General features: G+C 43.9%; 5 protein-coding genes and 1 long non-coding RNA gene across 8 annotated transcripts; 3 read left to right on the top strand and 3 right to left on the bottom strand.

The window, feature by feature from the left end:
• Positions 1–14,366: 14,366 nt before the first annotated feature.
• LOC110498668 (large neutral amino acids transporter small subunit 3) lies at positions 14,367–51,144 on the bottom strand. Of its 2 annotated transcripts, XM_036954372.2 has the most exons (15): positions 50,941–51,144; positions 38,817–38,977; positions 37,978–38,161; positions 37,716–37,771; positions 37,492–37,568; positions 25,224–25,316; positions 24,881–25,014; positions 24,579–24,733; positions 24,156–24,302; positions 23,789–23,824; positions 23,471–23,582; positions 22,343–22,472; positions 17,684–17,757; positions 17,247–17,370; positions 14,367–16,541 (listed from the first exon to the last, which is right to left on the bottom strand). In XM_036954372.2, the coding sequence occupies exons 2-15, from the start codon at positions 38,968–38,970 to the stop codon at positions 16,338–16,340; spliced, it is 1,680 nt and encodes a 559-aa protein (XP_036810267.1). In that variant the 5' UTR covers positions 38,971–38,977; positions 50,941–51,144; the 3' UTR covers positions 14,367–16,337. The 2 variants fall into 2 exon arrangements, with proteins under 2 accessions (XP_036810267.1, XP_090066742.1); XM_090210616.1 differs by lacking the exons at positions 37,492–37,568; positions 37,716–37,771; positions 37,978–38,161; positions 38,817–38,977; positions 50,941–51,144 and adding an exon at positions 32,504–32,628.
• A 463-nt stretch (positions 51,145–51,607) lies between these two features.
• Positions 51,608–69,752, bottom strand: LOC110497447 (sarcoplasmic/endoplasmic reticulum calcium ATPase 2). Its single transcript, XM_036954370.2, has 23 exons — positions 69,224–69,752; positions 68,302–68,421; positions 67,938–67,955; positions 67,764–67,846; positions 67,398–67,502; positions 67,122–67,260; positions 63,876–64,042; positions 62,897–63,052; positions 62,590–62,731; positions 62,133–62,299; positions 61,725–61,813; positions 60,830–60,932; positions 59,573–59,704; positions 59,291–59,416; positions 58,948–59,169; positions 58,677–58,788; positions 57,950–58,191; positions 57,530–57,750; positions 56,987–57,189; positions 56,670–56,755; positions 56,404–56,537; positions 55,841–55,958; positions 51,608–54,122 (listed from the first exon to the last, which is right to left on the bottom strand). The coding sequence occupies exons 2-23, from the start codon at positions 68,417–68,419 to the stop codon at positions 53,814–53,816; spliced, it is 3,192 nt and encodes a 1,063-aa protein (XP_036810265.1). The 5' UTR covers positions 68,420–68,421; positions 69,224–69,752; the 3' UTR covers positions 51,608–53,813.
• Positions 69,753–71,780: 2,028 nt separating this feature from the next.
• LOC100301737 (DNA polymerase delta 4, accessory subunit) lies at positions 71,781–73,863 on the bottom strand. 2 transcript variants are annotated; one of them, NM_001160566.1, is given in 5 exon segments: positions 71,784–71,944; positions 72,407–72,518; positions 72,793–72,882; positions 73,182–73,289; positions 73,711–73,863. In NM_001160566.1, coding segments are annotated over 4 exon segments (333 nt in total). In that variant the 5' UTR covers positions 73,288–73,289; positions 73,711–73,863; the 3' UTR covers positions 71,784–71,919.
• Positions 73,850–81,468, top strand: LOC110497446 (uncharacterized). The gene is made up of 3 exons (XR_002469675.3): positions 73,850–73,937; positions 74,486–74,541; positions 79,100–81,468. It is a non-coding gene; the product is annotated as an uncharacterized LOC110497446 (long non-coding RNA).
• Positions 81,469–85,311: 3,843 nt separating this feature from the next.
• LOC110497445 (FACT complex subunit SSRP1) lies at positions 85,312–92,318 on the top strand. Its single transcript, XM_090210615.1, is given in 12 exon segments — positions 85,312–85,437; positions 85,693–85,804; positions 85,946–86,058; positions 86,193–86,265; positions 86,910–87,042; positions 87,942–87,987; positions 88,470–88,587; positions 88,827–88,926; positions 88,929–88,977; positions 89,320–89,454; positions 91,466–91,632; positions 91,818–92,318. Coding segments are annotated over 8 exon segments (756 nt in total). The 5' UTR covers positions 85,312–85,437; positions 85,693–85,804; positions 85,946–86,058; positions 86,193–86,265; positions 86,910–86,912; the 3' UTR covers positions 91,829–92,318.
• A 4,550-nt stretch (positions 92,319–96,868) lies between these two features.
• Positions 96,869–117,952, top strand: LOC110498667 (P2X purinoceptor 3-like). Its single transcript, XM_036954369.2, has 12 exons — positions 96,869–97,485; positions 97,933–98,068; positions 100,404–100,475; positions 100,693–100,762; positions 101,028–101,121; positions 108,634–108,711; positions 108,850–108,991; positions 110,830–110,966; positions 116,323–116,416; positions 116,597–116,662; positions 116,978–117,055; positions 117,442–117,952. The coding sequence occupies exons 1-12, from the start codon at positions 97,364–97,366 to the stop codon at positions 117,562–117,564; spliced, it is 1,212 nt and encodes a 403-aa protein (XP_036810264.1). The 5' UTR covers positions 96,869–97,363; the 3' UTR covers positions 117,565–117,952.
• Positions 117,953–119,442: the final 1,490 nt, after the last annotated feature.

The raw sequence follows: 119,442 nt of genomic DNA, 5'->3' as shown, positions 1-119,442 counted from the left end.
TGTCGGCTCCGGCAGCGTTCCACCACCAATTTGCTACGTCAGCCGCTCCGCCGATTGCTCACTCTTGTTTGTCGGCGGCGTCCCAGTACTCTCCGTTGGGTCAGGTCGCATCACACCAAATCAAATCCAATTTTATTGGTCACATACACATGGTTAGCAGATGTTAATTTGAGTGTGGTGAAATGCTTGTGCTTCTAGTTACGACAGTGCAGTACTATCTAACAAGTAATCTAACAATTTCACAACAACTACCTTATACACACACATGTAAAGGGATAAATAAGAATATGTACACATTAATATGTGGATGAGCAATGGCAATGCGGCATAGGCAAGATGCAGTAGATGGTACAGAGTACAGTATATACATATGAGATGAGTAATGTAGGGTATGTAAACATTATATGAAGTGGCATTGTTTAAAGTGACTAGTGATACATTTATTACATCCAATTATTAAAGTAGCTAGAGATTTGAGGCTGTATGTTGGCAGCAGCCACTCAATGTTAGTGATGACTGTTTAACAGTCTGATGGCCTTGAGATATAAGCTGTTTTTCAGTCTCTCAGTCCCAGCTTTGATGCACCTGTACTGACCTCACCTTCTGAATGACAGCGGTGTGAACAGTGACACGGGTGGTTGTTGTCCTTGATGATCTTTTTGGCTTTCCTGTGACATCGGGTGGTGTAGGTATCATGGACGGCAGGTAATTTGCCCCCGGTGATGCATTGTGCAGACCTCACTACCCTCTGGAGAGCCTTACGGTTGTGGGCGGAGCAGTTGCCGTACCAGGCGGTGATACAGCCCGACAGGATGCTCTCGATTGTGCATCTGTAAAAGTTTGAGTGTTTTGGTGACAAGACAAATTTCTTCAGCCTCCTGAGGTTGAAGAGGCGCTGTTGCGCCTTCTTCACCACACTCTCTGTGTGGGTAGACCATTTCAGTTTGTCCGTGATGTGTACGCCAAGGAACTTAAAACTTTCCACCTTCTCCACTACTGTCCCGTCGATGTGGATAGGGGGGTTCTCCCTCTGCTGATTCCTGAAGTTCACGATCATCTCCTTTGTTTTGTTGACGTTGAGTGTGAGATTATTTTCCTGACACCACACTCTGAGGGCCCTTACCTCCTCCCTGTAGGATGTCTCGTCATTGTTGGTAATCAAGCCTACCACTGTAGTGTCGTCTGTGAACTTGGTTATTGAGTTGGAGGCGTGCATGGCCATGCAGTCATGGGTGAACAGGGAGTACAGGAGAGGGCAGAGAATGCACCCTTGTGGGGCCCCAGAGTTGAGGATCAGCGGGGTGGAGATGTTGTATCCTACCCTCACCACCTGGGAGAGTCCCGTTAGAAAGTCCAAGACCCAGTTTCACAGGGCGGGATCGAGACCCAGGGTCTCTAGCTTAATGACAGGTTTTGAGGGTACTATGGTGTTAAATGCTGAGCTGTAGTCGATGAACAGCATTATTACATAGGTATTCCTCTTGTCCAGATGGGTTAGGGCAGTGTGCAGTGGGATTGCGATTGTGTCGTCTGTGGACCTATTGGGGCGGTAAGCAAATTGGAGTTGGTCTAGGATGTCAGGTAGGGTGGAAGTGATATGATCCTTGACTAGTCTCTCAAAGCACTTCATGATGACGGAAGTGAGTGCTACGTAGTAGTCGTTTAGCTCAGTTACCTAAGCTTTCTTGGGATCAGGAACAATGGTGGCCCTCTTGAAGCATGTGAGAACAGCAGACTGGGATAGGGATTGATTGAATATGTCCGTAAACACACCAGCCAGCTGGTCTGCACATGCTCTGAGGAGGCGGCTAGGGATGCCATCTGGGCCGGCAGCCTTGCGAGGATTAACACGTTTAAATGTTTTACTCACGTTGGCTGCGGTGAAAGAGAGCCCGCAGGTTTTGGTAGCGGTCCGTGTCGGTGGCACTGTATTGCCCTCAAAGCGAGCAAAGAAGTTGTTTAGTTTGTCTGGGAGCAAGATATCCGCGACGGGGCTGGTTTTCTTTTTGTAGCCCGTGATTGACTGTAGACTCTGCCACATACCTCTCATGTCTGAGCCATTTAATTGAGAATCTACTTTGTTTCTACACTGATGCTTAGCTTGTTTGATTGCTGTGCGGAAGGAATTGCTACACTGTTTGTATTCGGTCATGTTTCTAGTCACTTTGCCCTGATTAAAAGCAGTGGTTCGTACTTTCAGTTTTGCGCGGATGCTGCCATCAATCCATGGTTTCTGGTTTGGGAAGGTTTTAATAGTCGCTGTGGGTACAACATCACTGATGCACTTGCTAATAAACTCGCTCACCGAATCAGCATTTACAGTGCCTTGCGAAAGTATTCGGCCCCCTTGAACTTTGCGACCTTTTGCCACATTTCAGGCTTCAAACATAAAGATATAAAACTGTATTTTTTTGTGAAGAATCAACAACAAGTGGGACACAATCATGAAGTGGAACGACATTTATTGGATATTTCAAACTTTTTTAACAAATCAAAAACTGAAAAATTGGGCGTGCAAAATTATTCAGCCCCCTTAAGTTAATACTTTGTAGCGCCACCTTTTGCTGCGATTACAGCTGTAAGTCGCTTGGGGTATGTCTCTATCAGTTTTGCACATCGAGAGACTGAATTTTTTTCCCATTCCTCCTTTCAAAACAGCTCGAGCTCAGTGAGGTTGGATGGAGAGCATTTGTGAACAGCAGTTTTCAGTTCTTTCCACAGATTCTCGATTGGATTCAGGTCTGGACTTTGACTTGGCCATTCTAACACCTGGATATGTTTATTTTTGAACCATTCCATTGTAGATTTTGCTTTATGTTTTGGATCATTGTCTTGTTGGAAGACAAATCTCTGTCCCAGTCTCAGGTCTTTTGCAGACTCCATCAGGTTTTCTTCCAGAATGGTCCTGTATTTGGCTCCATCCATCTTCCCATCAATTTTAACCATCTTCCCTGTCCCTGCTGAAGAAAAGCAGGCCCAAACCATGATGCTGCCACCACCATGTTTGACAGTGGGGATGGTGTGTTCAGCTGTGTTGCTTTTACGCCAAACATAACGTTTTGCATTGTTGCCAAAAAGTTCAATTTTGGTTTCATCTGACCAGAGCACCTTCTTCCATATGTTTGGTGTGTCTCCCAGGTGGCTTGTGGCAAACTTTAAACAACACTTTTTATGGATATCTTTAAGAAATGGCTTTCTTCTTGCCACTCTTCCATAAAGGCCAGATTTGTGCAATATACGACTGATTGTTGTCCTATGGACAGAGTCTCCCACCTCAGCTGTAGATCTCTGCAGTTCATCCAGAGTGATCATGGGCCTCTTGGCTGCATCTCTGATCAGTCTTCTCCTTGTATGAGCTGAAAGTTTAGAGGGACGGCCAGGTCTTGGTAGATTTGCAGTGGTCTGATACTCCTTCCATTTCAATATTATCGCTTGCACAGTGCTCCTTGGGATGTTTAAAGCTTGGGAAATCTTTTTGTATCCAAATCCGGCTTTAAAATTCTTCACAACAGTATCTCGGACCTGCCTGGTGTGTTCCTTGTTCTTCATGCTCTCTGCGCTTTTAACGGACCTCTGAGACTATCACAGTGCAGGTGCATTTATACGGAGACTTGATTACACACAGGTGGATTGTATTTATCATCATTAGTCATTTAGGTCAACATTGGATCATTCAGAGATCCTCACTGAACTTCTGGAGAGAGTTTGCTGCACTGAAAGTAAAGGGGCTGAATAATTTTGCACGCCCAATTTTTCAGTTTTTTAATTGTTAAAAAAGTTGTTCCACTTCATGATTGTGTCCCACTTGTTGTTGATTCTTCACAAAAAAATACAGTTTTATATCTTTATGTTTGAAGCCTGAAATGTGGCAGAAGGTCGCAAAGTTCAAGGGGGCCGAATACTTTCGCAAGGCACTGTACATCATTGTTGTTGTTCGACGCTATCCGGTACATATCCCAGTCCACATAATTGAAGCAATCTTGAAGCGTGGAATCAGATTGGTCGGACCAGCGTTGAACAGACCTGAGCACGGGCGTTTCCTCTGTGTCTGTCTATAGGCTGGGAGCAACAAAATGGAGTTGTGGTTAGATTTGCCGAAAGGAGGGCAAGGGAGGGCTTTGTATGCATCGCGGAAGTTAGAGTAACTATGATCCAGAATTTTGCCAGCCCGGGTCGCGCATTCGATATGCTGATGAATTTAGGGAGCCTTGTTTTCAGATTAGCCCAGATTAGGCCAGGGTGTGACTAGGGTGGGCATTCTAGTTTCTTTATTTCTATGTTTTCTATTTCTTTGTGTTTGGCCGGGTATGGTTCTCAATCAGGGACAGCTGTCTATCGTTGTCTCTGATTGGGAACCATAGGTGGCCTTTTCCCACCTGTGTTTTGTGGGTAGTTATTTTCTGTTTTGTGTTTCTGCACCTGACAGGACTGTTTCGGTTTTCCCTCTTGTTTTATTTTGTTCTAGTGTTTGTTGATCTAATAAAAATCATGAACACTTACCACGCTGCGCTTTGGTCCGATCCTTCTTCATCAGACAACCGTTACACAGCTACAATAAATGCAGCCTCAGGATATGTGGTTTCCAGTTTACATAGAGTCCAATACATAGAGTCCAAAGTTCTTTCAGGGCCGTCGAGGTGTCTGCTTGGGGGGGGGGCATATACATACACGACTGTAATTATAATCAAAGAGAATTCTCTTGGTAGATAATGCTGTCGGCATTTGATTGTAAGGAATTCTAGGTCAGGTGAACAAAAGGACTTGAGTTCCTGTATGTTGTTATAATCACACCACGACTCGTTAATCATAAGGCATACACCCCCGCCCTTCTTCTTACCAGAGAGATGTTTGTTTCTGTCGGCGCGATGCGTGAAGAAACCAGGTGGCTGTACCGACTCTGATAACGTATCCCGAGTGAGCCATGTTTCCGTGAATCAGAGAATGTTACAATCTTTGTCAAGGCAACCCTTGATCAGATTTTCGTCTACCTTGTTGTCAAGAGACTGGAAATTGGCAAGTAGTATACTCGGGAGTGGTGGGCAATGTGCCCATCTACGGAGCCTGACCAGAAGACCGCTCCGTCTGCCCCTTCTGCGGCACTGTTGTTTTGGGTCGCCTGCTGGGATCCGATCCATTGTCCTGGGTGGTGGACCAAACAGAGGATCTGCTTTGGGAAAGTCGTATTCCTGGTCATAATGTTGGTAAGTTGACGTTGCTCTTATATCCAATTGTTCCTCCCAGCTGTATGTAATAAGACTTAAGATTCCTGGAATAACAGTGTAAGAAATAATACATTAAAAAAACAAAATACTGCATAGTTTCCTAAGAACGCGAAGCGAGGGGGCCATCTTTGTCCGCAACACTGAAATGGGCTACTTCTATGTGAATTAATGAGGCTTAACACACCTCAAATCCAACTGTTGTTAGAAAATAAAACGTGTTAGTTTGAAATTGACAAGTTGAAACAGCCTATAGATAATTAGCATGCAGTGTGTCATGGTTTGAGGGCAGTGTGCTTTAACTGCCCTGTTGTGTAACAATCCCATTTTGGAACAGTGAGTGCATTCTGACATCACGTGCCTAAAAACACTCACGCTAGGGGAAACCCTTAGAGATGTTTGGAACTCACGTGAGAAGGTACAAACTGCTGGACTCGTGACACGTTGATATAGCCTGAATATGCAGTAGATGCACTCCAACTGACTCATATGGTTGATGGAGTGGTTTGTTGTTTTGTTGTTTGAAGAAGAGTCTCTCCCTTCACACGTACTGTATATTTGGGTTACGTGAGATACCCCTGTAAGAGCCTTCGTATTTGGACATGTGTTAAAGTGTATGTAGACGGGAGGAGTATCGTATTCGTTGAGGTGGAAATGCTGCAATTGTGGTGGCGAGCATGCGCCCGAATTCATGAAGTGCCAAGTTAGGGTGAAGGAGGGCTGCCCAGCATGTCTCCTATCCAGAGGTGTTAAGAAGAGTGGAGTAACGTTGAAGAAACCATGGTAGTTGGATTAGAGAAACCAGTCAAATGTAATTTTTTGGGGAATCAGGGATTTTACAGCACAACCATTTACAAGAAATCCGAATGTTCAGCCGCCTGTGTAAGGATGTGGTTTGGACTTTGACTGAAGGAGTGGGGTGGGTTTTATGATTCATTTAAATTGTTGTATTGTATGTGATGTTGGGTTTTTCCCCTTTCCAGCAATGGATCTTTTTTTCTCATTCCCTACCTGTACAGTAGGTGGCGGCATGCACCTTAAACGTTTGTTTGCGGACTGCCATAATGCCAGAGAAGAAGAGGAGAGCAGTCTGAGGTTGCGGTTCAAACTCATAAAAAACACACCCTCATCCACCTACTTATGCCCTTGGGGAAATCCCCGTCGCCATCTTGGAGGGCGGTCCAAGTGATTTGCCAAGCAAGGGAAGTTTGCTACGTAAGCCCCCCGGCCCTCGTTTTTTGTAGAGTTTGCGAGTGTACAATTATGTTCACTCCAGGGCCTGAAACTCCCCATAATTCAATTCGCAACGATTGTACATCCGCTAAGAAAACGCTGCAAAAAACAACCTCAATGGAGAAGTCAGCATACAAGTGTAAGTAAAAACGAATGCAAATAAGTCAGAAATTGTGCTACTAATGCACATGACGGCACAAACACCTCTCATAAAAAGTCAATGTTTTTGTTTGGTTATCTTTTGGAAATTGTTGAAATAAAACGTTTTCCTTCTTCAGAAGTTCCAGCTAGGCAGGCTAACGTTAGTTAGCTAATTCATTTGCTAGCTATCATACAATAGGCCTATATTAATAATTATATATTTAATATAAGTAGACATGCACTCAATTGACGCATATATATTACCCACAAGCTACCGGTGTCTGAAAACACAATCATGGCAGGATGAACAAGTAACACATTTCTGGCCAAGGGTGGTTTAAAAATCATTCCTTCCTCCCTCGCCCCTTGCCCTCCAAGTGTATACTCGTCAGAAGTGTCCACTTAATTTGAGTGCTGATGGGATAGGGTGTGTCTTTAAAGTGTTTGTACTGCATTCTGAGTATCCATTAATTCCATACAGCAACTTCAACAGGAAGTTACCATTCTCAGCTAGTAGCAAGAAGAATAGTGAATTTTGGAAAGAAACCGCCACATGCTTTTGGAGGTAAAGAACAGTTAAATTATTTGTATTTATCACCACCAAACGTTTTGAAATACTTAACAAATAATACACAAGTGGCCCCCATTCAGTCGATATAGATAGAGCACCAGCTAACGTTAGCTAGCCTGGATTTTGAATCATGGAGTAAGCAGGGAAAACCCGTTTTGGTGGTTATTGGTATATCAAAATAAATCAATCACAGAATGTTTTTGGACGCATTCAGGGGTTTTTACCTGGTTAAGTATAATAGCATTGAAAATTAAAGTTCCATTTATATTCCTAAAACTTTAAAGCTGCAATATGTAACTTTTTGGGTGACCTGATCAAATTCACATAGAAAAGTGTGCTATAGATCTGTCATTCTTATTGAAAGCAAGTCTAAGAAGTGTTCTATGTGAGTTATTTCTATACTTCCCAAGTGGTGTGCGGGTCTAAGGCGCTGCATCTCAATGCAAGAGGCATCACTACAGTACCTGGTTTGAATCCAGGCTGTATCACATCCGGCCATGATTTGGAGTCCCATAGGGCGGCACACAATTGGCCCAGCGTCGACCGGGTTAGGGCGTTATTGTAAATAAGAATTTGTTCTTAACTGGCTTTCCTAGTTAAATTAATAAAAAAATACATTTAATATTTTGCATTTTTTACACCAGCTTCTAACAGCTGAAAATACTATATTTTTGGTTATGGAAAATATATTTCTGTCACATTGTAATGGTTTTCCTCCTCTTCGTCTGAAGAGGAGAAGCGAGAAGGATCGGAGGACCAATATGCGGCGTGGTAAGTGTTCATGTTTTTTTATTAAAACACAAACTGAACACTCCATACAAAACAATAAAAGTAACGTGAATAACGAAAACCGAAAACAGTACCGTGTGGTGTAAAACACGGAAACAATCACCCACCAAACAACAGTGAAACCCAGGCTATCTAAGTATGATTCTCAATCAGAGACAACTAACGACACCTGCCTCTGATTGAGAACCATACTAGGCCGAACACAGAAAAAAAACCTAGACACACAAAACATAGAATGCCCACCCAACTCACATCCAGACCTAACTAAAACAAACAATAAACACAATAACTAGGGTCAGAACGTGACAGTACCGCCCTCCCAAGGTGCGGACTCCGGCCGCAAAACCTGAACCTCTAGGGGAGGGTCTGGGTGGGCATCTGTCCGCAGTGGCGGCTCTGGCGCTGGACGTGGACCCCACTCCACCATAGTCTTAGTCCACCTCTGTAGTCTCCTAGGAACGGCGACCCTTGCCGCCGACCCTGACCTGGGAACCCTAAACAACAGGTCCACCGGACTGAGGGACACCTCTGGACTTGAGGGGTAGCTCAGGACTGATAGGTAGCTCAGGACTGAGGAGTAACTCAGGACTGAGGGGTAGCTCAAGACTGAGGGGTAGCTCAGGACTGAGGGGTAGCTCAGGACAGAGATAGCTCAGGCTGGTTGACGGCTCTGGCAGCTTCTGGCTGACTGACGGCTCTGGCAGCTCTTGGCTGACTGACGGCTCTGGCGGATCCTGGCTGACTGGCGGCTCTGGCGGATCCTGGCTGACTGGCGGCTCTTGCGGATCCTGGCTGACTGGCGGCTCTGGCGGATCCTGGCTGACTGGCGGCTCTGGCGGATCCTGGCGGATCCTGGCTGACTGGCGGCTCTTGGCTGACTGGCGGCTCTGGCGGATCCTGGCTGACTGTCGGCTCTGGCGGATCCTGGCTGACTGGCGGCTCTGGCGGATCCTGGCTGACTGGCGGCTCTGGCGGATCTTGGCTGACTGGCGGCTCCTGGCTGACTGGCAGCTCCAAGCTGACTGGCGGCTCTGGCGGCTCCACACTGACTGGCGGCTCTGGCAGCTCCACGCTGACTGGCGGCTCCATGCTGACTGGCGGCTCTGGCGGCTCATGACAGACTGGCGGCTCTGGCAGCTCTGGACAGACGGGAGACTCTAGCAGCTCTGGACAGACGGGAGACTCTAGCAGCTCTGGACAGACGGGAGACTCTGGCAGCGCTGGAGAGGAGGACGGCTCTGGCGCCTCTGGACTGAGGGGTGGAAACTCTGGTAGCACCGGACAGGCGGGAGCACCTGTATTGATGGGACGGAGAGACAGCCTGGTGCGGGGTGCCGGCACTGGTGGTACTGGGCTGGGGACACGCACCTCAGGGTGAGTGCAAGGAACAGGACACACCGGGTTGTGAAGGTGCACTGGAGACCTGGTGTGTATAGCCGGCATCAAATCTTCCGGAACTCTAACACAAGTTTCAGGCTGAGTACGAGGAACTGACACAGGTGGCATCGGACAGCTAACACGCTCCTCAGGGCGAATGCCGTGCATACTACGCCAAACCAACAGCTCTCGCTCTTCACTCTCCTCCAATTCCATCAACATCTCCTTGAATGTCTCATCATCTCCCATCCATTCACTCTCCTCCAATCTGTCCAATAACTCCTCAACATTATCAGACGCACACCTCAACTTCACTGACTGCTCTGATTCCATCCATGGCTCCTTACGGTAAACAGGGGGAGTTGGCTCAGGTCTGACTCCTGACTCTGCCACACTCTCCCTGTGCCAACCCCCAATAATTTTTTGGAGCTGCCTCTCGGGCTTCCAGCCGCTCTGCCGTGCTAGCTCCTCATAATGCCGCCTCTCTGCTTTCGCTGCCTCCAGCTCTGCTTTGGGGCGGCGATATTCCCCTGGCTCTGCCCAGGGTCCTTTCCCGTCTAGGATCTCCTCCCAAGTCCATTTCTCCAAATAGTGTTGCCTCTGCTGCTGCTGCTGCTGCTGCCTCTCCTGCTGTTGCTGCTGCTTCTGTTGCTTCTCCTGCTGCTGCTTTTGCTGCTGCTGCTCCTCATTACCACGCCGCTTGGTCCTTGTTTGGTGGGTGATTCTGTAATGGTTTTCCTCTTCGTCTGAAGAGGAGAAGCGAGAAGGATCGGAGGACCAATATGCGCGTGGTTAGTGTCCATGTTTTTTTTATTAAAACACATAAACTGAACACTCCATACAAAACAATAAACGGAACGTGAATAACGAAAACCGAAAACAGTACCGTGCGGTGTAAAACACAGACACGGAAACAATCACCCACCAAACAACAGTGAAACCCAGGCTACCTGCCTCTGATTGAGAACCATACTAGGCCGAACACAGAAAAAAAACCTAGACACACAAAACATAGAATGCCCACCCAACTCACGTCCTGACCAACTAAAACAAACAATAACACAATAACTAGGGTCAAAACGTGACACACATGTGCTCCCTCTCCAGCCTCTAGGTCGTCAGCGCATTATGACAACACCTGGACTCCATCATCTCCTTAATTACCTGCCCTATATGTCACTCCCTTTGGTTCCTTCCCTAGGCATCATTGTTTCTGTTTCATGTCTGTGCATTGTTCGTGTTTCTTGTTTTGTATTATGTTTCGTTTATTGATTAGATCACTCACTCCCTGAACTTGCTTCCCGACTCTCTGCTTACTCATTACAAGTTCACAGCGGTTTGGATGGTACAATGGGAGCAAACTATTCTAATTATAGCAACCAGGAAATGGCAGAGCGATATCTGCATAGTGCATCTTTAAGTTGAAAATGATGCTGTCGCTGCTTCCATAAGACACATTGATAAATAGCCCAATGTCAAAACACAGTTTTAAAGTGTCCAAATCAATAACCAATATGCAGGGACAGTTTGTGATATATTGAAAATCAAAAATAACTATCTACACGCACATGTGCAACAATAATAATCACATTATTATTAGCTTTTTTTTTTAAATGAGCACCTTATAAACAGCACACCTACCTAAAACCCTGCTGTTACTACAGTATGTCACTGAACTGTGTGAGAAGCCTGCAAGTACATGACAATAACATTTGATTTGACTGAATTTGATTTGTCACCAGTGGATCCAGGTGACCAGGACTGCCCCTCGTTATCGGATATATTTTGCACACACACACAATTATTCACTGCACTTTCCAACAAACCTTTTTCAAGTGGACATGGTATTCAATGTATTTTGAATAATATAAATATGTATAAAATAAGTGGCGACAGGGAGTAGGTATGCCACTGGCTCCGACTGGCAGCTGTCGTGTTGCCGGTCTGGAGAAGGGCGACTGGGTTGTGTAAGGAAAACGGTATGTCAGCGGGAGTAGCAGCGTGACCCAAACGGCCTAGTGCTCTGTGAGTCGGTTCGGGGGAAAAAAGCTGGCGCACCGCGATCGACCACTATGGAGGGACTGCAGGCTCCCGAGTGCTCATTGCTAACTGGGATGCAAGACGCATCATTGGGGGCTTCCAACAGTAAACTTGTAACAACGTTTACTTCAAAGTGGATGTACTGTGACAAGACAGTGCCTTGCGAAAGTATTCGGCCCCCTTGAACTTTGCGACATTTTGCCACCTTTCAGGCTTCAAACATAAAGATATAAAACTGTATTTTTTTGTGAAGAATCAACAACAAGTGGGACACAATCATGAAGTGGAACGACATTTATTGGATATTTCAAACTTTTTTAACAAATCAAAAACTGAAAAATTGGGCGTGCAAAATTATTCAGCCCCCTTAAGTTAATACTTTGTAGCGCCACCTTTTGCTGCGATTACAGCTGTAAGTCGCTTGGGGTATCTCTATCAGTTTTGCACATTGAGAGACTGACATTTTTTCCCATTCCTCCTTGCAAAACAGCTCGAGCTCAGTGAGGTTGGATGGAGAGCATTTGTGAACAGCAGTTTTCAGTTCTTTCCACAGATTCTCGATTGGATTCAGGTCTGGACTTTGACTTGGCCATTCTAACACCTGGATATGTTTATTTTTGAAACATTCCATTGTAGATTTTGCTTTATGTTTTGGATCATTGTCTTGTTGGAAGACAAATCTCCGTCCCAGTCTCAGGTCTTTTGCAGACTCCATCAGGTTTTCTTCCAGAATGGTCCTGTATTTGGCTCCATCCATCTTCCCATCAATTTTAACCATCTTCCCTGTCCCTGCTGAAGAAAAGCAGGCCCAAACCATGATGCTGCCACCACCATGTTTGACAGTGGGGATGGTGTGTTCAGGGTGATGAGCTGTGTTGCTTTTACGCCAAACATAACGTTTTGCATTGTTGCCAAAAAGTTCAATTTTGGTTTCATCTGACCAGAGCACCTTCTTCCACATGTTTGGTGTGTCTCCCAGGTGGCTTGTGGCAAACTTTAAACAACACTTTTTATGGATATCTTTAAGAAATGGCTTTCTTCTTGCCACTCTTCCATAAAGGCCAGATTTGTGCAATATACGACTGATTGTTGTCCTATGGACAGAGTCTCCCACCTCAGCTGTAGATCTCTGCAGTTCATCCAGAGTGATCATGGGCCTCTTGGCTGCATCTCTGATCAGTCTTCTCCTTGTATGAGCTGAAAGTTTAGAGGGACGGCCAGGTCTTGGTAGATTTGCAGTGGTCTGATACTCCTTCCATTTCAATATTATCGCTTGCACAGTGCTCCTTGGGATGTTTAAAGCTTGGGAAATCTTTTTGTATCCAAATCCGGCTTTAAACTTCTTCACAACAGTATCTCGGACCTGCCTGGTGTGTTCCTTGTTCTTCATGATGCTCTCTGCCCTTTTAACGGACCTCTGAGACTATCACAGTGCAGGTGCATTTATACGGAGACTTGATTACACACAGGTGGATTGTATTTATCATCATTAGTCATTTAGGTCAACATTGGATCATTCAGAGATCCTCACTGAACTTCTGGAGAGAGTTTGCTGCACTGAAAGTAAAGGGGCTGAATACTTTTGCACGCCCAATTTTTCAGTTTTTGATTTTTTAAACAAGTTTGAAATATCCAATAAATGTCGTTCCACTTCATGATTGTGTCCCACTTGTTGTTGATTCTTCACAAAAAAATACAGTTTTATATCTTTATGTTTGAAGCCTGAAAGGTGGCAAAAGGTCGCAAAGTTCAAGGGGGCCGAATACTTTCGCAAGGCACTGTAGAAAAACAAAGTTCCCATGTGTCTTATTACAGTTTGAGAAGGTTATTCACCAGCCATGTTTGGGTTCTGTAGAGTTGTAGAGTTGAAATCTGTTCATTTATTACTTCACAAAGAGAAGTGCCCCAGAACATCAGTAAAACCACTTAAAGAGATTCTCCGGTACTTTGTAAACTTTTTTAGCCAGTAGTTCTGAAAGTAATGACCACGAGCCAAAAGTGGTCCCCGGAAATTAAGTACTACTGTTACGTCACATATGTGCACCATGTCATTGCTCTCTCTCTCGCTCTGCTGTGTTTGCATCCTGCTAGCTGTCATTCAAATGGCGAGGGGCTGGCCCACGTGGGGGGGGGGGGGAATGGTGCCACACAGCTTCCAGAAAACAGTTGGGATTGCGTGGCTAATGAAGTAAGGCATGTAATTAGGCATGTATGAACTACACATGGACGCATCCAACCCTAAGCGGGAGGTTGAAAAAATTCAAAGTTCCGGAGCGTGTCTTTAAATATGACATTTTCTATTCAAAGCCTATTTATAATACATGGTTTTGGATCCTCTTACATTCTCTTCACCACATTGCCCACATAATATGATCTTATTATTACAAATGTAATAAGATCAGTAATAAGATCGGTGATAATGAATGTTCTCCAACACAGAGGTGGAAGTACAGTATGTGAAAGTTGCCCCATGTTCTGGGCATGTAATCATAAAGCATCTCAGAGTAGGAGTACTGATCTAGGATCAGCCCCCCCCCCCTCCCTGTCCATGTTATCTAATTCATTCTGATCTAAAAGGCTAAACTGGTCCTAGATCACCACTCCTACTCTTGAGAGGCATAGTTGGAGAGCAACTGTGATGTGGATGAACCAACGTTTTTTTTTTCTTCTGATGCTCAAATAAAATAAATGGCAAAGCAAACTCTCAAGTCTTAAAAAGATGAGAAAACATTCCACGCGCATATATATATATATATAGCAAAACTATGGCTTTACATTCTCATAGTGCAATTCGGACACTATAGGTACTACACATACCATTACATGGCACAAAAGTAGCCAGAGTGCCAGTCTGTTTGTGCAATCGTGTCAACTCCTTTTCAAACATGCCATGTTTGTCTTGCAATAGAGTTGGGGAAAGCACAAACAGATCTGAGACCAGGCTACCACAAAAATACTTGCTCCCCAGGCACTTACAATAAAGCACACACATTCAATTTATTACATACATTCAATTTATTACACACATTCAATTTATTACATATCATTACATACATACATTACAGTATTCTCTTTCAGATTCAAGCGCTACTAAGTCACACACGCGGTCTCCATCACAAATGGCACCCCATACCCTACAGCGGGATTTAGTGGGATGCACACTAAATAAATAGCCTAGTAGCTCCAATGCACCTGCTAAATGAAGCCCTGCTCCAATGAGGTGGTTCTACTGTCGTTGTCATGGGGACAGTGATATCGGGGTTCAGGTGCATCCACCTTACCTCATACATTACTGTTAACTAGTAATACTGTTTGTTATATTTGACCTCATACAGTACTGTTAACTAGCAACACTTTTATTTGACCAAATACAATACTATGAACTGTAAAATACTGTTTTATGTGACCTCATAGAGGGCTGTTAGCTGTAAATCATTTATTGTTTTTGAATACCGAAGACGGTTGGTTGATCAGATTCAACCAGCTTTTGGAGTTGATTTGAGCAACACATCTGTACATCTATATTATCTTGTACAGTACTGTTAACTGTAAACACGGTTTAACATTTCAAGATGGTCGGTTGGTGGGCTGTTTGACCAGATTGAATCAGCTTCTGACAAGTGCTCTTTCTTGCCCACATTGATATAAATACTTTTCTTTTAAACTAATCTACAGCTCTCTGTAAGAGCTCCTTTGTAACAGCTCACCTTAAAAGGTTTCGGTGATGGGTACTGATTGGCATTTCTCTTGAACTACACAGACATTTCACGTTGCAATTTTATCATAGTTCAATTGGGACGCAGAACCTAAAGATCAAATAACGCAAAAACAGAGGGACCATCGAAGTCTGACCAAACAAACAGACCCTATGAGCCCTGGTCAAAAGTAGTGCACATAATAGGGAATAGGGTGCCATTTGGGACGAACACACATTTCAGGTGGACACATTGTGATGCACGGAGTCATTTAAATAGTAACTCTGGGATGAACACAGGGAAATAGAGGTAGTGACCCAGGGTGTGTCTGAAATTGTACCCCATGGGCTCTGGTCAAAAGTAGTGCACTATATAGGGAATAGGGTGCCATTTCGGACATAGCCGCAGACTTGACCAAGTGGGCATAGTACTTAGTGGACTTACAATGACAGGTCTGACATGGAGATAAAGAAGGGGACACAGGGAAAGATTGCAGGTGCAGATTGATAGTCAAATTAATAGGGATGTGCAGGCCCCATGGGCTGGTGGTCTGGGCACATGTACGGGGAAACTGCGGTTCACCTTCTCCACCATGTCTCCTCCTAATCTGTATTCTCCGCTAGATGTAAAGACACAATAAGGACTAGTATAGATACAGGGAGTGAACCGGAAAAGACAAAGACCAACAAACAATGACCAATAAAATAATACTACCAGACTGGCTGCTAGGCCTAAATTAATGAAGTGACTGTGGTTTGGTGAGAGTTGGGTGGGGGAGGTAGTTCAATGTTACACCAGCCAATCTGATAGTGAAATAAATCCACTTCCTGTCTACTACAGAATACTGAGAGCTGTGCTTCTGGTTGGTGGAAGGGTGACCTGAAATGGTACCAATAACCTTCATGGAATTTTTGGTCAGCTTAAATATTATTGCTTAATTATTGAATTGCCGAAACTCAATTTCCATTGAGATTTTCTATTTCACGTTTAGGCATGAAATTATGTTTTTAACTAAAATAAAGATAGCATATTTTAGGATTTCTTTGGCATGTCATACCTAAAACAAAATGAGTATATTGAGTGTGTATTTTGATGTCAAATTAAAAAGGGCTTAAGGGCGACATGTCCAAACTCCCGTGCACAATATCGTCATCACTGTCCTTGTCGAAAATGACAACCATCATTTGTCATCGTCATGACGATGGTCTATAATGATATTTTACAATTAACGACTATGATATTTGACAGTTAGTTTGGTCAAGATTCTTAAGCTTAATTGCTGAGATGTCCATTAGTATGGTTTTTGGTATGGCCATTTTCTGGTTGCCGTAAGGTTTGTCTCTCTCTTTCTGATTGGTTAGCGGCCTCCCTCTCACACTCCTCCACCTTCTCTCGCATCAGGTTCCTACGGTGATAGATCAGGTATCCGGGCAACAGGAATCCAGCCAATGAGGCAATGAGCAGGCTCAGGTTGATCTGTTGATCGGAAGATAGAGTTAGTCAGAGAACTAACGTGTTTTTATTTTATTTTTTTATTTTTGTATTTTATTTTTTTTACCCCTTTTTCTCCCCAATTTCGTGGTATTCAATTGTTTAGTAGCTACTATCTTGTCTCATCGCTACAACTCCCGTACGGGCTCGGGAGAGACGAAGGTTGAAAGTCATGCGTCCTCTGATACACACAGCGCGCATCCAACCCGGAAGCCAGCCGCACCAATGTGTCGGAGGAAACACCGTGCACCTGGCAACCTTGGTTAGCGCGCACTGCGCCCGGCCCGCCAGAGGAGTCGCTGGTGCGCGATGAGACAAGGATATCCCTACTGGCCAAGCCCTCCCTAACCCGGACGACACTAGGCCAATTGTGCGTTGCCCCAAGGACCTACCGGTCACGGCCGGTTACGGGAGAACTAACGTGTTTGAGACATACCTTTCTAATAAATCTTATTGCCTCAATTGTCTGTTTCTGCCTATTCACATGAATCCATTTTTATTAATTTGCCTTACAATCTCAGTAGTACAACGGCAAAGCACTAATGTCATTGTGTGTGCTGTGTGTGTCTGCATGCATGCATGTATGTGATCTGTGTGTGTGTGTATGCTCTGTGTGTGTGTTTGTGTGTGTGTGTGTGTATGCTCTGTGTACATGTTTGTTTGTTTGTTTGTGTGTGTGTGTAGCCTCACCCAGTAGGGGTCTCCTCCCAGGTGTCCCACCATGATGACAAAGAGAGGCTGCTGGAGGAGAGCGAATAGCGCGCTGATCATCGACTGCATCCCCGTCAATGTCCCAAAGTGATTGGACGGATATCTGGAAGGGGCGGGATGTAATGGTTACCTCCCCAATCAAAACTGACGGTACCTTACCTGTGTTTTGTTAAGATAATACATATTTTTGATTTTTTTTTGTGTTTGTAGCAATTTGTGAATTGTATCCAATAATTTAGCCTTTCACTGCTATTGATATGTAATCTAGTGTTTTCCAAATTGCGTAACAAACCATTCCCAAAGCTATCTGACACACACGCACCTACGGATCTTACTGAGACGATCATAGCATGGGTGTAATGTTCTGGAAAGCAAGCGTCCAACAATGTGTTTAGTTGACGTTGTAATGCACTTACACGGCAGCATAGAGTCCTCCGGCACAGGAGTGGACGAAACCCCTGACCATGGTGTGGACGATGAAGGAAATTATCTGGGAGGGAGTCAAAGAGAAGGCGAAGGAGAGAGAAAGGGGGGGTATTAGGAAAATAAAAGGATAGGGGGATGGAGAGGGAGAGAAATTGTTAATTTTATTTGGCCATTTAAAAACACAATACAACCACACCCGTGGATACTGCTGCATTTTAAAATCATCAAGGACGACACAAAAAAGTTCCATTGTGGCCCTAAACATATACTAAGGACTAAACATATACAAACTAAACATATACACAACTAAATACATAATCTCATCATCATTTACATTTTTCATTTCAGTTGACTAAAACGAGACAGGATGAAATTATCTTTGACAGGAATCGGACTTCTAAGTGGACTGGACAAGAGTTTTTGGAGAGATTGAGAGCTTTTCAGTGATAACCACAATTAATATTAGCAGCACAGATTTGCAGTGCGGTTTATTAATCAGTGGGAAGGACACATCACACCCAGCAAACACAACCTACATCAGCTGGTGAGCTGAGGGGGAGCAAGCGATGAGTGTGGGCAGACCCAGATCTGTAAATGTGTTCTGAAAATGAGACGTGGATACAGTCACTAAAGTGGTAAACTTCATAAGAGCAAAATCTTTAAACCACAGGCAGTTTGTCTCACTGTTGGAAGAGACAGAGTCGGGTCATGCAGATCTCCCCTACCACACAAACGTGAGATGGCTGAGTTTGGGGAAGGTGCTTAAAAGGGAGTGGGACCTGAAGTCGGAGATTGCTGAGTTTTTGCAAATGAAGTGAAAATATGTGGATTTTCCTCAACTGCAAGATAAAGAATGGTTGGCTGATTTTGTCTTCACCGTGGACATCATGGCCCTCATGAATGAACTGAATTCCAAACTACAAGGGAAGGGCCTTTTTGCACATCAGATGTACAGATGTACCTTGTCAAAGACTTCAAGGGGAAATTACTCCTCCTGACCCGCCAAGTAGAAGCCAACAATCTCACCCACCTTCCGACACTACTAGTCTGTTCCCTATCAGATGACCAGCGGGAGAAGTATACATCGCTGCTGCGTGCTTTGAATGGTGAGTTTTTTTCGTCATTTTGACGATTTCAAAGTGTTGGAAAATGACATGCCGTTGGTCTCCTCTCCTTTCACCTTCAATGTGGATAACGCTCCCACTGACCTGCAACTTGAGCTTATCGATCTTCAGTCTGATGCAGTGATTGGAGAACTATTCAAAACAATGTCACTGATGAGGTTATATGCATCTCTCGATGAACAAAACTTTCCAATGATTAGGAGTCATGCTCAGAAGATGTTTGTACTGTTTGGGTCAAACTATGTGAACAGACATTTTCAGTGATGAAATAAAACAAGTCAAGGCACATCTCTCAGCAGTCCTGCACATAGCGACGTCAGAAACTATACCTGACTTCAATGCTCTAGTCAATGCCCATCAGACCCTCCACTCGTCAAACTGATTGACTAGTTTAAATGTAATGTTGAGCTCTCGCTCTTTCTTATTGTAACGACCCTGGGTTTATAAATCGCGGATATCGACTCTGCCGCTTGAGCATGCTTTTGCGGCACAGTCGATAGCGCGCTGGACTTCGGGCTAGAAGGTCGAGGGTTCGAGACCTGCTCCCTGCCTGTTTCATTACATTATGTTTTTGTGCATACGCGTTAACAAGAGTTCTGTCCGTGGTGCTGAATGCAGTGTACTGTTCCCTCTGTGTAGTTCGTTGCATGTTTAATAATGAAAAGAACTACCAAAAGGGGAACATGGATGTGGTTATTTTCTGTGCGTGTTAAAAAAAGAAAAATAAGTAGCATATCTGGACGTGATTTACAGTAGATATATCTGCCAACACAGTGACACACATGATGTATAATCCTGTAATATGATTCTGGCCCACGATGGCAAAAATATATATATTCTAATGTGGCCCTCCATGGAAAATAATTGCCCAGGCCTGTTTTAGACAGATGGCAATGTTGTAATTAGCTAGCTAGCAACGTTTGTCAAAAATAGCACGCTGCAGTTATTCTGCAATTACTGCGTCCAGAATACCAGTCGACTGCAGTTACTGCACTTTTACTGCAGTTTCAAACTTCAATATTTTTTGTAAGGGTATACCTGACTGGGTAAATAACTTTATTTTTAGGTCATGTGGACCCGGTGACTCAGACTTGAGCACTTGGACCAGGACTCGAGCACAGGGGACTTGGGACTCGATTCGGATTCAAGGTTTAGTGACTTGATTACATCACCGGGTGAAACTGTCATTAGCTCCCATTCAGTGGTGGAAAAAGTACAAAATTGTAATGCTTGAGTAAAAGTATAGATACCTTAATAGAAAGTGACTCAAGTAAAAGTGAAAGTCACCCAGTAAAATAATACTTGAGTCTAAAATACTACTTGAGTCTAAAAGTATTTGGTTATAAATATATTTAAGTTTCAAAAGCAAATGTAATTTCTAAAATGTACTTAAGTATCAAAAGTCAAAGTAAATGTATAAATAATTTAAATTTCCTTATATTAAGCAAACCAGACAGCCCCATTTAAAAAAAAAACATTTTTACAATTTTTTAATTCACGGATAGCTAGGGGCACACTCCCAACACTCAGACGTCATTTAAAAAACAAATCATGTGTGCTAAGTGAGTCCGCCAAATCATGGGCAGTAGGGATGACCATGTTCTCTTGATGAGTACGTGAATCGGACCATTTTCCTGTCCTGCCAAGCATTCAACATTTAACGAGTACTTTTGGGTGTCAGGGGAAATATTTGGAGTAAAAAGTACATTATTTTCTTTAGGAATGTCGTGAAGTAAATAAAAAATAGTAAAGTAAAGTACATATACCCCCCAAAACTAATTAAGTAGTATTTTAAAGTATTTTGTACTTAAGTACTTTACACCATTACCCCCGTTATACTTTCAGACACCAATGTGGCAGCCGTGGCAGTGGAACGTTGAAAACAATGGCAAAGACGCGACCGAGTGGCGGAGGTGCAACCCATACTACTTTGCCAATACAGTACTTTGCGGCACCATCTGGTGCTACTCTCTCTCCCCCTGTGAAAGTGTGTATCTGTTTGTTTTGTATGTCATGTGCAATATCTATGTAGGCTGAATTAGACATTTACATGGCCAGATAATTCTTATATATATGTTTGTCAGGATGTAGGATGTTATGCAGAAAAATATGTTCATAGGACAAGGCAATGTATGTTTGTGCACCTGGAAGTCAGTGATTCATGTTTACTATTGGTTAATGAGGCCATACAAATGTGATGCAACTCAAATGAAAGGGCGTTTAGTTGACAAACACGACCCACAGTTTTCATCATTTTGACAATGACTAGACTAAATCATTATTCAAATAACAAATGTGACTGTCACGGATCCCTCCGGAACCTTCATTACCCTCCCCTGTTCCCACTGAGTAGTACTTGTATAAGTGTGCCCTTTGGTTTCCATTGGGCTGTCGATTATTGTTACAATGTCTGTTGGTGTGTCTGAGTACCTGTGCTGTGTGTTTTGGGCTTTCGTGCCCTTGTGGATGGCGCAGATGATTACGGGTCTCATCCCGTGTGTTAATCATTGTGCGCCTGTGTTATTTATTCGAGGTACACCTCCGCTCTTTTGTTTTGGGTTTCTGTGTTTTGTTACATGTTTGTGTGGTCTTCGTCCCGTGCCTTTACACGGCACGCCGTAACTTGGGCTTAATAAAAAAACAACTATTACGCATTCCTGCGCCTGTCTCCCGATCCATCATACCAACTTGACAGTGACTAAGACTGAAATATATTTTGTAAAAATGACTACGGCTAGACTCAATTTAAATAAGAGTGCCAAAATGAACACTGACATGTAGCCAGGGTTCTTGTTGCAAGGTGAGTTATCAGCATTTTGTTTATTTACCTGTATATGGGTAGATATGGTAGGCATGGTCATGTGACTGTGTTCCTACCTGTATTGGGCCACGTTCGGTAGGGAAATGTTGTGGAATGTGGCAGATCAAAATATCACAAATAGAGCTGACATGATTCCTTTTTTACATTTCAGAGAGAGGCATATTTGTCTACATATATATATATATATATATATATATATTTAAACAACGTTTACCCCTGTTTCTCCCCAATTTCGTGGTATCTAATTGATAGTTACTCTTGTCTCATCACTGCAACTCCCGTACGGACTCGGGAGAGGTAAAGGTCGAGAGCCATGCATCCTTCGAAACAACCCTGCCAAGCCGCACTTTTGACACCGCTTAACCCGGAAGCCAGCCGCACCAATGTGACGGAGGAAACACCGTCCACCTGGCAACCGTGTCAGCGTGCATTGCGCCCGGTCCGCCACAGGAGTCCCAATAGCGTGATGGAACAAGAACATCCCCTAACCTGGGCGACGCTGGGCTGATTGTGCACCGCCCCATGGGCACCGCCCCATGGGCGACGGAGCCTGGACTCGTACCAGGATCTCTAGTGGCACAGCCTTAGACCACTGCGCCACTCGGGAGGCCCCCCATATATTTCTATATTTCCACAACGCTGTGTCCTGTTGAACGCAACCCAGGTGAGCTGTGTGCGGTAGGGTCATGTGGCTGTCTTCTTACCTGTACAGGCAGGTTGTCTATCATCTGGATGACTCCGAAGGTGACCAGTAGAACGTTGGTGATGATGAAAGCACGGATGGCGTTTGTCAGTTTCTGGATCTTCCTGTCTCTCTTCGGGGGTTCAGGTTGGCTGGAAAGAAGAGGTCAGGGATGAAGAAAAAAAAAAAGAAAAAAAAATGTAAGCATCAGGAAAATACCAAGGGTTGTGTTTATTGGGGAACGCCACAGAAGACATTTAAACATTTTTTTTTAAATTACAAAGGAAAGCGAAAATTAGTATTTTAGTCAGTTAGATGTCTAATTTTTATTTATTTTTTTTACCTTTATTTTACTAGGCAAGTCAGTTAAGAACAAATTCTTATTTTCAACGACGGCCTAGGAACAGTGGGTTAACTGCCTGTTCAGGGGCAGAACGACAGATTTTGTACCTTGTCAGCTCGGGGATTTGAACTTGCAACCTTTCGGTTACTAGTCCAATGCTCTAACCACTAGGCTACCCTGCCGCCCCATAATGAACGCAACCCGGGCTCTCTCTCAACATGCCATGCTTGGTCCCTTCTGAATTATTTCTCCCTTAAAGAGAGTGGCGCAGTAGTCTAAGGCACATCATCTCAGTGCTAGAAGTGTCACTACAGTCACCCTGGTTTGAATCCAGGCTGTATCACAACCGGCCGTGATTGGGAGTCCCATAGGGTGGCGCGCAATTTTCCCAGGGTCGTACAGGTTTGGCTGGTGTAGGCCGTCATTGTAAATACGAATTTGTTCTTAACTGACTTGCCTTGTAAAATAAAGATAATTTTTTTAAAAAAAGACAGCTGATTGACCAATTTTAGTCAACTGCTGTCCATCTCTCCATAGGGATGAACAGCTTATGTCGCCATCTAGTGGTGATTTTGTATTACTGCATCCCAGGCACCAATAGGCACATGCATGTAAAATACCTAGGGCCCAGAGATTTTCTTGGTGGGCTGTAAGTATAAACACTGTCCAATCAGCATGATGGATGAGATGGGTAGTTTATAACTGAAGTTCCTATGTTCTCTCTCTCTCTCTCTTTGTTCCGTTCTCTCTCCGTTTCACTCTGTCACACACATGCGCGCGCACACACACACACGTACACACGCACACCTCTGGTCTACGTCGCACTCCTTCATCCTCCAGTCCATGATGTAGCCAATCAGAGGACAGGTGAGCAGGCAGAGCAGCTGCAGAGAGCCAAACACTGACGAGTAGAAACCCACTAAGGAGAGGAGACACACGGTCAGAAAACACACACACGTACATACATGCGCACATACACAGTCACTATGCATTACCACACACACACACACACACACTCTCTTTCTCTCACACGCCCGAACGCACGCACGCACAAACACACCTCTCAACACACACACACAAGCTTCCAATACCAAACCAGGATCTCTCTCTGTTTCATTCTCTCACCTTGTTGCTCTGCCTCCATCAATAGCTCCTTAGAAGCTGAAAACAAAAAAACACACAGGAAGTCACAAATTCACACCCACTGACATCATAACAAATCCCAGATGCCATTCTCCGACAACTGTGACCATCCGGTGCCACAGATATTCAAGTCAAGTTTTATTTTGTCATCTCAATATACTTGACAAAAAATAAAGATAAAGATGTGTGACAGAATAAAGAAATGGCAGACTAACCGCTGCGCTCATGTTTGGTTTCACATCACTTGAAGGGAAACAGAATGTGAGCTACTACGAAATCAGTCTGCTTTCACAAGGCAAACGGGTCAGTGCCCACGACTTAAAAGCCTTCACAAGCGATTGGTCCTTACGGTGTGGGTCGCCGTGGGTAACCAGGAACTCCAGCATCTTGTTCATGGCGCCCATAAAGAAGATGATGCGTAGCTGGGTCATCGCCATGGTGATGAGACTCCACAGGAAGATGGGCGAGCAGACTGAACTACGGAAAGGAGGGCCACCTGTCGGGGGAAAGAAGGGGAGGGGCGGGGGTAAGAATTAAACATGAGATCATGACACTAGGCTAAGTTACTTTCTCAATTTGTCAACACATTTTTATGAAGTTGAACAGATCAAAGTAGGGTTGAACTCAATACCGTCCATTTATTCTGGTTGGTGAGTGAAGCCCTGGAAGACCGGCTCTGACCGGTTCCATTTAACTATCCGGTTCTAAGCAGTTATGTCTAGTTCGGACAGGTTCTAACCGTTTTTGTTGTTGATCCCATGCTATTCCTCACCCTGTGTCTGTTCTCCAGTTGGGAGCTGCTCTGACGAGGGATCTGGTTCCTGCTGCTTCGCAGCCATCTTCTCTTCCACCGTGGTCACATGACTGTAGAATCTGTCCCCCGTCACCTTGTCATCCATCACCATGCCACTCAGCTTCACCTCCTTACTGTGGGAGCGAGGAGGAGGAGAGAGAGAATAAAGTTCAGATTCAGAACTCCCTCAACGATTTTTGGGTTACTGTGACAGTCTATAACGTTAGAGTTACGTCATGTAATGTTGTGTTTATGATAGTAACGTTGTCATGAATACTGACGTGTAGCTGATGTCCTCCGGTGCGGGGAAAGACTCCCCCGGCCAATTGAGGAAGCAGTTGAGGAAGACGAGACCGGCTAGCCCCGACCACACCCACATGATCACCCTGAAGGACACACCTAGATCATAGATCAGCTGGAGGGAAGAAACAGAGGGAGGGAGGGAGAGATGTAGAGGTTAGAAAATTAAACTATAATATATCACGATATCAAGTAAAGCCATCAAGTGATGCCTTTCTGTGAATCCTCAATCAATCAACAAACCAATCAACATTTGTCACAAGGTGCTTAAGGTAACAAACACTGACCTAAACTCCCAGAGGGAACTGGGGATAACTCTCCTACCTTGACTCCAGGGAAGGTGACGGCTGAAGAGGCGTAGGAGCCGATCATTAGAGACAGGATAGTGGAGCGCACGTTCCCAAACATGTTGGGCAACTAGGAGACAGAGAGAAGGGGGGGCAGAGAGGTAGTGAGATGGGAAACAGCGAGAGTGGGAGATAGAAAAGAGGGAGGAAGAGGAAGTCGGACAAAGATCACAGGTCTTTAAGATCACAGTGGCTGTATTAACTGAATCCAGCGATTTTTTTTTTTTTATTATTATATATTTTTTTGCAATTTGATGGAAAATGAAACGCAGAAATATCAAATGTACATATCTATTCACACCCCTGAGTCAATACTTTGTAGAAGCCCCTTTGGCAGCGATTAGAGCTCTGAGTCTTTCTGGGTAAGGCTCTAAGAGCTTTGCACACCTGGATTGTACAATATTTGCCCATTATTCTTACAAAAAAAATATGTAATATTTGTAAGCTCTGTCAATTTGATTGTTGATCATTGCCAGAAAGCCATTTCAAGTCAAATCAAATTGTGTTTATCACATGCGCCGAATACAACAGGTGCATGTGATAATTGTCAATAATGACAATCACCTTACAGTGAAATGCTTACATACAAGACCTTAACCAACAAAGCTTTAAGAAGTTAAGAAATGTTTAAGTAAAAAATAGAAAATAAAAGTAACAAATAATGAAACAATGTGCGGGTGCACTGGTTAGTCGAGGTAATATATACATGTAGGTAGAGTTAAAGTGACTATGCATAGATAATAAACAGAGTAGCAGCAGCGTAAAAGAGGGGTCTGGGTAGCCCTTTGATTAGCTGGTCAGGAGTCTTATGGCTTGGGGGTAGAAGCTGTTAAGAAGCCTTTTGGACCTAGACTTGGCGCTCTGGTACCGCTTGCCGTGCGTTAGCAGAGAGAACAATCTATGACTTGGGTGGCTGGAGTCTTTGATCATTTTCATGTCTTTCCATAGATTTTCATGCCGATTTAAGTCAAAACTGTACTTAGGCCACTCAGGAACATTCAACGTCGTCTTGGTAAGCAACTCCAGTATATATTTGGCCTTGTGTTTTGGGTTATTGTCCTGCTGAAAGGTGAATTCATCTCCCAGTGTCTGTTGGAAAGCAGACTGAACCAGGTTTTCCTTTAGGATTTTGCCTGCGCTTATAGCTAGCTGTATTCCGTTAATTTTTTTCCCGAAAAACAAACTCCCTAGTCCTTGACGGTGACAAGCATACCCACAACATGATGTAGCCACCACCACACTTGAAAATATATGATAAATATACAATGTGATGTGTTGTGTTGGATTTGCCCCAAACATCACACTTTGTATTCAGGACAAAAATGTAATTTCCTTGTTGCAAACAAGATGCATGTTTAGGAATATTTTTATTCTTTACAGGCTTCCTTCTTTTCACTCTAATTTAGGTTAGTATTGTGGAGTAACTACAACGTTGTTGATCCATCCTGTTTTCTCCTATCACTGCCATTAAACTCTGTAACCGTTTTAAAAGTCACCATTGACCTCATGGTGAAATCCGTGAGCAGTTTCCTTCCTCTCCGGCAACTGTTAGGGTGGACACCTGTATCGTTGTCGTGACTGGGTGTATTGATACACCATCCAAAGTGTAATTCATAACTTCACCATGCTCAAATGGATATTCAGTGTCTGTTTTTTTTTTTATACAATTCTACCAATCGGTGTCGTTCTTTGCGAGGCATTGAAAAACCTCCCTGGTATTTGTGGTTGAATCTGTGCTTGAAATTCACTATTTGGTTTAGCGACCTTACAGATAATTCTATGTGCGAGGTAGAGAGATGGGGTAGTCATTCAAAAAAAATCATATTAACCACTATTATTGAACATTATTATTAACTTATTAGGTGACTTGTTAAGCACATTTTTACTCCTGAACTTATTTAGGCTCGCCATAACAATGGGTTGGATACTTATTGACTCAAGACATTTCAGTTTGACTTTTTTTTTTACCAAATAAAAAAAACATTTCTACAAACAAAATTCCACTTTGACATTACGGGGTATGGTGTGTGACAGAACATCTAAATGTAATCCATTTTAAATTCAGGCTGTAACACAGCAACATTTGGGAAAAGTAAAGGGGTGTGAATACTTCCGGAAGGCACTGGAAGTGCTCAAGATGCAATTCTATGAAAGTAACACCAGGTGGTGATATGAGCTGTTCCATCTTTGTGGAGAGGGTCCTAATATGCAGCTTTGCAACATGTGTTAGGTCAGTTACTCTGCTGCTTTAGGAGACACATGCTAGCCTGAGGCATGGGGAATAGGCTGGCTTTGTATTCACAGCCTCTGACTTGGCATATAATATTGCTACACAGTAGAAGGTTGATTTTAGACATTTTTTGGTCGCTGGCACTTTTTCAAAACTAACAGTTTTAACTTGGAAACGGTAGAAAATGTGGACATATGGAGTTATGAATTAACAAATGCCATACAAGAAGTCTTGTAGTTGCCTTCCTATTTTCCTCACTCATTCTCTCCCTTGTCTTTTTGGAGGACGTTGTGCAAGTACTGAGCGTCTGCGTGCCAAAAATGCATTTTTTGTTGTTGTTGCTGTGAATGTGTGTGTGCGTGGAATTGTGCAGGTGGCACAGTAGAAGCAGTGTCCTCCTTAACCTGCCGAAGTAATACCCAACACAAACAGCTGTGGGTAGTTCCCCCTATGTCGTGCCAACGACACTGCCAGTGCCAGCCTACGCAGATATAAAGACACACAGATAACAACGTACATCACATCAGGCTGTGTGTCGTCACCACTCTCTCCCCCTTTGGAAAACATCGCCTGATCTCGCGAGCTGACATGAATGTTCGCTGCGCAGAGCGGTAAATTAGTTCAAGTTAAATATAGTGACAACACGTACTGTGTCACCACACTGAGCTTAAATACATACCAGAAATTGTGACACAATTTCTCTATGGGGGCTTAAATCAAATTGATGTGATTAGCTTTTTTGTACATTGGATATAAACGTACAGGCTCAGAGCAACAGCACTGTTTGCACTTCTCTTTACAGATGTGTGTTACGATTTGAAGTAGCACCCTATTCACTATATAGTGCACTACTTTTGACCACTACGTAGGGAATATGGTGCCATTTCGGATGCAAACTATGTCACTCCACACTGTGCCAAGCTGAGCTTAAAGAGTTATATCAAACACCATTGTGCTAACCTCTATTTATAGATGTGCATTACACCCGGAATCTATAAAGACAGCATCTATGTAAACAAGTTATATAAATCATTTATATAAATAATAACTCTGTGTATCGTTCCCATCCGTCATCCCTTCACTATTTGTTCAATACAAATCTGAAAATAGGGAAGAGGTGGGAATTACCACTCCTTCATAAAATATATATATTATTCTGATGCTTGGGCTTCTGATGCTTCTGATGCTTCTGATGCTTGGGCTTCTGATGCTTCTGATGCTTGGGCTTCTGATGCTTCTGATGCTTCTGATGCTTCTGATGCGCTCTCTCTTTTAACAATTAAATGCAAAATTGGGCAGTTCAGGAAGAAGCAAAACACACACACACTTTAACACCCTATTTCCAGTTGGTCACATTCTAAGTTTAACTGAGGACAATATCCCACTATTTCCCTCTCTAGATCTTTCCTGTTTTCCACAACAGTCTCTCTCCCTGTTTTTCCATTCTTATCACTCCCCCCCCCCCCACCAATTTAACCCTGCTGATAGTGACATACCAGCCAGTACCACAGTTTTCCAGACCAAGTAACCTGACCAGGAACAAACCTGTGCCCTACACTTACTATATAGAACCCCTAGGGTTCTGATTAAAGAACCCTACAAAAGGGTTCTATATAGAACCTTAAGGGTTGCTATATGAAGTGATAGAACCATTTTTGGTACTACATAGAAACCTTTTTCCTACGAGTGTCGTTTTAGCCAATAACTAGGGCCTGCAGGTTTCCCTGGTCAGGTCTTGGCAGAGGTACGGATAAAGTTGCCCCATGACCATGACCATTCTCTCTCCAGGTCCTGTCGATCAGTGTACGGGTCATGGCTGAGCTCCAGCTCGTTCTTAATGAGCCATCGGAGGTATTCAGGGGCCTCAGCTACGTGCCCCCACACACACACTACCATGGACTGACAGACAGAGACAGGCAGACAGAACCAAAGGTTGACATTATTTGGGTGGATGGAACGAAAGAGTCAATGACTAGGAGGGAAACGTGTGACTCGTTTGCCATGTCGTGCAGTGCAACCGTTTACTTGCATACGCGCCTAAATATTTTTGCTGTGACCTGGAGCTTTCATTTAGGAGCACCAGTGCGCCAACATTTTGGGGGGGATTCTGGCTTCATTACCTCCTATATTTTTCATTGTGCTCCCAAATTACTTTGTGAGCGCTTACATTTTTCATCTTAGGCGCACACATGCTCTTTGTAAAAAAAGCTGTAGGAGGATGCGCAAATTGTAATGGCGGGAATTAAATTAATGGAACGGTCTCAAACACACCCAACATACGGAAAGCAACGTTTGACTCCGTTCCATTAATTCCATTCCAGCCATTACAATGAGCCCGTCCTCCTATAGCTCCTCCCACCAGCCTCCTCTGGTGGGTATGTGTACATGTACGTGTGTGAAAGAGGCAGAGAGTGTGTGAGAGAGAGAGGTAGAGGGACAGACGTCGAGGTAGAGGGACAGACATCAAGAGGTAGAGGGACGGAGAGAGGTAGAGGGACGGAGAGAGGTAGAGGGACAGACGTCGAGGTAGAAGGACAGACGTCGAGGTAGAGGGGCAGACGTCGAGGTAGAGGGGCAGACAGAGAGGTAGAGGGGCAGACAGAGAGGTAGAGGGGCAGACAGAGAGGTAGAGGGACAGACAGAGGTCGAAGGACGGAGAGAGTTAGAGGGACGGAGAGAGGTAGAGGGACAGACAGAGAGGTAGAGGGACAGACAGAGAGGTAGAGGGACAGACAGAGAGGTAGAGGGACAGACAGAGGTAGAGGGGCAGACAGAGAGGTAGAGGGACGGAGAGAGGTAGAGGGACGGAGAGAGGTAGAGGGACGGAGAGAGGTAGAGGGACAGACAGAGGTAGAGGGACAGACAGAGAGGTAGAGGGACAGACAGAGAGGTAGAGGGACAGACAGAGAGGTAGAGGGACAGACAGAGAGATAGAGGGACAGACAGAGAGGTAGAGGGACGGAGAGAGGTAGAGGGACGGAGAGAGGTAGAGGGACGGAGAGAGGGGTAGAGGTACAGAGAGAGGGGTAGAGGTACAGAGAGAGGGGTAGAGGTACAGAGAGAGGGGTAGAGAGACACAGAGAGGATAGGAAGATGGGTGAACTCGAGAAAAAGCAGGGAGCTTTAAAAACAGAATCAGAACAACATTCTACAAGCACAAAAAAAGAGGAATGGGATATGTCTCGATTGCCCTGGAGAATGTAAGGTCATATAGCTCATGTACCTAATATTGACTGACGGACGGATGTGTGATTTAGGTCCTGGAACTACTGGTACAGACCCAGAGGGTTACTGTATGTGTGTGTGTATGTATGTACAGTGCCTTGCGAAAGTATTCGGCCCCCTTGAACTTTGCGACCTTTTGCCACATTTCAGGCTTCAAACAGAAAGATATAAAACTGTATTTTTTTGTGAAGAATCAACAACAAGTGGGACACAATCATGAAGTGGAACGACATTTATTGGATATTTCCAACTTTTTTAACAAATCAAAAACTGAAAAATTGGGCGTGCAAAATTATTCAGCCCCTTTACTTTCAGTGCAGCAAACTCTCTCCAGAAGTTCAGTGAGGATCTCTGAATGATCCAATGTTGACCTAAATGACGAATGATAATAAATACAATCCACCTGTGTGTAATCAAGTCTCCGTATAAATGCACCTGCACTGTGATAGTCTCAGAGGTCCGTTAAAAGCGCAGAGAGCATCATGAAGAACAAGGAACACACCAGGCAGGTCCGAGATACTGTTGTGAAGAAGTTTAAAGCCGGATTTGGATACAAAAAGATTTCCCAAGCTTTAAACATCCCAAGGAGCACTGTGCAAGCGATAATATTGAAATGGAAGGAGTATCAAACCACTGCAAATCTACCAAGACCTGGCCGTCCCTCTAAACTTTCAGCTCATACAAGGAGAAGACTGATCAGAGATGCAGCCAAGAGGCCCATGATCACTCTGGATGAACTGCAGAGATCTACAGCTGAGGTGGGAGACTCTGTCCATAGGACAACAATCAGTCGTATATTGCACAAATCTGGCCTTTATGGAAGAGTGGCAAGAAGAAAGCCATTTCTTAAAGATATCCATAAAAAGTGTTGTTTAAAGTTTGCCACAAGCCACCTGGGAGACACACCAAACATGTGGAAGAAGGTGCTCTGGTCAGATGAAACCAAAATTGAACTTTTTGGCAACAATGCAAAACGTTATGTTTGGCGTAAAAGCAACACAGCTGAACACACCATCCCCACTGTCAAACATGGTGGTGGCAGCATCATGGTTTGGGCCTGCTTTTCTTCAGCAGGGACAGGGAAGATGGTTAAAATTGATGGGAAGATGGATGGAGCCAAATACAGGACCATTCTGGAAGAAAACCTGATGGAGTCTGCAAAAGACCTGAGACTGGGACGGAGATTTGTCTTCCAACAAGACAATGATCCAAAACATAAAGAATCTACAATGGAATGGTTCAAAAATAAACATATCCAGGTGTTAGAATGGCCAAGTCAAAGTCCAGACCTGAATCCAATCGAGAATCTGTGGAAAGAACTGAAAACTGCTGTACACAAATGCTCTCCATCCAACCTCACTGAGCTCGAGCTGTTTTGCAAGGAGGAATGGGAAAAAATGTCAGTCTCTCGATGTGCAAAACTGATAGAGGCATACCCCAAGCGACTTACAGCTGTAATCGCAGCAAAAGGTGGCGCTTCAAAGTATTAACTTAAGGGGGCTGAATACTTTTGCACGCCCAATTTTTCAGTTTTTGATTTGTTAAAAAAGTTTGAACTATCCAATAAATGTCGTTCCACTTCATGATTGTGTCACACTTGTTGTTGATTCTTCACAAAAAATTACAGTTTTATATCTTTATGTTTGAAGCCTGAAATGTGGCAAAAGGTTGCAAAGTTCAAGGGGGCCGAATACTTTCGCAAGGCACTATATATATATTAGTGAGAGAGAGAGAGATGTGAAATGGCTAGCTAGTTAGCGGGGGTGCGCGCTAATAGCGTTTCAATCGGTGAAGTCACTCACTTTGAGATCTTGAAGTAGTAGTTCCCCTTACTCTGCAAGGACCGCGGCTTTTGTGGAGCGATGGGTAATGATGCTTCGTGGGAGGCAGTTGTTGATGTGTGCAGAGGGTCACTGGTTCGAGTCCGGGTATGGGCGAGGGGACGGACTAAAGTTATACTGTTACTCCCACCCCCCACTGCAGACCCACTTGGAGGAGCCACAGCCCAGCAGGCAGAGCTACGCACAGGCTATGAGAGGAGCAACTGGCCCAGCCCCCACCAACCAAATGAGTGACATTAAACAAATGCTGAGTCTACTATGCTCACATGTGATAGGTCGAGGGTCATGGTAAGATGAGCACAAGAACTCCACCATCCTCATCCTACACCCACCCAAGTGGCATGACACAAATTCTATCTTAAATGATAAACAAATCACATTTGCATAATAAGAGTTTACTTTAATTGAAAAACCCTTTTTAATAGTTCTTGTTGGATTGTGAGTGTTTGTCTCATTTTGAAGGTAAAGAAGGGGGAAAAAAAGTTATGAAATCTTTTTACGTTGCATGTTGAAATTTACAAGGATTGAAGTCCTCTGCTTTTGGACTAAAGAGCAAAAACCCAGACTTCCTGAAAGAAATTGATGATGTTGATATTGTAGTACTACAGGAAACATGGTGCAGAGGTGATGTTTCCACTGGCTGTCCACTAGGTTATAGGGAGATAATCATATGCATCCACTAAATGAAAAGGAATCAAACAGGGCAGAGACTCAGGGGGAATGCTAATATTGTGTAAATCTGAACTAATTCATTCAATCGAATTGATCAAAACAGGAGAATTCTTTATATGGTTAAAAATCAACAAGGAGACTATCTTGACAGATAAAAACGTCTTCCTCTGTGCCACATACATTCCCCCCTCAGAGTCACCCTACTTCAATGAAGAGACTTTCTCCATTCTAGAGGGGAAGTTAGTCACTTTCAGGCCCAAGGCAATGTACTGGTCTGTGGAGACCTGAACGGTAGAACACCAGAGGAACAAGACACTATTAACAGTCATGGGGATAAACACCTAGCAGGAAGCAACAACCTTTCCCTCCCCACATATCCTCCTCAGAAACAACTATGACAAAGTGAAAAAGTACAGCTCGTGAAGCTCTGTGGAACACTGGGTCTGTACATAGTCAATGGTAGGCTGAGAGGGGACTCTTTTGGTAGGTACACCTTCAGCTCATCCCTTGGCAGCAGCACTGTAGACTACTTCCTCACCGACCTAAACCCAGAGTTTCTCAGAGCCTTCACAGTCAGCCTACTAACACCTCTCTCAGACCACAGTAAAATCACAGTGTATCTGAGAAGATCAGAACCCAACCATGAAGCATCACAACCCAATAAATCACATGGTACAAAACAGGCCTATAGATGGAGTGCAAACAGTACAGACATCTACCAAAAAGCAATTACTAACCAAAAAATGCAATCTCTCATGGATAACTTTTTAGCCTTAGCATTCTCCTACAACAATGAAGGTGTAAATTTGGCTGTTTGGAACATAAACTTTATATTTGACAAATTAGACTCCTAGGCTAATCTAAAGAAGCATAAGAGCAAACCAGAAATAACAGATAATGAAAAATGGTTTGATAATGATTGCAAAAATCTAAGAAAGTAATTGAGAAATATGTCTAATCAAAAACACAGAGAACCAGACAACAAAAATATACGCCTTCAATATGGGGAAACACTGAAGCAATACAAACACACCCTGAGAACAAAAAAGGAACAGCACATTAGAAATCAGCTGGATGGAATTGAGGAGTCCATGGAATCAAACCACTTCTGGGAGAATTGGAATAAATGAAACAAACCTCATCAGGAGGAACTGACTATCTAACATGGGGATATGTGGAGAAATCACTTTGCAAACCTCTACAGCAACATAACAAAGAGCCCAGAACAAAAAGATATACAAGAAAAATGACAAATCCTTGAATCAGCAGTTAAAGACTATCAGAATCCTGTGGATACCCCAATTACAGAAGAAGAATTATTGGAAAAACTATGCACTCTCCAACCCAAAACGGCCTGTGTTGCTGATGGTATTTTAAATGAAATGATCAAATATACAGATCACAAATTCAAATTGGCTATACTCAAACTCTTCAACAGTATCCTCACTGCAGGTATTTTCCCCGATATTTGAAACCAGGGATTGATCACACCAATCTATAAAAATGGAGACAAATTTGACCCAAATAATTACAGAGGAATTTGCGTTAACAGCAACTTGGGGGAAATTCTCTGCAATATCATAAATAGCAGACTACATCATTTCCTTGACGAACACAACGTCCTGAGCAGAAGCCAGATTGGATTTCTAAACAATGATCATACAATAGACCACATTTACACCCTCCACACTCTAATTAATAAACAAGTAAACCAAAACAAAGGCTAAATCTACTCGTGTTTTGTCTTTCATACCACGTCATGTGTCTTCTCAGTCACGTTGACACTGGTCTACTACCATTGCTTTAATGTATTGTTGTTCTCGTTAATATTGTTGTTGTAGTTGTTGTTAATGGTAATCCCATGTCCACTACTACTATTATTATTGCTGTTGATCCCACCATCTATTTACATATAAATATATATATATTATATATAAATATATTTTTTTAAATTATTTTTTCAATATTTATACTTTGACAATGTAAGTAATAATAAACTTGCCATGTCAATAAAGTCAATTGAATGAGAGAGAGAGAGAGAGAGATGGGTGTCCTTGTGTGTTTTGGGAAGGGGGCAGTGACAAGCGTGTCGACAGCCCAGTGATCTGATTGGCCGACGGCCGTGTGCTAGAATTTAGAGCCAGGAGCAGAACAGCATGTGCCGTAGAGACTCTGAACACCAACAGACAAAAATATACAGTAATATAGTGTGTAATAGCTACAGTATGCCTCACACAGTGCATTCAGAAAGTATTCAGACCCCTTGACTTTTTCCACATTTTGCCACGTTACAGCCTTATTCTAAATTGGATTAAATTACTTTTTTTGCTTATCAATCTGCACACAATACCCCATAATGATGAAGAGAAAACAGGTTTTTAAATATATTAAAAATAAGAAACAGAAATACCTTATTTACATAAGTATTCAGACCTTTTGCTATGAGACTCGAAATTGAGCTCAGGTGCATCCTGTGTCCATTTATCATCCTTGAGATGTTTCTACAACTTGATTGTTGTCCACCCCCCCCCCCCCCCTTTGCCCTCTGAACAGCCTCAATTCGTCTGGGCATGGACTCTACAAGGTGTTGAACATGTTTCACGGGGATGCTGGCCCCATGTTGGGGATGCTGGCCCAATGTTGACTCCAATGCTTCCCACAGTTATGTAAAGTTGGCTGGATGTCATTTGGGTGGACCATTCTTGATACTCAATGTAAACTGTGTTCGGTGTGAAAAACACAGCAGCTTAGCAGTTCTTGTCACTAACCGGTGCGCCTGGCACCTACTACCATACCCCGTTTTTGTCATTCACCCTCCGAATGGCACACATACACAATCCATGTCACAATTGTCTCAAGGCCTACAAATCCTTCTTTAACCTGTCTCTCCTTCATCTACACTGTTTGAAGTGGATTTAACTAGTGACATCAATAAGGGATCATAGCTTTCACCTGGATTCCCATGGTCAGTCTATGTCATGGAAAGAGCAGGTGTTCTTAATGTTTTGTACACTCAGTGTATAGTTAGTTATATCTGTAGAATATTTTCCTATGGTTATAATAACTAACATATGTATTTCAGAGGAGGCTGGTCAGAATCACATCACCTTTATTCACCAAGTACATTTAGACATACTCAGGACTGTACTTGGTGACATGGTGTTGCTAGTGTTAGACAACATTTAGAGACAGAATACAGGCAGCAGAGTTTAAAGAAGGTTTACATGCATTATATACAACTAGGCAGAGTGAGCATAGAGCTATAGGAGAATGAGCAGATATACAAATATACAGTGGGTATACGGTTGATATATAGTGGGTATATTGTTGATATACAGTGGGTATATTGTTGATATACAGTGGGTATAATGTTGATTTACAGTGGGTATATTGTTGATATACAGTGGGTATATTGTTGACATACAGTGGGTATACGGTTGGCATACAGTGGGTATAATGTTGATATACAGTGGGTATATTGTTGATATACAGTGGGTATATTGTTGATATACAGTGGGTATATTGTTGACATACAGTGGGTATACGGTTGGCATACAGTGGGTATAATGTTGATATACAGTGGGTATACGGTTGATATAGAGGGTATATTGTTGATATACAGTGGGTATATTGTTGATATACACTGGGTATATTGTAGACATACACTGTGTATATTGTTGTTATACAGTGGGTATATTGTTGTTATACAGTGGGTATATTGTTGTTATACAGTGGGTATATTGTTGTTATATATGTTGTTGTTATACAGTGGGTATGTTGTTGATATGCAGTGGGTATTCTGCTGATATACAGTGGATGTACACATTTACAGTATCAGTGTGAATGTATCTACATGCAGAAACATGAACAGAGTGCAAATGCAGTATAGTGCAGTTATTTTGTGTACAGTTCAGAGATGGCTTAAAGCAGGGTGTAGCATAGAGTGCAGTCCTTTGGTCTCTATGGGCCACAGCACGCGATAAGAAACCTTTCAGGTGACGGGAGGTTTTGGTCATGAGTGGTGGGAGGAGCTATAGGAGGAGGGGCTCATTATAATGGCTGGAATGGAATGAATGTAATGGAGACAAATGTGGTTTCCATATGTTTCATACCGTTCCATTAATTCCATTTCAGCCATTACAATGAGCACGTCCTCCTATAGCTCCTCCCACCAGCCGCTGGTGTGTTCTGGGAACTTTGGATATGTCCTTGTTGTGTCCATGTAGAGGAGAAGGATGGTGTGTGTGTGTGTGTGTGTGTGTGTGTGTGTGTCTTACCGTGAGGGAGGTGAAGGTGAGGCAAATTCCTCCGAAGCCGTTGAAGGAGACTGCGATGAAAATGAGGGCCGAGAGTACTGGAGGAGGAAAGGGAGGAGGAAGGAGGAGACCGTTAAGTGAGATCTATGTGTGCAGTGTAATGTAATAAGCAGATGTGTTCAATGTGATGTTTCTGTACATTTCGTGTTCATTTACAGTGACTTACAGCGGCTTAGGATCCTTACCTTCTGGGTTATAGGCAGCTCCAGCTATCATGGCACAAGAGAAAGCAAAACACGCACTGCAAGAGAGAGAGAGAGTTGATGATGACGCTGACTGATGGAAGATAATGATGATGACGATGGATGTGAAGATAATGACTCTGGTCATGACGATTGTTAAAAAAGTTACAATGGTGACAATGACAATCACAGTGTTAATCGCTGATGATTTACTATTACTATAATGATGATGGCAATGACGATGATGATGTGTCCCGTCTTTTACCTGCCAAGGAGGCGGAGCGGGCGGGGCCCGTACTTGTCCATCAGGATACCTAGCGGCAGAGTGGCTGCACTCAGCAGGAAGGAGCCAATGGTAAAGCCCAGATTCAACATCTCTTCCTGGTCCACGCAGCTATGCCAGATACCACTGTCCCACGAACTGATGTTACTGAACACTGTCTCGTTGTCTGGGGGGGGGGGTGGAGAGAGGTGAAGAAAGAGAGGGGAGAAGGAGAAGGGTAAGAAGGTGGAGAGAGAGAGAGAAAGAGCGAGGGGAGAAAGGTAGGGAGGTGGAGAGGGAGAGAGAGAAAGAGCGAGGGGAGAAAGGTAGGGAGGTGGAGAGAGAGAGGGGGGAGCAGGAGAAGGGTAAGGAAGGGGACGAGAGAGAGGGGAGTTGAGAACTATACAAGACACAGGAAACCACATGTGCTATAGACATATATATCTCTATGGACGTATACAGGGGCGAATCCCAAGTTCCACTGGAGTTGAATTTTCACTTAGTCATGCATTGATATCAGTGGTCGTTAGGATTCACCCCACAGTATCTATGCATAGGTTTATGTATACCTGGGGTCAATTCCATTTCAATTCCAGACAGTTTGGAAAGTACTCTGAAGTTCTCTTCTGTGCTTTTCAATGAGAAACATTTTGAATTGGCATTTGGTCTATTTTCTGAATTGACTGGAATTTAAATGGAATTGAACCCTGAAGTATACGGCATCCCTTAGTATGGAAATGACCCCAACCCTGAAGTATACGGCATCCCTTACTATGGAAATGACCCCAACCTTGAAGTATACGGCATCCCTGTGTGAGTGTTACCCATGGACGGGGACGTACCTATGCAGAGGTGTGAGTAGAAGCCCTCGTTCTTGAGCATGATGAGTAGCGATCCCCAGCCCAGCAGCACAGCAGAGAACAGCAGGTTCTCTATGACCGCAGTCACCGCCATCCACCACCGCCTACGGTAGGCCTGGGCCAGAGAAGGAGCCATCGCTGCTCTGGGGGGAGAGAGAGAGAGAGCGAGGTGGTAGAAAGAGAAAGACAAGAGGAAGGGGAAGACAGGGGAGAGAGAGTTTAACGTTTAACAATCCTTTCTTAAAGACTGAAGTACTGCACACACGGAACTTCAAAGTTGCATCAACAACGTCAAAGGTCGACAAAAACTAAAAATACATATCAAAGCAAGAAAGGATGTTTTTCTTTTTTAAGTATGCAGCTGCTTTCCTCCTCACTTTCATCTGAGCTCAGAGAGCAACCAAACGGACGAGGACGGCAATATAAACCCTCTGTGGGATCCTACCACTGAAAGTGAGGTTAACCACACGACTGACTCGTCATCACCACCATCACGGCGACCACATCATTCTGGTTTCTGGAAGGAAGCGGTGCTGACTGGTTTCTCTGCCAATTCCGCTGTAATCCCTGAATGTGTTGACTTTCTATAAAACATATAGAATATCTGCTCCCCCCTCCCTTAACATGACAGACTGGTGGAATGAAGACTTTGACAGACGGATGTAACGGATCCAAGGGAAATTGGATTATTTCATGAGTTGCATAATGAATTGTGGAAATACTCTGAATGTAGACTATTCTATGTTAGCAAAAAAACACACAGATCTGTCTGTAATGTAGTGCTGAGCGAATAACCAAAATGTTGGTTATTTATCATTATTGTTGGTTTCAATTATTTGAATTCCATTTAGTTATTTTATTTTTTGGGAGCTTAGTGCGCACAGTTGCCAGTTCCCCTAAAGATAAATCAGATCAAGCCCGAACTGTGCAATGTAGTAGGGGGTTTTAGTTTAGTGGAAAGAACTAACTGCCCTGAGGGAGAGGAATAAGGGATTGGTGAAGAGGAGAATAAAGGAGAGACAAAGATGAGAAAAGAGTGGTGAGTAGAGTAGTGACCCCGGAGGCCTTGGTCACCGCGTTCCACCAGAGTTTGTCTAACTCCATCAAAGATGAACTGGCCACTTAGGATCTGGGGGAGGACCCGAGTACCGATAATGCTGGCAATCAGGATCGACAACCGCCTCCGAGAACTCGTGAGACAACGCCTTTATGACACCACCCCAGTATCCCGGTTTCCTGAGAACCCCAAGCCCGCCGAACTCGGCATTGACGAGCCCATGCAGCTGGGACGCACACGTCTGAGCCCACAGGAGCGTGACAGGCGCATTCTCGAAGGCTGCTGCCTCTACTGCGGAGGTCTCAGCCATCTCCAAGCTACATGCCCATAGCTGACGGGAAATGCCAATGCTCGCCGGGACAAAGGGGAGACCCTGACGAGCTGTGCAGATACCTCCCAGCTACCCAGTCACCGTCTGTCACTACCCGCAACCCTCCACTGGGACAACCATCAGCACCAGATTCAAGCCTTCATGGACTCCGGGGCCACAGAGAATTTCATTGATCAAGACTTTTACAAAATACAAATCCCTTGCGTGAAATGTCCCATCCCTCTGCAGATTCAAGCCCTTGATGGATGCCCCATTGTCTCCGGCTTGGTGGAATAGCCCAAGCCCATTCTACTGCAGGTTCGGGTGAATCACTCAGAGACTTTTAGTTTCCTTTTGATCACAGCTCCTGGGAACCCCCTTATCCTAGGGTACCCCTGTCTAGCTCTACATATCCCGCTATTCTCCTGGTCATGGACAATTACATCCGGGAGTCGGGAAGTATACAGAATGGTGCCGTCTGCGTAGAGGTGGATCAGAGACTCACCAGCAGCAAGAGCGGCATCATTTATGTATACAGAGAAGAGAGTCGGCCCAAGAATTGAACCCTGTGGCACCCCCAAAGAAACTGCCAGAGGCCCAGACAACAAGCCCTCTGATTTGACATACTGAACTCTATCAGAGAAGTAGTTGGTGAACCAGGCGAGGCAATCATTTGAGAAACCAAGGCTATCGAGTCTGCCGATGAGGATGTGAGGATGTGGTGATTGACAGAGTCGAAAGCTTTGGCCAGGTCAATGAATACGGCTGCATCGTATTGTTTCTTATCGATGGCGGTTAAGATATCGTTTAGGACCTTGAGCGTGGCTGAGGTGCACCCATGACCAGCTCTGAAACCAGATTGCATAGCGGAGAAGGTGCGGTGGGATTCGAAATGGTCGGTAATCTGTTTGTTGACTTGGCTTTCGAAGACCTTAGAAAGGCAGGGTAGGATAGATATAGGTATGTAGCAGTTTGGGTCAAGAGTGTACCCGCTTTGAAGAGGGGGATGACCGCAGCTGCTTTCCAATCTTTGGGAATCTCAGACGACACGAAAGAGAGATTGAACAGACTAGTAATAGGGGTTGCAACAATTTCTGCAGATAATTTTAGAAAGAAAGGGTCCAGGTTGTCTAGTCCGGCTGATTTGTAGGGGTCCAGATTTTGCAGCTCTTTCAGAACATCAGCTGACTGGATTTGGGAGAAGGAGAAATAGGGAAGGCTTGGGCGAGTTGCTGTCGGAGCTACAGTGCTGTTGACCGGGGTAGGGGTAGCTTGGTGGAAAGCATGGCCAGCCATAGAAAAATGTTTATTGAAATTCAAAATTATAGTGGATTTATCGGTGGTGACAGAGTTTCCTATCCTCAGTGCAGTGGGCAGCTGGGAGGAGGTGTTCTTATTCTCCATGGACTTTACTGTGTCCCAGAACTTTTTTGAGTTTGTGTTGCGGGAAGCAAATTTCTGCTTGAAAAAGCTAGCCTTGGCTTTTCTAACTGCCTGTGTATATTGGTTTCTAACTAACCTGAAAAGTTGTAAATCACAGGGGCTGTTCGATGCTAATGCAGAATGCCATAGGATGTGTTTGTGTTGGTTAAGGGCAGTCAGGTCTGGAGAGAACCAAGGGCTATATCTGTTCCTGGTTCTAAATTTATTGAATGGGGCATGCTTATTTAAGATGGTGAGGAAGGCATTTAAAAAAAATAACCAGGCATCCTCTACTGGTGGGATGAGGTCAATATCCTTCCAGGATACCCGGGCCAGGTTGATTAGAAAGGCCTGCTCGCTGAAGTGTTTCAGGGAGCGTTTGACAGTGATGAGTGGAGGTCGCTTGACCCATTACGGATGCAGGCAATGAGGCAGTGATCGCTGAGATCTTGGTTGAAAACAGCAAAGGTGTATTTAGAGGGCAAGTTGGTTAGGATGATATCTATGAGGGTGCCCGTGTTTACGGCTTTGGGGTGGTACCTGGTAGGTTCATTGATAATTTGTGTGAGATTGAGGGCATCAAGCTTAGATTGTAGGATTGCTGGGGTGTTAAGCATGTTCCAGTTTAGGTCACCTAGCAGCACGAGCTCTGAAGATATGGACATATGGTGTCCGGAGCACAGCTGGGGGCACAGGGTGGTCTATAGCAGGCGGAAACGGTGAGATAATTGTTTTTAGATAGTTGGATTTTTAAAAGTAGAAGTTCAAATGGTTTGGGTACAGACTTGGATAGTAGAACAGAACTCTGCAGGCTATCTCTGCAGTAGATTGCAACACTGCCCCCTTTGGCCGTTCTATCTTGTCTGAAAATGTTGTAGTTAGGGATGGGGATTTCAGAGTTTTTTGGTGGTCTTCCTAAGCCAGGATTCAGACACGGCTAGGACATCCGGGTTGGCAGAGTGTGCTAAAGCAGTGAATAAAACAAACTTAGGGAGGAGGCTTCTAATGTTAACATGCATGAAACCATGCCTATTACGGTTGCAGAGGTCATCAAAAGAGAGTGCCTGGGGAATAGGAGTGGAGCTAGGCACTGCAGGGCCTGGATTCACCTCTACATTACCAGAGGAACAGAGGAGGAGTAGGATAAGGGTATGGCTAAAATATATGAGAATTGGTCGTCTAGAACGTCTGGAACAGAGAGTAAAAGGAGGTTTCTGGGGGCGATAAAATAGCTTCAAGGTATAATGTACAGACAAAGGTATGGTAGGATGTGAATACAGTCGAGGTAAACCTAGGCATTGAGTGATGATGAGAGAGATATTGTCTCAGATGGGCGTTCAGGTAACGTCGCAATGGAGGGGCCAGTTGGATAACTCCCCCGGGCAGATAACGTCAGTAGTCCAGTTGTGAAGGCCCGGTGGGGCTCTGCATAGGCAGTAAAACGGGTCCGGATAGGTGATTGTAGCCCAGGAGTGGCTGATGGAACTCTTCAGCTGGCTAGCTCCGTAATAATTGATGTTTGCTCCGGGACCGACGTAAGCCAATAGTCACTCGGATAGCAGCTAGCTAACTGCAAGATCCAGGTGTAAATTTCCAGAGCTTGCGGTAGAAATCCGGGGATATGGAGAGAAAATAGGTCCGATATGCTCTGGTCTGAGTCGCGTTGTACAAAACTGCCGATTAAAGACATTAATGACACTCAGTTGTGTCCTATTACTCATTATGATTTCCCTGTTAAAGGGGGGGGGGGGGGGGGGGGGGGGTTCTGGTTTCCTTTGCAGCTTTAATTGTTTACAGGGGGTGTTTGTTTCCTGAGTGAGTTTTCAAGACATAGTGGGGGGTTTTCCCCAGTGTACTGTGATCCTGCGGCTACTGTTTATCAGTAAAGCATTTATGTCTATCCTTAACCACTGACTCCTCGTCTGGTCTCTTCCCTGCACATGGGTCCAACCTCACCACGTCACATTGACCTTACCGCTGTGTGTCTGACCTCATGCCGTGGACCTATCAGGTATCAGAGAGCAGGGACTGACACAAACACACACTCTGTTATTTGCATGTGCCTATGGGCACACACATACGCACACAGCCTGACCTAGTTAGGGAGAGTTTAGCCTTGTGCAATGTGCCTTGTAAAAATGTAAATTCCAATGAGAAGAGTATAACTCCGGAGTATAACTCACAAAAAAAATGTATATGTTTACCTGTGGCCAATAGGCATGACGTCTGTATGCATAAAACAAATGGATGTTAGATGTATGTGTGAGTACATATAAGCACAGATAGAACAATGAGACAGATATTTCACCGGATGTATACACTTGAAGCATCCGCTCGGCGTGGCCGGCAGTGGGAGAAGATGGAACGAGATGGATTTTGGTCGGCATTTTGCTCATTTTCTCGTCAATGAAATATTTGATCTCAATTCAGTTTTCTGTTCCCCAAAACTAGAATCTGTTACGAACAGAGTGGACTAAAGTTTCGTAGACTTTACCCTTTGCAAAAACAACAAAAAAACAACAAAACAATATGTTGTTTAGAAGGAGAGCAAAGGCGAATTGAGTTATTGCACACACGCACTTCAGAGTAGGCGGTCCCTAACATACATATGCAAATGATTGTGAGAGCATGCCAATAGGATCTCGCTAGCTCTTGATTGGCTCTGCCCACCACCTTCCTTGTTCTGCCCACTATGACTCATTTGTTCCCATTTGAAATGACCGGCTGTGGTCTTTCTTGGTTTAGTTATACAAAATGTTTGATATAAGTGTGAATAAATGCCAGTCTATCTGTGACTGTGTGTGTAGGTAAAGCAGGTTTGACTGAGGGTCTATTACCTCTCTGGAGCACAGGCCTGCATCCAGACTGGGACTTCGGCCAAAAATAGCTGCAGTGGTCACATACCCAGTCCCACTTAACTACACCTGTACACTACATGGGAACACATCTATGTTGCACAGAATATCTGGTTATTACCATGACTGGAGAAGTGTTTAAAGAGAAACTTCACCCTTTTTCAACATGAAATTGGTCAACTCTAGCACCACCCTAACATCAAATCAAACTTTATTTGGCACATGCGCCGAATACAAGTGTAAACACCGTGAAATGCTTACTTACAAGCCCTTTACCAACAGTGTAGTTCAAGAAAGAGTTAAGAAAATATTTACCAAATAAACTAAAGTAAAAAAATATAAAAAGTAACACAATAAAATAACAATGAGACTATATACAGTGGGTACCAGTCAATGTGCGGGGGGGTACAGGTTATTCGAGTAGCAGCAGTGTACAAAACACAATTTTTACGAAACAATTCGTAAAAATCCAAATAACACAGATCTTCATTGTAAAGGGTTTAAACACCGTTTCCCATGCTTGTTCAATGAACCATAAAGAATTAATGAACATGCACCTGTGGAACGGTCGTTAAGACATTAACAGCTTACAGATGGTAGGCAATTAAAGTCACAGTTATGAAAACTTAGGACAGTAAAGAGGCCTTTCTACTGACACTGAAAAGAACCAAAAGAAAGATGCCCAGGATCCCTGCTCATCTGCGTGAACATACCTTAGGCATGCTGCAAGGAGGCATGAGGACTGCAGATGTGGCCAGGGCAATAAATTGCAATGTCCATACTGGGTGATGCCTAAGACAGTGCTACAGGGAGACAGGACGGACAGCTGATCGTCCTCGCAGTGGCAGACCACGTGTAACAACACCTGCACAGGACCGGTACATCCGAACATCACACCTGCGGGACAGGTACAGGATGGCAACAACAACTGCCTCAGTTACACCGGGAATGCACAATCCCTCCATCAGTGCTCAGACTGTCCGCAATAGGCTGAGAGAGGCTTGACTGAGGGCTTGTAGGCCTGTTGTAAAGGCAAGTCTTCACCAGACATCACCAGCAACAACGTCGCCTATGGGCACAAACCCACCGTCGCTGGACCAGACAGGATTGGCAAAAAGTGGTCTTCACTGACGAGTCGTGGTTTTGTCTCACCAGAGGTGATGGTCGGATTCGCGTTTATCATTGAAGGAATGAACGTTACACAGAAGCCTGTACTCTGGAGCGGGATCGATTTGGAGGTGGAGGGTCTGTCATGGTCTGGGGCGGTGTGTCACAGCATCATTGAACTGAGCTTGTTTTCATTGCAGGCAGTCTCAACGCTGTGCGTTACAGGGAAGACATCCTCCTCCTTCATGTGGTACCCTTCCTGCAGGCTCATCCTGACATGACCTTCCAGCATGACAATGCTGCTCGTTCTGTGTGTGATTTCCTGCAAGACCAGAATGTCAGTGTTCTGCCATGGCCAGCGAAGAGCCCAGATCTCAATCCCATTGAGCACGTCTGGGACCTGTTGGATCGGAGGGTGAGGGCTAGGGCCATTTCCCCCAGAAATGTGGGGGAACTTGCAGGGGCCTTGGTGGAAGAGTGGGGTAACATCTCACAGCAAGAACGGGCAAATCTGGTGCTGTCCATGAGGAGGAGATGCACAGCAGTACTTAATGCAGCTGGTGGCCACACCAGATACTGACTGTTACTTTTGATTTTGACCCCTCCCCCCTTTGTTCAGGGACACATTATTCAATTTCTGTTAGTCACATGTCTGTGGAACTTGTTCGGTTTATGTCTCAGTTGTTGAATCTTGTTATGTTCATACAAATATGTACACATGTCAAGTTTGCTCAAAATAAACGAAGTTGACAGTGAGAGGACGTTTCTTTTTTTCCTGAGTTTAGGTCCTGGATGGCAGGAAGCTTGGCACCAGTGATGTACTGGGCCGTACTCACTATCCTCTGTAGCTCCTAAAGGTCAGATGCCGAGCAATTGCCATACCAGGAGGTGATGCAACCGGTCAGGATGCTTTTGATGGTGCAGCTGTATAACTTTTTGAGGATCTGGGGATGGGACCCATAGGGTGGCGCACAACTGGCCCAGCGTCGTCCAGGTTTGGCCGGTGTAGGCAGTCATTGTAAATAAGAATTTGTTCTCAACTGACTTTCCTAGTAAAACAAATGTTAAATTACATGTTTTTTTTCTGTTCCGGTTCAGTATGAGCACATTCCAGATACAATACCCTTATGTCATATAGATGTGCTTTTAGGTAATCTTTGCCTGCTCATAATTGACTAAAATCACATGATTCACACCCGATGATGTCATCAGTGTCTCCGGATGATGCCATCGGTAAAAAACATATTTTCTTCTATCTTTGTAACTACAAAACATAACCCGAACTGAGGGGGAAAAGGTGTTGTCGTGCCCTCTTCACGACTGTCTTGGTGTGTTTGGACCATGATAGTTTGTTGGGGATGTGGACACAAAGGAACTCTCGACCCGCTCCACCACAGCCCCATCGACGTTAATGGGGACCTGTTCAGCCCGCCTTTTCCTGTAGTCCACGATCTGCTCCTTTGTCTTTCTCACATTGAGGGAGAGGTTGTTGTCCTGGCACCACACTGCCAGGTCTCTGACCTCCTCCCTATAGGCAGTCTCATCGTTGTCGGTGATCAGGCCTACCACTGTTGTGTCGTCAGCAAACTTACTGATGATGTTGGAGTCGTGTTTGGCCACTCGGTCATGGGTGAACAGGGAGTACATGTGAAAACGGCAGGTTTCTATGTTTTGTAGTTACAAAGATAGAAGAAAATATGTTTTTTCTGATGGCATCATCCGGAGACACTGATGACATCATCGGGTGTGAATCATGTGATTTTAGCCAACTATGAGCAGGCAAAGATTACTTACTACCACATCTATATGACATAAGGATATTGTATCTGGAATGTGCTCATACTGAAACAAAACAGAAAAAACAAACATGTAATTTAACCTTTTATTTAACTAGGCAAGTCAGAAAAAAATATTATTTACAATGACGGCCTACACCGGCCAAACCTGGACGACGCTGGGCCAATTGTGCGCTGCCCTATGGGACTCCCAATCATGGCAGGTTGTAATGCAGCCTGGATTCAAACCAGGGTGTCTGTAGTGACGCCTCTAGCACTGAGATGCAGTGCCTTAGACTGCTGCGCCACTCGGTAGCCCAACATGGGAAAGTGTGAGACTTTGACCTCTAACCCCTGACCTCTCTGCTCCTCCCTCAGCTGAAACTTGTGTCCCCTCAGTTTTAGTTGTACGTCCCTAATATAAAAATAGCAAAAAAAACCGTATAATTATTGAGTGACAGCTTGGTGAAAAAATCTGTATCTCCGCTGCGCTGTATCGACAAGCGGCGCAAGGAGAATGTCTCCATAGCCCTCTCCACCTCCGAGTCTTCCTGAAGGTCTTTGAACAGAGGAGGCGGACAGGTTAGCCTAGAATCCTACCCTAGCCGCAGGTTTTCAGTCCAAACACGTTATTTTAATAGCAACCGGTTCATAGGAAGAGAGTGGCTGGAATACTCAATATAATTCCACTGCAAGAACCCAAATGATGCCCCGCTGTATAGCTAGCTACATATCGGTATGTTTCCTCATAGAGAGAGATACATTCTGTTATGGTTTGTAGCCTACTGGTTTTCGTGGTTGTAAATGGAACTGTACGTATTGGAAACATGTTCATTGTCGGCATTGCTTAATTGATTATGTGGGTCGAATATGACCCACAGAAGTGTATTGTGCCATATCACAACGTGTTGCTGTACTCATGAGCGGAATGGTTTTCCATTTTTGAAGTGGGCCTTTACTGGTCTATTTGTGTGGCAAGACAGCTGTGCGTGGCTGCATCTCACTGTAGTAGCCTGTGTTCTGGCTATTCGGATCTCCAGTCACCTTTTTGATTACTGTGTTTGTTTACTGTTTAACGTAACCAGCCTAAATATCGATCGTGCCTTTGTCGATCTGCTATTTTATTTACTAGGTCTACTTGGTACAGTTGTTTTGATCTGTTCGCATTCATTCGTTCACATTCGCCGGGATTCTAAGCCAAACTGCTTGCTATTCAGTATTTTAGTTTGCACGCATGAATAACTAGGCGACTACTTTCAGCATTTTGTTAGCATTATGTTGGCAAGACAGCTGTGTGTACGGCTGCATTCATATAGGCTGTTTGTAATAGGTACATTACACTATCTATCTTGTAGTCTACATTCATCACCAAGATGGGCCTTGCTTTAGTGTGTAGGGCGCTGTTCATTGTTCTGATACAGCGCAGCGGAGATCGGCTACTTTAAAAGCACTCAATCAATGGCCTCTGCATTTGAACTCTGTTTATTGCGGTATAGCGTGGCACCGGGTCTGAAGAATCCCCCTCCCCTGTCCATTTTGGTTGATCTCTCTCTTCTTACTATCTCGCTCTCCATCTCGTTCGTCTGTCTGTCTCTCTGATTCTTTCCACCCCGATGCCCCCCAGCAGAACAGATAAAGTTGTATCTCAACCTTGACAGGGACAGACAGAGGATGGGCCCCAAATGGCACCCTACTGCCTTTATAGTTCACTCTGTAGGGAATAAGGTGCCCATTTGGGATGCATCCAGAGAGACAGCACCTGCCACACGAGTCCTATCCACAATGACTGACTGACTGACTGTCTGTCTGGCTGGTCGTGGTATGATCGCTATGACGAATATCACCAACGGGATGTCACGTCACTTCCAACCGTCACTCAGACGGAGACGGCAGGTAGCCTAGCGGTTTAGAGCATTGGGCCAGTAACCGAAAGGTTGCTGGTTTGAATCCCAGAGCCAACTAGGTGAAAAATCTGTTGATGTGCCCCTGAGTGAGGAACTTAACCCTAGTTGCTCTGGATAAGAGTGTCTGTTAAATGACGAAGCAAAAAAAACAAGGAGATGTGGCTTGATAGTCATAGTTTTAACAGTGCTTGATGTGGACTGAAATGGGTGCTGGTACTGTTTTATAGAGGAGCCTGTACATATTACTGGTGTGTACTGGCCCAATTCAGGCACTGGTCATAAGTCATTTTTTGTTTCGTGTGCCAGTGGAACCAAATGGGAAAAAGGGGAAATGGTCTGTCAATGAATTCTCTTTCCCTTCAGCAGGAAGATGGCGCCGACAGACATAGCAGCTCTGCTCCTAGCTCCTAAGCAACTTTGGAGTGTTTTTTTTGTCCTTCACCCAGTACCCTGCCATGAACTTAAGTCACTGTCACTAGCCGGCTACCACCCGATTACTCAACCCCTGCATCTTAGAGACTGCTGACCATTGTACATAGACATGGAATCACTGGTATCTTTAATAATGGAACACTGGTCACCTTAATGTTTACATACTGTTTTACTCATTTCATATGTATATACTGTATTCTAGTCAATGCCATCCCATTCAACCATTGCTGTATAAATACTATTCTATCCTACGTCTTCCACATATATACTAAATATTCTCTCCACATACTGTCCATAATGTCTATACATCCCATCATATATTTATATTTATACTCGACTCCGACATTGCTTGTCCTAATATTTATATATTTATTCCATTCTTTTACTTCTAGATCGGTGTGTTTTGTGAATTGTTAGATACTACTGCGCCGTGGGAGCTAGGAACACAAGCATTTCACTACACCCTCACTAACATCTGCCAAAATACGTGCATGTGACCGATAACACAGAGAGAGAGAGAGAGAGAGAGAGATGACGTCATAGGTTTGCATCACAACCAAGTCTGTGGCCCTGGTTGATTGGTGCTGTTGGCATGGTTATAGGTTGGTTTACTACTACTAGTAATATGGAGTTCAAATGGATGGTCACAGATCTCTTAAAACCAGGGGTGGTAAAACCGCCCCACCTCTCTTTCACTCACTCTCAGCTGTTTCCCCTAGTGCGGCCAGTCACTTGACCTCTCCTCGTGCTCCCCTGTGTGCGCACTAACAGCTGCGTCCAGGTGACACCGGTGGTGCCACCTTTTACGTGGACAGCGCATGGACTGCCCGTTGCCGCGTTCAAATCTGGACCCATTTCCAATTATACAAAGTTGACTACAAACAATGTACTGGTCACCCTCCATTATACTACTCTTATGGCTAAACGACACCTGAAACGTGTCAACAACAAATTTGTGATATATATAATTAGCGCCAAACATATTAGTGTCAACATATTAACTTTAGCATTGTTTAAACTGATATAAAATCATCCTTGTCACGCTGTCTACACAAAAGGCATGTACATTCATAGGAAAACAAATTAAACTGTCATATAAAGAATGAAATAGAATGAGGGGAAAAAACAAATATTCAAGAGAAGTCTTGTGCCATGTGCGTAAAGTCAAATTCCTCTTACCACAGACACAAAATATTAAAATTTCTGAACATGCAAAACCCCAAAATATGACAGAAATTACTTACTTCAGAGGATAATCCCTGAAAGAATCGATATCTACGGTAAATGGTTTATTTCCCGTCTTTAGTGGGGGAAAAAAGCGGGACTTACACTGTTCATGTGTTGCTATAACACGTTACAGTCAGTTACTGTGGGTCTTGTGAAATTTCACTTTCCATTCGGTTAGTTCCTCGTCACAACTTCATTACATCTGCATGGCTTTAAACCCCTCCTCTCGCCTTCCAACGGTCTATATAAATGGGACACCCCCCCACAGCAACAAGTTTCCACTTACGCATGCACGCCCAGCTGTCAGTGGTACTTTACAGCTGTCAAATCTTCAAACCCTGCTCTACTGCGCCACCTTTCGGCGATGTAAAAAAAATATATACACTAACAGCATGTTTTTCCTGGTGAGGTTAGCCAACATCAGCGTTTCCCAATGTAGGCTGTTTTTTTGCCCTAGCACTACACAGTGGATTGAAGTACCCAACTCTTCTTCAAGCTTTGATTTTTTTTGGGGGGTGGGGGGGGGGGCAGGACCGAGCTTGGGAAACCATGGACGACATGGTGAGGGGCCATATTGAGACACATTGTGGCTTTACAATGTGAAGAATACCCTAACCACAGCCATGTATTTAAATACATTGCTCTGACCTCTAACTGTCAAATTAGCAACCACAGAAACGTACATTTAAATTAACAATTTTATTGTTTTCATCCCATAAAGCATTTTCAATATTTCAAATAGCAGTAATGTGACAGACAGCAATGGAACAATTTACAATAAACAAAATACATTCCCACTTTAATTCAGTCAAAATTAAATGTTGTAAAAAGTTCCAATTACTCCACTCAATGTTTATTCCTTTGAAGTTGTTAATTTAAGAATTATTTTGCTTATTGGTTTCAGATGAAGACACAGAGCACTTGCAGAACGCTAGTAGAGAAACAGAGATGGAAAGAAAAGAGACCTCTTCTCTCAGCATCTCTCCCTCATCCCCCTTTTCCACTCCTCTCATTCTTACACCTATTAATGATTTTTATAATAACCCTTTACTACAAAAAAATTGCACCCCTAATTGTTTACAGGCACAGTAGGGGTACTACAGATGCCACAGCGACAATGAATCAGAATTACCGTAGTAGTTCTCTCAATCATAATAAACAAAAAACAATGTTGGGGGGGGGGTGGTTAGCAAATTTGGTGTGTAGTCAAAAAAACACAAGTGTTCCCAGCCCTAACAAACCCACTACTATAGGGGAAGTGGTATTGGTGTCCACATAAGCAGACTACACAACTTTGTACCTTTAGTTCATGGTGTGATGTCAGAGTGGCTGTTAAGACTATCAAAACACATGATCAACTAGTAGAATGGTAGAGTAGCCTAGCTGAAATATGATGCAATTTCTCAGCCCGACAACAATGTCAGACATGTTGGAGCCTTCCGGAGAGGCAAGTCTACTACTTCTAGGCCTACGTGAGGAACTTTAAGGATGCAGCTGAAATCGTGTGGAGGACATCAGAACGAATCTGGTAACGCAAAAAGATGCCAAGCCTGCACCTAAAGCCCATTACTACCCAACCTAGACAGTTCTAGTATAGAGCAACAGTCAGCGTGTTTGAGGAGGATGTGTTTGAGCAAGGCACAGCGCAGAATCGCTAATCTTGATCACATAACGAGTAGTTATTTAGAATGCAAGGTGATTTGGAGATCAGTGATTCTGAGCAGTCCATCTGCAATGTACCAGTAGTCAATCTCAAACATGCATGATGATAAGGAGACAAAGGGTATGATGTCATAAAGAGTAGCCAACCTTAATCAGAACCGTACATGGAGGCAACATCCATTCTGTAGCAAAGAAGTTAAGCATAGAAATCTGACAAATCAAAAAAAGAAAACAATTCCGTGTCGTTAATAAATATGAATAGTGCAGTGAAAACGAACGCAAAATCTTTTACTTTTCAAAATTCAGCTTTGCCAGCCCATAACCCTAAGAAATACACATTAAAGAAGTACTCTGCTGTCCTTCTCTAGACACAGTTTGATGACACCTAAATTAAATCAAATATGAATTGATTAATTTCTGAAGCTGACTGGAATGTCAGTGTGTGGCCAGTCTGACTGATGCTGGAAGATTCTTCAGCTTTCCCTTTCCATCCAGTCATCCCTCCATTCCCTAGACTGGACTGAAGAAGCTGCTTTCTCTCTATCTTCCCACCTGTCACCTTACAGGTAGAGAAACTGGAATGAAATTTATAAGTACTATCTTATGTTAGAAATCATCTATAGACAGGAATTTACCTTTCAAAATTGAATAAATATGCAGGAGAGAGTTCAAGACACAAGCAACAGCCATATTCAATCAACTCCGCTAAACAAGCTTTCTGGGGAGAAGTTAAATTGAAAAAAGATAAACACTCATTCTGAGCGGCCAGAAAGATAGTTTGAATCAACTACAAAGTTGCGTTTCTTCTCTGCTTTGTCCCACATTGTAAAAATTGTGTTGTCAAGGAGCTACGTGAACCCAAACGTGCGTTCTTTCTGCACAAGAGGAGTGTTATTTTCAAGAACTATTCCGGTAACACGTTAAACCAGGCATGATTAAATAGGACCTTGAGTTTTGTAAAATCCCTCACTTACGCTCAGGGCCCGTATTAAAAAAGTCAGAGTGATGAGCTAGGTTGTATCAGCTCCCTCCTCTTCACTTCCTTTGTATCCCTCTTCCTCTCACCGTCTCAGATTGTTCACCCCTGGCTTTATCCCTCTAAAAATGTATTTTTTTAATGTTTCCTTTCCCTGCACTCCATCTTCACCTCAACTTGCTCCCCTATTTATTTTATAGTTCCTTCCCTTTCATTCATTCCCCAAACCCCTCCCACCCCATCTTCTCCCCTTCACTCATAGAACATGTTAGTAATATCAGAGTCCAGGCTGTAAATCCAGATTAGTAGCGGGAACGACATTAAAACAAACGACCAGGACACGCCCTTGAACGCCCTGCTCACGGCGGCGGTCATGCCCCCTGGCCCTTGACCCCTCCGCCGGCGCTCCCGCTCCTCCTCCTGGCGCTCCACGTTGGTACCCGGCTCGATCCAGTTCCGGGCCAGGAACTTAAGAGCCTCGTCCATGAAGATGACAGGCAGGGACATCTTGAGGACCACAACCCACTGTGGCCATGACAGGGGGCGGATCTGGAACACTACCTGGATGGGAGAAAAGGCAAGGGAGAGAGGGGAGAAAAGGCAAGGGAGAGAGGGGAGAAAAGGCAAGGGAGAGAAGGGAGAAAAGGGAGAGAAGGGAGAAAAGGCAAGGGAGAGAAGGGATGGGAGAGAGAAGGCAAGGGGTGGTTAAACAATGAGATATCGGAGGAGAACAATGTAACACACAGGCACTTCATTGTACAGCAGAGGTCATTTTGGCAGTTAAAAAAAAAAAAATTCAGTCAAGTCTTAGTCCCATTTTTTGGCATTTGAATAATGATTTAGTCTGTCAAAATAATGAAAACAATGGGACCATTTTGGTCAACTAAAATGTCCTTTCATTTTAGTCACATGACATTTGTACTGCCTCTTTAACCTATAGTAAATATTAAACATATCACTGACTTCCATGTGCATAAACATACATAACCTTGTCCTACCAAGATATTTTTCTGCATTAGATCATATTCTTCCACAAAGCATAAATAATAATATTATATAAACTCAGCAAAAAAAAGAAACATCCTCTCACTGTCAACTGCGTTTGTTTTCAGCAAACTTAACATGTGTAAATATTTGTGTGAACATAAGATTCAACAACTGAGACAAACTGAACATGTTCCACAGACATGTGACCAACAGAAAATGAATAATGTGTCCCTGAACAAAGGGTGGGGGGTCAAAATCAAAAGTAAATTCGTAATCTGGTGTGGCCACCAGCTGCATTAAGTACTGCAGTGCATCTCCTCCTCATGGACTGCACCAGATTTGCCAGTTCTTGCTGAGAGATTTTACCCCACTCTTCCTCCGGGCACCTGCAGGTCCCCGGACATTTCTGGGGGGGAAATGGCCCTAGCCCTCACCCACCGAGCCAACAGGTCCCAGACGTGCTCAATGGGATTGAGATCCGGGCGCTTCGCTGGCCATAGCAGCGCTGGCCATAGCACTGAAATCACACACAGAACGAGCAGTATGGCTGGTGGCATTGTCATGCTGGAGAGTCATGTCAGGTTGAGCCTGCAGGAAGGGTACCACATGAGGGAGGAGGATGTCTTCCCTGTAAAGCACAGCGATGAGATTGCCTGCAATGACAACAAGCTCAATCCGATGATGCTGTGACACACCGCCCCAGACCATGACGGACCCTCCACCTCGATCCCGCTCCAGAGTACAGGTCTCTGTGTAATCCGACCATCAGCCCTGGTGAGACAAAACCGCGACTCATCCGTGAAGAGTACTTTTTGCCAGTCCAGCAACGGTGGGTTTGTGCCCATAGGCTCAAATGTTGTTGCCGGTGAGGACCTGCCTTACAACAGGCCTACAAGCCCTGTCCAGCCTCTCTCAGCCTATTGCGGACAGTCTGAGCACTGATGGAGGGATTGTGCGTTCCTGGTGTAACTCAGGCAGTTGTTGTTGCCATCCTGTACGTGTCCCGCTGGTGTGATGTTCGGATGTACCGATCCTGTGCAGGTGTTGTTACACGTGGTCTGCCACTGCGAGGACGATCAGCTGTCCGTCCTGTAGCGCTGTCTTAGGCATCACCCAGTACGGACATGGCAATTTATTGCCCTGGCCACATCTGCAGTCCTCATGCCACCTTGCAGCATGCCTAAGGCACGTTCACGCAGATGAGCAGGGACCCTGGGCATCTTTCTTTTAGTGTTTTTCTGAGTCAGTAGAACATTTATGCCAGATGAACGAACACACACACACACACTTACAGGCAGGGGGTCAACGTAGAGGATGAGGAAGTGGAGCGCCATGGAGAGACAGATAGCTCCCACCAGCCAGGGGTTGGACCAAGGAGGCATCTTCAGCAGGGACTGGTTTTCTGACAGACTGAGGACAAGGACACACACAGCGGTGCTCAGAAATGGACCAGTACAAACTCATAAGATGCCAATAGAATATTGATATTAAACACAACAGAGCTCTGGATATCAGTACAAAGTCAGATGTCAGTAAAATATCCACACATATACTAAATAATCTGATAAAAATCTGTACTCGATTGAATAGGCATGCATATCATGATCTTTTTTGTTTGTTTAATTTGACGTAAATATTTATGTCTGATTGAAAAGAGAAAAGGTGGACTACAAATGCAATAGAACTGAATGAACTGTACAGTCAATATTCATACATGTAGAATGTACTGTGACTAATAAATAGAAATGTTATTGTTCGAGAACTAAACTTCTGTGTCGCGTCACAAATAATAATCTCTGTGACCGATGCTAAGTACCGCAAGGAATCGTTGGGAGTTGCAGTTTTAGTAGCGTACCTGTTGAGGGCGTTACACATCTCTATGGTAACGAGCACGGACAGGGCCATGGTCATGGGGTAGGGCGACTCGAACACTGAGCACTGCACCCCCGCAAAATCCCCGTGGCCTTCACTGCACTGGAGATAGTGGGACTGAGGAGGAGGAGGAGGAGGAGAGAAAATAGAGAGAGCAAAAAATATATAAAAAGAGCAAGATGGGGAGGGAGTGAGAGGTCAGAGATGTTAAAGTAAGAGAAGTGAGAGAAGAGAGGGACGTGTTCTTACCAGTTGGTAGAAGGAGAGTTTGGGTCCGTCGTGTGCTGCCATGAACCACCAGGCTGCAGCTCCTACTGTGGCCGCTCCCACGTAGCCTGAGAGAGAGGTCAAAGGTTAGATGTGTATATTCTAGAATCCCAGCTGATATTGTGACGTAAAAATCACAATCGTCCAAATGTTATTGGTTTACAAATACATCAGTCACAAAGCACTCATGAGGCTACCTCTGCAAAGTATACAAGCTCAAAATACTGTCTGTTCATAATCTATAGCCTCAATGCGGTATCTGCCATAGATATAGATCGAGATATACTAGATTTACTCACATCCGACAATGAGGTATCTGCAGAAGAGCCAGCCGGAGATGAGTGGCTCCTTGGGGGAGCGTGGGGGGCGGGACATGATGTCCAGGTCAGGGGGGTTGAAGCCCAGGGCGGTGGCCGGGAAGCCGTCTGTCACCAGGTTGACCCACAGCAACTGGACTGGGATCAGGGCCTCGGGCATGCCCAGCGCAGCCGTCATGAAAATACTGGAGGGGACAGGGTCGGAGTGAGAGAGGGATACAACATAATAATTCAGAAATCCTCTTTCACTGTCCCAGACTACTATTTTCCCTCAAGTTAATCCCTTCAACCATCCCTCCTTTTAAAATGTTCCTTCTCCCTATTGTCACCTGACCTAAAGAGTACTCCTAAATGTCCACCACTGTTCTGTTATCCTTCCCCTTTATTTATAACCGTAACCCCACCACCCTCTCTCCCTCTCCACACCATACAACCTCTCCTATAAACGGTTTCATTTTGTTATAGATGGCTTTCCCTTCCTCTCCTCTAATCCATCCCTCTCGTCCCCCTTCCCCCTATCCTCACCAGACAACCTCTCCTATGTTGGAAGAGATGAGGTATCGTATGAACTGTTTCATGTTGTTGTAGATGGCTCTGCCCTCTTCTACAGCCGCTACGATGGTAGAGAAGTTATCATCAGCTAAGATCATCTCGGAGGCGGACTTGGCCACAGCCGTGCCTGAACCCATGGCGATACCGATCTCTGCCTTCTTCAGGGCTGGCGCATCATTTACTCCATCACCAGTCTGAGAGTGGGATGGAGGGATGGGGCAAGAACAGGCAGTGAGTCAAAACAAGGGAGGAAACGCATGAAAGGCCCCACACAATGCAAACATGCCTTTTTAAGTGTCACAAAGTAGAGCCCTAGACAGGAACACACTGTTGCCAGAGATACACACACACTTTCACCAACCCCCTAAACACACTCACACATCCCCCCCTCACCATGGCTGTGATGTCATCAAGGCTCTGTAGGTACTCCACGATACGGCTCTTGTGTGTGGGTTCCACGCGGGCAAAGCAGCGTCCGGTACGACAGGCCTGCCTCTGGAGGTGGGGGGGCAGCTCGTCAAACTCCCTCCCCGTCAGGCCCCCTGAGAACGGGTCGTCCCTGCCCGCCTCCTCCTCCTCCTCCGTGATGATGCCCACGCGACGACAGATGGACATGGCCGTGCCCTTGTTGTCACCTGGGGGGGACGTGAGTTTAGAGGCAAGACGTTAGAGATGACACCCAGCAGGCAAAACGGTTTGAAATTGCGTTATTAGGCCCGGGCCGATACCAGTATCGTGATACTCGATAGTGTCGTGGTAAGTAAACAAAACACAAAGCGGATTTAACTTAGAGGAAAAAAATCCAGAATGCCACATTTATTTAATTTTCCAAGTTAAAGCAAACAATATTTGACATACAGCAGCTTTTTAAAGGACAAAAAAAAAGTTTGGTCTGCATCGTGTTTGCATTTTTGCCATTGAAAAAATATTGCAATACTGCTATCGTCCCGGCCTTTCACGTTATAATATAATTTTAAGGTAGACGAGTGGGAGGCTAGAAATTCTGTTCAGTTGACTTTATTGAATCCCCTCGGATTATGTGTCTTGCATCTCCCCATCCAACAAACACGTATCACAACACAACAAACAACCGAGGGAGTGTGTGCGAGGCGTGTCATACCCGTGATCATGATGACCCGGATGCCAGCCTGTCGACACATGCGGACCGCACCAAGTACTTCCTTCCTGGGGGGGTCCAGCATCCCCACGCAGCCCACGAAGGTCAGGTCCGACTGGGGGGACATTGTTGTTTATTTAACGCTAATCAAATAAAACTATTTGAAGTGCCTTTAAAATCCACAACACACTTTATAGTCAAAAATCAATAAAAAGAGATTTAATAAAAAGTGCATAATAACACAAAGGATGAAATAATCCTAAAAATCACTCACCTCGTAGTCGGCGAAGGTAGCCGAGTTCTCCAGGTTGAGGGAGCGTATCTCGGGGGGTGAGTCCCGGGTCGCCATGGCGAGGCATCGGAGGGTGTCCCGCCCCGTGGCCCACTCCCTGACGGTCCCCTGGAGCTGCTCCCGCCCCGCTGGTGTCATGGGCACCCGCGCGCCCCCGTTCACCCGGATCCAACGGCAGCGCTCCAGCACGCTCTCCGGAGCTCCCTGGGAGAGAGAAGACAAGTTGATACAAAGTGAGGAGAGAGAGATAGAGAAAGAGCTCAGAAGAAAGAAATGCGTAAGGAACAGAAACGACAAGAAAGAACAGAGAGAGGAGAGAGCTGACCTTGACAAACATCTTGGCCCCCGTGGCAGAGCGGCTGAGCTTGTTGGGAGAACAGAACACTGACATGGACTTCCTGTCACGAGAGAACTCCAACGTCAACTCCTTCCTCATCAACTGTTTAATCACCTGATGGAGAGGATAGAGGGAGGGAGAGAGAGGAGATATCATTCAATCATCCTGCCAGGAGGTAAATTAGGTCAGCACGTCTCAAATGGTACACACAGATTTTTTTCAAAAGCACGGACACAGATTTTTTTATTTATTTTACAGACACACACACACCGAGCAGCAGGCAGTAGCTCTCTCGACAGCGGACAGTCCTCGGAGGTCTGTGTCGAACACGTTCATCTTCTCCACCAGACAGCACAGGGCCGTCTCTGTGGCTTCGCCTACCTTCTCATACACACCCTTAGACTGGGGGGGGGGGGGGGGGGGGGGCGACACACACACCCACAGGTTAAGGGTCAACAAGGATATTATTTGAATGTATTATTCCAAACAGATGCTACTGGACTGGAACAAAAAAAAGTAGCTCTCCAGGACTAGAACTAAGAAGTATCTGTCTGTGGACATTTGTATGCATCATGGTGTGCAGGGCAGAGCAGTGGTTATATATGGTGTGCAGGGCAGAGCAGTGGTTATATATGGTGTGCAGGGCAGGGCAGTGGTTATATATGGTGTGCAGGGCAGAGCAGTGGTTATATATGGTGTGCAGGGCAGAGCAGTGGTTATATGGTGTGCAGGGCAGAGCAGTGGTTATATATGGTGTGCAGGGCAGGGGTTATATATGGTGTGCAGGGCAGAGCAGTGGTTATATATGGTGTGCAGGGCAGAGCAGTGGTTATATATGGTGGGCAGGGCAGAGCAGGGGCTATGGTGTGCAGAGCAGTGGTTATATATGGTGTGCAGGGCAGAGCAGTGGTTATATATGGTGGGCAGGGCAGAGCAGTGGTTGTATATGGTGTGCAGGGCAGGGGCTATGGTGTGTAGTGTAGTAGTTATGATGTGCAGGGCAGTGGTTATATGGTGTGCAGGGCAGTGGTTATATGGTGTGCAGGGCAGTGGTTATATGGTGTGCAGGGCAGTGGTTATATGGTGTGCAGGGCAGTGGTTATATGGTGTGCAGGGCAGTGGTTATATGGTGTGCAGGGCAGTGGTTATATGGTGTGCAGGGCAGTGGTTATATGGTGTGCAGGGCAGTGGTTATATGGTGTGCAGGGCAGTGGTTATATGGTGTGCAGGGCAGTGGTTATATGGTGTGCAGGGCAGTGGTTATATGGTGTGCAGGGCAGTGGTTATATGGTGTGCAGGGCAGTGGTTATATGGTGTGCAGGGCAGTAGTTATATGGTGTGCAGGGCAGTAGTTATATGGTGTGTAGTGTAGTAGTTATGGTGTGTAGTGTAGTAGTTATGGTGTGTAGTGTAGTGGTTATGGTGTGTAGTGTAGTAGTTATGGTGTGTAGTGTAGTAGTTATGGTGTGTAGTGTAGTGGTTATGGTGTGCAGTGCAGTGAGCAAAGTGGGCTGGCACTGTTCTCACCTCGTTGTAGTCCAGAGAGGAGTCGTTACACAGAGCACAGATAGAGGCCATCTCCACCAGGCCCTCATACTGACTACACTTCACTATCGTCTCATCCTTATACCTGGGGAAGAGAGAGAGAGGGGACAAAGAGAAGAGAGTTAAAGGTGGATATGGAAGATGACATGGGGAGAGATAAGAGGGAGAGAGGGTAAGAGAGAAAGGGGAAAGATGGAGTAAGAAGTAAGGGATTGTGAAAAGCCAGAAGAGGGGGAGAATGAGACCAGAGAAAGAAAGAAGTAGAGGGGAACCAAATATTAGAAAGATAACATTTCTCAGCATCTTAAAGGTCCAGTGCAATCAGAAACGTGATTCATCTGTAATATATATATTTCCACACTGAGGTTGAAATAAAACGGAACTTGTGAAAAATGATAATGTCCAATTGACAAGACTGCCTGAAATGTCAGCCTATTTTGGTGGGATAGAGTTTTGGCCAGCCTGGTGTCATCACCAGGCAGTAAATTAGTTAATAGACCAATAAGAGTCCAAACCCCTCTGCCAATAACAGGTCGTTTTCAGTTTTCCCCTCCCCACTCAGACAGTCCTAGCAAAATTGGGGATGAGTGAGTCGTCATGACGTCTAGTGCTTTCAAGACAACTGGAAACTCCAAAGAAATGCGGACAAATCATGACCTCCCTGATCTTCAGTTCAGAATTTCAGCGCTCTAGAAAGATGCGAGAGTTTCTGGCATGGAATTTCATGTTGGATGACCATTCAAAGAGATTTTTCCCGGTCGGGGCTCGTTTTGTTCCCGAGTTCCCCGTTGTCTTGAACGGACTGAAGTCCGATATTTCCAAGTTCTCAGTTGTTTTGAACATGGCAATCATCAGTTAAAAGGTTAAAGGCACTCACACTTCCCCTTCCGGGGCGTAAGTCGATCCGGTCACCGAAAACTCACTCAGGGCGCATCGCTCCCCTGACACACTGTCCACAACAAATATCTACACACACATGCAGATACAGACAGACCGGGTTAGAAAATACACACTCATTGTCACAATCAGTTAGGTTAGGTCAGCATCAGGCTGAGTGTCTGTCAATCAACATGCCAAACCATTCCACTTTCAGGTCAGCTCCAGGAAACCAAAAGTGGTTACTCATCTCCCATCTCCATTTTTCCCCCCTCCCTCCCTCTCTCCCTCCCTCTCTCCCTCCCTCCCTCCCTCCCTCTCTCCCTCCCTCTCTCCCTCCCTCTCTCCCTCCCTCTCTCCCTCTCTCCCTCTCTCCCTCTCTCCCTCCCTCTCTCCCTCCCTCTCTCACCCGGTGGACAGACATCTGGTTGGTGGTGAGGGTGCCAGTCTTGTCGGAGCAGATGACAGAGGTGCAGCCCAAGGTCTCCACAGAGGGCAGACTGCGGACGATGGCATTCTTCCGGGCCATGCGTCTGGTCCCCAGAGCCAGGCAGGTGGTGATCACAGCGGGTAGGCCTGTGGGCGGGCAAGATTGAATAGGGTGAAGGGACAGTTAAATATATGGTTCCATAATGGTTCTTCCGAGTCATGTAACAAAAGTACACTGGCTGATCAATCTATTTATCGAGTTAAGAGCCTACATGGACACAGAGAGGAGCTGTCTTGAGAGAATTCATTTTGATTTAGATTGCTCAGAATAGAATAGAATTGACTCATGCTCTACTTTGTGTGTGTCACATGGAGGCAGAGAAAGAAATAAGAGAAGAGAGATAGGAAAGAGAGAGGTGGTTGGTCCCACAACGTACCCTCAGGGATGGCAGCTACAGCCAGTGCCACAGCGATCTTGAAGTAGTAGACGGCCCCTCTGAGCCAGCTGCCACCGTGGACCGGGTCATTGAAATGGCCCACGTTGATACCCCACACTGCCACACAGATCACTGTGATCACCTAGAGTGAGGGAGAGAGCCTGTAATCACAACACTGCCACTCACAATTTTTTAAAACATTTTTATGTTATTTAACTAGGAAAGTCAGTTAAGGAACAATACAGCTGACAGATTACATAAAATGAATGAGGAAAAGAAAGAGGGAAGAGAAGTAAAGTCCTTGTACCTTGGACAGCTGTTCTCCAAACTGGTCCAGTTTCTGCTGCAGCGGTGTTCTCTCTGGGTCTGTAGCAGCCATCTCGTCGCGAATCTTCCCGATCTCAGTCTGCACCCCTGTAGCTACCACCACACCTATAGCTCTGCCCGCCGCAATGTTGGTGCCCTGGAAGAACAATGATACAAAGCAATGTGTTGGTACACTCTTAACTACTACAGGAGTTTGATCTGAAAAGCAGCATACTTTTCCAGATCAAATAGAAACACGAATCAAGAGAAGAAAAAAAAAAACGTAGGGATTACAGTCAACACAAGAGCAGAAAGACGTCTTTTCAACCAGAAATACACACTGTATTTTCAACATTTTGTCAAAGACATTTAAAACCACAAAGAAGTGTTTCCAACGTCTTGTGCTCCTTGGGTAGATGTATTATAAATCACAAATTGTGTTCTGACTATGTAGGTGGTGTGCGGGGGGGGGGTCAACAACATGCATCTCACACATTCGGTATCGTTTAGTGATATACAGAACAGAATCCGTATGTGGGGGTAGGTCTAGTACCAACACAGCCCTCGATGGTCCAGTTCGATGGCTCCACTATCAGTACATTGACCTGGAAGACAGTGGTCTTGAAGCTCGTTCACCTGGCTCTTCAGAAGTGCATGAGGAGCACTTTAGTAGGTTACATCACACAGTATATTGTGTATTTTTGTACGTGTCCTGTGCAAACAATGTGAGTGATGTTTTATTCTACAAACGGTTGAGTCACACCTTCAACACTCACATCAAAGCATCACAGTGCACACACACAGTCCTGAGTTCTGGTTCCTCTCTCACACCATATCTCCCATTAGAGCAATAAAACACACACACACACACAAACAAATGTGCACCTTTTAGCTTGATGCCTTAATCCCACGTGCTGTGCTGGTCTATTTCTAATCAGATAATGACCCCCCCCCACCCCCCCACCACCACCACCACTTACAGAGAACAGCATGTTTTTCTTGTCCTGGTTGACGGCTCGCGGGTCAGGCACTGGGTCTGTGTGTTTGATCACAGACACCGACTCCCCCGTCAGGATGGACTGGTCCACTCGCAGTGTGGTGGAGCGGATGGAGGTCAGCCGGATGTCTGCTGGGACTTTATCACCCACTGGGGGAAAACGGGGCGGAACGGGGAGGTGTTGGTTCAAGTCTTACATTGCAGAAATATGTGGACACCCCTTCAAATCAGTGGATTTGGCTATATCAGCCACACCCATTGCTGACAGGAGTATGAAAATTCAGCACAAGCCATGCAATCTCCATAGACAAACATTGACAGTTGAATGGCCCATACTGAAGAGCTCAGTGACTTTCAACGTGGCACCGTCATGGGATGCCACCTTTCCAAGTCAGTCTGTCAAATTTCTGCTCTGCTAGAGCTGCCCCAGTCAACAGTAAGCAAACAGACACCTCACAAGTCCTCAACTGGCAGCTTCATAAAATAGTACCCGCAAAACACCAGTCTCAACGTCAGTGAAGAGGCGACTTCGATGCTGACCTTCTAGGCAGAGTAGCAAAGAAAAAGCAATATCTCAGACTGGCCAATAAAAATAAAAGATTAAGATGAGCAAAAGAACATAGAGCATGGACCGAGGAACTCTAGTAGGCCAACATCCCGGAGTCACCTCTTCACTGTTGACTTTGAGAATGGTGTATTACGGTACTATTTAATGAAGCTGCCAGTTAAGGACTTGTGAGGCATCTGTTTCTCAAACTAGACATCCTAATGTACTTGTCCTCTTGCTCAGTTGTGCACTGAGGCCTCCCACTCCTCTTTCGATTCTGGTTAGTGCCAGTTTGCGCTGTTCTGTGAAGGGAGTAGTACACAGCATTGTACGAGATCTTCAGTTTCTTGGCAAGATCTCACATGGAATAGCCTTTATTTCTCAGAACAAGAATAGACTGATGCGTTTCAGAAGAACGTTTTTTGTTTGTTTCTGTTTTTGAGCCTGTAATTGAACCCACAAATGCTGATGCTCCAGATACTCAACTAGTCTAAAGGAGGCCAGTTTTATTGCTTCTTTAATTAGCACAGCAGCTTTCAGCTGTGCTAACATAATTGCAAAAGGGTTCTCTAATGATAAATTAGCCTTTTAAAATGATAAACTTGGATTAGCTAACACAATGTGCCATTTGAAAACAGGAGTGATGGTTGCTGATAATGGGCCTCTGTATGCCCATGTAGTTATTCCATAAAAAAATCTGCTGTTTCCAGCTACAATAGTAATTTACAAAATTAACGATGTATACACTGTAATTCTGACCAATTTGATGTTATTTTAAATAAATACGGGATTTTCTTTCAAAAACAAGGATATTTCTAAGTGACCCCAACCTTTGGAATGGTAATGTATATAAAACATACTTGGTAGCAGTAAAGGTGAGTGGACATCCTCCCTTTATAGTGGACCTTTGTCCAGCTACTGTATTTAAAACAAGTTGTTTCAACTTGTGTATATTTCCACATTGAAGCCATGCAATTTCTTAGAACAATGTAGAATGCAAACAGGGTCAAGTTAACATACTGAATTTAGCAAAGATGGGATAGGTCTACATGTTGTTATTTCGTTTCTGTAAGCTGTTTAACCAACTATAATGGACTAACATTGGAATTGATTCCAAGGCAATACATAAAAGACCATAAATACACATCTTAAAGCAACCACATATCTCGCCATGGAGCACGTTTCTGATTGGCCAGTGAGGGGCCAAGTCGACACACCCTAAACTTGTTTATTCATAAAAACCCAGCCCTTTTGCGCCCATGCCAGCAAACAGCGTTGATAATTATGGTTGTGAAAATAACTAAAATATTTGACACCGCCAGCGCTTAGATTGACCGTTGTGTTAAGTTTGTTCTAATACAAACCATATTATAATACAACCCATACTAAACTAAAGCCCATAGACTATTATCATCTTATTTCCACACAACTGCTGTTTTGTTTATTTATGACCTGTCAATCAACCAAATTCATTGATAAACATCTCAAACCCTGCAAGATCATTGGCTCAAAGGGATAGACAGGCAGTGAGTGATGTGATGATTGATGCGATAAACAGTGTGTTATGTTGTTTTTTTTAACAATCCTCCATGGATGATTCCCAAATGGCACTCTATTCCCTAGCTCTGGTCAAAAATAGCGCACTATAAAATGGAATAGGGTGTCATTTGGGATGCATCCCCCAGTGTTCCTCTGTGTAAACTGTGATTGGTGTCACAAAGTTCCCATGCTCTTTAAGCCAAACATCGCCACTGTGAATCTCTCGGAGTCACACACAAATAAAAAACACACTCAACCCCCATTTCCTCTGTTACTTCTTTGAAGCCCTAAGAATAGAAACGGAGCGCCTTGAGGATTCGACAATTGGGGCGGTCTTAACCCTTTGAGCTGTGTTGTCGCTAAAAGTCACACAAATTTGAAACTGACCCCCAAACCACATTTTCAGTCAGATATCTGTAAAAAGTTTAATAGCGAAAATATTTGGAAAAGAAAGGTTAGCGTCGCTGACCCCGTCTGGCCTCATTCCCAGAGCTTATCAAGATGCAGGGATATTGGGTATTGTAGGCCTCTTCGGATATCACATCAACTGACAGCACCTTGATTCAATTATTAATTTCCCATAAAACCTTTTTGATTTCCATGATGATGCGAGAGGGCAAATATCCAACCCATAAAGATAAAAACATGTCAAGGGTACCTAAAAAAAATATTTTGGGAAATTTAAACAACTCAGTCAATAATAGAACACTTTGGGTATGAGATTTACTAAATGGGTATGAGATTTACTAAATGGGTATGAGATTTACTAAATGGGTATGAGATTTACTAAATGGGTATGAGATTTGTAGTTTCTGTTTCCCCCTACACACCTGCCACCTTCGCTGTGTCTCCACTCCCCAGGTACAATGTATAGAACACTAGGGACCTTTCAGGAGTTACAGAATGTGTCGTTTTTTCCCCTACCTGCTATAGTAACTCAATATCATAGGTGTTTTGGGGGGAGCTGCTGTTCTTCTTTCCATTATTGGAGGACTTCTAATATAAAGAACACTTAGGCCCCAAGACTAGAGGATGGTGGCATTTTTCTGCCTACCTGCTATAGTACCTCAACAATGTTATCAGTTACAGTGTAGAACACTGTGGTCCCTAGAGGACTCTGGGACTTGTAGTTGTTCTGCCTACCTGCCACCTCCACTATGTCCCCAGGTACGAGGTCCTTAGCCCGGACCCTCTGGACACTCTTCCTGTCCTGTCGGTACACCTTCCCCATCTCAGGCTCATACTCCTTCAGCGCCTCGATCGCGTTCTCAGCATTACGCTCCTGGAAACACACACACACACACACACACGTGAATGAACACACATCGTCACACATTAAACTTGTTTATGCATGAACACACACACACACACTTAGGAAGGAACACGCACTAATGCAACATGTCAAAACACTGACTTTACCTGCCACACCCCAACGATAGCGTTGGCGATGAGGATGAGGAGGATGACGAAGGGTTCCACAAAGGCTGTGATGGTCCCCTCTCCTTCCTCGAACCAGGCAAGAGTCTGTCAGAAGAGAGAGAGAAGAGAGAGGTTAAATAGGAACTTGTTTTCAACAACCAAGAGAGTATGTGACAGAGATGGTAATACTGTGAGGATATAAAGAGTGAATAGTAATGCTCAGAGCAAAATATTGAAATAGCTATAAACATATGTCTGACTGGCTTTGGGGAGGCTGTAACTTAGCTATATACAGTAAAGCCACAGTATTTACGATAATGTTTGTTCAGGTTGTCTTTGTGTGTGTGTGTGTGTGTGTGTTCTTACGAAGGAGATGCAGGCAGCCAGCAGAAGAATCCGAACCAACAGATCCTCAAACTGTTCAAGGACCAGCTCCCATAGCGACTTCCCTGGAAACACAGATATGGAAAGAATGTAAATGCAGGGGACAGAGAGAGAGAGAGAGAGAGCGACCGGAGAGAGAGATAATGAACATCTTACCTTCTTCTGCCGGTAACTCTGCATCACGGAGTTCAGAAATCCAGAGAGAAAGAGAGATTGTTATAAACATAGTAATAACATTATCAGCCATCATCAATATCATCATCACATTACTAAACATAGGCCTAACTTGGGTGTCATTACTTTGTAATAATCATTGAAACAATTGAATACTGGTGAGAGTAAAAGGGGTCAAGGGTAAAGGATTAGGAGTGAAGGGTTTGGGCTGTGTCCCAAATGGCACCTATTCCCTACATTGTTCCCTACATTGGTCAAAAATAGTGAACTGAGTCCTATAGGCGCTGGTCAAAAGCAGTGCACTACATAGGTAATAGTGTCATTTAGGTCACGAACTAGGACATACCGTTTGGGCCCCATCTCTCCTTGCTCTTCCTCAGCTGTTCACAGCTCAGGCCTGTCGACTCATTCACACAGAAATACCCCAACACCTCCTCGACGGTCTTAGTATGGGCATTGTCCATCCCTGAAGGAGAGCGGGATAGAGAGAAGCGGGGTGGAGTCAAAGAGAGAGTGTGAAGGTGGATACACAACACATCAGTAGGTCTACATAACATTAAATCTTAACTAGTGAAAATAAAATGGGGGGGGGGGGGTAATTGTGTACTCTCCATTCTATTCATGATCTCACTGCACTGAATGAAACATGACCACAATATGGGGACCGACTTGATGCTGTAAATACCGATAATGTTGAGACCGAGGCCTGAGGCTCGTTTTGTAACGCCTGAGGACATTACAAAACGAGCCTAGATAGTGAATCAGATGCACCTGTTGCGTGTAAATTAGGTTGATTTACAGCACCTGTTCGGTTCAGGAGGGGGTTCAACACATGATACAATAAACTTCGCAACATCATAATATACTAGAACCGTGAATTCTCCGTCATGTTGTGCTAAATGCACCTAACGATGGTTCGAAGAAGATACAATGTCAGAATTTCAGAATGTTACCGACAGAATCATCTTCGCAGCATCCGACGCAGAGCTCAAGTGAGCACGCAGACACGGGTCAAGTGTTTGTCAACCACTCACATTATTTTACAAATAAAATAAAAGTAATGTCGTGTGTTTGTTGACATAACGATAAAGTCTCGTTGACGAGCTTTTAAATATCTGCATTGAAGGTAAATGTCCTACTTCCAGGCCGAGCCGCTGCGACGCCTTCAATATGCTAACATTTGCTAACTGGCGTTCTCAGAATCGGTACCTAGCGAATAATCCTGTTTGCACGGGACGTTTACACTCAATTAATTTAGGGAGACTTACCAGTACACTACGTATCCCGGTATTGCGTTGACTAACAACTAATTCCGAAACGTTGAGTAAATAACACAATATCAAAACAAATAGGATTAGAAAACCACAAAAAGAAAACGGTAATTCCCACGACGAATTGAGAAATCGATCTAACGTTACATTAACTGCCTGGCTATCTCTCCCACTGAATCACTAGCTAACGTTACGTCCTGGAAAATTATAAGGAAGGCATTTTCAGAGAATAACAGTAATTTTCTTCCGGTACAACTGAGATTTGTTGGAGCCGTATTCCCCTACTTTTATATTTGATTACAACACCGATGTCGTGCGCTTTAATCCACCCGCTATGTCACAACTATCTAAATAGCCGTCGCTTTATTTAATGCTAGGCCACAGAATTACACAGTTGTGCATCAGTGGCAGAAATCGTAGGAGCAGAAGTTAGGCCAATTAGAGACCTGGGATTTAGACTGAATTGTCTGTACAGCGAATCACATTGCAGCAATTTCTATAAACCCGCCTACCAGTGATTTGCTGCAGGAGGGTGGAACCCCAACCTTGCCCTTGGCTCAGTGCTTGACCAATGAACGTGCTGTGCGACAGTCGTTTTTCAGATGATTGCCTTTTGTACAACACAATGGGTTCGTCAAGGACACTCGCCTCGCGTTACCCCTGACCAATAGTAAAGTTTGTCAAGCAAAATAGGCGGGACGTAGATTTAAAGGTAAAACTGAGAGCTCCCTCCCCCAACGCCCATCTGTCACCAGAATGCTAATGAGTGACGCGTAATATCGGACTCTTACTACAGCTCCGACCTGAAGATCACCGACATCATGATTTGATCTCGTATTTTTCCAAGTTCCCAGTTGTTTTGTACCTAAAGTCATATGTGGTCAGACATTATGTGTGTCTCTCTCTCTCTCTCTCTCTCTCTCTCTCACACACACACACACAAACACACACCCTCCTATCTGTCAAGTTAACAGCAGGAGGCTATTGCTAGTCTGACGCAACACATTAGCCTACATTACGTATTCTGGGCTATTACTCAAATCAAATCACATTTTATTTGTCACATGCTTCATAAACAACAGACACTCACGGGCCCTTCCCAACAATGCCGAGAGGAAAAAAATGAAATACTAGAAAAATAATAAAACAAGGAATAAATACACAATGAGTGACAAACTTGTCTGTATAGCTACATATACACTGAGTATACGAAACATTAAGAACGCTTGCGCTTTCCATGGACAACTGACTAGGTGAATCCAGCTGAAAGCTATGATCCCTTGTTGATGTCACTTGTTAAATCTACTTCAATCAGTGTAGATGATGGGGAAGAGACAGGTTAAAGAATGATTTTTAAGCCTTGAGACAATTGAGACATGGATTGTGTACAGTCGTGGCCAAAAGTTGAGAATGACACAAATATTAATATCCACAAAGTTTGCTGCTTCAGTGTCTTTAGATATTTTTGTCAGACGTTACTATGGAATACTGAAGTATAATTACAAGCATTTCATAAGTGTCAAGGGCTTTTATTGACAATTACATGAAGTTGATGCAAAGTGTCAATATTTGCAGTGTTGACCCTTCTTTTTCAAGACCTCTGCAATCCATTATGGCATGCTGTCAATTAACTTCTGGGCCACAGTCTGACTGATGGCAGCCCATTCTTACATAATCAATGCTTGGGAGTTTGTCATAATTTGTGAGTTTTTGTTTGTCCACCTGCCTCTTGAGGATTGTTCTCAATGGGATTAAGGTCTGGGGAGTTTCCTGGCCATGGACCCAAAATATCAATGTTTTGTTCCCCGAGCCACTTAGTTATCACTTTTGCCTTATGGCAAGGTGCTCCATCATGCTGGAAAAGGCATTGTTCATCACCAAACTGTTCCTGGATGGATGGGAGAAGTTGCTCTTGGAGGATGTGTTGGTATCATTCTTTCTTCATGGCTGTGTTCTGAGGCAAAATTGTGAGTGAGCCCACACCCTTGGCTGAGAACCAAGGGGACCATCCACACATGTTGTGTAGACAGTGACACATTCTATTACACAGTAATAATACTTTTGAGTATACCAGACATTAGGAACACCTTTCTAATCTTGAGCAACTCAAGAAAAAAAAGGTGTTCCTAATGTCTGGTATACTCAATGTGTATTACTGTGTAATAGAATGTGTCACTGTCTACACAACATTAGCAGGTAATAGCAACATCTGACTGTCCCTCTCTCTCTCTCTCTCTCTCTCTCTCTCTCTCTCTCTCTCTCTCTCTCTCTCTCTCTCTCTCTCTCTCTCTCTCTCTCTCTCTCTCTCTCTCTCTCTCTCTCTCTCTCTCTCTCTCTCTCTCTCTCTCTCTCTCTCTCTCTCTCTCTCTCTCTCTCTCTCTCTCTCTCTCTCTCTCTCTCTCTCTCTTCCTCACTCTGGTACATATACAATTGAAAAACTTTATTTTGAAATAGGTTACCTATAAAAAATATTTATGTAAACGTCTCAAAAGTGTACCAAATGTGTGACGTAGGCAGTGGTGTGTTTGTGTGACAGACCTAACAAAAACAGATATTTGGGTAGAAAATGTTATTTATTTATTTTTTAAGTGTAGTGTGATGGTTAGCAGTCAAACCTGAACTGAACAAAAGCAAAACCACGTGAACGTTGGACATTTCACTTCTATCTTCTCTGTCTCTCCACTTTTTATTTCTCACAATGGATAGTCACTCCACAGGCTGAAAGACAAAACAGTACGAAGACAATATTTTATGACAATTGTATAATATCTCATTACTGTTATGCACAACGCTACTTATGGTACTGTATGGCTGGAATACATTTGTAATGGTCCAGAATCAAGTGTGTGTGTTTATGAGAGTTTTTTTGTGTGTGTTTGACTGTGTGTGTGGTGTGTGTACACTCTTAGAAAAAAAGGTGCTATCTAGACCCTAAAAGGGTTCTTCGGCTGTCCCCATAGGAGAACCCTTTGAAGAACCCTTTTTGGTTCCATGTAGAACCATTTTGGTTTCCATGTAAAATCCTTTCCACAGAGGGTTCTACATGGAACCCAAAAGACTTCTACCTAGAACCCAAAAGGCTTCTCCTATGGGGACAGCCGAAGAACCCTTTTTTTCTAAAGAATGTACATACATTTGTGTATGCATCTGCTGGTTCGTTGTGTGTTCTGATCATAGTACCAGTGTGTGTAGTCCGGGTCTGTGTCTGCGCTAAGTAGCATATCTCTGATCTCCTGAGGGGGGTTTAACCCATGCTGTGCAGCTCTCTCCCACCGCTGCAAGCGACTGATACCTGATAGAAAGAGAGAGCGTGGGAGTACAGTGCGAGTAGGAACGCTACTGTAGATCATATAACACTATGAGATACAGGAAGGAAAACAATTGGATCGGTTTAAAACAATTCGCAAAACAATACGTCGCAGGAGAGGAAACGCTAAAACATCACACTATAAAGGAGCCGTGCAAAGATGAAACACTGGCGCTCCGCTGTGCTGCATATTGTTATTATGAACAACGGTATTAAAAATGTGCTGTCAAGATAGTTAACACGGGTTGCTGCAGGGTACCTGTGCAGGGTCCATACCGCCAGTCCTGGTCAAACTGCCTCAGCTCCTGCAGCTCTATCTCTCTGGCCGTGAGGGGGCGCGGCTCAGTGTCTGATTGGACGAGAGACAGGAAGCGAGGTTAGAGTGACACCACCATGACCAATCACTTACAGCTGGGCCATAGTGCTCTATTGACAAGTTGAGTTGCATCACTGAATCACTAATTTCCTCTCCAGAGACCAATAAAACTATTCTAGCACGCTATTTCATTTTATTCATTGTGTCTTTTGGGTGTCATTATTTGGGTGTCATTTGAAAACAGTGGTTCAATTTCATACTCTACTATGTCCCATCTGTCTTGTATGACTGCTGTGTGGTTTGCTGGACACACACACACACACAACTCTAACCCTTCTGGGGAGGCGATGGGGCCCTCTTCTCCCTCTTCTCCTCTCTCCTGGATCTCTTTACCACCTTGTAGGAGTCGGTGATCAGAGCTGCACGTTTGGCCGTCATAGCTGACAGACAGACAGACAGAGAGGGTGTGTTTTCTACTGACATTGATGAGTAGGCAGTGTTTCTAGTTCAATAGTAAAATTCCGAATCTGAGTTCTTGTTTCGTTTAAACCAAGTCTGCAGTATAGTTTGCGGGTTGACGTTACACACAGGGCATAACTACATTTTGACACAGCGACTGAACGTCCCACCCCCAACCTTAGTTTCTTTACAAATGGATTGAAGTCTGTAATGCAAACATTAGCTGCATAACTTGCAATTTCGACGATATTTCGCCAATAATGTAAAGTATTGTGAACATTTTGTATGCATTACTATCATATTACATTTTCTGCGCGTTTTCATTGGTTTCTTGTACTTGCGCAATTCTTTGTGTGCAAAAACGTTTTTTTATCAAGCCCTTGATATTGTTTTATAACATACCAGATCGCAATTCTGTTCGATGTCTTTCCACTTCGGTTTTTGCCTGACGATCAATTTGTATGTTCTCATCAACAAAACAATCGAAACGCAACAAACCCGGACCAAGAGAAGAAAAAAACGTCAAACGTAACACATAACAGCCTTGGCTACGTCACTTTCGACGCACACGACGTAAAGACTTGACATTCTCCCCACTCACATTACAAGTTGACAGCTACAACACAACGGTTAGTAATGTAAACAAGACGTTATTCCACAGATCAACGATAGTTGGTAGACAATAACATAGTAATGGCACCATTATAGCAAGCTGTACTATAATGCATAATAGTTTTTACATGTCATAAGGGTTATTTACATGTCTCAGTCCCAATTTGCTTGACAGCTGACCGCTACACATAACAAGCATGTTGGGTTGGTTGTTATAATCACTGCAAGGCCTGCTATGCTAAGTTGTTGGGGCATGCAGTTCATACAGGCTTCCATATAAATCCTTTAGATGTATTTCATTCAAGACTTAGTCCACTTCCTGCACATAAATTGTAAATCATTGAAACAATATATATTTCTTACAAATGTATATAGAGTTAGACAGTGATATAGCTCTATGAGTTTGTTAGTTTATACTATAGACAGTACAGTTATGTGCATACTTTGACGAGTGATCCCGGTAATCGTACCCACCGCCCTGGCATTGCAAGCCCCATGCTTTACCAATTGAGCTAGAGGACCAGTATAATGAAGAGACAGTTGTCCTCTCTGTGTGTGGTATTAGAGGCACAGTGGCTCCTGAGGACCAGAGGAATAGCTGCCATGGGCAACCCACTGGAGGTCAGTGACATTTACCAGGAGGTCAAAGGGTCATGGGTGAGTGTTTGCATGCGCGTTTGTGCGTGTGAGAGAAAGAGGACCTCGAGGAGACTGTCTGTGTGTGTTTCTGCACAGCAACATATATCTGACAATGCAGTAACAAGTCAGTTAACTATGACCAACTATCCTAAATGTGTGTTTGTTTACTTCAGGTGTTTAGACGTACAGTTGATGTCAGACGTTTACACACTTATGAAGTCATTAAAAATCATTTTTCAACCACTCCACAAATTTCTTGTTAACAAACTAGTTTTGGCAAGTCGGTTAGGACAGCTACTTTGTGCATGACAAAAGTAATTTTTACAACAATTGTTTACAGACAGATTATTTAACTTATAATTCACTGTATCACAATTCCAGTGGGTCAGAAGTTTGCATACACTAAGTTGACTGTTCCTTTAAACAGCTTGGAAAATTCCAGAAAATGATGCCATGGCTTTAGAAGCTTTTGATAGGCTAATTGTCAGAGTCGTGTGTGTATAGGTGGCAGGGAAGTCAGGCACAGGAGAGTAAAACGAGTGTAATGAGTCCTTTTAATATATGTCCACTAAACATGCACCAAACACTAAATATACATAATAAACATGGGTACTGTCGTGCACCTATACAAACACTGACATAAAACAATCTCTGACAAAGACATGAGGGGAAACAGAGGGTTAATTACACAACAGGTAATGAATGGGATTGAAACCAGGTGTGTAGGAAGACGAGACAAAACCAATGAAAAATGGATCAATGATGGCTAGAAGACCGGTGACGTCGACCACCGCTCGAACAAGGAGAGCCGCGCGTCGACACAGGCCTCGGGGACGACCCGGAGGGCGAACCGGATGGAGACGGTGCAATTATTTTAACATAGATCCTTCCAACACGTCCTCCACCGGAACCCCAGCATCTCTCCTTCGGCCTGTACCCCTCCCAGTCCACGAGGTACTGAAGGCCCCTCGCCCGACGTCTCAAATCCAATATGGATGGAACAGAGTACGCCGGGACCCCCTCGATGTCTAAAGGAGGCGGAGGAACATCACGCACTTCAGCCTCCTGGAGCGGGCCAGCCACCACCGGCCTGAGGAGAGACATGGAACGAGGGGTTAATACGGTAATTAGTGGGCAGTTGTAACCTATAACATACCTCGTTCACTCTCCTCAGGACTTTAAACGGCCCCACAAACCGAGGACCCAGCTTCCGGCAGGGCAGGTTTCGGGTCGAAAGCCAGACCCTGTCCCCTGTTTCGAACACCGGGGCCTCACTGCGGTGACGGTCTGCACCAACCTTCTGGCGCATTATGGCGCGCTGAAGGTGGACATGGGCTGGCTCCCAGGTTTCCTCAGCACGCCGAAACCAATTGTCCACCGCAGGAGCCTCAGTCTGACTGATGCCAAGGAGCCAGAACCAGCTGATACCCTAATACACATTGAAAGGGAGAAAGGTTAGTGGAGGAGTGACGTAGCGAGTTCTGGGCCATCTTTGCCCAGGGCACGAACTTCGCCCACTCTGGCCGGTCCTCACAATAAGACCGCAGAAACCTACCCACATCCTGGTTAACTCTCCACCTGCCCATTACTCTCGGGGTGAAAACCTGAGGTAAGACTAACCGAGACCCCCAAAAGTTAGATGAAAGCCTTCCAGACCCTTGATGTGAACTGGGGACCCCGATCAGACACTATATCCTCAGGCACCCCATAGTGCCGGAAAACGTGTGTAAACAGGGCCTCGGGAGACCGGGCAAAAGGAGGAGACGACAGGACTTAGAAAACCGATCCACAACGACCAGGATCGTGGTGTTACCCTGTGAAGGCGGAAGATCAGTTAAAAAAAAAAATCCAAGACAGGTGCGACCACGGCCGTTGTGGAATGGGTAAAGGTTGTAGCTTACCTCTGGGCAGGTGTCTAGGAGCCTTGCACTGGGCACACACCGAGCAGGAGGAAACATAAATCCTCACGTCCTTAGCTAAAGTGGGCCACCAGTACCTCCCATCAAGACAGCGCATCATCCGACCTATCCCAGGATGACCAGAGGAGGGTGATGTGTGGGCCCAATAGCTCAATCAGTCACGGACAGCAGACGGAACGTACAGATGACCAGCTGGACACTCAGGGGGAGAGGGCTCTGCACGTGACGCCCGCTCAATGTCCGCGTCCAGCTCCCACACTACTGGTGCCACCAAACACGAAGCTGGGAGTATGGGAGTGGGATCCATGGACCGCTCCTGTGTCAGAGCCGGGACAATGAGTCTGCCTTAACGTTCTGGGAGCCTGGTCTGTAAGAAAGAGTAAACATAAAACGAGTGAAAAACATGGACCACCTTGCCTGACGAGTATTCAGTCTCTTCGCCTGCCGGATGTACTCCAGATTGTGATGGTCAGTCCAGATGAGAAAAGGCTGTTTAGCCCCCTCAAGCCAATGCCTCCACACCTTCAAGGCTTTTACGACAGCTAACAGCTCCCTGTCCCCCACATCATAGTTTCGCTCCGCCGGGCTGAGCTTCTTCGAAAAGAAAGCACAGGGGCGAAGCTTCAGTGGCGTACCCGAACACTGAGAGAGCACTGCTCCTATCCCAGCTTCGGATGTGTCCACCTCTACTATGAATGGCAAAGAGGGAACCGGATGAGCAAACACAGGAACCGAGGTAAACAGAGTCTTCGGGTGCTTAAAAGCCCTTTTCGCCTCAGCCGACCACTGCAACCGCACTGGGCACCCCTTTAGCAGTGAGGTAATGGGAGCAGCCACCTGACCAAAACCCCGGATAAACCTCCAGTAGTAATTGGCAAACCCTAAAAAAAAAAACTCCTTAACCGTGCGGTCGCTCTCCATTTCGATGCCCTAGGAAGGAGATGGATTGGTGAAAGAACAAGCATTTCTCAGCCTTGACATATAGATCATGCTCCAACAGGTGACCAAGCACTTTGCACACCAGGGACACATGCTCGGCGCGTGCAGAGGAGTATATCAGGATATCGATATACACCACTACACCCTGCCCATGTAGGTCCCTGAAGATCTGATGGAGCATTCATCAACCCATATGGCATGACACGGTACTCATAATGACCTGAGGTGGTGCTAAATGCCGTCTTCCACTCATCACCCTTCTGAATAAGCACCAGATTGTACGTACTCCTGAGATCCAATTTTGTGAAGAAGCGTGTCCCGTGCATTGACACTAATTGACATCATTTGAGACAATTGGAGATGTAGCTGTGGGTGTATTTCAAGGCCTACCTTCAAACTCAGTGCCTCTTTGCTTGACATCATGGGAAAATCAAAATAAATCAGCCAAGACCTCAGAAAGAAACATTGTGGGCTTCCACAAGTCTGATCCATCCTTGGGAGCAATTTCCAAATGCCTTAGTACCATGTTCATCTGTACAAACAATAGTACGCAAGTATAAACACCATGGGACCACGCAGCCGTCATACTGCTCAGGAAGGAGATGCGTTCTGTCTCCTAGAGATGAACGTACTTTGGTGCAAAAAGTGCAAATCAATCCCAGAACAGCAAAGGACCTTGTGAAGATGCTGGGGGAAACAGTTACAAAATTATCTATATCCACAGTAAAACGAGTCCTATATTGACATGACCTGAAGGGCCACTCAGGAAGAAGCAACCACTCCAAAACCACCATAAATAAAGCCAGACTACGGTTCGCAACTACACATGGGGACAAAGATCGTACTTTTTGGAGAAGTGTCCTCTGTCTGATGAAACAATAGAACTGTTTGGCCATAATGACCGTAGTTATTTTTGGAGGAAAAGGGTGAGGCTTGCAAGCCGAAGAACACCATCCCAACCGTGAAGCACGGGGGTGGCAGCATCATGTTGTGGGGGTGCTTTGCTGCAGGAGGGACTGGTGCACTTCACAAAATAGATGGCATCATGAGGATGGAAAATTGTGATAATATATTGAAGCAACATCTCAAGACATCATTCGGGAAGTTAAAGCTTTGTCGCAAATGGGTCTTCCAAATGGACAATGACCCCAAGCATACTTCCAAAGTTGTGGCAAAATGGCTTAAGGACAACAAAGTCAAGGTATTGGACTGGCCATCAAAGCCCTAACCTCAATCCTATAGAAAATGTGTGGGTAGAACTGAACAAGTGTGCGAGCAAGGAGGCATACAAACCTGACTCAGTTACACCAGCTCTGTTAGGAGGAATGGGCCAAAATTCACCCAACTTATTGTGGGAAGCTTGTGGAAGGCTACCCAAAACATTTGACACAAGTTAAACAATTTAAAGGCAATGGTACCAAATACTAATTGAGTGTATGTAAACTTCTGACCCACTGGGAATGTGATGAAATAAAAGCTTAAATAAATCACTTTACTATTATTCTGACATTTCACATTAAAGTGGTGATCCTAACTGACCCAAGACAGGGAATATGTACTTACATTTAAGATTAAATGTCAGGAATTGGGAAAAATTGAGTTTAAATGTATTTGGCTAAGGTGTATGTACGTAAACTTCAGACTTCAACTGTATGTCAACAGTTTACTGTGTTTTTCCCCAGAATGACGTATAAGAGCCGTAAGACAGGGAAGGTGGACAGCATCCCATCTGTGGAACTGTCTCAGGCCCAGTGGAGACGTGTGTGTCTGGGACAGGGCATCAAGTTGACCACCAGCACCGGGCACCAAGTTGACCACCAGCACCGGGCATCAAGTTGACCACCAGCACCGGGCACCAAGTTGACCACCAGCACCGGGCACCAAGTTGACCACCAGCACCGGGCATCAAGTTGACCACCAGCACCGGGCACCAAGTTGACCACCAGCATCGGGCACCAAGTTGACCACCAGCACCGGGCACCAAGTTGACCACCAGCACCGGGCATCAAGTTGACCACCAGCACCGGGCACCAAGTTGACCACCAGCACCGGGCACCAAGTTGACCACCAGCACCGGGCATCAAGTTGACCACCAGCACCGGGCACCAAGTTGACCACCAGCACCGGGCACCAAGTTGACCACCAGCACCGGGCATCAAGTTGACCACCAGCACCGGGCACATCTACAAATATGACAGCTTCAGAGAAAACAGTGACCAGAGAGGGATGAGGAGAGGAAAGGGGTGGAGGAGATGAAGAAAGGAGGGAGGGTAGGAGGAGAGAGGGTGAGGGAGGGAGATATCATTGAGGGGAGACAGATGGAGGGAAGGTGGATGGAAGAGAGAAAACATGAGAACAGGGAGGAAAGAATGGGAATGAAAAGAGTTTGGAGTAGGAACGAGAGCAGAGAGTATAGAATAATTTGAAACAGAAAAATCAGCATGGAAAATAATCATCTTTCTCTCCAGGACTTTAAGATATCTGAGTACTTCAAAGCGGAGCTGTCAGAAGGGGGTTGGAACTGGGGCACCGCCAAAACCCGTGGAGGTGGGGGGGGGGGGGGGGGGGGGGGGCTGTGTGTGAGCGTGTGTCTGGTATAGACTTGAAAGGAAAAACCCACTCACTGAAATATTCAAGTTGTAATGTATTATTTTTTTTAGCAGCAGAGGTCAGAACAAATGGATGGCAGCATTCGTCAAGTCCCATTTTAGTCCCATATTCAGATTCAGAAAACTTTAACGTCCTCAAGAAGCAATTCATTTTGCAGCAGGCAAAGTACATACAGACAAGATCACTTATTAAGATGTAAAACACAACGAAGCAACTGATAATTACAGAATATTTACAGTAAGTCATCAGGATAATGCATAGTCTCTCATAGCCTCCAGTATTATGAATGTTGTTTTTTTCCCCCTCGCCAATTTCGTGATATCTAGTTGGTAGATACGATCTTGTCTCGTCGCTGCAACTCCCCAACGAACTCGGGAGAGGCGAAGGTCGAGAGCCATGTGTCCTCCGAAACGTGACCTGCCAAGCCGCACTGCTTCTTGACACACTGCCCTCTTAACCCGGAAGCCAGCCGCAACAAAGTGTCGGAGGAAACACTGTCCAACTGATGACCTAAGTCAGCTTGTATTATGGATGTTACCTTTTCAGTCCTGCAGAGCAAACCCTTCTCCACAACAAACTTCAGTGTCAGGACTCAGCGACTAGACATCTCTGTCTGAATAATGAGACACTCAAACAGTGTAACGGTTTTCTTCCGTTGAAGGAGAGGAGGACCAAAATGCAGCGTGGTTAGAGTTCAACATGTTTAATCAAGACCATACGAGAACACTACAAAATAACAAATGTGAACACCAAAACAGTCCTATCTGGTACAAAGACAGAAGACAACCACCCACAAAATACCCAAAGAACATGGCTGCCTAAATATGGTTCCCAATAAGAGACAACGATAAACACCTGCCTCTAATTGAGAACCAATCTAGGCAGGGTAGCCTAGTGGTTAGAGCATTGGACTAGTAACCGGAAGGTTGCAAGTTCAGATCCCCGAGCTGACAATGTACAAATCTGTCATTCTGCCCCTGAACAGGCAGTTAACCCACTGTTCCTAGGCCATCATTGAAAATAAGAATTTGTTCTTAACTGACTTGCCTAGTTAAATAAAGGTTTAAAAAACCGTACATAACACCTATACTAGAGAACACCCCATAAACATAAAAAACCCCTAGACCAGACAAAACAGATAAATCCCCCATGACACACCCTGACCTAACCAAATTAATAAAGAAAACAAAGATAACTAAAGGCCAGGGCGTGACAAACGGCTTGGACTGGCTGTGCAACTGAACTGCCACCAACCGTCAAGTTCAACCTAATTGGGATAAAAGTTGGACATGTTAAAACTGAAATAAATGAGTATCTACAGGGGATTTGAACAAAAGTATCGGCCAGATGCCTCAAATGAATAAATGTAGATATTGCATGGAATGTAACATGTCTTATCCTCCTCTCACCATAATTTGCAAATAAATTCATAAAAAATCCTACAATGTGATTTTCTGGATTTTCTTCCCTCATTTTGTCTGTCATAGTTGAAGTGTACCTGTGATTAAAATTACAGGCCTCTCTCATCTTTTTAAGTAGGAGAACTTGCACAATTGGTGGCTGACTAAATACTTTTTTGCCCCACTCTATGTGTCTCTAATATGGGGATACATTTGGCAGGAGGTTAGGAAGTGCAGCTCAGTTTCCACCTCATTTTGTGGGCAGTGTGCACATAGCCTGTCTTCTCTTGAGAGCAATGTCTGCCTAAGGCGGCCTTTCTCAATAACACGGCTATGCTCACTGAGTCTGTACATTGTCAAAGCTTTCCTTATTTTTGGGTCAGTCACAGTGGTCAGGTATTCTGCCAATGTGTACTCTTTGTTTAGAGCCAAATATCATTCTAGATTGCTCTGATTTTTGTAAATAGTTTCCAATGTGTCAATTAATTATCATTTGTTTTCTTACGATTTGGTTTGGTTTAATTGTGTTGCTGTCCTGGGGCTCTGTGTGGTCTTTTTGTGTTTGTGAACAGAGCCCCAGGACCCGCTTGTTTAGGGGTTCATCTCTCTGTAGGTGATAGCTTTGTTATGGAAGGTTTGGGAATCACTTCCTTTTAGGTAGTTGTAGAATTTAACGGTTCTTTCCTTGATTTGGATAATTAGCAGGTATCGGCCTAATTCTGCTCTGCATGCATTATTTGGTGTTTTACGTTGTACACAGAGGATATTTTTTGCAGAAATCTACACGCAGAGTCTCAATATGGTGTTTGTCCCATTTTGTGAATTCTTGGTTGGTGAGCAGACCCCAGACCTCACAACCATAAAGGACAATGGGTTCTGTAACTGATTTTTTTTAGTAGATCCTAATTGTTATGTCAAATTATATGTTCCTTTTGATGGCATAGAAGGCCCTTCTTGCGTTGTCTTTCAGCTCGTTCACATCTTTGTGGAAGTTACCTGTGGCGCCGAGGTATGTGTAGTTTTTTGTGTGCAACGGTATCTAGGGCAACGGTATCTAGGGCAACGGTATCCAGGGCAACGGTATCTAGGGCAACGGTATCTAGGGCAACGGTATCTAGATGGAATTTGTATATGTGGTCCTGGCAACTGCACCTTTTTTGGAACACCATTATTTTTGTTTTACTGAGATTTACTGTCAGGGCCCAGGTCTGACAGAATCTGTACAGAAGATCTAGGTGCTGCTGTAGGCCCTCCTTGGTTGGTGACAGAAGCACCAGAGCATCAGCAAACAGTAGACATTTATCTTCCGATTCTAGTAGGGTGAGGCCGGGTGCTACAGACTGTTCTTGTGCCGTCGCCAATTCGTTGGTATATATGTTGAAGAGGGTGGGGCTTAAGCTGCATCCCTGTCTCACCCCATGGCCCTGTGGAAAGAAATGTGTGTGTTATTTGCCAATTTTAACCGCACACTTGATGTTGTATGTTTTTCCCCCAACACGACTTTCCATCAATTTGAATGGACCCTCATTCCAAATTAAGTCAAAGGCTTTTTTGAAATCAGCAAAGCATGAGAAGACTTTGCCTTAGTTTTAGTTTGTTTGTGTGTCAGTTAGGGTGTGCAGGGGGAATACATGGTCTTTCGTACGGTAATTTGGTAAAAAGCCAATTTGACATTTGCTGTATATTGTTTTCACTGAGGAAATGTACAATTCTGCTGTTAATGATAATGCAGAGGATTTTCCCAAGGTTGCTGTTGATGCATATCCCACCGTAATTTGTCTCCACATTTGTGGATTGGGGTGATCAGTCCTTGGTTCCAAATATTGGGGAAGATGCCAGAGCTAAGGATGATGTTAAAGAGTTTAAGTATAGCCAATTTGAATTTGTTGTCTGTATATTTTATCATTTCATTGAGGATATCATCAACACCACAGGCCTTTTTGGGTTGGAGGGTTTGTATTTTGTCCTGTAGTTCATTCAATGTAATTGGAGAATCCAGTGGGTTCTGGGAGTCTTTAATAGTTGATTCTAAGATTTGTGTTTGATCATGTATGTGTTTTTGCTATTTGTTCTTTGTTATAGGGCCAAAAGTGGTTTACCCATATATCTCCATTTTGGATAGATAACTCTTCATGTTGTTTGTTTAGAGTTTTCCAATTTTCCCAGAAGGGGTTAATCTATGGATCCTTCAATTACATTGAGCTGATTTCTGACATGCTATTGCTTCTTTTTCCGTAGTGTATTTCTGTATTGTTTTAGTGAATCACCGTAGTGAAGGCGTAGATTTAGGCTTTCTGGTCTCTATGTTTTTGGTTGGACAGGTTTCTCAATTTCTTTAATAGGTTTTTGCATTCTTCATCAAACCATTTGTCATTGCTGTTCATTTTCTTAGGTTTTCTGTTTGAAATTGAGAGGTCAAATATACTGTTTAGATTTTCTTGTGCCAAGTTTTCATTTACAGTGGAATGTTTTGTCCAGGAAGTTGTCTAAAAGGGATTGAATTTGTTGTTGCCTAATTGTTTTTCTGTAGGTTTCCACACTACATGCCTTCCATCCATCGCATGTCTTAATATTATTCAGTTCTTATTCATGCCTCATGATTGAGTACTGTTCTGTTCAAGTAGACTGTGATTTTGCTGTGATCTGATAAGGGTGTGAGTGGGCTGACTGTGAACGCTCTGAGAGACTCTGGGTTGAGGTCAGTGATAAGTAGTCCACATTATTACTGCCAAGAGATAAGCTATAGGTGTACCTACCATAGGAGTCCCCTCGAAGCCTACCATTGACTTTGTATCTCTCTCACTCTCTCACTGGTATGATATCTACCCTAGCTTCCTCCATGGTAAGACATTTGACTATAAGGTCTCTTCCTGCTACCACACAAGGACCAGAGGCAGATGTACTTCTGGTGCGTGTTTCAATAGTCATCATACGTAAGACCTCAAGATTGTGTACAATTTGAATACAAACGTCTGTCTGTCTCCCTCTCACCTTCTCCCTCCCTTCCTCCCGCCCACCCACATACCTCTCTCTCTCTCTCTCTCTCTCTCTCTCTCTCTCTCTCTCTCTCTCTCTCTCTCACTTTCTCACTGTCCCTCCCCCTCTCTCTCTCTGTAGATCAGTCTAGACCCACCTATTAAATAGGGGCAGACACGTTACCACTTTCTCATCCTGCTCTTCTCCAAGGAGGAGGACCTCAGCCTCTCCCTCAACATGACAGAGTGAGAGAGAGAGAGACTGTGAGGGGAGGCAATGGAAATATAAGAGTATGAGAGAGGGAGAGAGAGATATATTATACTGGTACCCCCTGTACATAGCCTCATTATTGTTATTTTATTGTGTAACTTTTGTTTTGTCTACTTTAGTTTATTTAGTAAATATTTGGGCTTGTAAGTAATCATTTCACGGTAAAGTCTACACCTGTTGTATTCGGCGCATGTGACAAATAAAATTGGATTTGATTTCTAAGTGTTTGGAGAAGGAATGGTAAATGTTAGAAGAAATCGATCAGATTAGATACTGAGGTTTATATTTCATGCTTTTTGTATAATTTATTTCTGTTTGTCTTCCCCTCTCTCTCTGTCCTCGCTCTCTCTCCCCTCTCTCGCTCTCTCTCTGTCCTCGCTCTCTCTCCCCTCTCTGGCTCTCTCTCTGTCCTCGCTCTCTCTCTGTCCTCGCTCTCTCTCTCTCTCTCGCTCTCTCCCTCTCTCTCTCGCTCTCCCTCCCCTCTCTCTCCCTCTCCTCTCTTTCTCTCCCCTCTCTCTCACTCTCCCCTCTCTCTCTACTCTCTCTCCTCTCTCTCGCTCTGTCTCTCCTCTCTCTCTCTCTCCCATCTCTCTCCCCGCTCTCTCCTCTCTCGCTCTCCTCTCTCTTCTCTCTAGGGAGGAAGTGGAGAAGCGTTATGAGGGGAAGCTCAGTAAGAACATGTCAGATTCCCTCTATGAGATGGTCAGCAGGGTGATGAAGGCTCTGGTCAACAGGAAGATCACCGTGCCAGGAAACTTCCTGGGGTAAACACTCTCACGCACACATGTTTACACACACACACACTCACACGCACACATGTTTACACACACACACACACACACACACACACACACACACACACACACACACACACACACACACACACACACACACAAACTTCCAGGAGTAAAGAGGCGATAGGACGGCCAACTGCTGCGCACAGCCAGCGTTCATGTTGCTCTGTCTCTGTCACACTCTCCTTCCACTCTGAAATACAACTCTAACTCTCTCCCCTGCAGGCCCAGTGTATAACGTGTTCCTACAAAGCGTGGTCAGGCCTGCTCTACCCTCTGTAGAGGGGTTTCGTCCACATACACAAGCCCCCCCCCGTGCACCTGCGCTTCCCAGGAGGTGCTGTATGCCTGTCATTTGTCCTTATGGGACATTCAAGTGTCCCCTTTTTGTTGCTGTTCTTTCACTCCTTTATTCGCAGGCCTACGTTGGACGACAAAGTGAACGTCTACTTCCTCTACTCCTTCTTCATCCATCCAGGTGTCGGAGTGTTAACTTCGCCAGAGGCACCACTACCACCACCACGCGCTCCCTCGACTTTGAGATCGAAAACCAAGCTGGGCACCCAGTTCACCCTTCAGCAGCATCGAGAGGTGACGGATACACACGCGTACACGAAACGCACACACACACACACATACACTTCTACATACACACACCTTTGTCACGTCTCGTCTTTCACTCCATTCTCTCTCTCTCTCTCTCTCTCGTTCTACCTCTCCGTCAGAGAGGAGTATGGGAAGCTTTTTGACTTTGTGACCGCCGAGAAGCTCAGCATCAAGAACAGAGGGTTCAAAGAGGTAAACATCTCACATGCTAACTCCACTATTTCACTCTTTCATTAGATGTTCTTTCATCCCTTCGTTCACTGACCTGTCCTCTCTGTCTCTCTGTGTTGTGGTCCGGTAGAAAAAGGTTGGTCCTGTACAGAGGTGGGGGTTTGGTTTTAAACTGCATGTCGTGTGATTTGGGAGAATGTTGTGATCAGGATTGGGGGTGTTAATTGCATTGCCTTTCTCTTATGAAATTGTGGGGGTGGGAGGGAGGAGTCTAAATCTGTGTGTGTTATTACTGATGATATAGCAAAGTAACACCTAACTTGGTAAGTGAGACAACATTTTCTATTTTGTTCACTGTGTATATTTCCCAAAGTTAGTTAGCATCTTTACATGGGTTGTCTGCGTTTTACAACGAATGATATTGCCCTGTATTACTACAGTACTACTATGTATTTACTATGATACTGCTGTGTATTTACTATGATACTACTGTGTATTTACTATGATACTGCTGGGTATTTACTATGATACTACTGTGTATTTACTATGATACTACTGTGTATTTACTATGATACTACTGTGTATTTACTATGATACTACTGTGTATTTACTATGATACTACTGTGTATTTACTATGATACTGCTGGGTATTTTTGTCCTGTCAGGGTATGAAGGGTAAAGATGACATGTTGGAGGACTCAGACGAGGACCAGCACGATGCCTACCTGGAGAGGATGAAAGAGGAGGGCAAGATCAGAGAGGAGGCCAATGACAGTGATGACTCCGATGGAGAGAGCGGTGAGTGACAGAAGGCTTGGCCAATCAGAAGGCAAAAGCAGTGAGAGACAGGAGGCTGGGCCAATCAGAGGGTGAGAACAGTGAGTGACAGATATTGCTGAGCGATTATTTATGTAGTTTCGGTTTGATTATTAAAAAATAATCACTGTTTTCAGTTTAGATAATTTTTGTAAATATTAAAAGCACTATGCATTATGTGGATTGAACTAAGTAACTTACTAAACTAAGTAACAACAGAGAATAAAACAATGAATAAAAGTCCCATGATGGTAGTGTCTGCCCATTACTGCTTATCACTTATTAACCATCATTTATTCACATTACTTAACGTTAATAAAATATTTCAGTTGTTGTGTATATTACATTTGTTTTATTTTATTAGTTTGTTATTTCATTTACAAGTCATCTCATTTCTATAAAGCTGCTGCCTATGCTGTCTGACAAAATCATTATTTTAGTAGTTCTTCATTGTTAATAAGTCGTACTTTTATGGCCATACTTTTACTACCAACTATCAATCACTTATATCATGTATTTTTTTAATTACCTTGCGAAGCAACTGCTCTCTATCCCTCTCGATAGCGCATTCTTCTGTCTCTTCTCTCCCTCTGGTGTCTGTCCTGACCGGACAAGTAGGCGTGCAATGTATTATGGTCATTGAAGTTATTTACCATGTTTTCTGTACTAAACAGTGTAGAATAGTGGCCTGTTGGAAACTACAACTCATTCATACATCACACAGTTTGGGCTTGACCTGATTTATCTCTAGAGTAACTGCACATTGGGATCACAGAAAAAAAAAACGGAACGAAATGGAACTCAAATAATTGAAACGATGTCAGTGAGAGTGGTGAGTGACAGGAGGCAGGGCCAATCACAGTTGTTTCTCTTGTCTTCAGATGAGTCTTTTAACCCTGGAGAGGAGGATGATGACATAACGGAAGAGTATGTATTAGTTTTCAATCCATCACTCCCTTATATTTACCGCTTTTTTTCAATGTTTTCATCAGTCAATCTCTTTCACTTCCCCCTCTCTCTTCTCATCCTGCCTCCCTCTCTCTGACTTGCCTCCTTTCTTTCACTTCCCCCTCTCTCTTCTCATCCTGCCTCCCTCTCTCTGACTTGCCTCCTTTCTTTCACTTCCCCCTCTCTCTTCTCATCCTGCCTCCCTCTCTCTGACCTGCCTCCTTTCTTTCACTTCCCCCTCTCTCTTCTCATCCTGCCTCCCTCTCTCTGACCTGCCTCCTTTCTTTCACTTCCCCCTCTCTCTTCTCATCCTGCCTCCCTCTCTCTGACCTGCCTCCTTTCTTTCACTTCCCCCTCTCTCTTCTCATCCTGCCTCCCTCTCTCTGACCTGCCTCCTTTCTTTCACTCTCACACGTTCTCTTTCTATCACACTCTCTCTCTTTCTCTGTCTCCTCTCTCAGGTATGACAGTAAGGCGTCAGCCAGTGACAGCAGTGCAGAGGGGGGAGACAGTGACAGAGAGAAGAAGAAGAGACCAGCCAAGAAGGCCAAACTGGTGAAGGAGAGGAAACCACGCAAGGTAAAGGAGGGAGGAATGGAGGGAAAGAGGGAGGAGAGGTAAAACTGAGTAGCTCACCTGAGATGAACCCGTCTTTCCTCCCTTCCTTTCTATCTCTCAACATCTCTCCTCCTCTTTCCTCTCTTTCTCTGTCCTTCCTATTTGCATGTTCTCTCTCTTCACCTCTGTTTTTCTTCCTCTTCCCTTCCTCTCTCCCTCCCTCTTTTCTCCCCTCTCCCTCCTTCCCGCTCTCTCCCCAGAAGAAGCCGAAGGACAGTGGCGCCCCCAAGAGGCCGATGAGCGCCTATTTCCTGTGGCTGAACGCCACTCGCGATAGCATCAAAGCAGAGCACTCTGGGATATCATCACAGAGATCTCCAAGAGGGCTGGGGAGATGTGGAGCAGAAAGAGGTGTGAGAGAGGGAGGGAGGGAGAGAGAGGAAGGGAAAGAGAGAGATACCACTATTGCAATTGTCCTCCTCTCATCCTTCCCTCTTGTCTTTCTTTTGCTCTCCCTTTCAATAAAAAAATGTAGTTCATTATAAAAAATGTAGTTCATTTCTGACCTTTTGACTATCTCTTTCTTTTTCTCTGCCCGATTCCTCTCCCTCTCTTTGTCTCTCCCTCTCTCCCTCTCTCTCTCTTTGTCTCTCCCTCTCTCTCTCTTTGTCTCTCCATCTCTTTGTCTCTCCCTCTCTTTGTCTCTCCCTCTCTTTGTCTCTCCCTTTCTCTCTCTACCTCTACCCTTGTCAGTCTGTCTGTCCGTCCGTCTGTCCGTCCGTCTGTCTGTCTGTCTGTCAGGAGTGGAATGGGAAAGTGGAGGAGGCGAAGAAGGACTATGAGGGAGTACAGGGAGAGTGGAAGAGGATCCTCTGCCCCCTCCAAAAAGTTCAGTATCATGTCCCCGTTAAACACCTGCATACTACACTCTTACAAAAAAAGGTTCTGGATAGAACCAAAAAGGGTTCTAATGCTTGCTTCATGCAGTGCATTCGGAAAGTATTCAGACCCCCTTCACTTTTTCCACATTTTGTTACGTAGCAGCCTAAAAAAAAGGCAGCGCGCTTGGAGTTTGCCAAAAGGCACTCAAAGGACTCTCAGACCATGAGAAACAAGATTCTCTGGTCTGACGAAACCAAAATTGAACTCTTTGGCCTGAATGCCAAGCGTCATGTCTGGAGGAAACCTGGCACCATCCCTACGGTGAAGTATGGTGGTGGCAGCATCATGCTGTGGGGATGTTTTTCAGCGGCAGCGACTGGGAGACTAGTCAGGATTGAGATAAAGATGAACGGAGCAAAGTACAGAGATCCTTGATGAAAACCTGCTCCAGTGCTCAGGACCTCAAACTGGGGCAAAGGTTCAACTTCCAACAGGACAACGACCCTAAGCACACAGCCAAGACAACGCAGGAGTGGCTTCGGGACAAGTCTCTGAAAGTCCTTGAACCCGATTGAACATCTCTGGAGAGACCTAAAAATAGCTGTGCAACAACACTCCCCATCCAACCTGACCGAGCTTGAGAGGATCTGCAGAGGAGAATGGGAGAAACTCCCCAAATACAGGTGTGCCAAGCTTGTAGCATCGTACCCAAGACGACTAGAGGCTGTAATCGCTGCCAAAGGTGCTTCAACATTGTACTGAGTAAAGGGTCTGAATACTTATGTAAATGTAATATTTCCATTTTTTTATATTTTATACATTTGCAACATTTTCTAAAAACCTGTTTTTGCTTGGTCAGTATAGTGTATTGTGTGTAGATTGATGAGGAGAAAAAGCGATACAAAGACATTCAAAAGGAAATACAATGACATTCAAAAGGAAATACAATGACATTCAAAAGGAAATACAATGACATTCAAAAGGAAATACAATGACATTCAAAAGGAAATACAATGACATTCAAAGGAAATACAATGACATTCAAAAGGAAATACAATGACATTCAAAAGGAAATACAATGACATTCAAAAGGAAATACAATGACATTCAAGAGGAAATACAATGACATTCAAAAGGAAATACAATGACATTCAAAAGGAAATACAATGACATTCAAAAGGAAATACAATGACATTCAAAAGGAAATACAATGACATTCAAAAGGAAATACAATGACATTCAAAAGGAAATACAATGACATTCAAAAGGAGACAAATAATTAGTAGGAAAACCTTTTGTCATAATTTTGATGTCACCAGATTTACTTTAGATACAGTACAACGTTAGCTAGCTAGCTAAGAGTGAGGAGAGGCCACCGGATTTTTAGCTCGCTAACGTTAGCATTGCTAGCTATTTTTGACAAACTTTGCTAGCTAATGACAACTTTGCAATATGTGAAGTACTTTTGACGACATGATAATGCTGGCAAAGTTGTTTCCTACTAAATATTTGACTACTTTAGCAATGTCATTGTATTTCCAGGAACAGTAGTGTAATTTAGACTAAACCGTAGTTAGCCTCTGTCCAGAGTGACTGGGTTTATCACCACTTTAGGGCACCACTATGTCACCGCCGAGTGACGGAGGTGCAACCTATGAATATGAAGAACGCACTACAACCCTTTTTGGTTCTATCCAGATTTTTTTTTTTCTAAGAGTTTAGATACAATTGATGCACTACTTGTATATAATTTACAGTATATAGAACGTGGGATGGTTTCCCAGACCCAGATTAAGCATACTGCTAGACTAGAAATCATTTCTAATTGAGATTCTCCATTGAGCATGCTTTTTAATTGAGGACTAGGCTTAGTCTGGGTCTGTGTCATAGATTATCATGGAAGAGTTTTGCTGATCATAACACCAAAAGGTGCATCATATTTGAAGTAATTTTGTCTGAACGTTTGCTTATTTATCCTGTCTTGAATATAATCTCTTCCTCTTTTTCACGTGTTCAGAGTGAAGAAAAAGAAGGAAGGGAAGAGTGATGAGAAGAATAAGAAGGGGGAAGTCTGGTGGAGGGAGAGAGAGAGGGAGACAGGAAATTACAGCTTTAAGAGCAGGGAGTTTATCTCCAGCGAAGAGAGCTCCTCAGAGTCCAGGCAGTGGCACGGGCAAACGCAAGGTGAGGACACACATGCACACGCCCCATGCACACACACACTGTACTTCACATGTAAAACATTTTGCTACAAGAATGGCATTTCAGACAATTGTTTTGTTTATTCATGTTCACGCCTCTTCTTTTCCCCTCTCTCTTTCTCTCTCTCTCTCTCTCCCCCTCTCTCTTTCTCCATCTCACTCTCTCAGGGTTCAGATGAACAAGAGGAGGAGGTGGCCTCGACCCCACCCAGTTCTGACTCAGGATCAGACTGAGGCGTGTCTGAGAGGAGAGAGAGAGAAAGAGAGGGAAGGACATGGAGAGGGAAAAGAGGGAAAAGTGTGGAGAGGGGTTGTGAACTCTCTACCGCCCTCTGTTCCTCTCTCACGCTAATTATATTACATTTTAAAGTACATGAAGCAAGTATGAAGATAAATACCGACGTATTCAAAAATATTCTGTCCAGGAATTGTAAAACTATCCCTCTTATCTTAGGAAGCAAAATACCGTATTTAATTATTTTAGCCCAGTGCAAAAATCCCATAACCTGACCAGTGATGACTATATTTCCCAGCTACACGTGCATGACATTGTCTGTCGGTTTAGGCTGTGAACAACTCAGGTAAAACCCCTTGCCTACTGTGAAATGTAGTTTTCCAGAATATTACTAAATGAAATATTATAAGTAAATGCTCTTTTTCATGTCTTGAGTGTTTTGGTGCCGACTGGCTTAAATGCTGTCTGTCATATACACATGTTCATGCACACACACACACACACACACACACGCACACACACACACACACACATACACACACACACACACACATAAACAACCATTTGCTGTTAGCGAAGCACAATAAACATTCTATGGTTATTCAATGTGGTTTAGAAGGATGTGTGGTGTTGGACTGAGTTAGAGTAGTGAAGAGGGCTGTGGTTTCAATATGCCACGATGTGGTCAACTATGAGAAGTGAGAACGACGGTGAGGACAGGAGAGAGAGATGGATGGAGGAGGCCTGTCTTTTAAGTGTCGGTGCGTAATCTGATACTGATGACAAGCGCTCGAAAGGAACACAATCTCCTCCTGCTCCCTCGCTCTCTTTCCAGCCATACTATCAATTCTCTCTCCCCTCTCCTTCTCAGCCAACCTCTAAATCTATTTCCTTGTTTCTTTCTCTCTCTCTCGCACTCCCTTTTGTTCTCCCTCTCTCTGTTTCTCTGCACACCCCTCTCCCAACCACACCATCTTCTGTATATGACAGTTATATTGTTTATCTACGACACTTACTCTCTTCTCTCTATACATTAGCCCTAGATTGATATATATTTATACAGTAGATATGTTTTGTCACATACACCGGAGAGGTGCAGTGAAATGTGTTGTTTTACAGGGTCGGCCTTGCACATCGACAGATTTTTCACCTTGTCAGCGCGGGTATTCAAACCAAACATTCAGTTACTGGTCCAACATTCTAACCGCTCGGCTACCTGCCGCCGTTTCCATCATGCCCTTTGTCCTTTTTTGCTGTTTCTTTCTCCCCTTATCATTGTCTGTTCTCCATCCCCTTCTCCTCCGTCTTCTGTCTGTCCTCTCCACCCCCTCTAGCTCTCTCCTTCCTCTCAGACCACTTACTAGGTAATCTAATTTAAGGTGTGGATGAGTTTTATTTATCATCTACTGAAGTCCATTTCCTTTCTCTCTCTTCATCTCTTTCTCTCTGTCTCTCCCCCAGCTATCTCTTCTCTTTCTCTCCCTTGTTTCTTTTTCTCCCCCTCTCTCTCGTTCTCCCATTTCTAAGGAAATCTAATAACAAGTTGGAAGGAACTTCCCAGTATCTGTATTCTCTAACGGCGCCACAATCATCATTATGACTAATATAACTCTCTGGGCGCATCCCAACTGGTGCCCTATTCCCTATATACTGCACTACTTTTGACCAGGGCCTATAGGGTGTAATTTGGGACTTAACCCTCTGGGCTAAGAGAGAGACGGATGCTATGGTGTACTGAATACTTAACAGGGTCATGACCTTAAATACTTACAGTGCTTGTAATTTGGACTAGGACACTGTCGCCGCCCTCGTGACACTGTGTCTGACCGATTTAATGCCCATTCAATTTCTTAACATTTGAGTCATTTAGCAGATGCTCTTATAAAACGCGACTTACAGGAGCAATTATGGATAAGTGCCTTGCTCAAAGGCACATCGGCAGATTGTTCACCTATGTAGTCAGTGCTGGGATTTGAACCAGTGACCTTTCAGTTACTGGCCCAATGCTCTCAACCCGAGGAAATGTAAAGGAAGGATTTTTTTCATTAGTCAATTGTTGATATAGGGCCAAAATGTGTTGCATGTCAGCAATCAAGTGTTCAAGATATATAACTTTCAAAATACAGAAATACAGTGCATTCTTAAAGTATTCAGACCCCTTGAATTTGTCCACTTTTTGTTACGTTACAGCCTTATTAAAAATTGATTAAATAAATAAAAAATCCTCATCAATCTACACACAATACCCCATAACGACAAAGTGAAAACAGTTTTAAAAAAAAATCTTTTTTCAAATCTTTGCAAAATAAAAAGCATAAATAGCTTATTTACATAAGTATTCAGACCCTTTGCTATGAGACTCAAAATTGAGCTCAGGTGCATCCTGTTTCCATTAATCATCCTTGAGATGTTTCTACAACTTGATTGGAGTCCACCTGTGGTAAATTCAATTGATTGGACATGATTTGGAAAGGCACACACCTGTCTATATAAGGTCCCGCAGTTGACAGTGCATGTCAGAGCAAAAACCAATCCATGAGGTTGAAGGAATTTTCCGTAGAGCTCTGAGACAGGATTATATCGAGGCACAGATCTGGGGAAGGGTACCAAAACATGTCTGCAGCATTGAAGGTCCCCAAGAACACAGTGGCCTCCATCATTCTCAAATGGAAGAAGTTTGGAACAATGAAGAGGTGACTCCGGGATGCTGGCCTTCTAGAAAGAAAGGAAAAAGCCATATCTCAGACTGGCCAATAAAAATAAAAGATTAAGATGGGAAAAAGAACAGACACTGGACAGAGATATGGCTTTCTCTTTGCAGCTCTGCCTAAAAGGCCAGCATCCCGGAGTTGTCTCTTAATTGTTGACGTTGAGACTGGTGTTTTGCGGGTACTATTTAAGGAAGCTGCCAGTTGATGTCTGTTTCTCACACTAAACACAAACTAAACACTAAACACAAACTTGTCCTCTTGCTTAGTTGTGCACCGGGGCCTCCCACTCCTCTTTCTATTCTGGTTAGAGTCAGTTTGCACTGTTCTATGAAGGGAGTATGACACGGTGTTGTATGAGATCTTCAGTTTCTTAGCAATTTCTCGCATGGAATAGCCTTCATTTCTCAGAACAAGAACAGACAGACGAGTTTCAGAAGAAAGTCTTTGTTTCTGGCCATTTTGAGCCTGTAATCGAACCCACAAATGCTAATGCTCTGCATACTCAACTAGTCTAAAGGCCAGTTCTATTGCTTCTTTAATTAGGACAACAGTTTTCAGCTGTGCTAACATAATTGCAAAATGGTTTTCTAATGATCAAATAGCCTTTTAAAAGGATAAACTTGGATTAACTTGTACAACGCGCCATTGGAACTCAGGAGTGATGGTTGCTGATAATGAGCCTCTGTAAATCCTACGTAGATATTCCATAAAAAATCAGTGTCTACACTGTATTTCTGATCCATTTCATGTTAGTTTACTGGACAACATTTTTTGCTTTTCTTTCAAAAACAAGGACATTTCTAAGTGGCCCCAAACTTTTGAACTGTAGTGTAGACCTTTGAGTTCATTTTATTTTTACAGGGACAGTACACATTAATCAACGTTTCAGTAAAAGTGCCGGTTTTAGCCAGCCGGCTAATTTTCAACCATAGTCCCTGGGCAGGTTATTAAAAACAATTACAATGTAGACAATCATTGAGCAGTGAGCACACACAGAGCAACATAGGACAAGCAAGACATAGCATACAGACAGAGCAACATAGGACAAGCAAGACGTAGCATACAGACAGAGCAACATAGAACAAAACAACTCTGGAATGAAAAAGCGCTGTACAATTCAAATGTATTATTATTATACTGTATACATACATCTAACATCCAGAGATACTGCCTTAATCTCTAGTCTAGTATCTTTCAGTCCATGGAAGAGCCCTATATAAATACAATCAATTATTATTCATTTTTTAAGGGCTACTTTTCAACCTTATTCATTATCTCCGGCACCAAACCATAGGTGAAAACAGAGCATGGTTATAAAAGAAAGGAAGAAAGGCTCTGGAAAATGCTTCTCTGTGACATCACAGGGTAGGATTAAAAGGAAGACAAACAGTGATTTTCAAAACATGCAACGTGTTTCTAGCTAGAGGGAGGGTATTTTCTTGTTCCCCACGCCACCGTGAAAGTCACCGTTTTTAAAATATTAAAACTTTGAATCCTAGTTTTTTTTTTAAACAAAATGTAGAAATAGACCGTTTTCACATATGTAGACACTGGTATTGTGCTGGAGATAATGAAAATAAGGCCGAAAAGTGGTGGAGCCCTGCATTAGGTGATATGTTCATCTTTCAATGAGCATGGTCAAAGACAAGGGGTTGAATTCCAAATGACGCCCTATTCCCTTCATAGTGCACTACTTTTGACCTATGGACCCTGGTCAAACGTGTTATATAGGGAATAGGGTGCCATTTGGGATAAAGACACGGTTGAAACATCGGGTGAAATCGATATATATATGAAATTGTATCTACAACATACATACAGTAGCATGCAAATCGCTATGGTCATGGACTTCTAGACCTCAGGTTAAGGACCAAAGACAACAGATGAGGAAATTAACCATCAAGGTTACTGCTCATTGAATGTTAGTGTGTGCGTGCGTTGTGTCTGTCATTAACTGTAATGGGGATTGTATTTTACTTCAAACTCCAGTTTTGGTAATTTTACTGAGGATGCTGACAGACTGACTGGCACCACTCAGGAAATGAATCTCCTCCTCCTTAACTCTCAAGTCTTTTCCTCATATTTTAGTGTGTGTGTGTGTGTGTGTGTGTGTGTGTGTGTGTGTGTGTGTGTGTGTGTGTGTGTGTGTGTGTGCGCGAGCATTAGGGGAAGCAGAAGAGGAGAAGGAAAGATAAAGGGGTTGAGAGTCAATCTGGTAAGTGGAGGGGGGGAAAGCAGAGACAGAAAGAGAGAGGGGGAGGGAGGGAGGTAACGAGAGAGATGGAGAGAGGGGGGTAAAGAGAGAGAGATGGAGAGAAGGGGGGTGAAGAGAGATGGAGAGAGGGGGGTAAAGAGAGAGAGATGGAGAGAGGGGGTAAAGAGAGAGAGATGGAGAGAGGGGGTAAAGAGAGAGAGATGGAGAGAGGGGGGTAAAGAGAGAGAGATGGAGAGAGGGGGTAAAGAGAGAGATGGAGAAAGCGGGAGGGAGAGTGTAAGGATGTTTACCATTTCACTACTTCAGCAGCGACATTGAGGTCCGTTATTTGGACCTTTTTGAAAGAAGCGAAGAATAGGATCAGGTTGCTTTTTTGGAACAAATAGCAGTGTTTTAGTATGTATGGAAACCAACACATCTTGAGATTTGTCTTTTGTTTTGGGGGGTCAGCTAAGTCACACACACTGTACACACTCTCCGAAGAGGCATTCTGTGGATTGTTGGCTGTGACACGTTGAATTTATTGGGTGTTGCGGGTTGCCTCAACGCCAGGATGTGGACGTGTATCACGGACTTCTTCACCTATGAGACCACCAAGTCGGTGGTGGTGAAGAGCTGGACCATCGGGATCATCAACCGCGTCGTACAGCTCCTCATCATCACCTACTTCATCGGGTCAGTACTATCGCTCCATCACTCACATTCTGGATCTCCCAGTGAGAGGAATTGGTTGAAAGACGTCTTTTCAACGTCTTTCCTTTGGAGAAACGGGAAAAAGTCTCCGCACACTTCCAGTCAGACGCACATTTCTCATTATAAAGGCTGTGCTTTATGTATTTTCAACGTCTTTTCAACGTCTTTTCAACGTCTTTTCAACGTCTTGTGCTTATGGAGCTGATTCTATTGTTTGTTAATTAGAATCTCTTTCAGCCCAACAAAGGGCAAGTCTTTAAAGACTCATAGATCATTCATTATTGCTCTATACGTGACAGAAAGAGAAGGGAAACTGTGATTGAATGATTTTCCCATTATGTTATATCGACCCCTCTCTCTCCACCCCCCCCCCCCTCTCTCTCTCTTATTCTCTCTCCTTCTTCCTCTCCTCTCCTGCACCTCTCTCAGGTGGGTGTTTGTGCATGAGAAGGCGTACCAGATCAGAGACACGGCTATAGAGTCGTCTGTCATGACCAAAGTCAAAGGCTTTGGACTGTACAACAACCGAGTCATGGACGTAGCTGAGTACGTCACCCCCTCTCAGGTAACACACGCAAACATCTGTACCAGAGGTCGACGGATTATGATTTTTCAACGCCGATACCGATACCGAAGGAGGACCAAAAAACCAGATACCGATTAATCGGCCGATTTAAAAAGAAATGTAATTGTAATAATGGCAATTACAACAATACTGAATGAACACTTATTTTAACATAATATAACACATCAATAAAAAAACCTTTAGCCTCAAATAAATAATGAAACATGTTCAATTTGGTTTAAATAATGCAAAAACTAAGTGTTGGAGAACTAAAAGTGCAATATGTGCCATGTAAAAAAGCTAATGTTTGAGTTCCTTGCTCAGAACATGAGAACATATGAAAGTTGGTGGTTCCTTTTGACATGAGACTTCAATATTCCAAGGTAAGAGGTTTTAGGTTGTAGTTCATATAGTATTTATAGGACTATTTCGCTCTCTATACCATTTGTATTTCATATACCTTTGACTACTGGATGTTCTTATAGGCACTTTAGTATTGCCAGTGTAACAGTATAGCTTCCGTCCCTCTCCTCGCCCCAGGAACACCATCCACAACAGCCACCCTCAAAGCAGCATTACCCATCGCTCCACAAAAGCCGCGGCCCTTGCAGAGCAAGGGGAATAACTACTCCAAGTCTCAGAGCGAGTGACGTTTGAAACGCTATTAGCGCGCACCACGCTAACTAGCTAGCCATTTCACATTGGTTACAACAGCCATTAGGCTGATAGGCTTGAAGTCATAAACAGCGTTGTGCTTGCGAAGAGCTGCTGGCAAAATGCACGAAAGTGCTGTTTGAATGAATGCTTTAACGGCCTGCTGCTGCCTACCATCGCTCAGTCAGACTGCTCTATCAAATATCAGATCATAGACTTAATTATAACATAACACACAGAAATACGAGCCTTTGGTCATTAATATGGTTGAATCTGGAAACTATCATTTCGAAAACAAAAAGTTTCTTATTTCATTGAAATACGGTACCGTTTGGTATTTTATCTAACGGGTGGCATCCCTAAGTCTAAATATTCTTGTTACATTGTACAACCTTCAATGTTATGTCATAATTACGTAAAATTCTGGCAAATTAGTTCGCAATGAGCCAGGCTGCCCAAACTGTTGCATATACCCTGACTCTGCGTGCAATGAACGCAAGAGAAGTGACACAATTTCACCTGGTTAATATTGCCTGCTAACCTTGATTTCTTTTAGCTAAATATGCAGGTTTAAAAATATATACTTCTGTGTATTGATTTTAAGAAAGGCATTGATGTTTATGGTTAGGTACAGTCGTGCAACGATTGTGCTTTTTTCGCAAATGCGCTTTTGTTAAATCATCCCCCTGCGTTGCATCGATTATATGCAAAGCAGGACAAGCTAGATAAACTAGTAATATCATCAACCATGTGTAGTTAACTAGTGATTATGATTGATTGATTTATTGTTTTTTAAGATAAGTTAAGTTTAATGCTTAAGATAAGATAAGTTTAATGCTAGCTAGCAACTTACCTTGGCTTCTACTGCATTTGCGTAACAGGCAGACTCCTCATGGAGTGCAATGAGAGGCAGGTGGTTAGAGCGTTGGACTAGTTAACAGTTGCAAGGTTGAATCCCAGAGCTGACAAGGTAAAAATCTGTCTTTCTGCCCCTGAACAAGGCAGTTCCTAGGCCTTCATTGAAAGTAAGAATGTGTTCTTAATAATTGACTTGCCTAGTTAAATAAAGGTGTAAAAAAAAATATTTTTTTAAATCGACTTCCAAAAATACCGATTCCCAATTGTAATGAAAACTTGAAATTGGCCCTAATTAATCGGCCATTCCGATTAATCGGTCAACTTCTAATCTGTACGTGTGCATGCGCACACACAGACACGTACTGTAGGTACCCAAGCACGCACACACACAACTATTGATTATGGTCTGAGATATTTGGATTCCTTATGTGTCAGTTAGGCAAGTCAGTTAAGAACAAATTCTTATTTTCAATGACAGCCTAGGAACAGTGCCTGTTCAGAACAACAGATTTGTACCTTGTCAGCTCGGGGATATGAACTTGCAACCTTTCAGTTACTAGTCCAACGCTCTAACCACTAGGCTACCCTGCCGCCCTATTAACAAATTCCTTGCCGATTTGTTAAAAGCTCTTTAAACATCACTTAATACTTGACTAAATGGATACCAAATATTGATACTGAGGTATGTGTGGATTATGACATCAGGTTTGATGTGCTGGTCAATGGAAATGGGAGTGTTTTTGATGCTGTGTGTGTGTGTGTGTGTGTGTGTGTGTGTGTGTGTGTGTGTGTGTGTGTGTGTGTGTGTGTGTGTGTCTGACAGGGGGCCTCTGTGTTCTGCATCATCACTAAATTCATCACCACAGAGAACCAGGTGCAGGGATACTGTCCGGAAGTGAGACCACTCACACTTACTCTACCATTGGCCTTCTGTTGTCTCCCCCCCATATGTTCTCTCTGTCTCTCTCTGTTTTTGTCTGTCTGTCTGTCTGTCTGTCTGTCTGTCTGTCTGTCTGTCTGTCTGTCTGTCTGTCTGTCTTTGTGTCTCTTTGTGTCTGTCTGTCTCTCTGTCTCTGTATTTTACTCTAACGTGTATTATGTGTGATGCACAGAGTGAGATGAAATACAAGTGTACGCACGACAACAACTGCACTAGGTTCCTCAACAAGCCTGGAGGAAATGGTGAGGTTCTCTACTTTTTCTGGATCAATTCACATCCTTTTCTTATTGTCTTTCCTTCAGAGGATAGAAGATGTTACAGAATTTGCAAAACAGTTGCTTCCAGAATAATGGTTTGGTCTTTGTCATTTATTGTCCCTATCCGTCCTCCCCCTTTATGTGTCATATATCCTTTCTTTCTTTCTTTCTGTCTTTCTTTCTTTCTGTCTTTCTTTCTGTCTCTCTCTCCCCTACCTCTCGCTCTCTTTTCCCTACCTATCTTCCTCAGGTCTTCCAACGGGCAGGTGTGTACATTTCAACGACACCCTCAACACCTGTGAGATCAGAGGCTGGTGCCCCGCGGAGATCGACTACATCAAGACGTGGGTAACCGTGTGTGTGCGTGTGTATTTGTATTTGCCAAGGCAGCAGCTACTCTTCCTGGGGTCTGGCAAAATAAAGGCAGTTATATACAATTTTAAAAACATTACAATACTAAGTGTGTGCCCTCAGGCCCATTTTCCACTAACACATATCTACAACGCAAAATCCATGTGTATGTGTGTGCATAGTGCATATGTTATCATGTGTGTGTGTGCATGTGTCTGTGCCTATGTTTGTGTTACTTCACAGTCCCCGCTTTGGAAATATTTAGGAGTAACTTATTCCTCCTACCCATTCCAAAACTAACTGCAGCTCTTTGTTACGTTTTACAGTAATTTCAGTCACTGTAGTAGCTGACGTGTATAGTGTTGAGTCATCTGCATACATAAACACACTGACCTTACTCAAAGCCAGTGGCATGTCGTTTGTATTGATTGAAAAAAGCAAGGGGCCTAATCAGCTACCCTGGGGAATTCCTGATTCTACCTGGATTATGTTTGAGAGGCTTCCATTAAAGAACACACTCTGTGTTCTGTTAGACAAGTAACTCTTTATCCACATTATAGCAGTGGGTGTAAAGCATAAACACATACGTTTTTCCAGACACAGACTATGATTGATAATGTCAAAAGCTGCACTGAAGTCTAAAAAGACAGCCCCCACAATCATTTTATTATCAATTTCTCTCAACCAATCATCAGTCATTTGTGTAAGTGCCGTGCTTGTTGAGTGTCCTTCCCTATATGCATGCTGAAAGTCTGTTGTCTATTTGATTACTGTGACATAGCAATGAATCTGGTCAAACACTATTTTTTCCAGAAGTTTACTAAGGGTTAGTAACAGGCTGATTGGTTAGCTAATTGAGCCAGTAAGGGGGGCTTTACTATTCTTGGGTAGGGAATGACTTTAGCTTCCCTCCAGGCCTGAGGGCACGCGCTTTCTAGTAGGCATATGAATATGTGACAAATAGGAGTGGCAATATCATCCGCTATTATCCTTAATAATTTTCCATTCAGATTGTCAGACCCCAGTAGCTTGTCATTGTTGATAGACAACAATAATTTTTTTCACGTCTTCCACACTGACCTTACGGAATTCAAAAGTACAATTCTTGTCTTTCATAATTTGGTCAGATATACTTGGATGTGTAGTGTCAGCATTTGTTGCTGGCATGATTCAATGAATGATGGAGCCGAGTTGGCTTTTTTCCCCAAAATGTCATATCAAGGTGCTCCATCATTCTTTACATAATTTATCTTTGTTTCATAGTGTAGTTTTTTTAAATTTAGCTTAGTCACATTATTTCTTCATTTGCAGTACGTTTCTCAATCAGTTGGGCTGCCAGACTTATTTGCCATACCTTTTGCCTCATCCCTCTCAACCACACAATTGTTTTATTCCTCATCAAACCAAGGGGATTTAACAGTTTTTACAGTCATTTTCTTAATGGGTGTGTACTTCTTAGTAACTAGAATAAGCTATTTCATAAATGTGTCAAGTGCAGCGTCTGGTTGCTCCTCAATACGCACCACAGACCAGCAAATATTATTTGCATCATCAACATATGAATCACTACAAAACTTGTTGTATGACCTCTTATACACTATATTAGGCCCAGCTTTTGGAACTTTGGTTTTCCTAGATATGACTTTTATATTGTGATCACTACATCCTATGGATTTGGATACTGCTTTAAAGCACATTTCTGCAGCATTAGTAAAGATGTGATCAATTGTTAATGAGTTCATTACTGTCCTGTTTGTAAATACCATGGTAGGTTGACTGACAACCTGAATCAGGTTGCAGGACCTGGTTACAGTTTGACGTTTTTTCTTGAGTTGGCAGTTTGATGAGTGCTAGTCAATATTTAAATCACCCAGAAAATATACTTCTCTGTTGATGTCACATACATTATCAAGCATTTCACACATATTATCCAGATACTGACTGTTAGCACTTGGTGGTCTATAGCAGCTTCCCACCAGAATGGGCTTTAGGTGAGGCAGGTGAACCTGTAGCCATATTACTTCAACAGTATTTAACATTAGATCTAAGCTTTACAGGAATGTGGTTCTTCATATAGACTGCAACACCGCCCCCATTGGCATTTCTGTCTTTTCGGTAAACATTATAACCATGTATTGCTACCACCGTATCATCAAAGGTATTATCTAAGTGAGTTTCAGAGATAGTCAGAATATATATATTTTTTATTATTTTTATTTCACCTTTATTTAACCAGGTAAGCTAGTTGAGAACAAGTTCTAATTTACAACTGCGACCTGGCCAAGATAAAGCAAAGCAGTGCGACACAAACAACAACACAGAGTTACACATGGAATAAACAAGCGTACAGTCACTAACACAATAGAAAAAAAAAAAAGTCTATATACAGTGTGTGCAAATGGCGTGAGGAGGTAAGGCAATAAATAGGCCATAGAAGCAAAGTAATTACAATTTAGCAAATTAACACTGGAGTGATAGATGAGCAGATGGTGATGTGCAAGTAGAAATACTGGTGTGCAAAAGAGCAGAAAAGTAAATAAAAATAATATGGGGATGAGGTAGGTAGATCAGGTGGGCTATTTACAGATGGGCTATGTACAGCTGCAGCGATCGGTTAGCTGCTCAGATAGCTGATGTTTAAAGTTAGTGAGGGAAATATAAGTCTCCAGCTTCAGCGATTTTTGCAATTCGTTCCAGTCATTGGCAGCAGAGAACTGGAAGGAAAGGCGGACAAAGGAGGTGTTGGCTTTGGGGATGACCAGTGAGATATACCTGCTGGAGCGCATGCGTGTTGTTATCGTGACCAGTGAGCTGAGATAAGGCGGAGCTTTACCTAGCATAGACTTATAGAGGACATGTAGCGAGGGCCAGCCGACTAGAGCATACAGGTCACAGTGGTGGGTGGTATAAGGGGCTTTGGTGACAAAACGGATGGCACTGTAATAGACTGCATCCAGTTTGCTGAGTAGAGTATTGGAAGCTTTTTTGTAAACGACTTCGCCGAAGTCGAGGATCGGTAGGATAGTCAGTTTTATGAGGGTATGTTTGGCGGCGTGAGTGAAGGAGGCTTTGTTGTGAAATAGGAAGCAGATTCTAGATTTAACTTTGGATTGGAGATGTTTAATATGAGTCTGGAAGGAGAATTTATAGTCTAGCCAGACACCTAGGTAATTGTAGTTGTCCACATATTCTAAGTCAGAACCGTCCAGAGTAGTGATGCTAGTCGGGCAGGCGGGTGCGGGCAGCGAACGGTTGAAAAGCACACATTTGGTTTTTATTAGTGTTTAAGAGCAGTTGGAGGCCACGGAAGGAGTGTTGTATGGCATTGAAGCTCGTTTGGAGGTTAGTTAACACAAAGAAGGGCCAGATGTATACAGAATGGTGTCGTCTGCATAGAGGTGGATCAGGGAATCACCCGCAGCAAGATATATTGATATATATATATATGATATATATGTATGCATATATATATGATATATATATATATATGATATATGATATATACAGAGAAAAGAGTCGGCCCGAGAATTGAACCCTGTGGCACCCCCATAGAGACTGCCAGAGGTCTGGACAACAGGCCCTCCGATTTGACACACTGAACTCTATCTAAGAAGTAGTTGTGAACCAGGCGAGGCAGTCATTTGAGAAACCAAGGCTGCCGATAAGAATGTGGTGATTGACAGAGTCGAAGGCCTTGGCCAGGTCGATGAAGACAGCTGCACAGTACTGTCTTTTATCGATGCTGGTTATGATATCATTTAGGACCTTGAGCGTGGCAGAGGTGCACCCGTGACCAGCTCGAAAACCAGATTGCACAGCGGAGAAGGGATTCGAAATGGTCAGTGATCTGTTTATTAACTTGGCTTTCGAAGACTTTAGAAAGGCAGGGCAGGATGGTTATAGGTCTATAACAGTTTGGGTCTAGAGTGTCACCCCCTTTGAAGAGAGGGATGACCGCGGCAGCTTTCCAGTCTTTAGGGATCTCGGACAATACGAAAGTGAGGTCCATGAATGACATGAATGTCATCTGTTGCAAGCAAGTTATTGACTTCATGGACCTTGTTTCTCAGGCTGCATATGTTAATATGGGCTAATTTTATAACTTTTCTGGGTTGCTTGATTGTTTTTAATGCTTTACTGGGAAGCTTATCAGAAGTAGATTTGATAGTGCAGGGTGAGCTGCACAAAGTGGTCTTCCTACTAGGGTACACCGCTTCAAGGCTAACAGTGTAACTCTGGTTCATAGGCTCATTATTACTGCATCCAATAGCTGTAGGGTTAACAAAGGTATTCAGGGCAATTAGGGGGACATCAATTAATTTACTTACATTGTTTCTGCCAATGCCTTTATGATAATGTACATTTAATGCAGCATTATGACATCTCAATGGTAGGGATTAGCTGATCTGGTCTTGGGTCATTGATAAGTCATTGTTTCAATGCAGGAGCCAATATGATTCGGATGGACTCCGTCATTCCTGTAGTATCTTCTGTTTCCAGAAGGTGTCAAAGTTATCTATAAAAGTGACTCAAGCAGAGCTACAATAATATTTTTGCCAGATGTGTAAGGCCAGTAGCCTGCTGAATCTTTCACACCCAACAATGGTACTGGTCCTGAAACGATTGGCTGTTCTTTTGAGTTTTTTAAAGCTAAAATCATGTCCTGTATTCGTGCTCCTGGGTAGCACAGGGTTTTTGCCTTGGGAACCAAGATGTTTCATAAAGCTGCTTATGGTGACAGCTGGCGATGTCTCTCACGCAGTCTCACAGTCTGATGAGGGTGGGAGCTCCGAGAATCTGAACTTGAGGTAGAAGTCACCGGAGAGGGAGACAGAACAGAGGATGAAGACCCAGGTACCTCCGGATCCGATCTTGAATGGGAAGCCCCCCAAGGAAGAAGGTGCCGGAACCTCTGGATCCAGGGCGGCAAAGCTGTTTCTGGTCTGTGTCAGGTCCGGGCTCAACATCTCCAAGAAGACCCCTGTTGCCAGAGGACGCTGTCTTCGACTTCCACGTCGGGTATTGTATCTAGATGGCTGGTTGGTTGGGTCGAGAACAGCTCTGTTCTCCAGGGAAGGGGGAGACACCTTCGGGGATGGAACCCTGCTGAGCACCGGCCAGTCAGCTGTGGAGAGCCAACAACGCGGCGACAATTCCAAATCACATTTATTATTCACATACACGTGATTATATGTTATTGCGGTTGAAGCGAAACGCTTGTGCTTCTAGCTACGACAGTGCAGTAATATCTTACAAGTAATATCTAACAAATTACACAACATATACCCAATACACACAAATCTAAGTAGGAATGAATTAAGACTATATACATATGGACGAGCGATGTCAGAGCGGAACGTACTAAGATACAGTAGAATAGCATAGAAAACAGTATATACATATGAGATGAGTAATACAAGATATGTAAACATTATTAAGTGAATGAGATACAGTAGAACAGTACAGAAAACTGTATATACAGTTGAAGTCGGAAGTTTACATACACCTTAGCCAAATACATTTAAACTCAGTTTTTCACAATTCCTGATATTTAATCCTAGTAAATATTCCCTGTCTTAAGTCAGTTAGGATCACCATTTTATTTTAAGAATGTGAAATGTCAGAATAATAGTAGAGAAAATTATTTAATTCAGCTATTTCTTTCATCACATTCCCAGTGGGTTAGAAGTTTACATACACTCAATCAGTATTTGGTAGCATTGCCTTTAAATTGTTTAACTTGGGTCAAATGTTTTGGGTAGCCTTCCACAAGCTTCCCACAATAAATTGGGTGAATTTTGGTCCATTCCTTCTGACAGAGCTGGTGTAATAGAGTCAGTTTGTAGGCCTCCTTGCTCACACACGCTTGTTCAGTTCTGCCCACACATTTTCTATAAGCTTGAGGTCAGGGCTTTGTGAGGGCCACTCCAATACCTTGATATTGTTGTCCTTAAGCCATTTTGCATGGAAGTATGCTTGGGGGTCATTGTCCATTTGGAAGACCCATTTGCGACCAAGCTTTTACTTCCTGACTGATGTCTTGAGATGTTGCTTCAATATATCCACATCATTTTCCAGCCTCATGATGCCATCTATTTTGTGAAGTGCACCAGTCCCTCCTGCAGCAAAGCACCCCCACAACATGATGCTGCCACCCCCGTGCTTCATGGTTGGGTTGGTGTTCTTCGGCTTGCAAGCTTGCCCCTTTTTCCTCCAAACATAACGATGGTCATTATGACCAAACAGTTCCATTTTTGTTTCTTCAGACCAGAGGACATTTCTCCAAAAAGTACGATCTTTGTCTCCATGTGCAGTTGCAAACCGCAATCTGGCTTTTTTTTATGGTGGTTTTGGAGCAGTTCTTCCTTGCTGAGTGGCCTTTCACGTTATGTCGATATAAGACTTGTTTTACCATGGATATAGATACTTTTGTACCTGTTTCTTCCAGCATCTTCACAAGGTCCTTTGCTCTTGTTCTGCGATCGATTTGCACTTTTCACACCAAAGTACGTTCATCTCTAGGAGACAGAACAAGTCTCATTCCTGAGAGGTATGATGGCTGTGTGGTCCCATGGTGTTTATACTTGCGTACTATTGTTTGTACAGATGAACGTGGTACCTTCAGGCGTGTGGAAATTGCTCCCAAGGATGAACCAGATTACACCTCCAATTGACTAAAATGATGTCAATTAGTCTATCAGAAGCTTCTAAAGCCATGACATAATTTTCTGGAATTTTCCAAGCTGTTTAAATGCAGTCAACTTAGTGTATGTAAACTTCTGACCCACTGGAATTGTGATACAGTGAATTATAAGTGAAATATTCTGTCTGTAAACAATTGTTGGAAAAATTACTTGTGTCACGCACAAAGTAGATGTCCTAACCGACTTGCCAAAACTATAGTTTGTTAACAAGACATTTGTGGAGTGGTTGAAAAACGAGTTTTAATGACTCCAACCTAAGTGTATGTAAACTTCCGACTCCAAATGTACACACGAGATGAGTTAAAGTGACGCGTGTTCCATTCCACCAGAACAGAGCGGCGTCCGGCTACTGGGGTGGAAGAAAAATGAAAAAGTACAAGGGAGTGGATTCCCCAGTAGCTTGTGTGGGTTTGCTACTTGCTTGCTAAGAGTAGCCACTTCGCTCCTATAGTCCTCCGCAAGCAAGCAGTTGCTGCATTGAAAGTCAGCGTGGTCCACGTTGTCCTGGAACAAAGCAAAGGTAAACACAGCTCCTGCAGCACTGGAAACGTTTAATAGCGACCTCAATTTGAGACCGCCGAGCCAGCTAGTCTAGCTCGGCTTCCATGTCTCTACCCCTCTGCGGAATCCTGAGGGATCCTGGGACAGACAGCAGCGCTCCGAGCAACTAAGCCCCAACAGAGCCGCAGGATCCAAAATCAAACAAAAGTATATAAAAACACTGACAGCTTTACAAAAACAATAAACCGAGATCTCTCGTTCAGATGAATGAACACAGTTTTCTTTCTGACCTTCCCTCAGGCATCCTATGATGGAGGTGGAGAACTTTACCATCTTCATCAAGAACAGCATCCGTTTCCCCCTCTTCAACTTCACCAAGTGAGGAGGATGATGATGATGATAATGATGTTGATAATGATGTTGATGACGATGATGACAAAGATAATCATGTTACAACTCTAACTGGTCCCCTGTCTCTCCTGTGTTTATATGTGTGTGTGTGTGTGCGCATCTCAGGGGTAACTTCCTGCCCACCATCACCCCTCAGTACATCAAGGCGTGTAACTTTGACCATGAGAACAACACCTACTGTCCCATCTTCAGGGTGGGGGATGTCATCCGCTATGCACACCAGAACTTCACCACGCTGGCACAGAAGGTATGGTGGTTCACTCCCAGGTATATATCCATACTAGTATATTAACTTGACATACAGTGCATTCAGTAAGTATTCAGACCCCTTCACTTTTTCCACATTTTGTTATGTTACAGCCTTATTTTTAAACAAATTAAATTGTTATTTTCCCTCATCAATCTGCACAAAGCAAAAACAGGCTTTTGGATTTTTTAGTCAATTTTTAAAAAATATAAACAACTGAAATATCACATTTACATAAGTATTCAGACCTTTTACTCAGTACTTTGTTGAAGCACATTTGGCAGTGATTACAGCCTCAAGTCTTCTTGGGTATGATGCTACAAGCTTGGCACACCTGTATTTGAGGAGTTTCTCCCATTCTTCTCTGCAGATCCTCTCAAGCTCTGTCAGGTTGGATGAGGAATGTCACTGCACAGCTATTTTCAGGTCCCTCCAGAGATGTTTGATAGGGTTCAAGTTCGGGCTCTGGCTGGACCACTCAAGCCACTTCTAAGTTGTCTTGGCTGTTTGCTTAGGGTAATTGTCCAGTCCTGAGCAGAGGTCCTGAGCAGTCTGGAGCAGGTTTTCTTCAAGGATCTCTGTAGTTTGCTCAGTTCATCTCCCAGTCCCTGCCACTGAAAAACATCCCTACAGCATGATGCTGCCACCACCATGTTTTACCGTAGGGATGGTGCCAGGCCAAAGAATTCAATCTTGGTTTCATCAGACCAGAGAAGCTTGTCTTTTTAGGTGCCTTTTGGCAAACTCCAAATGGGCTGTCATGTGCCTTTTACTGAGGAGAGGCTTCCGTCTGGCCACATAAAGGCCTGATTGGTGGAGTGCTGCAGAGATGGTTGTCCTTATGGAAGGTTCTCCCATCTCCACAGAGGAACTCTGGGGCTCTGTCAGAGTGACCATCGGGTTCTTGATCACCTCCCTGACCAAGGCCCTTCTCCCCTAATTGCTCAGTTTGGCCCGGGTGTCCAGCTATAGGAAGAGTATTGGTGGTTGCAAACTATTTCCTTTTAAGAATGATGGAGGCCACTGTGTTCTTGGGGACCTTCAATGCTGCAGAAACGTCTTGGTACCCTTTGGTACCCTCGGAGCTCTACGGACAATCCCTTCGACCTCGTTGCTTGGTTTTTTTTCTGACATGCTCTGTCAACTGTGGGACCTCATATAGACAGGTGTGTGCCTTTCAAAATCATGTCCAATCAATTGAATTTACCACAGGTGGACTTCCAATCAAGTAGTATAAACATCTCAAGGATAATCGATGGAAACATCGCAAAGGGTCTGAATACTTATGTAAATAAGGTACTTCTGTTTTTTTTAAATATATATAAATTTACAACATTTTTTGCTTTGTCATTGTGGTTATTGTGTGTAGATTGAAGAGGGGGGGAAAAAAGATTTGATCCATTTTTGAATAAGGCTGTAATGTAACAAAATGTGTAATGAAGGAAGGGGTCTGAATACCTTCTGAATGCACTGCATTACCATCACTGAACGTCGGCGGCACCTTAATTGGGGCGAACAGGTTCTTATTCATGACTGGAGTGGAATCAGTAGAGTGGTAACAAATACATCAAACACGTGGTTTCCAGGTGTTTGATGCCATTTCAGTTGCTCCGTTCCGGCCATTATTAGCAGCCTCCTGTGATTTCTATCCACAGTTATTTCCATCCATACTAGTCTTTTTATATACTCACATATTATGCTCTCTTTCTCTCTTTTCCCTACCCGTCGGCTGTATTCACTCCTTCCCCTTTAGGCTACATTCAAATGCTGTCTTTTTCCCACTCATAAAGTAACAAATGAGAGAGATTTTCTAAATGTATGTCAACCCCTTCCTACAGGGAGGGGTGATAGGTATAAAGATTGGCTGGATGTGTGACCTGGACCAGTCAGAGGATGAGTGTAACCCTTCCTACTCCTTCACGCGGCTGGACGCCATGTCGGAGAAGAACAGCGTCTCCCCTGGGTACAACTTCAGGTAGCCATGACCTCTGACCTCTAACCTCTGGCCTTTGGAGAGTGAGCCCCGTAGAGATACATAGAGATATCTTGATGAATATAACCAGTTTTTGCATGGACATTGCCATTGAGGGCTTACACCATTTTAAAGTACCGGTAGTCAAATGGGTGGGGATTCCTATGGGTTGGGAGTGATCAGTCAACGATCAGAGCATCGTCTTCTTCTTCAAACTGGGTTGCCTATGGGTAGTAAATGGCTTTAAGCTAGATCAGTGATTTTACCGTGGCACAACTTGATGGAAGAAAAATTAGGTCTGACACCTAAAATGTCCCTATTAATTGATTTAGTGTAAATTAACTCTGTCTTATCTGATCCAAACTGCAAGTCATCTACTTCTGTGACAAACATAATTATAGATTAAATTGGGTTTATTTGAACTATTTTCATAGTTCCTTATTCTTGATGATACATTTTTCTGATACCCCTTAATGAGCACCCCGCGAAAATGTGCTGGAAGGATTTTTTTTGTAGCTCTGATAAAATAGCTGCTGAAGATCATTCATTTTGAAAGGGTTGGGTTTAGAGACATTGGTTTTCTGCATTGTAAAGGTGCAACCAGGAACACAAAACCATGCTCCATATCTTTCTATGTCAGAGGCTGTGGTACAGGTAAGCCTAATCAGACGTGCATGTGCTAATGGTTCTCAGTCACAGGCAAAGTAAAATTATAAAAAATGACTTTGCTCCTGATGCGTGACCTTCAAATGATATAAAGGTAACAACAGCCTGAGCACATGGGACTTGAAACAAGGTGCCATTCAATGTATTATCTGAGCGGCACTGGTGCTCCCAAGACAGAATTCCATGTGCATTTCACAGGTCACGTATATTCAAAAAAATGTGTGTTCAAAAAATTATCCAGATTAGGAAAAGTTTCGCAGCATACCTGAGTTCCTCAAGGCTCACCAGTTGAAGACCACTGAGCTAGATCACCACCTAGTGGCTACAACAAATGAATGACACGCAAGATTTGGTTCAGGACTCAGGGAGGAGGTAAGGGCACTCGGAGTGTGTTGTGAGGAAAACAACCTCTCACTCAATGTCAATAAAACAAAGGAGAGGATCGTGGACTTCAGGAAACAGCAGAGGGAGCACCCCCCTATCCACATCGACGGGACAGTAGAGGAGAAGGTGGAAAGTTGAAAGTTATTCTGCGCACACATCACAGACAAACTGAAATGGTTCACCCACACAGACAGAGTGGTGAAGAAGAGGCTGAAGAAATTTGGCTTGTCACCTAAAACCCCCGCAAACTTTTAGAGATGCACAATTGAGAGCATCATGTCGGGCTGTATTACCGCCTGGTACGGCAACTGCACCGCCCTCAACCTCTCCAGAGTGTGGTGCAGTCATGGGTCAGACCACAATTCCAGTGGATCAGAAGTTTACATACACTAAGTTGACTGTGCCTTTAAACAGCTTGGAAAATTCCAGAAAATTATGTCATGGCTTTAGAAGCTTCTGATAAGCTAATTGACATAATTTGAGTCAAATGGAGGTGTACCTGTGGATGTATTTCAAGGTCTCCCTTCAAACTCAGTGCCTCTTTGCATCATGGAAAAATCAAAAGAAATTTCAGAAAAATAATTGTCTGGTTCAAGTCTGGTTCATCCTTGGGAGCAATTTCCAAACACTTGAAGGTACCACGTTCATCTGTACAAACAATAGTATGCAAGTATAAACACCATGTGTGTAACGACTCTCCTCTTCGTCTGATGATGAGGAATAGGAATCATCGGACCAACACGCAGCGTGGTAAGTGTTCATCGTAAATTTAATGAAATGAACTGAACACTGAATGACAAAAACAACAAAAGAGAATGAACGAGACCGAAACAGTTCTGTCTGGTACAGAATACAAAGACAGAAAACAACTACCCACAAACACAGGTGGGAACAGGCTACCTAAGTATGGTTCTCAATCAGAGACAACGATTGACAGCTGCCTCTGATTGGGAACCATACCAGGCCAAACACATAGAATTCCCACCCCAACTCACGCCCTGACCAAACCAAAATAGAGACATAAAAAAGGAACTAAGGTCAGGACGTGACAATGGGACCACACAGCCGTCATAACGCTCAGGAAGAAGACGCGTTCTGTCTCCTAGAGATGAACGTACTTTGGTGTGAAAAGTGCAAATCAATCCCAGAACAACAGCAAAGGACCTTGTGAAGATTCTGGAGGAAACAGGCACAAAAGTATCTATATCCACAGTAAAAGTCCGATATTGACATAACCTGAAAGGCTGCTCAGCAAGGAAGAAGCCACTGCTCCAAAACCGCCATAAAAAAGCCTGACCACGGTTTGCAACTGCATATAAAGGCAAAGATCGTACTTTTTGGAGAAATGGCCTCTGGTCTGATGAAACAAAAATAGAACTGTTTGGCCATAATGACCATCGTTATGTTTGGAGGAAAAAGGGGGAGGCTTGCAAGCCGAAGAACACCATCCCAACCATAAAGCACAGGGGTGGCAGCATCATGTTGTGGGGGTGCTTTGCTGCAGGAGGGACTGGTGCACTTCACAAAATAGATGGCATCATGAGGATGGAAAATTATGTGGATATATAGAAGCAACATCTCAAGACATCAGTCAGGAAGTTAAAGCTTGGTCGCAAATGGGTCTTCCAAATGGACAATGACACTAAGCATACTTCCAAAGTTGAGGCAAAATGGCTTAAGGACAACGAAGTCACAAAAGATATTGGAGCGGCCATCACAAAGCTCTGACCTCAATCCTATAGAAAATTTGTGGGCAGAACTGAAAAAGCGTGCGCGAGCAAGGAGGCCTACAAACCTGACTCAGTTACACCAGCTCTGTCAGGAGGAATGGGCCAAAATTCACCCAACTTATTGTGGGACGCTTGTTAAAGGCTACCTGAAATGTTTGACCCAAGTTGAACAATTTAAAGGCAATGCTACCACATTTTTATTGAGTGTTTGTAAACTTCTGACCCACTGGGAATGTGATGAAAGAAATAAAAGCTGAAATAAATAATTATCTCTGCTATTATTCTGGCATTTCACATTCTTAAAATAAAGTGGTCATCCTAACTGATTTAAGACAGGGAATTTTATGTCAGGATTAAATGTCAGGAATTGTGAAAAACTGAGTTTAAATATATTTGGCTAAGGTGTATGTAAACTCCCGACTTCAACTGTAGGTGCTCTTTTTGTCCAGGTGGAAAAGGGCAGTGTGGAGTGCGGTTGAGATTGCATCATCCGTGGATCTGTTGGGGCGGTATGCAAACTGGAGTGGGTCTAGGGTATCCAGGAGGATGCTGTTGATGTGAGCCAGGACCAGCCTTTCAAAGCACCTCATGGCTACCGGCGTGAGTGCTACAGTGTGGTAATCATTTAGGCAGGTTACTTTCGCTTCCTTGGACACAGGGACTATAGTGGTCTGCTTGAAACATGTAGGTATTACAGACTCAGTCAGGAGAGGTTGAAAATGTCAGTGAAGACACTTGCCAGTTGGTCCGCGCATGCTTTGAGTACATGTCCTGGTAATCCATCTGGCCCTGCGGCTTTGTGAATGTTGACCTGTTTAAAGGTCTTGCTCACATCGGCTACCGAGAGCGTTATCACATGGTCACGAAGAACAGCTGGTGCTCTCGTGCATGCTTCAGTGTTGCTTACCTCGAAGCGAGCATGAAAGGTATTTTGCTCGTCTGGTAGGCTCGCGTCACTGGGAATCTCGCATCTGGGTTTCCCTTTGTAGTCCGTAATAGTTTTCAAGCCCTGCCGGTGTAGTAGGATTCAATCTTAATCATTTATTGACACTTTGCTTGAGGGCATGAGGGCATAGCAGGATTTCATATAGCCATCCGGATTTGTATCCCGCTCCTTGAAAGTGGCAGCTCTAGCCTTTAGCTAGATGCGGATGTTCAATGGCTTCTGGTTGGGATAGGTCACTGTGGGAATGCACTTATTGATGAAGCCAATGACTGAGGTGGTATACTCCTCAATACCATTCGATGAATCCCAGAACATATTCCAGTCTGTGCTAGCAAAACAGTCCTGTAGCGTAGCATCCGCACCATCTGACCACATTCGTATTGAGCGAGTCACTGGTACTTCCTGTTTTAGTATTAGCTTGTAAACAGGAATCAGGAGGGTGGAATTATGGTTGGATTTGCCAAATGGAGGGTGGGGGAGAGCTTTGAATGCATCTATGTGTGTGGAGTAAAGATGGTCTAGAGTTTTTTTTCCCCCTGTGGTTGCACATGTGACATGTTGGTAAGAATTTGGTAAAACTGATTGAAGTTTGGCACCGCTTCTGGGAGAGTATTTTCTTGTTTGCTTATGGCCTTATAGAGTTGATTGAGTGCAGTCTTAGTGCCAGCAGTGGTCTGTGGTGGTAAATAGACAGCTATGAATAATATAGATGAGAACTCTCGTGGTAGATGGTGTGGTCTACAGCTTATCATAAGGTACCTCAGGCGAGCAATACCTCAAGACTTCTTTCATATCAGCACCAGCTGTTATTGACAAAGACACACACCCCCACCCCTTGTCTTACCAGATGTAGCTTCTCTGTTCTGCCGGTGCATTGAAAATCCCTCCAGATCTATAATGTCTGTGTCGTCGTTCAGCCACGACTCGGTGAAACATAGGATATTACAAGTCTTAATATCCCGTTGGTTGGATAATTGTAATCGTAGGTCATCCATTTTATTTTCCAATGAATGCATGTTAGCAAGTAGAATTGATGTTAATGGGAGTTGTCGCTCGCCTACGGATTCTCAAAAGGCAGCCTGATCTGCGTCCTCTTTTCCTACGTCTTTTCTTCAAGCCAATGACGTGGACCTGGGCCTTCTTCCCGGGAGAGCAGTATATCCTTCTCGTTGGACTCGTTAGAGGAAAAAGCTTCTTCCAGTCTGTGTTGTGTAATTCCAGTTCTGATGTCCAGAAGTTATTTTCGGTCATAAGAGACAGTAGCACCAACATTATGCACAAAATAAGTTGCGAACAATGCAAAAAAAAAAATAACAAAATAGCACAATTGATTACGGGCATGTAAAACGTCAGCCATCCTCTTCGGCGCCATTTTCCAAAATCGAAAGAAAATTATGTACATTTTACTCCATACATTTTTCCTGACAACCAAAAGTACTAATTGCATTTGGAATGCTTAGCAGGACAGGACAATTGTCTAATTCAGACACTTATCAATAGAACATCCCTGGTCATCCCTACTGCCTCTGATCTGGCGGACACACTAAACACATGCTTTGTTTGTAAATAAGGACTCGGGGTAGGATTAACTGTCAACCCATGTCCTTACACTCTGTCCATGTTGTGCTGATAGGTATGCTAAGTACTACAAGATGGACAATGGGACAGATTACCGTACTCTGCTGAAGGCCTATGCCATCAGGTTTGATGTGCTTGTCAATGGAAATGTGAGTGATTTCAATTTGTGCGTGTGTGTGTGAAAACATGTCTGTGGTTTGCATGAGTCTAATTCCCTATGTGGGTCCATGACTGTTCTACATATATGTGTTGTTAGATGGGGGGGGGGGGGGGGGGGGGGGGTCGTGTGTGTGTTTACTTCTGTAAAGTACTTAACTTGTTTCTTACAGGCAGGGAAGTTTAACATGATCCCGACTCTGATCAACATGGTAGCTGCCTTTACGTCAGTTGGAGTGGTGAGCCCTTCTATTCAGTTTCTACTTTCTATCCACACCGTCTCTTGGCTAGTTTTAAATTAAAACATGTCCTTTCCACCTTCAGTCTCTTAACTTTGTAATAATATTATCCAGTCTCTTTTAGGCTAGTTTGAAAATGTATCTGTGCCGTGTGTGTTCCTGTCTTGCCAACAAGTTATTTCCAGGAAAATAAAGTTATTCTTATTTTCTACTCTCTTCTCCTTTCTTCTCTCCTCTCGTCGCCTCATTTCTTCAATTCCTTTCTATTCTATTTTAAAACCTTGTTTTTTTTTCTCTGCCTTGGATTGGTTGCAGGGCACCGTGCTTTGTGACATCATACTCTTGAACTTTCTGAAGGGAGCAGAGCAATACAAGGCCAAGAAGTTTGAGGAGGTAAAGTTTGAGGCAAGACACCAACCCTGCTTACTGTGATATAGATATTTATCTTAATAACCAGTGTCAGCCTTTGCAAGCCTGGGGCCGCATCTCAGAGTAGGAGTGCTGATCTAGGATCAGCTCACCCCTGTCCCATTACCTTATTCATTGTAATCTAAAAGGAAAGACTGATATTAAATCAGTAAGCCTTCTCTGAGAAGTTGATACATACAGCCCAGAGGAATAGTTTAAACTAAGTGGCAAATCCTAACTTCCACTTAAATCATGCATTGATACCAACTGGAGACTAAGTGAAAATGTGCTCCTGATGTTCTTCAAGTGTATACAATTCAATAAAGTAATCTCATCTCTCTCTCTCCCCCAATCTACCATTACTCCATTAGGTATCAGACACGCAGATCGAGAACTCCTTATCCAGCAATGGGCTCTATCGGAGTAGGGAGTTCATTGGAGTAGAGAAACAGTCAAACGACTCGGGGGCCTTTTCCATTGGGCAATACGGCTAACGGACAGCCAATGGAATGGAGTGTTTGAGGGGAAAGGGGTTGGGTGGTGGCAATTTGGGACGTTTGTAGGTTTAGGGTGATATTGCCCATAGACCCTAATCTTGGATCAGTTTAACATTTCCCCCACAAATGGTTATGGTGAGGATTGGGGAAGGGGAAACTGATCCTAGATCAGAGAATGCATATATGTATGGCATTGTAATATCCCTAATATTTCACATGAACCTGTAATTTACCTGTAATATTGTCATGGTGGAGGTTGTATGTGTAATCCTTAACTTTGCATGTGACCCTGCATGTGACCCACCATGGGCTATCGTATTTGAACTCCTACCTCTACAAAGTATTAAAGTCTACCCACAACTTCAATAAAATTATATCACTTAAATTTGGTTCTGCTTGGATTCTGCCAGAGGCTCAAATCCTGCTGGAAACAGACAAACAAATACTCTAGTTGTCTACTTGCTCAACACTTTTTATTGATAGTTTGCATTAAGCAGGCACATCTCTCTGTGGTTTGGTTTCACAGTGGGAGATCTATGGGTTGGGATCATTAGAGAGAGGAGCAGGGTGAGTGCGAAATGTCACCCTATCCTTTATAGTGCAATATTTTTGACCAGGGGACCCATTGGTGCTTCATAAAAAGTATCAGAGGTGCGGACACGAGTCACATGACTTGGACACTAGTCTCATGACTTGGACACTAGTCTCATGACTTGGACACGAGTCTCATGACTTGGACACGAGTCTCATGACTTGGACACGAGTCAGACTCGAGTCACAAATATGATGACTTGCAACTCGACTTTGACTTTAACACCAATGACTCGTGACTTGACTTGGACTTGAGCCGTATCACTCGACCTGACTTGACACCCTCCAAGCCCAAATATAAAGAATGATGCTATTTTTTAAAAAGTGTGCAGCACATCAGCTCTTCATTTAACGGATTGCAGTTTGAATTGGACAGCAGCCAATAAAATTGTGCCAGCTGAGGAAAAAGTTGTGGGTGGCAGTGCAGAGGAACATCGGTGGGTGAATTCAGATGGAGCCCTTGGAAAGATGATACCCCAAATTATTATTTTCGGATATAAAGACGACGCTGTATCGACAAAAAACGGATTGCAACTTGCAAAACATGCGGGAAGAAAATTACAGACGGAGGTGCAACAATTTCCAACTTTGTTCTACATTTTAAGTCGTGGCTAATATAGCCGACAGCTATATATTTGATTACTTTACTTGTGTATCACGTAGGCTAACGTAACGTTAAATCAATGAGCCTCCACACAGCCAGTCAGTGCGGGAACGTGATCATTGCACCCAAGATTGAGCTACAACAGGCTAGGCAGTTGGTAGTCTAAATCCTGCCTGATGTTACTGCTGTTCCTAAAACCGTTGACATTCGTTAGCCTACCGTAACCAGATAGAGAGAGAGTGTGCGTGTTAAGGTTGGGCGATTGTGTACAAACCTAAATCGCCCGATTGCGCCCCATAGAGATCCTCGACAGTCGATCACTATTGGGATCAGGGGGGTCTTTCTCATGGCTACCCATGTATTTCCATGGAAATATAACGTTTATTTGGAAAGTAATAAATATATAGACATTTTTAAAAGCATTTATGATTTGCGTAAATAATATACTAACTTACTCTTGTTAAAAATATGAAATGGTATTACATTTGGTGAAGAGTACATTATGACTTGTTTAGGACTCGAAACTCAAAGTTCAGGACTTGAGACTTGACTTGATGGTCTTGACTTGGGACTTGACTTGGGACTTGAGTGCTAAGACTTGAGACTTACTTGTGACTTGTCAAAACAATGACTTGGTCCCCACCTCTGCTAAGTATGTGTGCGGATATTGGAAAAGACCC

Source organism: Oncorhynchus mykiss, chromosome 19, assembly GCF_057628025.1.
Source record: "Oncorhynchus mykiss isolate SJ-2025 chromosome 19, ASM5762802v1, whole genome shotgun sequence".
NCBI lineage: Eukaryota > Metazoa > Chordata > Actinopteri > Salmoniformes > Salmonidae > Oncorhynchus > Oncorhynchus mykiss.
Note: the sequence above shows the minus strand (reverse complement) of the source record. Positions and strands in the feature narration are given on the sequence as shown.

Excerpts from the sequence above, each read along its gene's own strand:
- LOC110498668 (XM_036954372.2), bottom strand. The coding sequence starts at position 38,970 with ATGGCTCCTTCTCTGGCCCAGGCCTACCGTAGGCGGTGGTGGATGGCG. Across the intron at positions 25,317-37,491 it reads TCACCTTCACCTCCCTCACG|TTGCCCAACATGTTTGGGAA; the intron begins GTAAGACACACA and ends TCTGTCTCCTAG. Across the intron at positions 22,473-23,470 it reads GAGTGCGACGTAGACCAGAG|CCAACCTGAACCCCCGAAGA; the intron begins GTGTGCGTGTGT and ends TCTTCTTTCCAG.
- LOC110497447 (XM_036954370.2), bottom strand. The coding sequence starts at position 68,419 with ATGGACAATGCCCATACTAAGACCGTCGAGGAGGTGTTGGGGTATTTC. Across the intron at positions 67,261-67,397 it reads CTATCGTTGGGGTGTGGCAG|GAGCGTAATGCTGAGAACGC; the intron begins GTAAAGTCAGTG and ends GTGTGTTTCCAG. Across the intron at positions 56,756-56,986 it reads CAGATACCTCATTGTCGGAT|GCTACGTGGGAGCGGCCACA; the intron begins GTGAGTAAATCT and ends CCTCTCTCTCAG.
- LOC100301737 (XM_036953682.2), bottom strand. The coding sequence starts at position 73,287 with ATGACGGCCAAACGTGCAGCTCTGATCACCGACTCCTACAAGGTGGTA. Across the intron at positions 72,883-73,181 it reads CCCATCGCCTCCCCAGAAGG|ACACTGAGCCGCGCCCCCTC; the intron begins GTTAGAGTTGTG and ends TCGTCCAATCAG. Across the intron at positions 71,945-72,406 it reads GACCCGGACTACACACACTG|CCTGTGGAGTGACTATCCAT; the intron begins GTACTATGATCA and ends TTTGTCTTTCAG.
- LOC110498667 (XM_036954369.2), top strand. The coding sequence starts at position 97,364 with ATGTGGACGTGTATCACGGACTTCTTCACCTATGAGACCACCAAGTCG. Across the intron at positions 100,476-100,692 it reads TGCAGGGATACTGTCCGGAA|AGTGAGATGAAATACAAGTG; the intron begins GTGAGACCACTC and ends TGTGATGCACAG. Across the intron at positions 116,663-116,977 it reads CCTTTACGTCAGTTGGAGTG|GGCACCGTGCTTTGTGACAT; the intron begins GTGAGCCCTTCT and ends GATTGGTTGCAG.